The sequence below is a fragment of the Aythya marila genome (assembly GCF_965140915.1).
Source record: "Aythya marila genome assembly, chromosome: 1".
NCBI lineage: Eukaryota > Metazoa > Chordata > Aves > Anseriformes > Anatidae > Aythya > Aythya marila.
In genome coordinates this window covers 158,042,798-158,186,976 of record NC_139042.1, presented here as the reverse complement: position 1 = coordinate 158,186,976, position 144,179 = coordinate 158,042,798, and the positions used below count along the sequence as shown (strand labels likewise).

At 38.0% G+C, this 144,179-nt stretch overlaps 3 protein-coding genes and 1 long non-coding RNA gene across 8 annotated transcripts in view; 3 read left to right on the top strand and 1 right to left on the bottom strand.

Moving 5' to 3' along the window:
* The window catches only part of ATP2B1 (ATPase plasma membrane Ca2+ transporting 1), a 64,679-nt gene extending 6,948 nt beyond the window's left edge, over positions 1-57,731 (top strand). For 3 of the 4 annotated variants that reach the window (XM_082751761.1, XM_082751760.1, XM_082751759.1), the window contains exons 2-22: positions 20,907-21,317; positions 26,127-26,324; positions 27,191-27,445; positions 27,527-27,652; positions 28,011-28,154; positions 31,049-31,087; positions 31,462-31,623; positions 33,912-34,126; positions 35,283-35,525; positions 37,468-37,709; positions 40,482-40,719; positions 41,622-41,801; positions 41,882-41,969; positions 42,216-42,322; positions 45,153-45,344; positions 45,542-45,755; positions 45,904-46,115; positions 47,777-47,884; positions 49,971-50,153; positions 50,481-50,567; positions 54,753-57,731. In XM_082751761.1, coding sequence (XP_082607887.1) covers positions 21,113-21,317; positions 26,127-26,324; positions 27,191-27,445; positions 27,527-27,652; positions 28,011-28,154; positions 31,049-31,087; positions 31,462-31,623; positions 33,912-34,126; positions 35,283-35,525; positions 37,468-37,709; positions 40,482-40,719; positions 41,622-41,801; positions 41,882-41,969; positions 42,216-42,322; positions 45,153-45,344; positions 45,542-45,755; positions 45,904-46,115; positions 47,777-47,884; positions 49,971-50,153; positions 50,481-50,567; positions 54,753-55,064 — 3,750 coding nt within the window. In that variant the 5' untranslated portion in view covers positions 20,907-21,112 and the 3' untranslated portion in view covers positions 55,065-57,731. The remainder of the gene's footprint in view (positions 1-20,906; positions 21,318-26,126; positions 26,325-27,190; positions 27,446-27,526; positions 27,653-28,010; positions 28,155-31,048; positions 31,088-31,461; positions 31,624-33,911; positions 34,127-35,282; positions 35,526-37,467; positions 37,710-40,481; positions 40,720-41,621; positions 41,802-41,881; positions 41,970-42,215; positions 42,323-45,152; positions 45,345-45,541; positions 45,756-45,903; positions 46,116-47,776; positions 47,885-49,970; positions 50,154-50,480; positions 50,568-54,752) is intronic. The other variant, XM_082751762.1, reaches the window with a different exon arrangement.
* A 21,747-nt stretch (positions 57,732-79,478) lies between these two features.
* Positions 79,479-130,830, top strand: POC1B (POC1 centriolar protein B). 2 transcript variants are annotated; one of them, XM_082783823.1, is made up of 12 exons: positions 79,479-79,553; positions 79,649-79,733; positions 87,839-88,010; positions 88,768-88,947; positions 90,246-90,353; positions 91,134-91,249; positions 91,607-91,740; positions 92,498-92,566; positions 94,186-94,338; positions 102,416-102,502; positions 126,529-126,711; positions 127,996-130,830. In XM_082783823.1, exons 1-12 carry the CDS (start codon positions 79,539-79,541, stop codon positions 128,098-128,100), a joined length of 1,407 nt encoding a protein of 468 aa, XP_082639949.1. In that variant the 5' UTR covers positions 79,479-79,538; the 3' UTR covers positions 128,101-130,830. The 2 variants fall into 2 exon arrangements, with proteins under 2 accessions (XP_082639949.1, XP_082639950.1); XM_082783824.1 differs by lacking the exon at positions 102,416-102,502.
* GALNT4 (polypeptide N-acetylgalactosaminyltransferase 4) lies at positions 79,958-84,264 on the top strand. Its single transcript, XM_082783806.1, has one exon. The coding sequence runs from the start codon at positions 80,144-80,146 to the stop codon at positions 81,893-81,895; it is 1,752 nt and encodes a 583-aa protein (XP_082639932.1). The 5' UTR covers positions 79,958-80,143; the 3' UTR covers positions 81,896-84,264.
* Positions 130,831-141,041: 10,211 nt separating the features above from the next.
* The window catches only part of LOC309885923, a 9,176-nt gene continuing 6,038 nt past the window's right edge, over positions 141,042-144,179 (bottom strand). The window contains exon 4 of the long non-coding RNA XR_014318868.1: positions 141,042-143,272. This is a non-coding gene — a long non-coding RNA (uncharacterized lncRNA). The remainder of the gene's footprint in view (positions 143,273-144,179) is intronic.

The window sequence follows — 144,179 nt, the reverse complement described above, 5'->3', positions numbered from 1 at the left end:
ACCTCCTTCTGGAGAAAGGTGGAAGAACAGAGACATCAGCTGTGCACGATGGAATTTTTCTACCATCAAAAGGAATAGCCAGAGTGTTCTGCTCTTAATTGGTGTAAGGAGCTTAGCAACTAGCAGTTAAGAAGTTTTGTGGCTACTGCTAACTTTTTTTTAGGAAACCCTGTAGAATATAATAAAACATTAGGAGGATGGCCACTGTGACTCTTCAGAAGTTTAGAGAACACTTACATGGTAAGTGTTCCGAGAAATGTCTGTCAAGTTCTAAACAAAATACTTGCTAATCATTTCTATTAAGATGATTGATTACTTATATTTTTTGTTATTATTCTGGAGCTACAGCATCCTTGTATCATGGCCTTCTCCAGCTGCTGTGTTGATCATCATAATCAGAGACTGTGAGGACAGTGAGACAACCATTTCTGTTCTCTCCTCTTTAGCCTGTCACCACGAGTAGAAAGTTTGGTGGGGTGGCAGAGGTGATCAGGTGGCTGCATTGGTTTCTACAGCATTCTGAGTTGCTCTATACTTTTCTTCTCGTTTGTGCTACACTGACCCTTTGGCTCACTGCACCAGTACTTGTGCTGGACAATCCTAGTGCACAAAATAGGCTTCCCATGGCATGAGGTGAGAGGCACAGCTCACAGGATGGAAGCAGTGTTAGTATCTGAATAGCTGCTGTGTGAATGTTCTTACTTGTGTAGCTCTCAGGTGAAACTGCTTGCTAGAAAGTAGTAACCTTTTCACATAAAAGAGCTTGAAGTTACTGTTCTGATAGCAGATTGGAAAGTAGTTGGAGTGCCGGCCATGAACTAATGGCTTTCCAGAAAAGATTCTTTGGATCTATCCATAAAGATCGTTGCCCTAGGTAAAATATTAAAGAATATTGCAACCATTTGCTGTATGCCTCAGTGGTTTCTTATGCTGTAGAGGAGGAAATGAGGAACTGTTTGTCATACTGTGCACCTGGGCTTGCTTTCTGAGGCTTTGCTTGGATAAGATGGAGGGGATAGAAGCAAGAAATGAGTAGAAACCATGACAGGTATGGTTAGCCCTTATGTTATCTGAGAAAGGGTGGTATTTTCGAATCTCTCCTGGCTGTTCAGATGCAGTAGAGACTAAAGCAGAAGCTTAATATGCACCGTTGAGCAGGATTTTTTTCACTTCCCTATATGTGCTACTGCTATTGCTGTTGAGTCACTTTGTGCTTAAATTGTTTCACACTGGTTGGGTCTGCCAGTTTTGTCCTTCGCATGGGAACAAAGCTGGTACACAACTTTGAAACCTATGGATAATAATGCAAATCAATACTTAAATCAGTGCAGTATCTAGCAACCACACCCTGGTGAGTTTGTGTGAAACATAAAATAATTTAATCTGACTAGCAGTGTCTGTGCCAAACAGCTTTAAAATATATACATATATATGTATTTGGGAAGCTGGAGACTGACAGCTGGAGAGGGTAGGGAAGGCATTCCACCACTGGTAACGCACTGATTCCAGCTGTCTTTCTTCTGCTTTATTAACAGCTCAGATCACTTCAGCTTGTGTTCACCTACTTCAGCTCTGAAATCCATGTAGTTGTGACAGCTTCTTCACATCCCGCAATGAGCTTGCTTTGCAGAGTGAAATGCCTCAACGTCTTCATGAAGTCCTGTTTCAGCAGTGTATTTTGATAGCAGGTGCATCTGGCTGTGGTGACTGCAGATGTAGGGGCTCATTTCTGAACTGAATCTATACATCTAAAGTGAAGTTCTCAATTATCTCAGTAAAGCGCTCAGTTATCTAAAATTTGAGAGAAGCATGGTCTATTGTTTTTTTGTTTTGTTTTGTTTTTTTTTTTTTCTTTATATTTGGTTTCTGTTAGTGGAAGCATTTGTAATGGATCTACCCATAAAATGGAGATGGCTTCTCAAAGCACACACTGTTGTACAGGAGCCTTTTGAAATAGTGCATAGCCATTGAATAGTGCATAAAGCTGTCTGAGTATGAAATAGTGTATAAAGCGGTGGCATGGATGTCATCTACTTATGAGTGAGCAGTTTGTGTGGATTTCTTTCCGCTGTCCAATAATGGCATTTCTGACTTTGGACAGCAGCTTTGAGAACCACCTTCCAACAATTCCTCAGAAAAGGTTGTCTGCATTGTCCTGACTATGTGAAGTTTGACATCCTAAAGCTACAGTGTGAATTCTGGCTGCTTCAAAGCTTAGAAAATAAGTTCACCAGATAGAAAAATACAATAGGTGGAGGATATTAATTTTTGTTTTCTGTTGAGATAGTGCAGTAGCATTTTAATTGGTGGACTCATCAATCCAAAAACTGAATTGCTGTATTTGTATGGACCTGAAGTTTTATATTCTCATTCCATTGCTGAATGTAAGGCTAAACAAATGAATATGGGGAATAAAGCTATATTATTAATCTTAGTCAAAATGGTTTGAACTGCCCAAAGTAAATACAGTGTAATTTGGTCATAAAATAGGCCTGTTGTGAGCTTCTGATAGGTGTTGCCAAAGGTGCCTCCTGAACACGATTGAGCTGACAAAATAATAACACTACTGAAAGACCTTCTTCCCTGCAGTGGTTCAGAATAGCTGGAAATGGTGACATGTGTCCAGTACTGGGCTGAACTAGCAGGGCTCCTAGGCAATCCAGATCCCTCTGGGTGAAGGCAGACAAAGTTGGGGCTGTCCTGGGCGTTGCCCATGTCAAGTGGCTGCCTTGCTGCAGTGGAACAATGCAGATCCAAAGGAGTAGACTGTGTCCTGGTGGTATAAAACGTCTCTGCCTTGAGAAGCTCAGCAAAGATGCACATGATGCCCTGCACCTTGAGTGCAGCTGCTCTGTGTGGCAGTTCAGGTCAAGGGCTGTTTGGTTAGGGAGGAGGTCTGTGGGAAAGGTCTCGGGCATCTTGGGCATGGTCCTATCTTGTACCTAAAGGAGACCTACAGGAAGTCTGGGGAGGGACTGTTTACAGTGAGCATTGTGATAGGACAAGGGTAATGGTTTTAAACTATAAGAGGGTAGATTGAGATTAGATATAAGGAGGAAATTCTTCACTCAGAGGGTAGTGAGGCCCTGGCACAGGTTGCCCAGAGAAGCTGTGGATGCCCTGTCCCTGGAGGTGTTCAAGGCCAGGCTGGATGGGGCCTTGGGCAACCTGGTCTGGTGGGAGGTGTCCCTGCCCATGGCATGGAGTTGGGATTAGATGGCCCTTCCAGTCCAAAGCATTCTTTGATCTTTCCAGACAAGTGGGTTTGGAGTTGGCAGAGCGCTTGTGTGCTGGTGAGGACTAACCTGTTGAGGTTTGTGCTACACTGGGAGGGGACAGCCTCCACCAGCATGTTGACCTTCAGAAGGAGCCACATGCATTGCTTCTGTCTTCTTGTCACTAATTCTCATCTAGGTCTGTTCCCTGACCTTGTGGTCAGGTGAGCATTAGAGCCAGCACACGCCAGGGCACAGGGCTATACCTTCTGGCAGCAGCCTGCGTTCAGATATTCCTAAACTAACTGTGAAACCACATCCTTACTCTCACATGTGCCTGCTTTTACATGGTAATGTATCTGCTCAATATGCTAATTCAGCGAGCTGGCTGCCGTTAACATTGGTAGCGCAATCCTTGCCCCTTACATAACCACCTCAACAACTGAAACCAGTCACTCCAGGCCTCTTTTGCTGCTGAGCAGACATAAGTACTTCCAAGATGAGATTCATGTGACTATTTTAGATTGTGTCCTAGATAGCTTCTGCTGAAAGATTAAATTCAGCTCTAATTTATCCATTTCCTATTTAAAAGGAGAAAAAAAAAAGCAGCCTGGGGTTCATACTTCAGATAGAATTGTTACCGTTTGTTCAGGTGGATCTCACACATGGTGGTAAGAAAGAACAAACTTTTAACAAGTGTAATTCAAATAACAGACTTCAATGCATCTGTCCCCTTGGTGAAAGGAAAGTGGGATGGCGAAGGGCAAAACTTAGGAGTTGTTTTCTAAAAACTAAAATTTTCATCTGCTACATGCTGTCTTTTACTAATTAAGTACTAAATTTAAGAGAGTGATTAATACTGGAATCAGTAAGTGTTCAGCAGTATACTAAATATAAGGTGTTAAGCATTTCAAGTTAAAAACAGGTAACTAAACTTCTGCAGATACTTAAATATAGCTACTGTGATTTTAAAATGTACATTTTGGAGTTTGCTGTAGATACTTATCCAAGAAGAAAAGTACTACATACATACAAGTGTTTTATTATTTCAGAGCTTTTTTTGCACCCCATCTATTTCACCAATGGATAACATTGTATGTTACTGATTAAAATGCCAGTCCGAGTCGTGCAAAAGGGTATTATAAACACAAAGATGTGCTACTACTAGGATTTTAGGAGTAATACAGAAGCTTAGGTGAAGTACATTCAGCTGTCAGTGAGACAGTCTTTAGTCCCTTCAAGTCTTCCTTTTTCTTATTTGTGTCTCTTTTTTAAGATACTAAATATTACTAAAGATATTATTACTTTGGAGCTTAATGAGACGCCAGTTGCAAGTTGAAATACAGTTGTGGTATTATGTTAAACAATTAAATTGCTCTGTGAATTTGTGGCATTAACCTTGCTTATACCAGCTGTCTGACTTCATAGACATATAAATTCAGTAATGTCTTTTTTAAAACAGCTTTTCTGAGAGTATAGTTTCACATTTGCTTGACTTAAACAGGTTCTGCATAGCTCTGTCTCCTGTTTTGAACTGGCACTCATACGAGCTTATCAGTGTAGTGAGCCTGGTTATAGATCCAGTCTGCCTGAAACCTACATTTTTCCTGTATTGATCAGCTTCCTAATCAAACTTGTTCTGCATCTGCCAAAACTCTCCACTTTCATGAGACAAGAGTAATTTCGGGAATGAAAGGATAATCAGGGTGGTTGGGACACATCTTGATCCTTGGACATCACCTTTCTTGTGACAGAAGAGGCAGCAATTTTTGTGCTGCTACAGTGTGCTGTGCATCCTGACCACAATCCTAGGAATAGGATAGTGTGAGCAAAAAGGAAGTGGTGCTTGAGCCCTGAATTTTGAAAGCAAAACTATGGCATGGTCCTCAGCCATACAGGAGAGGAACTGCAGTCAGCTGTACGATATTTAACCTTAAGCTTGTTCTGTAAGAGAGGAACCCATTTGGCCCACAATGACTTACTCATTTAACAAATCTGTAAAGGAAAAATGAAGCTGAGAAGTGTAGGACGTGGGCAACAGAAGCAGCCATCTAATTTACTAAAGGATGATTTTTCTATTTTTAAAACCTGAAACAAGTGAACGGTAAATTCCATTGCTCTAGGGGCATTCTTCTTCTTGGGCAAGGTAGTGATTAAAGTCTAATGATTGAAGCTGTCAAAGCTTCTTAAGCTTGATGCGAAGTTTAAAAAGACTGAAATTTACTTTCTTCGGGGGTGGAGAGTGTTTTGCTGCTTTTTGTGTTTTTTGTTTGCTTGTTTATTTGTTTTTAAATAAACTTTTGAGATTAAACAATTTATCACATTCATGTGAGCTCTTCATATACTAACTTTTAAATAGTGAAGGTTAGAAATAACCACCCAATGAAATGTGATAAATGCTTAAGATTGGCCTAGAGCTCCTGAGATGGCAAAAAGCTATCAATCTGTCTTCTTAAAGCCTGTTCCTCTTTCAAGCCATTTCCACAGCAGCTGCTGTGTCAACACCATTCAGTCATAATTGCCAACTCCACAGCAGGCTGATCAATGGAAATGCTAAATAGAGCAGCAGAGCTCTTGCTTCAGAGGATGTGGAAAACCAGATTTGCAGCTAGGTGCATGCCTTTGGGAGCTCCAGCAGGAAGGCTGAGCCTCTTGTTGCATTCCAGCCCTAGTGATGCCCTGCCTTTCTGGCTGCTCTGCCAGTGAGTCTGAGTTTTTCTGCTCTCTGAGATCCATGTGTGCTGCTCTTTAAGATTTGAAACTAGCAGGGTTTAGCCCTTCAATAAATAAGAAATGGCAGAATCTATACTGTTGACCAGCTGAAACTGTAGGTACATATTTTTGACATGTTAAGGTATCAGACTTAAGGTGCTGGTCATTATTGTTAGAGTTGCTCCTGACACTGTCAGATGCAAGTCCTTGAGACATCAGTGTTAGTTGCAGATTGAAAACAAAACACTAACTCTGCTGGCCATTGACATATGGGTTGTGAAAGCCAGAGGAAGTTCTTGTCTTGCTTTAAACTAACTGCATTATGTTGTATGCAGTTCTTTTAGTGCTTTCTCACAAGGTATCTCTTCTACAGCTGATTAGTAAAATGATGTCTGTACTCCCTCTGCTGGCTCTGCAAAAATAACTTAACTCAGACCAAATAGCTGAGTAGTACCTCTCAAATAACCGTATGCAAAATGCTGACTTATGAACAGCTTAATGAATGGAAGAGGGGTTTTCCTGAAAAATGGGTCAACAAATAGTTACTGAAAGCTAATCAGGTGTCTCAGATGCTATCTCCTGCTATAATGGTAAACACTGGTGTTGTATATACCTTTGTAATTGTAGCATGGTCTGTTTTTGTGTGTCATTGATTGGATGGGGCTATCCAAGCCAAGATACTAAATACTTCTATGCCTAGACATATATTTGATCCCTATTTTTATAGTTATTTTTTCACAATTGTTGTACACTATGTGTACATAAATAATATCTGGAAGCCTCACATGGGGGAGCAACTTATATCCTTCCATGAAGTACAGCGGTCTGTATGTTTGTTTGTTTATCCTCAGACTATTTATTTGTTCCCATGAAATACCAGATACTCAGCCAGGGTGAAAGAAGGGAGTTCAAGGAGTTCAAGACCTTGAACAAGGTCTTAGCGTATATATCATGAACACAGTGAAAGCAGTTGCTCTTGAAAGTCATGGACATCTTCACATGCCAGTCCAATCTATTCTGCTTTCTTGTTTTTCTGATGTTATGACTATCACATGACCTTTCTGGTTGTCTTTACTTTCTGGAATTTGGGGCTGGTGTGACAGTTCTGGAGGACTGAAAGAATAAGCTTCCCTACTATACTAGTCACTAAAAGCTCTGAAGCTGGACAAATGGCATAAGAAGCAAGATTGCCTTTTAGCATTTATTAGTTCAGGATATCTCTGAACAAGAACCCCTTAGCCTTATAATGTGGAGAGTCTGGCTTCTTGTTGCTGAGTCTGAGGATATAATCTGGCTTTTCATGCCTGCAAGGTACATTTCCTGGAAAGTACAGAGTCTTTTGTCCAGGCGTTTGGTAGTGTAATTCATGACTGTCAAATGCTTCAGAGCTGTGAGACTACTGTGCAAACCTGATTTAAGAATTCATTGCAGTCAAACGTTCTAGCTCTTCCAGTTAGACATCTCTTTTGGTATACCTGGGGCTGTCTGCAGGTACCTTTAGGCACTGTTATACTTGAAAGGGACTGCTTGGCTCTGTGACAGCAGGCGATTTCTTCGGCTTTCACACAGTTAGAGCAAATCTTCTAGTAGTGACTGTTCACCCTACCATATAATATCCTGCTCTTCCAGTTTTTCCCTTTGGGCATGCAGTTGTGGGCATAGGTCCTGGAATTTAGCCCTATGACTTGGATATCCTCCACTTATGATCAGAATTTAGTTTCATGCTCATGCTGAGTCACCGTTGGTTTATTATACAAAGATGTGTTTTAATAATGTTCATGTTAACAAGTAAACCACAACTTGCTGACCTGCATAATACAGGCCATAAAGTTTAACTGAATGCTTTGCCTTGAACCCAAGTCTTGTCAAGCAAGAGCAGCTGAGAAGTCTAAGTGCACAAGGAAATGCTTTGTTTTTCTACGAAAGCCTAGCATGGTTTTGACTCCTTAACTTGGATGAATCTGAGACTTCTCAAAATGACTTAAAATAATAAATTATCTTAAAATAGCTTGGTTTAGGATTTTTTTCAGCAATTTTACTGTGAGGAAATGAAATAATTGAAAATAGTTGCTCTGTGGAAAATGTGTTTTTTTTTTGTTGTTGTTGTTGTTGACAGCTAATGTCTTATTTTAATTATAGTTGCTCAACAAAATGGTAATGTTTTAGTAAGCACCTGCTTTATTGAGTTCTAAGGAAGAAAGCTGTCTCAAAAGCTAGGCTGTGTTAATCGCATGCATGAGGCACCATGCATCAAACTAGGTTCTGGTCTTGACAGACAGCTGTGTATCTGTCTAAAATTGTTCCTTTGCATTTAGTTTGAGTCTGTTCTCTAGCTGTATAGTGTTTGAGAACATTGCACAGTTCCTTTACTTGGATAACTGCTCCGAACTGTGTACAAATAGCGGTAAAATAAGATATTTTTCCACCCTTGCTCCCCCCACTCTCCAAAAAAAACAAAACAAAAACAAAATCAAAACCAACAACGACAACAACAACAAAACACCATCAAAAACCCCAAACCACCAAATAATTTCATGCTGCTTTGCTGAGAGGGAAGGATTCCAGTAGGAATGGATACACATGCAAAACTGCCTCCTGTAGCAGGAATAGCTCTGTAGCACACTGAGAATGGCTTGCTATTGAATAGGCTAGAGAAAGACCTGCATGTTTGCTGTTGGCGTGAGTCTACTGGTGCAACGTACAGAAGTGCACTTAAGCGTTCAGTGTAAACAGGCTTGTTCTGAAGGTGAGCTGGAAGAATTTTTTATAGGTTGTGCTGCTATAGCTGTGAATGCTAAACATGAAGGATATTCATGATCTTGTTGGTATAAACAGAGGCCTGTTTTAAAGTACCCCTTTGCTTCAGAAAAGGAGGAAACAGCAGTATTTTAAAATATTGGAAGTAGACTGAAGCTAGGAATTAAACTAAACATAGATGCCAGTGTAGAAACTAGGTTTCAAACCTGCTTGATACAATGTACAGACCTGAATGTGCATGTAATTTAAGTGAGCTACGTCATAGCATAACTTCAAAATGAGGAAACACTTCTAGAATGATTCTTAATTAGATTTCAGACATGGCCGCTTCTTGTGCTTTCATTAACTCTATTTCCAAAAAAAAAAAAAAATCGCTGTTAATGGACTGAAGTAATTTATTTTTTTGGAAAACGGTCTTAGCATGACTGCTTCCTAGCAACCTATTTTCTCTTCTCCATTGCACATGGAGACACTGCCCTATGTCCTTCAAGTTAGAGGCTTTTGAATGTGCTGAGAAGCCGGTGGTGTCCTGGGAGGAAGGCAGGAACACAGGAGGCTGCTTGGGAAATGTAGTGGAGCACCAGGCAGCAGTGGGGAGACTTACATGCATCTTCCAAAATTACCTCTAGAAGTACCAACTCCTTAAGGGCAGGAGCTTATGGCAACTCAAGTTACAACTCCTGTGTTGTGGTGCTGTATCATTCTTGTTTTGTGATACTTTGGTGCCCTCCTCAATCATTTCCCTCCTGTGGGGAAGCAGTCATTTCCCTGTGTCTCACTGCAGGCTGGAGGCAGTGCTCAGCTTCTCCACACCTGTGTGCTGCAGAAAGGGAAGCTTAGGAGCTGCGAGGGTTAGATAAAAATATAATTTAGCTTTTGGATTTTCAGAGCTGGTCTGTGAGCCACAGCTGGTTGTATGGGGAAAGAAACTTGGTGAGCTGAGGTGTGCTGAGGTGGCTTGCCAAGGAAGTTCACTGGAATCCATGAGCTGGACATACAGATGTGGTTCTTGGAAGCATTTGTGCCTTCAGCAGTGGCCAGCTGGAGTTAGTCTAACATGTAAACTTTTGCAGGTTGCTAGAAGTAAATCACTTGGAGGACTGATACTGTCCGTCCCGATTCCCTTTCTTCAGATATACTCTTATGCTGTTGCTGGAAATAATCTGACTGCAAAAGTTGCAGAATATTACTGTGCACCACTGCAAACTAAACCCTTGTGGGAAGTAGCTGTATGTAGAAGGAACAAAACAGGTCTGACGCAGCTGAGTCAGTGATGATCTGTAGCCTTTATAGATGAGTAGGCTCTTGGCCCTTAGGGTAAGCTGCAGCTGAGCTAATCATGCTAGGCTTCTGATTCAGATGTCCTCTTTTGGTGAGAGCTATATTACCCATATACCTACACCTAGGAGTTACTGCTGCAGGTTCAGAGCAGCCTTAGTGTGAGACTGGTGCTTCAGTGTGGACATCGATGGGCAGCTACACTCTAAGCACTGAGAGTGCTGCCACTCTCTGCCCTGTTTCTGAAGGCCTTGTGCTGCAGTTGGGGTGGGAGTGAGGGAAGTGAATGTCCAGTCCTCAGCACTGAAGAGGCCCTGCTGATTGTTCAGAAGCATTTCAAGGTATGAGCTTTCCCTGCTTGAAGCATTGTATGCATTGTACTGGAGCTAAGCAGGTACCAGTTCACTTCCTCATCTGAATGCCTGCTCTTATTTACTAATCTATATGAGCTGCTGTTTGACAGTAGCTATGTACTTCAAGCAGTGTCTGGCCTTGGTAGCAAAGTGATGTATTACATGATTTGTTTAGTGGCATGTCACTTTGTCTCAAATAACAGAGGGAAAACCAACCTTTCTTTAATGGAGATAAATGTTATCTTAAAGGTGGCAGCAACATAATAGTTCTATGAAGGAGCTGCTCCCAATAGTAGCTGATTTGTATGTCCATCCCTTAAGGTTAGTGTATCTATGCGGCCTTTATGACTTCCAGAAATAAATCATCTGCTGGAAACACTTCTGAGGAATCTGTTGTGGTAACTTGTTTGGCTAGTAGTAGAAACTTTAAATATTTTTGGCTTTGTTTTGTTGCTGTGGAAAAAATGCTTTTTGGACAGCTGCTTTCTGCAGGCTGCAAATATCCCAAATTTAGACTGAAAAGGACTGTAATGTATGCCTACAGTAAGTTCGTGTGAGGATGGAGGCTTGGGAACATGCATGGTGCTTTTTTGGGAATTTTTTTTTTTTTTTCTCTTTGCATCCAGAGGAAATGATCCTGTTGCTGGCAAAAATGAAAAATAAAAATAAATCTTAAAGTTCATGGAAACGGTGGCACTAGAGTGGAGAGAAGTCAAGAGTGGTAAAGGAAGAGGTGCCAAAACTGCTTGAAGTGCTGGGTGCCCCATGGCAGATGGATTTAGTACAGGACCAAAACAAGGCTGAGACACAGTGGAAGGAGTGAAAAGGTGCACAAGAAGTTGCCGTGCGAAGCCCTGCATTGATGTGGTGGCAGGATTTTGCATAGTCTATTACTCATTAATGGTGTTGCCAGCAAATGTAGGTTGCCTTTCCTTGTGTGAAAGGATAAAGATAGCAGAAATAATATGTCAGAAGGTGAAAGTTGGTAGAGCTTTTAGTGCCAAAGGAGAGCTGTCTCTGTGGGTGTAAGCCTTACCCTCGGTGTTGTAGCACAGCTGTACCGTTGGTCATCTGAGGATGGTGAGAGGCTTGCTACTTGGCTTGTTAGACCTCATAAATTGCTCTGATGGGAATTGCAGCTTTGAGCATCTTGTTTACCAACAGTTCTTACACACCCCCTGCCCACGTTGAAGAAATAAACTCTTCCAAAAAAACTTCTTTCCTTATATTTAATGATGGACCATTAATTGTCACATAGCTCTTAGAGATCACAAAACATTTAATTCATCATTGTTCTGTGGACACATACCAATAGCTATACTGTAGTAACGCTTCATTGCATGGAGGGGATGGGGTAGTGGTGGTGAAGCCAATCTGGAAAAATGAGAGAGCTGTTTAAAAGTAGCTGAGAGAGCAGGATAGTGCAGGCAGCATGAGAATTTAGCCTTTAAATAGCTGTCAGGCTCCAGAAAGACCAAAAAGTATAGTCGTGAGAAAAGAGCAGTTCTGAAACTGGAGAAGTGCCCTAAGGATAAAGCAGTATGCAATGTCACTGAATGGTAAAACATACCAGGTAATGCAATGAGACTTAACTTACTAAAGCTACTTCTTAAACTGTACCAGAAGGGGAAAGCCTGCTAGAATGGCTTAGTGAACTAAGCTCTCAAAATTTATCCAAATAGCTAAAGGGATGCTCAGTATAACCATAATGAAGTTTGCAAAAGATTCCACAACATGGTTTCTGCAAAGCCATGAAGTGGATTCTCACATTCAAATGTTGGAGGGGGAAGAAAAGGGGGAGGGGGTGGATGCACCTCCATCAGGAGCAGCAAACTTGTGCAGTAATTCAGGAAGAGCTACATAAAAATCATAACTGGTCTACCCTTGAATTAACGAACTTTGTCTCCTTGGCAATAGGAGATGGCAAATGTAATGGCTTTTGAAAGGGGTTTTCTCACAACTCTTCAGCCAGTTTGTCTGGTGTATTTCTGGCAGGCAGGGATTAATATGGCATACAGGGAAAGCTAGCATTTTTCAAGAAGCAAGCTTTAAGAGTAAGGGTAAGGATGTTCTTGTATTTCCAAAAGGCTTTTGAAAAATCTCAAGATGAAAGCTCTTGAACTGGCATATTACAGGACAACAGGAAAGCTTCTTAAATGTGGGCTGTAAGAGAACAAAACAAATATTCCACTTGGCATTAGTGTCTGCTCATTGAGATAGGTCACCAGAGCTGGGCTTTGTGTTTTGTTTGTGCTTTTATATTTTTAGTTCCAAACCATCACTTAAGAGGGGTGTGGGAGAATGATGGTTTTGAGGGTTATGAATGGCCATTTGCTACATAAATCTGTCCAGTTCTATATTGTTCTTAGAGTTCAATTATTATAGAAGAATATTTATTTCTACTGTTTTTACAGAGCAGTAAGCTAGTCCAAGGTAGCAAAAAACTCTTCAGACTTTTCCAAATTAATTTTACTGCCCTAATTGAAAGGAGTCAGTCATATACAGAGTGACTTTATGGGAGTAATTAGGTTTAATCTCATTAGGCATAAATATTTCCCAGTACTCCTAGGACTAATCTGAAATTTCTCTCTAGGCTTCCTGAACATAGAAGCAATCAGGTGGGTAGCTCAGGGCTTTTGGCCCCTCTTTGTTACCAGGAAGCATGGTTACAATCAAAAAGCCACAGCTCTGCTTAAGTGGATTTAATATTCTTCTAGAAGAAGAAAAGGGGTGTGCATATCAAGGTGAAAGGAGAAACGTCTTGTTCTGGCTGAAATGCTATATACAATTTAAATTGCCCATGTTTTAATATAAACGGGGGCATCGTGCTCTGAAATGAGGAATTATAATTTCTGGTGTTAGGAACTCCTCCAAGATGATTTCAGCTTCAGAGCAGAGCAGTTTTCACCTTTGCTGCTTACTGTCTTATGAGAAGGGAAGAAAATCATTGCTCAAATGGAGTAAAGCAATCATAGTGGTATGCATGTTTAGTATTGTGGGAGATAAAAGATGGAAGTAAAAATAGAGGTAACGTCAGAATTGTGTGTTTAGCTGAGAATGTATTAGAAGTAGGTTTAGGCAGCAAAAAATAGAGACTCGGAGTAGGGGGTTAAAATAAATAAAAATTACTCAAGAAAAGTAATATACCTGCGGGAATAACTAGTATGAGGAATTCACAGCCTGTTTTGCTCTGAGTCATGATTATTGTCAAAATGGACCAGCTGGATGCGTTTCCTACAGACATGTGCTAACCTTTAAATACAACAAGTAACTAAAATCCAGGACTCCAGTTCCAGCTCTGTTGGATGAAGTTTGGCACAGTTTCCGTCTCACTTTCCTTTTACTTGAAACTTGGCTGTGTATAGCAGTGTCATGGGCTCAGGATATGCCTCATTTAACACATGCCTGACAGGTTTTGTGACTGGAATGCATCTTGTAATTTGGGAAAGCAAGCAGGCTCTGTTGTAATCAAATGATGCCTAATTTTAATTAGCACGATGTCATATGTTACCTTCTCTTTTATAGAAAAAGTTCAGCTTCTTGTGCTGTAATTTTTGCCAATGATATTCGGGTAAACCCAGAAAAGTGTTGTAAGTTGTTCTTGAGCCTATTAATGTGTATATATGTCAGTGAATGACTTCACTGGGCCCTCACTATCCCTCCCCCCTGACTTTTAGGGCTATATATTAAATTATTAACATGACAGACCTGTTAATAGAACTTAGATGACAGCACAATTATCCTGAATAAACATTTTCAGCCTGGACTGTGCAGGATTAAGAGACTTTAAATCCTCAGTCATCTATTCAGGGCCTGATGGATCTGAACTAAAGTAAGCGATTGGGCATTAGGCAAGCAAACTTTTTTTTTTTCAATTTCATTTTTAAACTCCAGGAATTTAGATGGGAATCCTGTGATATCCCATGTCTGCTTTCAGCCATCAGTTGCCTAAGTCCAGATTTTGGGAGCTCTGCTCATCTCAAGTTATCTGAGGAAGCTAACGCACGCAGTAAATGCATCTTAGGTACTTGAACATACTAGAAATAATGCCTAATAGGACAAAGTCATATCTAGAGGTTAAAACTTATTTCATGTGGGATTATAGTCTTAACTTGGAATTATGTGGCATTATAACCAGTCCTGTCAAATGTAGCCTTTTTGTTTTCGTTTGATGTCACTGCAGAGCAAAAAGGAGCTGAGATCAGTAGAAGACAGTACTGACAATTGTGTTTCAGGCCCTGTGGGTGGAACAGGGAAAAAGCCCTTTGAGTGTTGGTCAGGGTGGTGGACTGCAGGAGGCCCCTTGACGTATTTGGAACAATTTGTGTTTTTAGAAAAAGCAATTGAGTAGTTAAAAACTCAACTCTTCTGAATGTGTTCGGGGCATGAAGTGTTACCAGTGTGGAAAGAAGTATTTGGCATCTTGTGGATGACTCAGCATCGTAACATGAAGTAGGAAAATAGGAACACCTAGTGTTTTAAATACCTGGAACACTGGATGCTTTCTGTAATTTGACAGGCTGATGACGGCATTGACTTTATTCTCTAGGGCTTCCCAGTATGTCTGTCTGTTGTTCCTTGGAAATGTCTGTATGTTTTTCTAAAGCCCTGCTTGTTTGACCAGTCTCTTCTTTCTTCTATTTAGTTTTCTTGTTAAAGTCAAAATACCTTCAGAAAGCTAGTGATTAGTTTAGGCTTTTGATAAAACAGCTCATCTGCTAAGATTACTCTATGCAGTACTTTCCAGACTCGTTTCTTAATCCAGCTGTCATTGTAGCTGGAGATGACTTGCTTCATGACTGCGGAAGTGCCAGGACTTGGAAGAGGCATGGCAGTGCAGATTGGCCTGGTGGTATAAAACCATGTCTGCTCGCTTGCTGGGCTCCTTGCAGAGGCTGCAGAGCAAGCTGCTTTGTAGGAAAAGGTCATGTTCTTTGTGCTGTGCATGACCATTAATACAAAGGAAAACTTCTCAGCAGCTCATGTTCATGGTAAAGAGATCGAAAGCCACTATTACTAGTTGCCTAATTGCTCACCTTTATGACTGCTACAAGTTTCTCTTACTGCCCTGTAAAATAGGGAGGGAATGATGTGAGAGTCCTTCGCGTGAACATTGCTAATTTGTCCTGCTGAATTTACATCAGGCTACTGAAGACCTAATTTGCTAGGTGTCATTTCAATAAGAACTAGTTTGGGGTCTTAAAGCAAATCAAACTGTATTAGATGAAATGGCTGCTACAGAGAGTCACCAGCAATCCTTTAGGTAAATGGTAAATTCCAGTGTTTACATCCACTGCAGAGTATGGAATGGCAGTCAGTTTTATTTCAGCTAAGTACATCTGCCTCCCAGGAGATTAAGCTTCAGAACAAAATAAAATTTCTCTTAGAAAACTCAACAAAATTCAGAACCCTTGATTAATTTACTGCTTAGAAGACAGGAGCTGTAATAAACAAAACTTGTCAGAACAATGCTGCTAGGCACACATAGGGCTGGAAGATGATGTGTTTAAAAACTGTGTTGCTGAGCATCTCCTGTGGCTGTGCATTCGTGCTTAGCTCTTCCATCTTCCTTCAGCTGCCCCTTCAGAAGCCAGGCTCTAAGACACCTACACCAGAATGGCAGCAGCATGCCACGAACCAACTTGACTCCTCTACATGTTCACTTACGCATGTTTTAACCTGCGGGATCGTGACCTGTAACTGCCTGCTGTTCTTTATGAGGCTCTCATTTAATTTGCAGTTGCTCTCATTTACCGTGAAGTAGGTGATGAATTTCTGTAGTATTCCAAGCTGGTGGGAAGGTCTGTCTCTTTAAAACAGAAAACTGACCCTCCAGAGCAGAAGACCTCAGACTTTTTCAGCATGCTCTCTAGGTCAATTTATTACAATTAATTTCCAGTATAATAATATTATGGACAACTTTTTCCTCCCCTCTCTAATCATGCAATAGCTTGAGGCTATGGAATATACCCGGTACTGTGGATTTCAACCTAACGTATGCAAAGGCATATTATATTTTTCAGTGTTTAGAAAGTGCTTTTATAAAATGTTAAAAACAGATTAAAATGACATGACAACTGAAACATATGGGGACAGTTCTTATCACTGCAGCCTCTTGGTATGTAGATCTGTCCGGTCTTCGTTGAACTAATTAGATTAAACAAAGGCTTTCCTGAGATAATCACTTTGCAAGCCTTTTCCTATATTACAGCAACCAGCTTTACAGTGTTGTTGAAGGTCAAATGCTAGTACCAGCTAATGCTTAAAGTCTGAATGCATAGTGTTCAAGCAGATGAATAAATAGAGTAGCACAGGATATGTAATTGTCAAAGCTTTGACTCTTGAGATTTTGCTGGAGTTTTTAAGATTTAATTTTCTTAATGCATATTAAAATATTTCCTGGAGATTGGTTACTCCTTGGTGAAGCCAGTATTAAATGTGAATTAAATAACTGGAAAGGTTTGGGTAGGTCTTTATTGGTATCTTAGGTCCTGTGTGTCCTGGCAATAGTGATTATGCTACATCAGACTTCTGCTATTCACATTTTAATTGTGTGTTTCCACTTCAAACTATTACTGCAAGATGGTTTTAATTTTAACAAATGTAGAAGAAAGATTATTGCTTGCTTTCAAATACAGGTATTTAGTATTGCTTCTGCCTGTCAAGGACTACTTGTAGAGATCCTTTCTGAAACATTCTCAACTTTCAGGGCTGTCTTGATAGCAGTTTTGTTTTGTTTTTCCTATTTCTATTTAGGGTGTTAGAACACTGCACATAACATTCCAGCTTTTTCTGGCTTGGTCAACGCACTGTGTTCTGGTGACACCAGATAGAGTTATAGGCTACAGGCTCATCATGCTTTGGTAAACATCTCCCCATGCAGGCTTTTGAGTTTGCCTTTTCAGTTCCGACTGCAGAAGCCTGTGAGGTGATACAACCTCCAGCACTGGTGGAAATATCACACCTTTGTTTCAATGATTTTTGAATTATTGTCTTCATCTCATAACAAAGCACACTGATGTTTTTCAACATCAGTTTGATTTGGGTATGGAGTTCAGGATGCAGTACTTGTGGTAGGCAACCAAAAATAACATTACGTATCAGCGAAGCCGTTAAAGTCAGAGAACCGTGGAGTCCTTTCAGACTTGCACAAGTATCTGAATCCTGCCTACAACAGTATCGACTTTTTCCATCAGGTGCCTCTTCAGTGTAGGAGTTTTAGTCACTTGAGTGTGACAGACAATACCTCTACAGTTACTGGTAGTCCAAGTGATAAGGAAACAAGGTTGATGTGCTGAATGGAAGATTGACTTCTTCCTGGTGATCACCAGGTGCACAGCTTTCAGTTGAACAGTGACATACCTTCAGCTGAATTAAACTTAAAATAAGCTACAACTTCAGTAATGGCTTGCAAGTGACTGGTAGTTCTGATAACTGTTACCTGATTTTAAAAATTGGGATATTAGCAGATTGGAAGTTTAAGGTGAATTGCTTCAGAGCTATAACTCTATAATGCTTTGGAGCTCTTGCTGCTCAAATAATGTCTCAAATGGCTGCTGCAAGAATTGAGTTTGGAACTGAAACACTGATCAAAACAAAATAATCTGATACTGGGAAAGATAAATATTATTAGATGACCTGTGTGGCTTAAGAAATACACTTTCTTTTGGTACTGGAGTTTCAGTGTTTACAGTTTCATTATGCATTGCCACTTTCTTGTTACAGTGGACTGTTGGAACTTGCTGTAACAGGAAATGATTGAATGTTGCAAGGCTTGGCATTGAGCCTCATAAAGGGTATTTCTTAAAAGACATTTGTACTGATTTTATTTTTTTTCAGTACAAATCAGCAAAGAAACTAGGTTAAGATACACATCCAATATGTACTCATATGCTTTTATACTGTCTGAAATATCTGGTAAAAATGGGCTACTGCAGCAGATTCTTTCTGATCTGATTTGGTGTAACAGTTGCTGATGTTTAAACAAGGTTTCATGTTTTGGAGCAGAACAGGTCTTCCTCAGTATTCAGGATTTGAAGATTCTCTTCCTCTGAATTTTCCAGAGCTATTTCTGAGCAGGGACACACAGAATAGCCTGTAACATTACTAGAATTGATATGCAGAACTGTGCCGTTTTTGTACTGTTAATGTAAATTCTTGAAGCTGTCTGGGAACCCTAAGTATTGGATCTGTTGGTATGTTAGAATATCAGTGAGGTACTTCAGAATACCGAAAGGGCTTCTCAGGTGTAACCTGTTAGCAATATGTAATCACTACATTATTACGTCTTAGTGAAAATGGATCTAGATGGCATAAAAATGATAGAGAGGAGTATTAAGCGTATGAGCTACTGATTAAGAGATATTATTGCTCTTCTGATGACTATGCATGAAAACAAGTCTTGGCATGGCTCATCAGTACTCCATTGCAAAGCTTTTCAGTAGGAAGTTAGCAATGACTGCAGCTGTAGCTTTTCCTAACCTCATATCTGTACTTGGATTTGGGAGTATTTGGGCTTAAAGTGCAAAGCTACTGTGAGAGGCTTGAGCTGAGCTTTTATTAAGGCTGGCCAGCCTTAATTAAATTTGAATTAATTTTGATTATAATTAGTTGTGGGGCATTCTGTTTGTTCTATTCTTGCACAATTAGCAGCTGCTGCATCCACTCCGTAGCTATACAAACTCATTTGCCTGATCTGCTTCTTGTTACCCTGTCACAGCTTGTGATCAGATGCCAACTGATAAATCCTAGGCTCCCAGTTGACCAACAGCATCTAGCTTTTGGCCTTTAGTTAAAGATGCAGTGTGGCTTTAAAGAGCACTCTTTCATATATGAGCTTACATGAGTTTCTTCTCTTACAGGGTACTGTAGCAGAACTTGATAGAGTCAGCTGAAGAATAGTTGTTAATCAAATGAGTGCATCCTAGAATGCAGCTTAACACCACTGAAATGGGCTCTTAAACTACTTTAATCTTTTTTTTTTTTTTGGTTTTGTAGGATGTGGAAGTTTTATGCATATGAATATTGATTGCTTTATGCTCTTTATCTCTTCCCAGAAAACAGCCATATCTTTTCTCAGAATTTTCCAGTGATAGGACTAGAAGAACAGCTGTAGTAGTGACGCAATCACTCCTGCATCTTTTAGTATCAATGGTTGTCTTCAGTGCAAATGCAGTATTGTGTCCGCGTGCTCAAAGTGGTAGATCAGCTACAGATGTAGTCAATTGTTTCCAGAGCAGACAACTGAGACCTTCCTGCAACACTGACCTTAAATTTTTGGTTATCAGGTGCTTACACCTAGACATGGACACAGTTGTTGAACCAAACAGTACCCTGACCTGGCAGGGTAATAGCCAGAATTATTTTTTCCTATGTGATTCTGCCTTTGCAAATCAACATAGTCTGGTAACTGCTTGCCTTTGCTAGGCAATGACTATTTGATGCCATGAGTATTCAATACAACAATAGCAGTTTCTAGATGAGTTTGACTAAATTTGAATGTTTCTTATGGCCTGATGGGGGTGGCAAAGGGGCATATGGCACCTTGGGGTCTTGTTGACCTGGAAGTGCCCAGGTTATTTTTTTCATTTGAGGCTGGCAGCCTTAATGTTTCGCAGATGAATATATGGTTACTTGTGCTCACCCTGCCATGTTGATAAAGCTGACCTATGTGATCAGACTCCTGTCTTTTCTGCACACAGCAGATCTTTATATAGACATGAAGAGTTTGTGCATTCACTGTGAAGTGGATACATGTGTATGTTAAAGAAGCATCAGCTGAGTGGGGGAAAAAAACATAGAGTGCCTGTGCAGGTTGAGAATCCTGTGGGTTGGGGTTAATTTCTCAGCTACAGTGCTCTCATAATCAGATGGAAGAGCTGGCCTTAGTCTCCTATATCCCTTCTGTAGGAGGATGGTATTATGCAATTTTTTGCTCTATGCAAATAATAAAATGCAGATGCTGTGGGAGGCTTCAGCTGATGAAATGGGCTGGAGTGGGGTGCTAAAACTGGATGTGAAAACGTGTTAAGACCTCGGTCTGTCTGACGATATAATATGCTTAGTTACACTGCAAATGTAGTTCCTGCGCCGGTTAGCTTTGCATTGAAAATGTTTTCCTTGAGGACTGCAGAAATGAGTTTAAGCTAATGCACAAAAAGCTTGCTCATCTTGAACGCCAAAAGCTTCCTGGTATGTTGGAAATAATTTTTAATTTGAGCATATTCTTACCACATGTGGTGCCCATGGTGGATTTTCCAAACTCAATTTTCCTGGTAACTGGCTTACTTCCAGGTGTTTGTAAAGGTTTCCTGTTGATGATGAACCACAGGGATGTACCAAGTAGAATTTAAGACTTAAAGGCTGCAACTCTTCTTAGAAGTTCTGAAGTATAATAATGCAAGGTTATTTTGGGACTGGAAACATCCATTTTATGCCTTGTCACTTTGCCAGTTGAATACGGACTAAAAATATGATAGGAAATATGAAGAACTTGTTGTTGGGCAGAAAAATATTCTGTAATCTCAATACAAAAAGAAGGATTGTCTTACAATGTACTATGTAACTGAATGTGTGTTTATTCTTTCCCCAGATCGTACTTGTCGCTTGGCTTGGAGAGCACAGCTCGCCATGGGACGGCCTCAACAATATCTCTCCAGAAGGGGTCTCTTACTTGGGTGATGTGTCTGCTGTCCTGACTGTCTTCATACCCAAAGGATTTATTTTCCTTTTGGAAATATTTTAAATTGAAATCTTGTTCCTTACTGGAAACTGTGTATACTAAAGACTGCAAGCATCATGGGTGATATGGCAAACAACTCGGTTGCATATACTGGTGTAAAAAATGCTGTCAAAGAAGCTAATCATGGAGATTTTGGAGTCACTCTTGCAGAGCTCCGTTCTCTTATGGAACTTCGAGCTACAGATGCACTGCATAAAATACAGGAATGCTACGGAGATGTACAGGGCATCTGTACAAAATTGAAAACTTCACCAAATGAAGGTAAGTCAATTTTTATGTTGCTATTGAGGAAATTCCACTTATGAAAAACTTGAGTCAAGTAATCTTTATTTTTTAGAAATAGCTTATAAAGATTTATTAATATTATAGTATCTGAAATACTGTCTCTTACTCCTGTAAGACGGGATGATAATTCAGTGATAATAAATAAGCAAGAGTTTTCAGCTTGCCTAACTGCATGCACCATTTTGAACTAGTGGCAAAATTGCACATAGGAAGGAACTTCGATGTAGGAATCCAGATATGAAATGAAATAGCAAAACAACATAGCAATGTTTTTTTTAACTTGGTGTGAATGTTTTGTGAATTGTTCACGTGACCTGTAGATCAGAATTTAGATTATGCTGTTGTAGAACACAAGGTTTTTATAATCTAATGGAGAGCTTGTTATTATATTATATGTTGTTAATTGTGTGTTGCTACCCACTTCTTGCGTTCCTTAATGCAGCAATTCTCAAACTCGTGTCATCTGTTTTGTTACTGTACTGCAATGAACTCATAATAGCCATATCTAACTTAAAAGTCTACCTTAGATCAAGTAGAAATTGCAGAAATACACAACTGTCAATGCAGCTCTAGGCACTAAGATGTACTGTGACCACTGGGAGAAGGTATGCGAAGTGATCATGCAATCTCCAGAAATAAGCATCTTCAGAGAAGTTTTTGCCATTTCAGGCTCAGTGGTGGCCTCTGAATGTGACTATAAATGTAACAGGTCTCCTTCCTGAGAGCCTTCCAGAAGTTTTCCTTAAGGTCTAGTCATCTCTTCCAGGTGAAATAAAAGCTGTGAGCTTTGATTTGTGAAATAATAGGTTCAAGTTATATTTGCTTGAGTTAATGTGAAGTCCTGCTGTTGCTTGTGGTTGATACCGAGTACCAAAGTCAAGATACTGGCAAATTCTGGTGTCTCAGCATTTAAGTGCTTCCCTAGCTCTTAACCAGCTTCATGTTGGTGGCAGTGAAGTACCTTGAGAACTGTTCTTTCTGTTCTTCAGAAATGCTATGGAAATGTTTGCCTCCTTGGCTCAAGCACAGCCTACTAATGCTATAAGATACCTCTTGGTACATCAGCATGTAGCATGTTTTGGCTTGATCTGCTTTTGAAGCCAGACGTCTTACATTCAGACTCCTGAAATGATTTCAGAAGGTCAGCTGGCTTTCTCTTGCCAAAGAGCAGGTAGCCAGCTCGTATGCCTGACCTGCCAGTAGACCAGTTCTAGGCTGAAGAAGAAACCTGTAAAACAAAACCTGAGGAGTTTGAACTTCGTTTCTTGGCTTCATCTGTTTTAAAGCTAGAGCACATGCACGAAGCGCTGCTGTGTGCAAGCAGCATAACATGGCTTGGGTAAGAGCAGCAGTCTTCTATTCAGCACCCCATTGACCTGCTGAATAGCATTGAAAGGCAATTTCTCTTCTCCGTGGAAAAAATCCATAGTACTCTACAAAGAGGGCCTGAACTGAGGGTGAAATCCAGTTCTGCAGTGGTCTGTGAGGTTTAAGGCCCATTATTACTGCGAGCTAGAGGAGCTTGTGATTATAGACAACCAGGATGAACTAAGCACCACATGCCTAGCATACTGCAGGGTTCACTTTGTTCGTGTCCCATAAAGTAACTGTCAGATTAATGCATGGGAATCATGAGTGAGAATATATTAAAAACAGAATAGTTAGATGCCCTTTCCCACAGATTGAGTCTGCTTTACCTGAGGACTGTGTGATCAAGGCCTTTCCTTTTTAAGATCTTGACATTTAGATGTTTTTAACTGATTACAGTACAGTACAATTGCTAACTTGATAAAAGATAAAAGCCTTTTTTGATGTGTGAGAGCAGCTCATAAATGCAGCAAGGCTTCAATAGTCAAACTTGATAATTAGCTCAGAAAAGATTAAGATGAGTTATAGAATAGTGTCTTCTGCAAAGATGCTGTTTTTGTTCTAAATTACTACATGAATTTTTAGAGAACAATGTTTTTAAGGCAAATTAATCTCTCACAGAGGTGTTGGTGTAGAATTAATGTAGGAGAACTATGTCTCTTCTTTTGTCAAATTTAAGTTGTAAATATAGAAACAAATTTCTAACGGAGAAAATCTATGCAGGACTATGAAGGCTGCTTAGGAGATGGACTCAGTGATCTTTGTTGGTCCTTCCAACTCAGGATATTCTGATTCTGTTCTGTGCTATTAATTGTACTCGTTCTAATTCTTGGAGGAAGTCTTGAGTGTACATCTGCAAGGCCCTATGGCATTTCTTCCCATTCAGAAGGTCCCTGTATGATAGGAAATGCTGACTTGCATAACCACTAGTAGCTTCACAGCTAAAGTACATGTAGTTTTGCAATATTACACAGTGAACAAGTTCAGTTTGTGTAATTTCTTGCTTTGGAGTTCTTGACAATGTAAGACAGTATCTCCTTTCAGAAATGCCTGGCATAAAATGAGAAATGGGAACTGTCCTTTGCCAGTATTATTAGGAAAGACACTTTTTTACTGCTTAGTATTTAACACTTATGTCTCTTGTATGTGTGCAAGTTCATATAAACGTGAATAAATGAATGTTTGACATATCTGTAATAGCAAAATCCTGTGTGTTCTGGGGAGGTGGACTACCACTGGTTTTTCCATAGGTCTACATCATTTTGATTTTCTAGTAGTTCCTGCTTCTAGATTTCTAATATTTTTTTTCATAAAGCTTCAGCTAGGCCCTTCCCCAATATTTTTCAAACTTAAACCCAAATAAAAGAAATGATCCTAGTTAAAATACATAATGAATAATGTAGTGCAGTAGTGGGCCTGTAGATTGTGAGCTATGAAATTACTAACATGTGGTAAATATAGCAGGTTCAGTAGCTGTTCACAGTTCCTAATGGTGAATACTAAAAATCCAAATGCTATTTACCTTTGTTAGGTGTGTTTACTAGTCTTTGTTTAGTGATGCTGATAGTAGCTTAACTTTATATAGCTTTGTTAGAAAATGCTGGTCCTTCTTAGGAGACTTCTACTGTATACTTCTGATATTCTGCCTCCTGTGAAGGGAGGAGGGAAATGGTATCACTGACATCATGTAAATCATCTTCCAAACACTGCCATAGTAAACAAAGAAGAGACAAATTGTATCTCTGGTAAAACAGAAATATGGTGCAACCTTTTTGGAATGGCCAAACTGTCCAGGGTTTCTCCAGATACACTCATACAGATTAATTTTGAAAACGGTCTTGCTGTGTCCTCTTAGTTTGAGAGAGAAGGTAAGCAGCTCAAAGCTTGAACTTAAAGAAGCATAGTGTTACAGCTGACCAGTAAAATTGTTCCTGTGTTAAACCTCCAAAGCTGTGAGTTCAAGGTGAACGTTATGATAGAATAAACCTAACTTACTGTATAAACCAAGGACATGTTTAATTCGGTTTGATTTTGAAATGATCCACAAATGATATTTCTGCTTTTCAGTTAGGTGATAACGTAGTAGTTTTTGTATTTAAAACTGAGCTTTGAAGTTCAGTAGTCTTTGCAAAGTATCTTGAAATACCATGTAATGGTTCGGTTGGAAACGTTAAATACTTCACTTAATATGAAAACCAGTTTCATACTTAGCATGTTTTAATCCCTTGTTATTCCTAAGCAACTGGGTAGACAGTTTTCTGAATAGCAGTTCTTCAGGAGTTGTCTTTAAGTAGGTACTGATAATAAGAAAGCTTGGGATGATAGGGTTGAAGTGACTGGAGTTCTGCTCTGAACACATCCAGAAATTTGGCCAAATTGCCTTTAAAAGGAAGCTAGTGGTGGATATTTAAACTTGCTGTGGAGGGTTAGGCAGCTGGAAATTGTTGAAGTAAAGGTGTACTTATTAAAGACCTTGAGTTCATGACCTTGCACTGAATATACTTGGACTTGGTATTCCTTTATTTTTAAGGACTTAGCTAACTGTTGAAACACGTGAAGTGTTTTCTAGTGAATGCCCCTCACTCTTAACCACTGGTGTCCCTTAAGGGCGGTGCAAGAGTTGAGGTAGTGAAGAGAATTCAGAAAGAAATACGCCAACTTAGAAAGAAGGCAGTTGAAAGAAAGGCAGAAGGAAAGCTGAGGTGACAAACCATAAGCACCACTTGCGCGGTGCCCAAGACAGACTCTGTCTGTGTGAGAAGGGATGTCAAGAGACTGAAGCTTCAGAACAGCCATCTGCTGCTGCCCGGGCCGAAGCAGCATTGTTAGGTGGCTCCTCTTTCCTCATTATGCCCAGAGAGCTTTGCCAGACTTTCACAGTGTTTTATATCATAATTAAATAGTACATAATATAAATACTATGGGTGCTGTATTTATCACACAATATTTTATTAATTAGATGCATTGGATTAGAATTAGAATTGTGGGAACATAGGGTGCTGTCTCTGAATATCCAACCCCTACCAGGAGAACCAGAGCTGGCATCACAGCCAGCGGCCATCCCAAATCTGCGTGGTGCTGCTCAGCCTCTACAGCAGTGACTGTGAACAATCTCATCTTGTAAACCTGTTTGCTTTGTACAAGAATGTCTGTTACTGTTACTCTGCTGCCATGCAATGTTGTGTTCAAGTCGGTAGGCCTTAATTTTAATTTATATTGGCAAACTGTGAATTATGAAATATAGCAAGTCTTGTTTAAGGATGATTCTTATGTAATTATACTTGATAGATGTCTCTTCTGTATTGTTTCCAAAAATATGGAGTGGCACTTGACCCTGTGAATGGGGAATATCAACCACTTCTTGCACGAAGGTGAAATGCAAATGAGTGTTGCTAACTTTGTCTTCTTATTAAATAGGTTTAAGTGGAAATCCAGCAGATATAGAAAGGAGAGAAGCAGTTTTTGGGAAGAACTTTATACCTCCTAAAAAGCCAAAAACTTTTCTTCAGTTAGTATGGGAAGCACTACAGGATGTTACACTAATTATATTAGAAATTGCAGCCGTAGTATCCTTGGGCCTTTCTTTTTACCAGCCTCCAGGAGGAAATGAAGCATGTAAGTAAATATTTGAAAAAGTAGTTATCTATCTGTGTTACACTTACGATTTCCATGGTCCAGCATGCTTACACTGTAAATTTGATGTGAGATAAGTCTGGAAATGCAGCCGATTGTTTCTTATTAAGACAACAATGCTAGAATTCTACCTTGACTTAAAAAGGCAAGACTTCCCTGCTCATGATCTGGGCTGATTCTATCCAAAGCAATGATAAGGGTGAAGTGCGAGCAGCAGGTCCTAAGTCCTGTTTTAGATTAGTCAAGCTTCTGTGCAAGCAACTATCTTGGTATCTTTGTCTCAAATACTTAAGCAATTTAGGAATTGTCAGTGCTTTCTCTGGGGAGTCAGCATGTCTTACCTTCTCCTTGATTTGCATTATGACACTGGTAACTTTTCCAGTTTAAGAAACAAAGCTATGTTTATAGTCTGAAACTGAAGGTTAAGGGATCTGGCGTTTGTTAAACTAAACTTACAGTTGTATGTGGTTTGTTAAAAGAAAGATAAAGTAGGAAATGTTGACAAAGCAGAAGGTAGATAACCAGTTGTTCAATCTGGCCATTTTATCAGCCATCATTTAACAAGATAATATGGACCAGGTAACTTCGTATCAATTTCTCTTATGCTCAAGGGAGCAGGGCTGTAAATTCTAGGTGCTTTAACATCATTGAGCTGTTATATCTTTCAGGTTCTATAGCCTCTTTGTGTATTACCATTACTGAAAATGAATATAAAATTGTGACAAAGGCTAGCAAAGAGAATGTTTAGCAATCTCTAGTAGTTTCTTCTGTTTGGGAAAATATTTTTTAGTGAAATAACTATGTAAACTTAAATCTCTAAAAAAATCTCTAAAACTTGTTTTCTACAGTATGTGGGTCAGTAAATGTTGGTGAAGAGGAGGAAGAATCTGAAGCAGGCTGGATTGAAGGAGCAGCAATCCTCCTGTCTGTAGTTTGTGTGGTATTAGTAACAGCTTTCAATGACTGGAGTAAAGAAAAACAGTTTCGGGGATTGCAGAGCCGTATTGAACAAGAACAGAAATTCACGGTCATCAGAGGTGGCCAAGTCATCCAGATACCAGTAGCTGACATAATTGTTGGAGATATTGCACAAGTGAAATACGGTAAACATACTTTTAAAGTTGAAGTTTTATTTTATTTGTAAAGAAGGATTCAAAGTCAACATGCCTAATCATCTTTTGTAGGTGATCTTTTGCCAGCTGATGGTATACTCATTCAAGGAAATGACCTCAAAATTGATGAAAGCTCGCTGACTGGAGAATCCGATCATGTTAAGAAGTCTCTGGACAGGGATCCTATGCTGCTTTCAGGTGTGTAGCATTTGGCAATTCTTGAAGAAAGTGGTTAGTTTTCTATGGGGACTGGTTGTTTTAAATTGCAAGATTAAAATCTAGTGAACTGGACCATATCTAGGCTGGTTCCTAGAAGTATTCTGAAACCGCAACTTCATCAAAACTTGTTTGAAGTGAAGTAACAGTTGAACAACATTTTGTGTGTTTGCCTATGGCTTTGTTTTCCAGATAGCTTTGGCACGTATATTACTATGTTTTAACAGCTCTATATGCATAATCTTATGATTCTGTAAATGTGATGTTTGAGAATGGATTTCCTTTGTGGTCTGCATACAACTGTTTAAGTTTCAGTGGAAAACCTGATGCCTTCTTCCAGGTACACATGTGATGGAAGGCTCTGGGAGGATGGTTGTTACTGCTGTAGGTGTGAACTCTCAGACTGGAATCATCTTTACCTTACTCGGGGCTGGAGGAGATGAAGAAGAGAAGGAGAAAGAAAAAGAGAAGAAGGACAAGAAAAGTAGGCATAATAATCTTAATTTGCTGGAAAACGAGGGGTGAAATCCTAAATATTATTAGATGCAAAAGTGTTTTAGTCATCTGGAGCCAGAAATCTTTAAACGCATTATCTTTCAGTAGGTTTCACAGAAGAAAGGTTCAGTAACCTGAAATGTATACCACTACTAAAAAAAAGTCTTGCCATATGGATTTTTAATTAAATTTCAGATCTTATTGATAAATTAGAGGTTGGAAAGTTTATAACTCTTAGCCACCCTTACTTGAGAAGGCAGTTTAATAATTTATATATGGTAACTTCAAAGTACACTTGTGTCTCATAACAAATACTTGTTTACGGCAAAGAGGTTATCAACAATAAACCAACTTAATGAGCATCTAGTTCTGATTTTGACAGTGTTAGGTCCGGTGAGTTCTTGAATGGAAAAAGTCTTACTTGAAGTGGAAAAGCTTGTATCATTGATAGCACTGAGCTTGTAGGTATCTGAAACGTATATGACCTATAAAGGTGAGCAGGCAGTTGTTTGTGCGAGCCCTTTTCTTCCAGAGCTGAAGATCTGAAAGCTGTACTCAAGACAAAAACCTAATAGTGCTTTCCTGTAAACTTTCTACTTGGAAGAATGAGGACATCGTAACCCAGAGCATTTTAGAGTCTTTCATTGAAGTGTGAAACATGATATCTTTTGTATTTTGAAGCATTTGAGCAGCTAGAATTATAGTCACTTATCTAAGCCATAACCTTTATCCTGCTTAAGAATCAAAGCTCAGAAATGTTAACTGGTAATGTTTTGATGCTAGCATGGCGTGGTCAGGACTGAACTTGATCAGCACTGAATTTTTGTTGAAATTGTTGTGATATTAACTGGATGGGACAGGGTCTGTGAAGGTTCCTCGTGGGAAAATGTACCATTTCACCAAAGGAACAGGAAAAGAGTAATGGGAAGCCATGCAGAAATGTGTTTTGGAATCTGTGGCCTTCAAGTGTCAGTTGTTGGAATGTGTGTGCTCTGTGCAGGGGTTGAGATTGAATTGTGCTTTTTGGCTTGTTGGCCTAACCTACAGACATTTCTAGCCCTTCTAGAAACTTGCTTTGAGTTCAGCATTAGATTCAAGATCAAGTGGGATAGCTTAAAAGTAGAAGCTGACTTGGAAGGAAAAAGAAACAAGCTACTAGATGTACTAGCTACTACAGGAGATATGGTGACAATCAGCTTTTTAAATATTCTCCTAGTATGTAAGCAGAAGTCTTTTTGACAAGTAGTATTTTGGTGTATCCTTGGGCCTGAAAACCTGTTTTACTTTTTCCCTTTGCCTCTTGAGATAAGCAACTTCCTGTTTCCCTTAAGTTATGTGCCTGATAAGATTCTCCTTGGTAAAATTCAGGTTAAACTAAATTAGCTTCTCTGAACGTTAAGGAGATTAAAGTGGCTATTTTTAGTTGTCTGTATATGCCGTGGTTCAGAGTGAAAGCATATGTATATGTATATGCAGAGAGTTAGAAGTAACTCAAGTGTAGAACTTAGTTATCATCTCCTACAAGAACAAGGAAAGAACAAATACTAAATTAGCAGATAATGATGACTTCTTAAGAAGTCTGAAGTGACATCTTCTGGAGAAGATTAACGTACTTTTTATTTTCTCCTCAGCTGTTCTGAGGATGCTTGGGGGAAAAATTTTATATGTATTAAATCAGACTGTGTCTACAGTAATAGTGCATTGGAGGTATTAAATGTCATGCAAGACAGACTGCTTGACAACTTGATTTTCTTCTAGCTAAGTTCTGTTCTGAATTTTTCTAGCTGTCATATACTTCGGTCTACATACTCTTAAGGCAGAAGATAAAATGAAATAGCAATGAGACTGAAAAAACTGTTTTGTTCTATGTTCTTCCATTTTGTTCTTTAATTTCAAGATATTGCTAGTAGTAATTATAGCTTAGCTTTAGCTTTCTTTAGGTAGGAGAAAAGCTGTCAGTTTGTCTTTTGCCTAGATAATATCTAAACCTCCTTACCTGAAAACCCAATCAAAAAAGAAAAGGTAGTGACCTTATAATAAGCTACATGTGATGCATAGTTTTAGTTGCATTTACTGTTCAATTCATAAATTTCATTCATGAATTTGTTTCATTATTCTATTGTCCTTCTTCCTGATCTTTTTCTGATCTCCATTTCTGAACAGAGGTAGGAATGAAATTTTGTCAGGAACGTAAAATATTCTCCTTGTGCTTTAATGTTGGTATGTTGCCAACAGATTATGTTCATGCTTGCGTAAATAGGGTTAGCATAGATCCAGTAATCCAGCGCTGTGCCTCCATTAAGCTTTGGTGTGGATTTATAAATATTTTATATTACAGTAACTTCTGCAATGTTGTGCAAAAGCACTGACTCCGGAAGTGGAATCTGATCTTACTGTTCATTACAGTAGTCAGGTACAGTTGACAGTGCTGAAAGAACAGAGCAAGGCTGAGGCCACCAGAATCTCTTTAGTGTTACAAATCTCTTTCTCAGAAAAGGTTTAAAAATCTTTCCTCACTACCTGCTTCAACTAAATACACTCCCATAGGACAGCTGTCTGGCCAGGCAAGGCCTTCTGCTGTGTTTCTATTTACTTGTTTATAAATGTCTATATCAGTAATTTGTGCAAATTTGACTATGGTAGGATAATACTACAGCAGTCTTGTATGGGAAAAGTGAAGTCCAAAAGAGTGATTAAGTTGCTTTTGTGAGTTAATTAAGACTTTAAGGGTAAGTTATGTCAGCCTTCTGTCTCCCAGGTTGTTTTACACTTTCTGAAATGCAATCACTTGTCTCAACAGATATTATTGTATCTGTTATATAAACCTTAACACTGAGTTGGACTCTGCACAGCCAATTTAAAACAACTTTCCCTCTTTGACAGGTAAAAAACAAGATGGAGCTGTTGAGAACCGTAACAAAGGTAAATGCAGTTTCTATGGTGCTTTCTCTTAAGTCCTTATTTTCTGAGTGTATACAATGAATACATACTTTACTATGAAAATGCTTATTGTGTCCTGATATTCAAAGTAATTAATGCTAAACATAGCGTAAGTGAATCTTCCAAAAACAAATGCTTAAATGAACTTGGCAGTCTTAAGTAAACATAACTGAAGTCTCCTTCTCTAGTATCTAGATATCTTTGTTTAAATATTCAAGGATAGTATGGCGTCTCTGGGTAAGAGGTACTACACAATACTTATGTTCAGCTGGGCCTGATATGTAACCAAGCTTTGTAAGTACTATTGATTTCAGGGACTCCAGAATGGCTAAATTTTATTTGCTTCTAACTTCAAGCTAAAGCCCAGGATGGTGCAGCCATGGAAATGCAACCACTGAAGAGCGAGGATGGTGTGGATGGAGATGAGAAAGACAAGAAGAGAGCAAATTTGCCAAAGAAAGAAAAATCTGTTCTCCAAGGCAAACTTACAAAGCTAGCTGTTCAGATTGGCAAAGCAGGTATGCCTTACCACTGTCCTCTTTTTGCTGATGTCACACTTCTGAATAAAGTAGCAACATGCATAGTTCATGAGGAGATAAGCTAGTCAAGGTTAGCTGCTGAAGTATAAAACTCCAATGCATGTAAGTGTACTGATGGCTTCTGAGACCGCATAATGTTGGTGACCTTTTTAATTTTGTCTTTATCTAAATATATTCAAGCTTTAAAGTATAAGCTCATAGGACAGACAATTCCAACTTCATAACATTGGACAACTGTTATAAGAGATGTTTTTAGGTAAACATAGCTTTTAGTGATGCACATAGAGAAAAACAAGTTGACATAAGTCTGTGGAAAATGTGGTAGAGATGACTAGACTATCGCTGGTATTTCAAAAGGCTTAGGAATTTCCACTTAGCACATACTTCACTGCTAAGTAATAAAAATTTTATTGACTTGCTGCTATCCTTTAGTTTCTGTTACTTTTCTTTCAGCTGGTTCATCAAATATTTGATAAACTGTTGCTTATAAAAGATAAGCTAAAATAGCTCAGGGTGAATTTTAGGCTTTGTTGTCTAGTATGTAGAAGTTTAATTTCAGGATTTATTCTGGTGCATGTGAACCTAATGAGGTTCAACATGTCTAAGAGCAAGGTGCTGCACATGGGTTGGGGCAATCCCAGGCATGAGTACAGACTGGGAGAACACACTGAGAGCAGCCCTGCAGAGAAGGACTTGGGGGCTCTGGTGGATGGAAAGCTTGACATGAGCCAGCAGTGCGTGCTTGCAGCCCAGAAGGCCAACTGCATCCTGGGCTGTATCACCAGAGGAGTGGCCAGAAGGTCAAGGGAGGTGATTGTCCCCCTCTACTCTGCCCTCATGAGGCCCCCATGGGAGTGCTGAGTCCAGGTCTGGGGCCCCCTACACCAGAAAGATGTTGATGTGTTAGAATGGGTCTGCAGAAGGGTCACAAAGATGATCAGGGGCATAGAGCACTCTCCTATGAAGAAAGGCTTAGATAGCTGGGGCTGTTCAGCTTGGAGAAGAAAGAGCTCCAAAGAGACTTTATTGCAGCTTTTCAGTACTTAAAGGAGGCTTATAGAAAAAGTTGACAGCAACTTTTTGCTCAGTCAGATAATGACAGGACAAGGGGGAAGGGTTTTAAAATAAAAGAGGGAGATTTAGATCTGAGGTTAGGAGGAAATTTTTCACTCAGAAGGTGGTGAGGCACAGGCTGCCCAGAGAAGCTGTGGATGCCCCATCCCTGGAGGTGTTCAAGGCCAGGCTGGACGGGGCCCTTGCCAACCTGGTCTGGTGGGGGTGGTCTTTAAGGTCTCTTCCAACCTAACCCATTCTATGAGTTGCTGAGTTGTTGAAAGAGTTAAGTTAAAAGCAACTTCTGGAAGTCCTGTAGTCCAGCCCACAGCTCAAAAGAGCAATTTAAAGCATCTATGTCATAAGATAGCTATGGAGCAAAGAACAATTAAAAATTTTTAGCTTTAGCACTTCATAGTTTGTATAGCAATGATAATTTTTCATTGAAAGCCGAATAAAACTTCCATAATGTTTAGTGTAATACATTATTCTTCTCAAATAACTTCTTGATGTTACTTTGTTTTTGAAAGAGCTCTCTTCCTTTTTTTGTAGCCGTTAACCTATTCTAATTCCCCACATACCCTTAATGCTCATCAACTTCATGCATGCATTTTCTGTCCTGTTTCTCAGGGGTGGTGCACACACTGACATATTTGTATATAAAAAGCTGACACTTCTGTGATTTCTGTTGCTTTATTTCATCCAGGTCCATTTTTTCCTCCATTTTGCTGGGGTGTCTTAAATGTGCCACAGAGCTTGTTAGCATTAGTTTGAAGTTTTCTTCCCAATTATTCCTATTTCACTGAACACTGCTTGCCTGCTATATTTAATTCCAGCTTTAGCAGGAAGTAAGGTATGAACAGTTACCCAGTTACCATCTCTCTCTGCTGAGTAAGTTATCAGTATAGCCATGGAAGGCCTATTGAGCTCCTTCAATTATTTTGCTGCTTAGTCAATTTACTTTGCATACGGGTCTCTACTGTTCATAATTAGATCTACGCTTTTCAATCAAGTGAAAAGAAAAACAAGATTTTAGAGGCTTTTAAGTGAAATTCATGAGGAAATACTTGCGCTGAAAGTTGGTATCTCTCTGAGAACTACCTCTGAACTGTAACTTCTGCAAAGGCAGGAGTATTTGCACTTAGCCTGAATCTGTATGGTCAAATATTTTAAAAAAATAAATTCTAAAAACTGTTTGTTCTCTTTTTAAAAAGGTTTGTTGATGTCTGCAATCACGGTCATTATCCTTGTGTTGTATTTCGTAATTGATACCTTCTGGGTTCAGAAGCGTCCTTGGCTTGCTGAATGTACACCAATTTATATTCAGTACTTTGTGAAGTTCTTCATTATTGGAGTTACAGTCCTGGTGGTGGCAGTACCAGAAGGTCTTCCACTTGCAGTCACTATATCGCTGGCTTATTCTGTTAAGGTAAGTGGATAGATAGGGAGCAGATTTGAGAGATAGGTGGGTGTAGTCATCAGCTGTGAAATCTCACTTAAGATATGCTGCATCAGGTACACCCAACAGACTGAGGAGAAACTTGCTTTTCTTGCTTCACTGAACTGCGTAAGAAGTCTTTCGCAGTATTTTTCTTAACCTCCAAATGTACTAACATGAATGCTGAGCAGTGATGGCCTGTTGTTGCCAACTAATGATAAGTGCTTTTAGCTGTTAACATTCTAGCATTAGCATGTTAGAGTTGGATAAGTTAGTTTGTTATTTACAAATTCTTATGTCAACTTGTACTTATACCTCACCAGCATGTTAAGCAACAACTGCAAAAGCTTCCCGATTGAGTCTCCTTGAGGGGTGAATATTGTAGAAAATAAGCTGTATAATAAATGGCTACCTGTTTTTTTTTTTTTTTTTTTTTTTTTAACATTTATTACTGCTTCAGCAAGCTGGGCCTGGTTATTGATCAGAAAATCTCATTGTGGAGACAATAACTATGTAGGATGTGTTCTAAAATTGAGTAATATAAAGTACTAATTACTCGTGTCTTTGTAATTGTGTTACTTGAAATTACTCTGCACCTTAAAGGTTAAAACACTCCCCAAACCTGTTAAGTAAAGATATTTAAGCAATGCTATACCTGTGAAACTTCTGTAGTCCTCACTCTCTTAGCTGAAAAATTAGGCTCTTAGTTTGTATGTAATGTGAAGTTTGACACTAACATCCTTGAAAATGTCATATGACATTAAAAGTCTGTGGCATAATTTAAATGTTCCTTCTAATAAGCAAAAAACAACAGATTTGAGCCAGTGAACAGAGCCTCCCTTGGAAAATATATTTTAATATTCTATTGGTAATGCTCAGTCTGTACCTCTAATATATTTCTAAATATAAACATAAAATACTTCCTTGTAAGTCTGTGACTAGTATCAGTCAGTCTGCCATGCAGATGTGGAAGAATGGTTCCTGTGTTTAGGAACCTTGTTCAAAATGGAGGGGAATCCTTACAGCAGCCATCCGGATAAAGCTGAGTGTGTTCTGCAACTGCTCTCTGAGTCTGGACACCGTAAGTGAAAATTTCTGAAACATGAACTGATAGTTAAGGATAACTGAACTGCTTTTATTTCTGTAGAAAATGATGAAGGATAACAACTTGGTGAGACATCTGGATGCATGTGAAACAATGGGTAATGCAACAGCTATTTGCTCAGATAAAACAGGAACATTGACCATGAACAGGATGACAGTGGTCCAAGCCTACATCAATGAAAAACATTACAAAAAAATTCCAGAACCAGAAGCTATTCCAGAGAAGATTATGGGTTACCTTGTCACAGGGATTTCTGTTAATTGTGCTTATACTTCCAAAATACTGGTAAGTAGATTTTTTTTCTGACTAAATAACTAAACATCTTCCTCAAAACATGAAAAGTGATGCCCACATGATAGTCAGTAATTAAATGTTTGTGGCAGAAAGCCGTGTAAAGTGTATTGTACGCAGGGTGAATAGCTCAACAGTTCATTTGAGGCTGAACTTCAAAAATGGTTTTCTGCTGATGATTCAAAGATACAATCTCAGGAAACTAATTTCCTTGTAAGTTCATAAGTGTGTCTAAATTTGTTTTTATAAGGAGGGCAGTTTACCATATTTGGAGAACAAATAGTTTGATTTGGGAGCTACTTCAAAGCAGACATGTAAGGGTAGCATAAGCTTATGTAGAAAGTAACGCAAAAATGCAAGTACGGATGATGCAGTTAATGGATTTTTTTCAGATACTATTAATGCAAATTTGTAGGCTTTGGAATTGTAACACCTTTCCTCATAGCTTGAGATGTCCAAAATATTTTGGAATAAACAGAATAATGGACTGTTATGCATTACAGGGACTCAAATAATACTGTTACTGTCTCTTCACAAATTCCTCTGATACATAGACAATACTCAAATCTCCCTTGTGTGCATCATATTTTCTGCAACACCAGAAAACACTTCAGCTTCCATGCTGAAGTCATTCCAACATGTTACATAATTTAGTTTGTTTCAAGGCAATAAAAATACTAAGTAGGTTTTATTTTTTTTTTTAAATAATTACACTTCAAGACTTAGTGGAGAATTCTCCACTAGGAATGCTTTATACTTGAACAGAAGTAAAACCATGTGACAAAAGTCACTTTTCAGCCTATAAAGATGGTAACTCCACAAGAATTTTTCTTGCTAGCAGTACGCAAGGGGATACATCAATATAACAAGCACCTACTTCTCTGAAATGAGGCTGAAATACTCATCAGTTGTAGCATGTGGAAAGTTTCACAGTCTCATTCTTAAAGAACCTTTTATAGGAAGAAAAGTAGCTGTTTGTAAGCTCACCCAGTCCCTTAGTCGGGTATTGCAGTCCATTCGTATTTGTGGCCTATTGCTGGACTTGCCCCAAGTATGCTCATCGTTCTTGTTCTGGGGAGCATGTTAAACTGAACAATTTAGGAACGTGAGTTTTTAGTACTGTCAAAATACAAGATCTTGCAGATCTGAACAATGAAAATGGATCACTGCCTTATGATTAATGTAGTTGTGATATAGTTATTTGAGGCCTGTCAGGCTAAGTACTTCAGCCTTTTTCGCTACAAACTACAATGCAATGTTATAGCTCTATAAGCTCAGAAATATCTTAAGAAAAATACTCCTTGTAGCACTAGTCTGTGCGTATCCCACATTACTGAGATAAAAACTTGTTCTGGTATAAAAGGGCTGGATGCTGAAAAGAGTTCAGAAACAAGTTAAATAGGCCATGGCCTGGAAAATGGAACTTGTAGTGAGATTTAAGAAGCTTAAAGACTTAGTTTCTCCAATAGAAGGCTAACAGGTGATTTGATTTTATTCTAAGACATTGAGTAAGAGCTGTTACAAGAGAGGACACTTTAATTTAGCAGAAATAGTGGCATTTAGTATGTTTTAATCAGTTTCCTTAAACTTATCTATGTGTTTATTTTGCAAAACAATTATTCAGGGATCTACTACACACAAGTGATCCAGGCAGATATTTCAAGCAATGGGAAACTCTAAAAAGAAAGGTCATCTCTGGATTTGATACAAACTTCATGGTGATTTTTGAGCCTAAGAAATAGATTGCAGAAGTCACTTATAAAGGTCAGCAGTATGATCTTGTGACTTACGAATTTATAGATTAATTGTTGCAAGAATGAAACCTCTGCATCCCAGAGCTAATCTTGGACTTAACCTTCCTTGTTTTCTAAATGCTGTACTCCAGTGGTTCATAAGTTAACCTCCTCATCAGTGAAGGTTCTTGTTCTTCTTGCAGCCTCCTGAGAAAGAAGGCGGCCTACCACGTCATGTTGGAAATAAAACTGAATGTGCCTTGCTGGGATTGCTCTTGGATTTAAAACGTGATTATCAGGATGTAAGAAATGAGATACCAGAAGAGAAGTTGCACAAAGTGTACACCTTCAACTCTGTTAGAAAATCTATGAGTACTGTGTTAAAAAACTCTGATGGCAGTTTCCGGATATTCAGTAAAGGTGCCTCTGAGATAGTTCTTAAAAAGTAAGAACAACTACTATTGTACTTTGGCACTTCTAATTTGGCTAAATGTTGTGATAGGCTAAGAGTCTGTAAACTGCTAAACAACATTATGCCATAGACTGCAAATCATTTCTGTAGCTCTGTTCGTGAACAAATGCAACAGTCCTGTACCCCTGGGATAGCTCCCTGGCTTCTCTCTCTCAGTTATTTGACTTTATACAGTGAGGTGGGCTGGTAGCATTTGGGTTACTTTAATTCTAGCCCACTAAAAAATGTAAAGCAGAAGTACAGCTGGTCATTTTTAATTTTAACATGTAAAATCTGCACAGATAAAGGAAAGTGTTTGATTAGCACTATTCTCTAGTTACTAAACCATTTTAGTTTTAAGTTGGTAAAAATACTCACCCATGTTCCAGGAAAGTCCTGACAGCTGATCCACTTAAAATCTGGGTAGGATTTGTGACTTTGCAAAAGTGATCACTTTAAGGTCACTTTGAGATTGAGAAGAGTGTGTAAATTTGTGCCAAAGTTGATTACTTTAACAGAAGATTGAACTTTACCAAGAGTTTTTTTTTTTTTCCTAATCTGACAAAGCAAGTTGTTTCCTTATGCATCTGTAGAGGCTTTTTGTTCTAGCGATTAGACTATTAGTGAGCAATGTATCACCATTGGGACAAACCTTAAAGTGTGAAAAGGCTGTGGTAACTCCTAACTCCTAACCAGGTGAGGAGAGAAGGCATGCATGCATCCTGTAGTCTAGAAACAGCAGTTGTAGCCGGTCTGTTTTCAGTCTTAACTTCATACTATTTGTGTGAGCGTAGCACGTAAGATTGCGTTCTTTAGTTCAGCTTAATTTTTTGCTTGCTGCCAGCCCCCAAAATCACTGCTTAGGGATGTACTAATACACTAAAGAGAAAAGATGAATTTTTTCCTTCTTCATCAATTTAGTACTGACAACAAAAAGTCAGTCTTTCAGGGACTTCAGTTCCTTTTGATACAGAATATAGATTTAGATGTGAATTACTATATAGCTAAATTTTAAACCAGTCTTCATCAGTGAGTAACTGCCTGTTTTTGCCTTACTTCTACCTTGTTGAGTAACCAAACTGTAGATGCTAGAACTCATTCAGTCCGATTCCTGTGGTCCATTTAGGTTCACAATTGAGATATAAATAATAATGGTACCTAGGAAAGAACAAGAAAACCTAGACTGATTTAGATACTATTGGTATACTGTAATCCCAAAGCTATTTGAGCAGCACTGTCTAAGAAAGTCTTAGCACCCTAAGCCATTTTCTTTACCTTCTGCCTATGCTGTGCAAGAAGTTAATCACAGAGCTGGTAACGTGGTTTGTCAGCTGTGCTGTTCATTCTTTACTATCACATGTATGACTATTTACAGAAAGTTTAAATAGGGATATATATATAATATGTATTAAAAGATACAAAGAAATCGCTAGTAAGGGTAGAAGAAATGCTGCAAAAAATTTAAAGCAGAACAGTTTTTTCCTCTTGCCTTACAATCATGTCTCGAGTAAATACTTTGAAGTGAGTTTCAATTAAACCTTTACATAAAACTTACTGGTTTCCATGCATTTCCATCTTGGAATGCTTTGAAATCATTACAAGCCCTATGATTAGAGTTAATGCAAGGTATACTTAGTGGTTGCTGACATTAGAACAGATAACCAAAATGAAGGACAGACTTCAAATTTCAGTTTTGATAAATAGCAAGAAGTGTAAAGGAACTGCTTCATCTTTGTTTCCTGGCTGCAGTGGAAACTTTGTATGTATTGCACCTGAGAATTTCCTAAACCACTGGACTAAAATATTTGTATGTAACACTAGTTGTCTGTCAGATCTACCAGATGTTTTTAAAGTGTCAAATTCTTACTTTTTTCAGTGCCACATCAGTACTGATTGGTGAAACAAGTGCTTATGGCATTGAATTATGGCAAAACTTTAGTAAGGATACAGATGAACAAAATTACATTTATTGTTAAATGCACTTGTTACTGTTATATTCGTGGCATCAATATATGCTCTCTATGAAAGCAGTGGCATCTATGGCATGAAGAAATAAACTAAAAGCGTGAGTTAAAATGCTTGAATATGTTATTTCGAATCTAGCCTCTTAAACTTTTCAGTCAGTTTTAAGCATTTGTTTTTAATTTAATGCTCCACATTAAAAACTCTTTGCCAAATAGCCTGAATTTTAAATGTACATTTTGATTTATTTATTTTTTTAGACTAGTAAAGTTTACACCCAATGATAGGATTGGTTCATCATACCATCAGAGTTGGGTTTTAGTGCTGTAAGCTTAGTGCTTAAAGCTGTTGAAGCACCATGTGCATCTTCTGGAAGTTTATTGTACTTCTGCGATGATTGCAGCTGCTAGCAAGGTGGGACAATTTGTTGGGACAATGTGAAACTAGATGAACTGACTCCAACAATGTAAGCACTGCATTGATGTACAGTAGAGAAACGGTTACTTCTAGGAAGCAACTAGTGTCTGTTTCCTCAATTCAGGGGGCATTATTTTCATCCGAGGACAGACAGCCATCTCAGTTAACATTCTGCAGATGGTATGTTTTACAATTAGGAAGAGATTAAGTGCATATGGAGACAATTACCTTAGAGTTGCTGCTATTGTGTATTTTTTTTCTTGTGTGTGAGAGAGTCTAGTGAAAACAAAACTTGTGGAAACTTACTGGAGCTGGCTAACAAGCCATTTTCCACAACAGGCTGAACTTTGGTAAACATCTGATAACTACTTAAACTTTCCTTTTCAGGTGCTTCAAAATACTGAGTGCTAATGGAGAACCAAAGGTATTCAGACCTAGGGACCGAGATGATATCGTAAAAACTGTAATTGAGCCAATGGCTTCTGAAGGTCTCAGAACCATTTGTCTGGCATTCAGAGACTTCCCAGCTGGGGAACCAGAGCCGGAATGGGACAATGAAAACGACATTGTTACTGGTCTGACGTGCATTGCTGTTGTTGGGATTGAAGATCCGGTGAGACCTGAGGTAGGATCACTGAGTGAACTGCAGTGACTATTAAAGCATATCCTGATTCATGCAAAGAGTACAAGAAACTGAATTACTATTGTTTGTCTTAAGAATAGTTAATAGATGAAAATCTAATTTCTTGGGGGGAAAAGTTAATGGAGCTACAAAAGCAGATTAAAACTTCTTAACGTCACTTATGCTGTGTTACTGAAGCTCTGTACAAACTAATGACTTAAGGCGCTTACTAAGCAGTGTGTGTCGGTAGATGGAAGAGCTAGTGGTTTTTTAACCACTAGGAATATTAGGAATATGGGTTAGGATCATATTTAGCCATTGCGTTTGCTGCCAGCTTCTCATGGGAAGGAGGGTTTGTGATCTACGAAGTGAGCGAAGGAGTTCTGCTTGTTGTTGAGGTCCATGGACGGCAGTAATTCTCAACAGTGAATCCTATAATGCTGCATGTAAATGGGACTCCTTTTTGATCCACATTACTGTCACTTAACGTGAGAAGTTACGGGCTGATGAGTATTGTGTGAATTGTATTTTATATTACATAATCATAAATGTAAAGCCAGTATTTGGTAACTTTTAGCTACTACTACACCCTGTAGTGTATTATGGGGTTTGTGTGTGATATTTTTTGAAGACTGCAATAGTTGAAAAATGAAGAGGGTAAATAAACGGGGAGGCAGGGTGGGGGAAAGGCAACAAAACAAAAAAGAACCACCCTTTGCCAGAATAGCCATTTATATGTTTTTCAGGAAAAGAATTAAGGTGACTAAACTTTTTCAAATGTTCCATAACAACAGTATTGATTTTAAAATAAGAATTATCCTTGTTTGAGCTAAAGACAATTCATTCACGTATCTATATTTTTTTTTAGCAACTGTATAGTCTAACTGTCATTTTTTTGCATATAGGTACCAGATGCAATAAAAAAATGTCAGCGTGCAGGCATAACTGTGCGTATGGTCACTGGTGATAACATTAACACTGCTCGTGCTATTGCATTAAAATGTGGTATTCTGAATCCTGGTGAAGACTTCCTGTGTTTGGAGGGCAAAGACTTTAACAGGAGAATACGCAATGAAAAAGGAGAGGTAAGTACACTGACTACTTAAGTTAAATCAGCAGCTCTTTTGTTAAGGCACATAACTGCAAAATATCTATCTTTTTGTAGATAGAGCAAGAGCGAATAGATAAAATCTGGCCAAAGCTTCGTGTTCTTGCAAGATCATCTCCTACTGACAAACACACTCTAGTAAAAGGTAAATAAAAACCATTTGAGCTTCCAAGGAAAGTTCTGTTTATAGAAAGAATAATATAGGTATAGTGGGAAATGCCAATGACTGCCAGCTGATCTATTTACTAAGCGAGGGGGAGTGGGGTAACCAACACAATCACAGACAGTCCTAGTGTTTTTGACTCTGAGGAAGGTAATGGTTTTCTCTTTCAGCTTCAATTTTTTGTTGTCTGTTTTGAACTATTAACACTGAAATGTCATTTTATTTTAGGTATAATTGACAGCACTGTCTTTGATCAGAGGCAAGTTGTAGCAGTAACTGGTGATGGTACCAATGATGGTCCAGCTCTGAAAAAGGCGGATGTTGGATTTGCCATGGTATGACTTCTTTTCCTTCAGTATTTTGAGTACTATTTTGATAAAGCAGTTTATCTAATCACTTGAAAGAAGATTGAATATCCTGGCTTATTTCCTGAGCTAATATGCAACTAAGTTAAGGGTGACTTCTCATGTTTAATACTGACTAGTTTTTCTTGTTTCTCACTCTTCCAACTTAACCATCTTTTTATTTGATTAAAAATGTCTTTGTGGCATTTGCCATTGAATAAAGCATACGCTGCAAAACCCCAGTCATTTGTAAATAAAAACCTTTTTTAAAGCAAAGACTTGTTGCAAAATGTAGCACTAAAATTACTGATACTGAAGATTCCTGCAATCAGTTCTGTTCAGCATATGGCGGAATGACTTTAGCTGGTAAGTAGCGTACTGTGTTGATGTTCAGTAAAGCTTATACATGATATGAAATGAGCTTATTCGTATGTTTTCCATAAAGTGATGCAGAAGAACAGGGAAATTAGGATGAAAGAGAGTCCTAGCTGATGTTTAAAATTACTTTGGAGGCTGTACTATGATATCTCTAGTACAACTGAAATACCAGCATTTTGTGGTAGCCTAGATTCAGACAAATCTGTATTTGTCTGAATGGCTCCTCAGTCTACCCTACTGTCTCAATTTAAATTCTCAAACACTCTTTGATATGGGAGCCAAACCAAGTCTTAAACAGAGCTCATGAAAATTAAGCAGAATGTCTTAGCCTATATTTACCTTGTGTTAAACACTTGTTACAGAGTCCTAAGCAGTCTATGGTGGCTAAGGAAATTGCATTGTCATTTTGCTCTTCCTGGGATGACCTGAAGGAGTTAGGAGACAACACATCAGTTCTCTATCAGATAATAAATGATCTTTAAGAAGACACAAAAATGTTAATACTTGAATGTGTCTCCCAGAGGCAGGGGTTGTAGTGTTTTAGTTTGATTAGTTGTTTGTTTGTTTTTTGACTTGTTGTGGCTTATGTATTTGTTCTTGCTGATGCAATTGTCTACATGGTATTAAATATTTGATAAACTACAGCTATAAAGGTAGTCCCTGAAAAACCTTATCACTGTCAACCATAGAATGGAATCAGAAAGTCACAGAACAGCTTGGGTTGGAAGGGACCTTAAAGACCATCTAATTCCACTCCCCAGCCTCCCGACAGGGGCAAGGACACCTCACACCAGACCAGGCTGCCCAAAGCCCCATCCAGCCCAACCTTGAGGACTTCCAGGGGTGGGGCATCCACAACTTCTCTAGTCATCCTGTGCCAGTGCCTCACCACCCTCAGTGGTAAAAAATAAAAAAAAATAATAGCTTCTTCACATCTAAACCAAATCTCCCCTTTTAGTTTAAAACCATTCTCCCTTGTCCTGTCATTATCTACCTGAGTAAAAAGTCAAGCTCCAAGTGACTTTCAGCATTGAATTTGACTTAAAATTCCTTAATGTGCTTTATAAATCTGGATTAACATTTATGAAAATTGATCTGCCATTATATAGAGAGCCTTAGAATACTTGCTTGCCTATCAATTAGAGTAGATTTAGCCTATCAATTAAAAACCCTTTAAGTGCTAATACTAGACAGGCTCATACCTTAAATATTGTAGGCTTCAGCTCTCTTCTAACTACTTCAAAGCACTTTAAGACGAATACTTCAAGCTTCTTCTTGCCTCAAGATTCCTCTTCAGCCTTAAGCTGACAAAGTACAATCTGGTGCTAGTCGGTCATGCTAGTCTTTAAAGGCTCATCATTAACCTTTTGAACTGGGGGGGTGGTTGGTGGTGTGGTGGTGGGATGGGACGGATACCTGAAGACCACACTTTTACTACAACATACAGATGAACTGAATTAGATTTTTTCCCAATAGATTACTATCAAGAGAAGGAAAGGCTTCCATGCCGTTTTCAGAGTATTTTCAAAAGCATACATTACAAATTTATGCATGAAATGTTCTCTATACTGTAACAGTCTTGTTAGGATAAATGTGTTTTCTGCTATTTCTGCTGTTGTAGACCGCTGCTGTAGTTGGTGTTGTTGGGGATGCTATCTATGTTCATCTCTTTTCTTTTTATAAGAAAAACAAAATGCCACCAGAAAAAAACCCATATGCCAACACATCATCTCTAACTGATTATCTAAAGATCACTTAAAATACCTACTACATACTATTTGAAGGTATCTTTTAAATTGTACACATAGTTTTACAGGTAACTTAGCAAAATAATGATCATTCAATTTCTTGTTGAGTTACTGTCTATGGTGTTTCGAAAAGCCACCCTTGAAGTAAGTGTTACGTATAATACACAACCTAAACTTTTTAAATAGTCTCAGCAAATTCCAGTTGCTCAAAACCTAACAATGTCCTTGCACTGCAATGTTACATGTGATGATAACACGTCTTGCTGTTCAACATCAATATGTTTCTGCAAAAGGATTTTGGCAATGTGTATTGCTCCACCACGTACACATGTATTGCCCTATTGGTTGGAATCCATATAGCAAACTTGGGAGATGGACTAACCTGTAGTGCTGCACCATCTGGTGGTCTTTAACTTGAACATGGGGAACTTGCACAGTGTCTTTTTATTGTCAGCTTGAGATTTGTTTATTACTAAGGTGTGTATACTTTAAATGACTTTATAATTTTTCATTCTGCAGTAGAACTTAGAAGCAAATCTTGCTTCAGTAGAGCTTTGGGTTGCTTACATTAAAGTAATCCAAAAGACATGGTGCATCAAAGTGAATGCTAAAATGCTGACCAAAGATATAATTGCTTCTACTGTATACAACAGTGCATCCTGTTATATTTCATAATGTTTCTCTTTTTCTACCAGGGAATTGCTGGAACAGATGTAGCTAAAGAAGCTTCTGATATTATCCTTACGGATGACAACTTCACAAGTATTGTTAAAGCAGTTATGTGGGGACGAAACGTGTATGACAGCATTTCCAAATTTCTTCAGTTCCAGCTTACAGTCAATGTAGTAGCAGTAATTGTTGCTTTTACAGGAGCATGCATAACACAGGTATGTACTGGTGATGGGTAGTTTCAACTAAAAATGTTGCAAATGTCACAACTGCCATGTTTTAAAGAGCATTACATTCTTTGGACTATTATACAACTGAGTTTGAATTCATTTGAGTCAATGTCTTACAATAAATACCTTTTAATAGCTGCAGTTTGTTCACTTAAACTGGAGGGTTTACATATCTATCTTTATAGGATTCTCCACTTAAAGCTGTGCAGATGCTGTGGGTAAATCTCATAATGGACACACTAGCTTCTCTTGCCCTGGCAACAGAGCCACCAACTGAAGCTCTTCTGCTGCGAAAGCCTTATGGTAGAAACAAACCTCTGATTTCCCGCACAATGATGAAGAATATCTTGGGTCACGCATTCTATCAACTCGTAGTGGTCTTTACACTCCTGTTTGCTGGTAAGGATACTTAGAACTTTATCATAACTCTGTAAGTCTATGTTGACGAAGTCTTTAAACCTAGTTTTTTTATTCTATTGAATGTTCTGTCTGTGTGTGTGTGTAAAGTCACCAACTTAAGCTGCTGATAAATGTCTTTTATACACAGGTGAGAGAATTTTTGATATCGATAGTGGAAGAAATGCACCTCTGCATGCCCCTCCTTCAGAACATTATACTATTGTATTTAATACATTTGTGATGATGCAGCTGTTTAATGAAATTAATGCCCGAAAAATTCATGGCGAAAGAAATGTTTTTGAAGGGATCTTTAACAATGCTATCTTCTGTGCTATTGTTTTGGGGACATTTGTTGTGCAGGTAAGTAACTTCTTGCTTACCTTGGAAATGCTAGCCACCTAGGCATTTCATTTCTACAATGTGAAAAATCACCAGTCAAACACACTGTAAAACACTTGGAAATCCTGCTTGACAGGGTCTTCAGGTAAGACCTATTTGAAATTGTCAAAATTGAAGTCAAAATTACTTGTATTTAGTATTTGCATTTTCTAGTCATTCAATTTGATCTTGGTGTTTTAGTCTCTTAAAATGTGAAGAAGCTGTGTCTTTCTCAATAGAAATCTATTGTCTGTACAGGTAATATTGCATTAGGTCTTATTTACAGTGATGACTAGTGACCTTTAGTTGGCGCATCTAGGCAGATTTGTTAGAGCTGGTTAGTTAAATCTCTCTTTACTAACAAGATGAATTATTATCTGAAATTGATCAGGTCAACACACTGAGAAACACAAAGTTTATTTTAAAGAAATAGTTTACACAAGATAGTTTCACCTCATTAGCATTAACCTTTAATTCATTCGTACCAGTGAATGTAGTGAAATAACCAACAAAACAATATTACATTTTAATGATTAACAAAATATCATTTTGACTTACATTATTTTAGACTTAAGATACATCACACAACTTAAACTACTTCTTAGCCTTTGAATTTCAAAAGATTGACCAAATACATAGCAGTTCAAGCAGTGCAAGTGTATGCACCTCTACTTCATGTAAAATTGATTCACGTACTTTCCCAGTTTTAGACTTCTTCAGGTGGCAGTTTCCCAGAAGTTACATTTTTTTTTTAGGCTGGCAAATGCAGCAGACTATTATTTTCCAACAAATCCAAATATGTAGAAATTACTCCTGCCTACAACTGTGTTCCTTTCATAAACCTAATGGACAGATGCCTTCCCAAATAAGCAACTCTTGAGTTGTCTTAGTGTTTTATTCCATGTTAATAAAATAAATTACTCTTGGACCTTCCAGTTGTCAGGAGTCTTACTTAGTGGTCAGTACTGTTTCCTTTTGATGTTTGCCCTGCTACTTGAATGTTTATTCTCCAGGGCAGAGTTCCATGCATATTATTCCTATGCAGTGGGGATACCTTGCTTATTAGGGCCTGCACAGATTGTTGTAATAAGTTAGTCAGAAGGAGCTCATTTAACTCTTCTTTTTTTGAGGTCTTGACCACTCTTCCCCCAGGGTTTTACTACATAAGTCATCATAATGCAACATCTAAACTGACATTTAACACTGAGATACATAGTAATAGTCTGAATGACTTCTGAAATGTTCACGTCTTGCAGATCTAAGATTTGTGTTAATCATTTAGATCAGTTCATTCAACTTTCAGATGGTTGTTAGTATGATAAATAAACACTGTAAATTTGTAGCATCAAATATATGCTGTAAATGTCATATGAAGAGGGAAGACTAAGCACGAAGAAGTAACCAACAGGGTTTTCTTGAGTGTACCATTTGAAGAATAACTAAATAGTTATTGGAAAAACTGAAAAGCAAGAGAAGATTGCTCATGTTTGGAAACAGTTCCAACAGCTGAGACAGAAGAAATACTTTCTTAATGGGATGGTAAATCCTATGTGCTAAAGTAACGTTTTCTATAACAATCTTTTACTATGGAATTTTCTAATAACAGATCACTGATGTATGTTCAATAATACTGCTTTTCACAGATAATTATTGTGCAGTTTGGTGGAAAGCCTTTTAGTTGCTCAGAACTCTCAATTGAACAGTGGCTGTGGTCTGTTTTCCTGGGCATGGGAACACTACTTTGGGGCCAGGTAAACTAGCTTTTTTTCAAAATGTCATCTATTTCCTTGTGTGTGTTTGTGTTTTTCATGTAAAGTATTTTATCTTAAGTACTCATATCTTTCAATGGGCCTACATGAATTTGTGGAGATTAACAGTAAATACTGCATAAAATAGTCTAGGTCAATAGCTAGCAAGTCCATAGTTGGTTATTCCTTACTCTGACTAGGCTGAGTAGTTATAATTCCTAACTAGATGCTATGTCCAGTTTATGCTCAGCAACTTTTAACTAGGAGTACCTGTAGTAACTACTTAAACAAGAAATTGTCTTCAGCCAGATAAGTACTAGAAGAACTTCTGTAACGATTCAGATGCAATGCTAATGTTTCTATATATTTAACTTGGTGTTGAATAGTTTTCTTGACGAATCAGGACTGTAGCAATACTTGCTAGTATTTTGGTATTTTAGGACTTTCTGGAATAGCAAAACACAGCAAAACTCAAAACAGTTTTCTCTTTAATCTTCTCCAGTTGCACAGTTATGAAGCATAACTAAGCTACTGCATCTTTTTTTTTTTTTTGTATTTCAATACTATTGTATGCACAATAATTGTAAGCAGCAAGCTTATTTACACGAAACTTCAGAGCTACATAGTTTGTCATTATTTAATGACATAGTTGTCTAAGTTTTTTTTATACCGCTTGAAGAGTTCTTCAGTACAGTTTCTTCCATTCCATTTTGTAAAGAACACTTCAATTTTTATATGAAAGTGGCAGGATTAATTTTACTTGTGAATACATGCAGAAATGCATATTTTAAAAGTGGCTATAAGACTATAAAGAAGGCTCTTGGAAAATGTACTTTTTTTAAAAAAAAAAAAAAAAAAGTTAAAATCAAATAGTCACTCTGATGTTTACATGTAGCCTAGAAGAGAGAATTGAGATGGCTTGAAATACCTTTGATCCAAATTATCTTGCAGGGCCTACAGTTCATGCTGCTGTAGCACTTCATTAAAGCAAAAGACTTTCGCCTTTCTGAGAACAGTAGAAACTGAAGTGTAAGCTGGGAGCATTCATAGTAGCCACATCAGTATGAAGGGCAGTTTATTTTGCTTTTGGAGCAGTCTTTCTTCTGCAGCTGCTGAAATAGTCTTCTAGGTTTATAATGCTCAAGGAAAACAGGCTTGGAACTGATGTGGATTTACTAGATTGGATGTATCAAAATACATAGTCCATAGTTCAACAGAATAACTCTGAAGAAAGTGGGGATGAAAAGGAAAGCTGGAATGTACATAGCTTTTATTTATCTTAAGCTAGATGAATTAGTTTAAATTAAGTAGCAATTTAATAAAAACAGATAGCAATTTAATCATTTGGTATAAGGATTTTGAGATATCACTCAATATGACTTGCAAGTGGTGTTTTCCTGGTGTCAGAGGAATGCATGCCTCTTCTGTATTTCTGAAAAAGATGTAGCTACTCCTAAGTAAATGTAGTTCTTCTCATATGAGGCAACATGTCATGCTTATCACAGAATCACAGAATTTTCTAGGTTGGAAGAGACCTCAAGATCATCGAGTCCAACCTCTGACCTAACGCTAACAGTCCCCACTAAACCATTTCCCTAAGCTCTACATCTAAACGTCTTTTGAAGACTTCCAGGGATGGTGACTCCACCACTTCCCTGGGCAGCCTGTTCCAGTGCCTCACAACCCTTTCAGTGAAGAAGTTCTTCCTAACATCTAACCTGCTCTAGATACTAGTACAGTCTACAGAATTAAGGGCTTTTCTTAGGTTTGATACTGTTCCTTCATGGCATGGTCAAGTAATTATAAAGTGGAATCTTTGTCCCTACTAAGGATGAAGTCTTCGAGGTTTGTAGTCCAAGTTTAATTTCACATCTCAGTTGAGGTGCTATGGAAACACACAGCTTTGCAACTATTCAGATGGAGTGATGGCTCTACGTTGATGCACTTAACCCGTGTATATCTTTATCTTTTTTCCAACTTTGATAATTGTATGCAGGATTTTATGTTAAGGCTTGCATCTGTTAGTATGTTTATTCTTTTTTTCCCCTTAAAATAATAATCCTGTTTCATGATTTTCATTCACTGTTAGTTGATTTCAACAATTCCAACCAGCCGCCTGAAATTCCTTAAGGAAGCTGGTCATGGAACACAAAAGGAAGAGATTCCTGAGGAAGAGCTAGCAGAAGATGTGGAGGAGATTGATCATGCTGAGAGAGAATTACGTCGTGGTCAGATCTTGTGGTTTAGGGGCCTAAACAGGATACAAACTCAGGTATGGTCTTGGAGAAGGTAGGACACAGTGGGTGTTATGAGGGAAATCACTCCTCTCCATCCTCAGTCTTTTGAGTGGCAATTCTAAATGGTGTGGCTGAGACTCTCAGAGGGGATATGGATGAATGTATAATCCCTCAGGGTTCTCTGTTTTCTTCAGCTCTAAATGCAACTCTTACCTGTGTTTCTGCTGTATTAAAAAGAAAAGTGCCTTTTTTCTTTACTTCTTGTGTATTATAGATGGGATAGTCCTCTCTCTCTCTCTCTCTCTCTCTCTCTCTCTCTCTCTTTCTCTGAGCAAGCTGTCACAATCTCTGATTCCTTGCAGATGGATGTAGTGAATGCTTTCCAGAGTGGAAGTACCATTCAGGGGGCTCTAAGGCGGCAACCCTCCATCGCCAGCCAGCACCATGATGTAACAAATATTTCTACCCCTACACATGTAGTGTTTTCCTCTACTACTGCTTCTACTACTGTGGGGTGTGAGTGTGTGTTCCTAAAGTGCATGAAATTAACATTTCCTGATTCACATACCTAACGTTTCTCATTTTCTCCTTAGTACTTAAAATCATCGTTCAGGCTTTTCATAGAGCTTTTCCACAAAGTGGAGTCCTCAAGACTTTTTTTTTCTTAGAGGGCTGAGAACAGGTGGAACAATTGCAACAAAAGAGTTTCACGTTAAAGCTGTGAGCCTGCACATCCTGTGCCTTCATCCATTTGTGTACAGAGGGTTATTTAAGATAAAAACAGGAAAACTGTTGTAAATTTTCGAGTATATGCCTCTTAGGGTGACTTATGCTGAATAAATGAATTAAGTGTATAATTGTAGAACTAGGTCTACTAAGTAGTTGTCTTCATTCTATATAGCACAAATAATACACTAAAAGGTAAACAAACTGATGGAAAAGCAATGGTATTTTGAAAATATGAATGTAGTTAGAACATAGAGCACTAAATGCATTTTCTTTGTAGCCTGTGAGGAACTTATGAATCTCTGCTTTCGTTGGACTTTTTTACTGAATAACACAACTTTCTCAACATCAGGATTCAGGTGGCGAAACAAGGCTTCTTAAGTGCATACAAGTCAGAAGAAACATTTATTTAGCTAATCTAAAAAGGAAAGAATATTTAAGCACTCAGTGGTAAAACTTTCATGTTTGAAGGATTTCTTTTCCTTTCTAGGTTCTTCTGGCAGCAGTTCATAAGCCATCAGTGACAGTACAGTTCTTGTCTCTAACTGCCCTCTTGATATTGTGATCTAAGTGGCATTTTAGTTTCAGCCTTTGTCTGTAGAGGCTAAAAATTTAACTGCTCATGTATGTAGGCTTAAATTATGGATTCTGAAGATGTGTAACAGTTAGATATTAGCTATCAGTATTCAACTATTGTTGAAAGTTTTCTATCTTAGTAATATATTATGCATTTAACTTCATTCTCTAATTTCCTATAGAATGGTTAAATAATTGTTTTTTAAAATAACTTTGAGAAGGCCTCTTTTTTCCCCTTCCTGCTTTTTAAGATTTCAGATTACCAGGTGGACGAAGACCCTTAATTTAAGGAGCTGCCTTAATTGTTCTCTTCTGATTTTTTTCCGGCTTGGCCAGAATTTGTGCTAGTTTGCACAAGCTAACCTGTTCTCCGTTGGTGACACAGATATTTTCCTACCTTGCAGCATTATTGAGAAGCTCAGCTCACAGATTTGCATGCCTGAAGAACACAAAATGAAAAGTAGATTTACCAGTAAGGATGTGCAGAATTGCATCTCCTACTTAAAATGCTAATGAGTAACCTGTATCCCTAACTACACTCAAGAAAATTAATTAGACATTCAGAATTCTCTAGAGAGCAACTTCATGCCATGCTGTCATTTGAGCAGAATCTAATGGGCACTGCAGCATCTCATTACATCAAATGACCAATGCTACAGTAGTGCAGAAGTAGTTTTTGAGTCTCACTGAGAAGTACAGCCTTCTGCTACACCCTCCAGGAGAACATCTTTTGATAAGTAATGTATATTAATGGGAAGCAGATGTGTTACTTCATTTTTCTCTTTTTTTGGAGCTGTTTGCTGGAAGACAGTTCAGATGTTCCTGTGAAGCGAGGTTGCTGCTCTAAGCAGCCATCTGGCCAGGAGGATTTGGAGTGCTTACTGCATTCCTTACTATTCTAGTACTAATATGAGAAAGGCCTGATGACAGTATAAATTATACATAATAAATTGTCTTGTTTGCTCCTCACTTATGATATTTATTTATAGTTAGCTCTCTTGTCTAATTATCTTTAGTAGCTAAAAATAAAGCTTTAAAAATTCTACTTTTTACCTTTTATTACTTAAAATGCTGTTTATCTGATTTCTGCCTTCATGGCTGACTTTCTAAGGGTCCTGGGTTCACAGGAGTGTCCAGATTAGTCTTGATTCACATGCACGGAAATAACTTTATTGTGGATATGTTTATATTCATATGATAATTACAGCTGTCCTGTTAAGCTTAAAAACTGTTTTCCATTACTGCTTATGTTCTAACTTACCATCTGTAAGCAATGAAAAACTATTCCCATGAGGCAATCATATTTCATTTTGCCACAAATTGGTGGTGGGATGCAACATGCCAAATAAAGGAATTGCAAACTTTCAGTTTGGCATTGTCACTGCTGACTCTCTTGGAAAGTGCCAAGACAGCTTATTCAGCATGCTGGACTTGTTTAAAGCTCATGTAACATGCAAACTCCTTAGGAGCATGCTCAATTTTTTTTTTTTTATTTGACGAATAGTAAAGTATTAGATGCTGCTGTAACATTTTACTTCTCAAGCACATCAACACTATTTCTTGTCATCCCTTTATTGAAAGTTGCATGTCCTCCCTGTCACCTCCCAGTGATTTCCACTGTCATTGGGTCTCAGCTGTATACCTACAGTATAAAAATGGGGACTTTATAGGTTTTTAGTAAAATTCTTAATGGAAATGGGTGTTGGGGGATGGGAACAATGTTATTTCTAGAGATCAAAGAAAGTGGTCAGAACCTGTCACATGTCTGGTAACAAACTTGACACATTGCTTTTGGGGAGTCCTTTTCTGCTTACTACAAGGGTGTTTGACTTCAAAGGAGTTAAGATACACCAATGTTCCTGACCTGCTCAACCTTCCAGCTTCATTCCTTCACCTGGAATTGCTTTATGTTTACTATTAAGGAACTCTGTGCATCCTGTATGGAAGCAGTAGTCCTGATAATCTTCAGTGCTTGCAACAAGTCATCTTGGATGTGCAAAAAAGAGTTGTCTTAATTTAAAAGTCCTCTTAAATTATGACTTACTGTTTTGTAACAGTAAGCTATTCTTGTTTACTAGAAAGTTTTGCTCTGTTTCTTATTGTACAACACAGGAGCTTTTGGATTGAAACTACTTCCCTGAAGACTTACTTGGATTGCTTAGAGATGTTGAGCATTGAATAGACTACTAACAGAAGGGGATGCTGAACTGTATTTTGATTAAAGTGTTAGACAAAAGGCTCATTGACTTCTGATTAACTATATTTATATCAATTCAAGAATAAATACAGAAATTCTGTAGTTGGTCAGGGAAACATGGAACATAGGAGAAAGAGGTGTGTGGCAGGTGATTTCATCCTTCAAATCAAAATTTGAAAAGCGTAAGTTGAAGTCAACTTGGACATGCACAATTTGCAAAATGAAATTGTACTTCACTGTATCCAATTTCATATCCAATTCTATTCTGAAATGTTTATTCATGAATTCTGTAAACTCAGTATTCTAATTTGAAAAATGTTAGTTAAGCTGTGAAAAGACTTCAGCCTGGGAATTTTGTCCATGAATTCAATGGAAATTGAAAACTCAAGTAAGCTAAGGCTGATCACCTGCTTTTCTCATACTTTGTGCTACTTCAGTAGTGTCTTCAAAGTTAGAACCTGTCATGACTACATTTTAAGTGTATAATACAGTATTCAGGTTCCTAGTTCTGGTATTAAGCTTCCAAATCATTACTAAGTAAGAAACTTTCTCTAGTGTGATAGATGGGTATATACTCGAATATTTACAGCTGTTACAGTGGTATCCTTTTTTGCATGACTTCATAAACGTCTGGTCATTGTGACATTGGCTTACACATGCTTGGCTTTTTCATAGTCAGTTGACATCCTAATTCCTAGCATGAGAATTAGTAACCCTTTTACCCTCTAACTTATTTTCAGCCCCATTCTCCCTTTCTGCCCGCCATCTCTCCCCCCCGCCCCCCCAGTATTCAATAAAACTCACTGAAATTTATTTAATTTGTGAATAAATAAATAATTGTTGGCCTCACTTGAAAAATGCTTAGCCCATGTTAAGTAATTGAACAATTCTAGTGCCATGTCTGAATTTTTAGGCCCTTCAGCTTCTTGCAGTACTTTCACAATTTTTATTCCTCTTGTGTAGACTGGCAGTGCTCTACTGAAATGCTCTTCATTTTACAGTTTATTGCAAGTTCCACTGCATCACATATAAATTCGATTCACTCATGTCTAGCTGTTTGTGGATTCAAACTCATAAGAACCATACCATTACCAGTAGATCGCAGCGTTTTAACAACCTTTTTCTTTGTTTACAGATCCGAGTGGTGAATGCATTTCGTAGTTCCTTGTACGAGGGACTAGAGAAACCTGAGACACGAAGCTCAATTCACAATTTTATGACGCATCCTGAGTTTAGAATAGAAGACTCCGAGCCTCATATTCCCCTTATTGATGATACTGATGCTGAAGATGATGCTCCAACAAAACGCAACTCTACTCCCCCACCCTCTCCCAATAAAAATAACAATGCGGTTGACAGTGGAATTCACCTTACAACAGACATGAACAAGTCTGCTACCTCTTCATCCCCAGGGAGCCCGCTACATAGTTTGGAAACATCACTCTGATTGTAAGCTGAATGTTAATACACTAGCTGCATTGTAAAGAAATTGAAACTGGGTCTCTTCACACATTATGATGGACAAGATGATATTCTTGTCTTGGACTTCAACAGAAGACACACTTGTACGAATGTAGATTTATTTTTTTAAAAAAAAAAAGCTTTCTGCCAGACTGGAGGGTGCTTTTCTGGGGGTGGGAGTAATAATGAACTCTGACAGATGAAGAGTAACTCAGCATAAGTGACCTGTGGATCATCTGTTGTACTTAAGAATGGTCCTGAACAGTGTGTTAGCAGAGCTTTAGTTTATCTTGATCCTTTTTTGAGGGGAAGGCTGGGAAGGGCAAGGAGGCCCTGGATTGTTGAATTGATACTTTAATTTCTGCTGTTGGCTGTTAATAATTTGGATTATTTATGTTTATAAATGATACAGATCTGTTTACAAGGTTTGTAGATACTTTTTTGTTCCTGTTCATAGATGGGAAGCTTCCTTATAAATGATGCAGAGAAGAGAAAAAAGAAAAAAAAAAAAAAAAGAAAAAAAAACTAGTCCTTCAAATACTGCTGTATTTTCAGGAAAAGGGTGTTTCTATTGAAACTGTACTAAATTTTGCCTGCAATTTACCTTGTTAAATATTGTAGATAAATTGCTAATACTAATAGCCAAATAGATAACACTAATGCTTTGTAAAAACATGAGCAGTGGTGTTCTAATGAAGTTATGGCCTCTGTCCTAATTAGTTTCTTAAATACATTTACTACTTAATGGTTTTGAAACAACTGTTTAATTTTTAAAAATTTTGAGAAACTTACTGAATAACTTTTGTTCAGAACTTAGTAGGATTGTTTAATGCAGGACATCAATATGTGATGGAACTTGCTTGAAATATTTCTGTTATCTCGGGCAAAATGGATTAAATCGAAATACATCAGAATCTTAGTCCTTTGTTTTTGTCTAAACATGTTAGTTTAGTGCTGTCTTGGTGAACTGTGAGTGGAACTGTGATTTTTTTCTAATCTATAGAATCCTTCATGCGGCATGAGGGCTGTTGGCATTTTGAAAGGTTGTTAGTGGGTAGCATACATGTTCTCCTTTTTGTTTTTGAAACTTGTTTGTAAACATGAATAAATCTGCCCTTTTGTTAAAATAAAATTGCAGCAATGGTTTATTACAGATTTTTTTTTCTCCTCAGCTCCTTCACAGGAAACATTGAAAAGTACTCTTTTGTATTACTGGTTAACTTTAAATTACAATTTCAAGATGGTAACAGCCCCACTAAAGCAGTACTTTGGGTAAATGGAATTATGGTGGCTGCTTCATAATGAATGTAAGCTTAAGGTACTCAAAAGTCTTCAATGAGCCCCAAAAGTACTTGGAAATGAACAGGTCTGGCTGGAATTCTAAGATGCACTCTGAGTACTGCATAAGGACTATATTCCTGACCACCTAAATGAAGAACTGACTGATAGCACCAATGAAAGTATATTTCTCACGTTCATGTACCAAAACGGACCTATTAGTGATAGACTGAAAAAGCCATGGTCTGCCTCATCTGGATTCTTGAAACAGTTAAGGATGGTGGAGCAGTACTTGAGCTGGTACTTCCCATGTCTTCTAGGTCCATTACTGTTCAGAAGAGCATGAATTTCATACTATTTTTCTTTTGACAGCTCTGTCTTCTTAAACATAACACTTCTATAGGTGTTTTTTTTTTTCCAGAATAATTCAGAAATTTGGAAAATTTTTAAATGGGTCCCTTGAAAGGAATTAAGTTGGTAATGAGGGAAGAGATAACACTAGAGCAAACTGCAGAAATGAGCAGGTTAGGAAGATGAGCTCCAGCATCTTTCCCCTTGTGGTGGGATACCTTCATGCTTGGGTTTGTTCCTCAATGGCTAATGTTGGACATAGAGCACTGTATCCCACTGTCAACCACTCTGAATTCAGTCTTTTCTATTGTACCTAGGTAAATACACTGAATTCTAGGCAGAAGGGGTAGGGGGGGGATTGCACTTGACACTTTGTATAATAACTTCTCACACATTTCTAGAGCACTTCCCTCACTTCAGATTTCTTCAGCATGCTTGGTGGAGTAATTCTTTTTTATGTAAGCTGTTTTTTTTTTCTTCCCCTATTACAAAAGTCAGACAAGCATTGGCTTAAAATGCGGGAAGTTTATCCATAAAGTACACTACCATGTGAGACGATTCAATGCATCATAACTTCATTTGAAAACATAATTTATTTTTTATATCTTCTAGTTGTGTTCATGACTGCATTGTATCATTTTTTTGGAATAAATTCTACACTTAAGCCTTTTGGAGGGACAGGGGAGTTGAATGTAGGCTTTGTACATCAGTGGTCCCTCTTGATTCTGTTAATATCAGTGTGCTGTTCTTATAGGAAGTGTAAGTGAAAACTAAATAAGGAAAAGTTGTTGGGGGGGGGGGAGTATGCTTTCTTTGTGATCTCAAGAAATTATAACATGTTGCCTAGATTATGAAATGGTTATCACTAAGCTAATGAGGCCTTCATTGCCTTTCTGGTTGTAAGGTTTACTTACTTGTCTTTCTTGTAACTGAAATAAATAAATGTGCTGTTCATCTCAGTCTGTATGGGGACTGAAATTCTTGAATGTCAGTACAATGCTAATTTAAACCTGAAATGCGTGCTAATTCTATAAAAACTGCTCTTACAGCAATGACTTTAAGCTTGTTCGTTTTCAAGAAGTTACAGTATACGTGGTATTATGATCAAGCAATACCAGCATTAACCTAAATACCAGCATTAATCTAAGTACAGTTCTAGGTTTACTTCTGTTTGAATTCTGTGCCTTGGGTAGGATATCTAATACACTTCTGTATAAGACAAAAAGTAGGACACCTAATCTTGGTTTTGGGGGAAGGGGAATGAAAAGTTAACTGTTATAAAGAGGATTCATTTTTTCTGTATTGGTCTTAACAGGAAGAGGAAAGCGCTGCATCATGGAATATTCTGAAGAGAATAATGGATACAAATGCCATAATGCCAAACCAATGATTGGGGTCTGTAGCAAATGTGAGCATCCAAAAATGAACTGACACTCCCAGGCATTTTTTTTTTTTTTGAACAATAGGATGCTTTCCAGTATGTTTCAAGGTGAACAAGCACATGTAATATAAAGGGTTAACTAATGTATGTCTGACTGTATTGGGAAGTTGTTGCAGAGGCCTTATATGTTCAGCTTTTGCAGGGTCCAGATCACATTAAGCCCTGTAGAAATTAAAGTAGAATGTTTTAACGTCAGTTCTGCTTTTATGATGCAAAATGCTTGGTTCTAAAGAGCTTTTTCCACCCCTTCCCCAAGCAGTGCATATCTTCTGATCCTACAGATTCCAAGCCCTCACTGAAATACCTTAACTTTGTTGGATGAGCCTGACCAGCATGGAGAGTCCAGCTCCGACTTAAAGTTATCTTTGGATGGATCTGGTCTGCTTATTCAGGGCCATGTCACGAAAATATCTGGGTCAGAGTCAAGAGCCTGAGCGCTGCTCCTGCTTACCTTCTCCCCTGGACTGTATACAGAACTAACCAACTTCTTCAGGAGACTGCAGCATCTATCCAGGAGTTGGCTTATACGGTGTCTAATCCAAAAGCCTCCTACAGGTACTACTTGCCCTTTTTGATCAAAGTAAGACCTAAGATGAGGATTTGCTTATGGGATGGGTTTAAATACCTGAAAGAATGCAGCATGAAATAGGTAACTCACTAAGAGTGACAACACTATTCTAGTTGCAATGCATAAGAATACAGTAAGAGATACTTATGCTGCAAATTTGGCAAAGCAGGGACTATTCCTCAGTAGGGTAAGCAAATTAGATATGCCTCCTATGCTTTTAGTACCTTTGTAGCATTAATATATATTATCATATAATAACAAGAAGAGTGACATGGTTTGTCCAAAATACTAAGAACTGCAAGGAAGCAAGCAGACTTCTGTTGCCCTCTGTGGAGGAAACAGTGTACTATGTTCTGTGTCTCTACAATTTTATGGCCACTTCATAGCTTGTTAATCTTATGGATATATTTGTAGAAAATGTGCATAAGGATGCCCAGTATTGTAGAAGATAAATGATAATTTGTTTTCAGCCATTCAAGATTTACTGAATTCCTCTAATCCCCTACTCCACTGTTAAACTCATCCAACAAGACTCCTTTTATATTAAAAAAATATATATTTTTTAAAACGTCAAACTGAAAAAGGTTCTTTGGCATGCCCCTGCTGGAAGATGGTAGGAATTCAAGCTTGGTAGGATACTAGCAAAGAGATTTCTGGAAAATGAACTTTTGATTTTAGTGTGTGCTTAAGAATACTGAAACATCACCTGACGCCCCAAATTCTGGTGTTCTGACAAGGGACAGTCCAACCAGAAAACAGCAGTTGTTCACTGAAATGCAAGTATGTATTCTGTAACCCTTTGATTCATCACAAAGCTAGCAATATCTTAACAGTATTCTGATATCTTCATCTGCTTCCCTAAGATGCCTCTCTTCCAGGGTATGAAGCTGAAGTATGCTGAAAGGCTGCAAGTACAATCCTAATCATACAGAAAAGCCTTCTATGGCTTCCTCCTCCTCATCAAAGGCACGATCTTAACTTTGCTTTGATAGTTGATAAGGCACAAAGTGAGTACTAGTGTTTCCTATTTAAATCTTTGAGTGACCATGAGTGATACTTGGCATTAGCATGGTTTTGGAATACACACTGAGAGGATGTTTTTTCCATCCTTGTCTAAAAAGGAGGACATGGGAATGAGCAGGTATTTTTTTCACTATATGAAAGTGAACAGAATGATCTAACTTCCTGGGTAAAAACCCTTTGCAGAATCTGTGAGATCATTATAGATGTACTGTATCTGAATATGCACGTTGTTCAAAAGCACTGAAGTTATTTGCTTAAAGGAGCTTGTGTCACTTTAAAAGGATGTAATGACTTCAAAAGAATCAAATTCCACTGAGTTTACTGCCTTTCTGTATGCAAGCAGAATTAAGTAAGTATTAAATAGTTAGCCTACCCAAGTATTCAAAATAATTGCATCCTTTTTTACTTGGATATAGCACATTATAAACAAACTGAAAACTGTGATAAGTCCTAAGCTTAGGAAAAGAGACATGCCTTTAACCTAGTCAGCAAACTTGAGTTCAAAATTAAAGTGAAGTTTCCTTCAGGCAGCATTCATTCCCTCTAGTTCAGTTATTCTAGTCTACTGTATTTCTAGACTTACTGGAAATGTAGACAAATTTTGTTGCAGAACAACTAAAAATAGAAAATGGGAGTGTTTTTTTATTTTTATTTTTTGGTTGTTAATAGTATTAAGGATTTCTACAGAAACAGAGCATATAGCTCAAATGCTTCTAAATTCTGTGTGAATAGCCTCCTAAAACTTCTGATTACAGTAAAAAAAAAAAAAAAAAAAAAAAAAAACTACAAATAAACACCAGAAGATGCATCAGTTATTTTTAACAATTTCAGTTTTACAAATACAGCTTTAAATTGACATTTCCCTTCTTCTCCAAATTGGTTTCTGTTTGTAGGTATAAAGCATCTTTAGTTTTAACCTAAGTTTGTCTCAACATCTCCTGAAGGTAAGCAGCTATGAAGAAATGAAGAGCTCACTATCTGTGCTAAGCAGATATTGCATATAGTTTTGTGCAACATATTTTAGGGGGAACCTGCAAAATTATCAAATGAAAACATTCAGATTCTTGTCGTAAGACTTGTCAAAGGATACATGAATACATAGATTGCTTAAAATAAGGAGCTTGGAACTGCTATTTTAGTGTGAAGGTCTAGGACTTAGTTTCTGAAAAACACTTTTTTAGATGAGATGGTATATCTTTACTCCCTGGCCATGTGCATGGGCCTCGGTATTCTTTCTGACACATTACAGTCTAATTAGTTGAGGACTAGAATAACAATCACTGCTATTAAACTAGCATTTTAAAATCATAGTTAAAAATAAATAAATAAATAAATACCCCAGAACATTTTCTGTAGTATCTTAATTTCAAAAAAGATTAGTAATTCCTAGCTTTTTTTCCTTTTACCAAATCATCTGGACAGTTTTAATTCATCTAGTAGTAATGTGGACATGACCTAAAACCTGGTATCTTATCCCTTTCTCCTGCAACCCCTTCATGGCCCTCCTCTGGATTCACACTAACAGGTCCACATCTTTCTTTTGCTGGGGGCCCCAAACCTCAACAGAGAACTCCAGGTAGGGCCTCATGAGGGCAGAATAGAGGAGAACAATCACATCCCTCGGCCCGCTGGCCACTCCTTTGTTGATTTAGCCCAGGATGCAGTTGACCTTCTGGGCTGCAAGCGTGCGCTGCTGGCTCATGCCAAGTTTTTCATCCACCAGAATCCACAAGTCTCTTTCCACAGGGCTGCTCTCAACGAGTTCTTCTCTCAGTCTGTACTCATGTCTGGGATTGCCCTGACCCTGGTACAGCACCTTGCACTTGGACTTGTTGAATCTCATGTAGTTCACATGGGCCCACTTCTCCAGCCTGTCCAAGTCCCTTTGGATGACGTTCCTTCCTTCTTCGGTATCAAATGCACCACTCAACTTGGTGTCATCTGCAAACTGGCTGAGGGTGCACTCAGTCTCCATCGTGTATGTCATTGATGAAGGTATTGAAAAGCACTGGTCCCACAACAGACCCCTGAGGGACACCGCTTGTCACTGGCCTCCACCTGGACACGGAGCCATTGGCCACCACTCTCTGGGTGCGACCATTGAGCCAATTCCCTATCTACTGGATGGTCCACCCTTCAAATCCATCTTTCCCATTTAGAGATTGGGATGTCTTTTGGGACCATGGCAAAAGCCTTACAGAAGTCCAAGTAGATGACATCAGTCTGTCTTCCCTTGTCAACTGATGCAATCACCAAGAAGTGTAATTCTACAAAGCTTCCCCATTAGCCTCATGGATGTTATTTGTAAACAGATGGAATTCAACAAAGAAAACAGTCACTGGAACCATCAGAGAACAGTCACTGGAACTATCCGAGCTGAGCCACAACAGGAAAGGAACTGCTGCTTGTACCCTAAACTGACATGACAAATGGGCTTCCTAGTGTTTTCCTGCTGTAATGCTTACTGTGGTAGCAAGAGCTCTGGACACCTCTGCTATCCTCTACTATTGTAAATGTTCTGAAGGATGACTAACTGGGAGGGTCAAAAATTAATATCTTAAAATGTGAAGACACGAGGGGAATCTTGGAATCCTGATCCATTAAGTAACCAGTTAAACCATTCTGGTGGTTGGTCTTCTGGGCTTTGAAACATTTAAATGAAATTTATGTTGTTGTTTTTCTAATGGGGAAAAAAGCTATCCCTCTACCTTAAAAAAAAAAAAATATTCATTCCAGATTACAGTGCTGGAAGACAATGCCATTTTAAAAGTATTTCTAAAATGATATCATTAAGTATAAGGAACTCCACCTTGCTTCTGCTTTTCATCTAAAATGCTACAACTTTCAGACTTTTAAGTTACTCCATGTGAAGCGATATGTTATATTTGCCAGGCTGCTGGGTATCCTAGAGGATTTTTTGCAAGCGAGGCAACCAGATTGTCTAGAATATAAGTGGTTTTGGTATTTTTTGGAAAGGTAGGAAGATAGGAGCATTATGTGCACAATAAATGGGATTGCATATGTGCATTAGGGAAAAAAAAAAAAAAGCCTTGTAGTTTTGTAGTTCCTATTCCTCTGCAGAAACACCTTTTAGTAAATAGAAGCATGCACTTTTTTTCCTTTCTTCTAGCAGCTCTTTCTCATAATCTTTTTATTATTTCCAAATGAAATAAAAATAATTTTGATCTATGACTAGTGCAGGTATACACAAAGCTTGCTGCAAATAGTATTACTGACATGTTTTTAGAGTTGTTCTCTAGCAAGCTGAATTTAGTCTAACATCTGATCTTGAGGATTTCAGCAGTGATGTTTTTAAATGTCATAGATAGGATTTAAGTTACTGGTTTTGAGTGAAGATTCCTTGTAAGAAACTTCAAATACAGTGTGTTTTTTTTCTTTCTAATGAATTTTAGCAAAGACCAGTGAAACTTAAAGAGGACTTGAAGATGTTTTCCGCTCCTGTTAAGAGAGAAATCTGTATGAGAAATAACACAGCTTAGTTGTTAGTTCAGTGCTGAACAACGTAGACTTTGTGTGGTGTTTAATCCCTGCTTCTTCCCCCCCCCACTTCCTTAGTTTGCAATGCAGCTCTGCAGACAGTTGTCTGGGAAAATATTCTGAGCTGTGAAAAGGGGTAGTTGTTAAATAAGTATTTAAATATCCAAAACAAAATATTATTCCTTTTTTTAATATATATATACAGTTAGAAGACTATTCAGCAGAAAATAGCTCTTAAGTAGGGAAAATTCACAGCCTTTTCTTCTTGTCATTTATTAAAGGAAAGATGCTTCATGAAATAATCAGAGTGAAACTTCAAGAAGTTCTACTGTTCTAAGTAGGGGGTTGGATTAGATGACTTCCTGAGGTTTCTTCCACTCTGAATTGTCCTATGATCCAACTTTTAAATAGTCTTCAGTGGGTATCTGTTAAACTTGTCTTATGCCTTTTTTTTTTTTTTTTTTTTTTTTTTTTTTTCAAAATACAAACAAGACATGCTTTGGTATACTTTGAGGTATGAGTCTGTGATATGTAGGAAAGCCCACAGATTTGAAAGTGATATCCAGAAAGCTCTACTGTGCAGTTGTGTGGAAAGTAGCTGTTCCTCAAGGAAGAAGATAATTTGTCGCTCAGTTATTTGGCTCTTTCAAATCTTCCAAGTGTATAAAGAATAAAAACTGTAGCTACTTCTAAGGAAAACAAAGAGCTGCTTTGCTGATTTGTGTAGTTTCACTGCTGTCTACTCAGGATACTTGCAAGAAGTTGCACCTTTTTCTCAAAGATGCTGTGCTACTTTTTTGATTTCAAATGTTGGTTTCTGAAAAAGAAGGTTCTTCTGCAGTTGCACAAAGTTAATGAAATCTATATTATTGTTTAACAACAAGAAAGAATTGAGAGCACTGAAAAATACATTTTCAGTAATAGAAGTTTGTAATTTAAATGGAATTGAGAAGCTGACTCATCCTTTCCTTAGTTCATACGGTGGTTCTCTTACAGGTTTTTATGAAACAAAGTGAAACAGAATGCAGTATCAGTTTCATGACTGAATATAAATACTCCCTCTTTTGCCTCAAATTACAAAAATGCATTGTCACCATTGCAGAATTCAATGTTTTATCAACTTGGTGCATCTCTTTACATGCAAAATTTTAAATGAATGAAGTCTGAAGATAATCTTATGCTAACGTAGGATGTGTAGGATGCCTGATGTTACAAAGCTGCTGTTCTGGTCTTAAAGAATGAACAGGTAAAAATGCTGTCAAATCTTCCAAGTATAAGACATACAGTAAAACTAGCTGACTGACCAAATGTTGTGAGATGATTCAAATAGAAATTTGACATTCTAGCTATTGAAAAAATAGATGAGTTTCTGCAAAACAGTTGCTATAGCAATGTGTTATTTATAACAAAAGAAAAGGCTTCTGCAACCAAAAAAGATTTAAAATGAATGTGTTTAGCGGATGTGGGAGGACTGCCTATAACACCAAATCTGAATATACTGTGTTCTGGCTCTCCAATGGTGCAGAAATCACTTGCATTTGCTTCTGTAAGGCCAGTATATTGCTATGCATTTCATTTCAAAGGTATTAGTGTTTCAATAAAGATGAACTAAATGCTATAATGAGAGGTTAAAAGTATTCTGAATTACTATTTTGAGCTTAGGAACGGTTGCCAAGCATTCTGCAGGCATGTCAGTACCTGAGTACATTTACTACAGCTTTAAACTTCATTGATTCAACTCTATGAAATGACTAAAGACAGTACAAGTCTGAATATCAACTGGATTGTTAGCTTGCTACTAATTGCTAAGATCAACATTTTCTCTGTTGGAATGAAGAAGTGCTGCAAACTTCTAACCATTGGATGAGGATCATGAGCTGATAAAATACTACCTGAGAATACTACTTCATACCAACTTGCTTTATTACTGTCCCCAAAGACAATCAGCACAGCCATTAGATCTCTCAGTGTGGGTTTTCCAAAGCCATGCTTGATCCTGGTTAACTGTTGTCAGAAGACCAAGCCACTGAAACAGTTGTGTATGCTTTCATAAACCAGTTTGAAACATTAGAGTCAGTTCTGTTCAACATTTTTATAAATGATCTAGATGCAGGAGTGGAATGTACCCTTAGCATGTTTGCTGACAGTGCTAAACTGGGAGGGGCTGCTGACTCTGGAGACATAAAAGGCCTTGCATAGGGATCTAGATAGACTGGCACACTGGACAATCATCAGTGGCATAAAGTTCAACAAATGTAAGTGCTGGGTGCTGCACCTGGGACAGAGTAATGTTAGACACAGTAATACAAAGCCTGATACTTGTACTTTAACTTAAATTTCCTCAATGATCTGTTTTTTCATTGCGAAATGTGTTCAACTATTGACTGCCCTAATAAAATTACACAGCTCAAGATGTTTACTTCTGAGGCAGAAGAGTAATGATGTGAAATAAAATGGTTTGGCCAAATAAAATGGTTTAGCCACTTACAAGAATGAAGGTGGAGGCAGATGTGTTATTTTTCATGTTAATGCTTGTTGCTATTCTAATATCTCCAAGTTTTTAAACTAGCTTAGAAACTCATTGAGGATGTCTGGGTGTTGAGGATTTCTTGCTGTTCCATTGGAAAGCGTGGACGAGTTGCAACCTGCTAAATACCTGTACAACCAGCCTTACTCATTGCCCAGCACCATTCTCTGGAAATTCTACTTGTTCTGAGCAAACTGCTCTCTACCTTTTCTGAGGGATGCTGATCAAGTTGCAATCGATCCTTTCACACTGCGGTGATAATGATCATAATCCACGATGCTGGCTTGGGTTACCTTCTCTGCTCTGTTCCTCTCTTCTTGCAGTATCCTGTCAGTTGAGCTATTTCAACTTTCTGTGACAGCATGGTGAACCACACCAGAATGTCTTTTGGTTAAATTTCTGCTGCTGAAGCTAGTACTGCTGCAAAAAAAAATGCTTTTCGTGTTACCAGCTGTGTGGGGGCTGCCCCTTCTATGGTTAATAAATACCCCAGTAACATAAAGGTGGAGGAAATGGGAGGGGTGAGGGGAAAGAAAAGTATGAGCAGTGAGAAGGCTGCAGAAACTTCCAAGGGAGGCAAAGCAGCGAGCTGATAGCATATGCTTCTACATAACAGGGTAGGCTTGCGAGGAACAAGAATGAATATTCAGGTTGGAAAAGGCATAGCAAGTAACATAAGTTCCTCCAGCTCTGGCCACCACCAGGAGGGTTATTAACTGTGTCCCTCTTTCAGTTCATAATTTTGCTTAAGCATTTAGGTACCTTTATATCTTATTTTGGTTTACAGGGGAACCTATTTGGATATATGCTGTGAATCTGAATGCTGAAATTTGACAACCAACGTGGATCACAGTATGATTTCACATAAGTGATGATTGGTTGGAGGGACTGTAACAGGACTGGAATACCAGACAGTTTAAGTAAATACCATGTGTGTGCAATTCCTGCTACTTAATCTGCAAAAGCTGCTATGCCGAGATAACCTTTCTAACTTCAAAAGGGAAGGCCATTTGACTTCTGTTTTCTCTTTAGTGCTTGGTGGTTGTGATGATACTGATGTGCTACATATCTGGTCTGCTACTGACAGGCCCTATTTACCCTCCCCACAGCTGTGACCAGCCTCCATAACATCTGCAAACTAATTTCCAGGGAAAAACACCTTACAGAAGCCTAACTAACTGTATTATGGTGGGGAGTTGGGGGTATGCTGTGTCCATATGCCTTGTGATTAGAAGTGTTCAAAGTGATTAATAAAAACACAAGTAATGGCTTTTTTTTTTTTTTTTTTTATATGACAATGCTATAGGGAACCTGACCGCTTCTCCCAAACATGTTTTAACAAAGGACATTTTTATCTGATTTCATTCTCTGTGTGATATTATGCAAATACTACCTTCTTTTCTTCTCCCCTGCAGAGTACAGGGGTTGTTCAGTTATTCAAGTCTTTCTAAAACAAAAGCATTCATTATGCTGAGATCAGCAAAAAAGTCTTACTTTATTAGTACCCCTGCAAGAAGTCTTAGAGCAATCTGACACATCAAACTAGGTATTTATACAGCCTTCCTGCAGGAAAGGAAAGGGAGTTTTTTTTTTAAAAATGAGTAGAAGGGTATATTTATAGCTTGGACTTTCTACCCCCAGAATAACTCATGAGACTTATATGCCTCATCAGTGGAATAGGGCCTGTGGGTTAGACTTATAATTTCATAAGCAGCATTTGTCAAGCTATCATTATACCACTCTCTCTTTGAATCAGACTAGTGTCTAGATGTTTCATTTAAGGTGGAAGCTTTTATGCTTGATGCAGGAATGCAAATAGAACAGTATTTAATCATAAGCTACTAGTATTCCCCTGCATCTTTCTGTATGCATCAGCCATGCAAGTAATATTCTAGAGAAAATCTAAATGGTTGTAGTAGGAAGCATCTATGGTACTGTCACTACTTGTGGTTTTGCCAACTGACGTGCTGGAAAGTTCTGCCTGCCAAAGCAGCCAGTGCTGCAACAGAAGGGGGGGGAGAGGGGAAGTAAAGATGCAGCATTTCCTTCTCCCTACAAAGAAGTCCCTTGCCTGTTCTGAGACAGCAACAAAGAGTGGCAGATCAGTTAGCATTGAGGGTTGTCTCTGAAGTGGCAAAAATACAATATGTAAGGTTTCTTCTTTCTCATGTGACCCAATCTTCTCTGAAACAGTTCCAAAACAAGCAGTTGCCACTGCTAGTCAGAAACACTTTGCTTTACTCCCATCCCTCTAATGAGAGGAGACTAACCCAAGGGAAGGGTGGAACCAAGTTCTCCTAATTCAGAAACCAATGCCACTGATAAAATATGGTATGTGAACCAAGCTGTGCAGCAGAACACCACCCCTCCTCCAACTGAGTGTTCTCTTGTTTCCATTTCCATGTCTCTGGATACCACTTTCCTTGATCTCTGCCCTTATAAACAGACCTGTTGAACTTTAAGCTGTAGTAAAGGACCCAGAAAATCAATTGGCCCAGTGATCTCTCCTTGTTATTTTTTATCTTCCCTTTCTCCACTTGTAGCTGCAGGTGTTTAGTCACCATTCGGTTCCTCAGTTTCCAACAAGAGGGGCATATTGGATCTACTCATTTGTTTCTGTAGTAACATTAATTACAATTTCTCATACTTTGTACCTGGCAGTTCTGGTCACTGGATTCAAGCACTCACATTCATTTTTCTGTTGTACTTTTACTGCTTACTCATATTTGATATGTTCATGTGTGTTTTTCCCTAGTCCTGCTTGGTAAGTGCACATAAGCAAGCTTATAAAAGGCAGGAGGTAAAGTAATTACCATTTCCCGCCCCCCCCCCCCCCCCCCATCAACAGCAGAAAAAAATAAATGACCATGGGCTATTAAAACAGATGAGTACATCATAGTAAGTTATGTATTTAATAATTCAATCAGACTTCCTTTATAACATGAGCCTTCCTGATAGCCACAACTGGTTAAACCAAATGAAGCAAGAAGGGGTACCACATGCTCTTCTAGATTCATACAGTTCTCGTAAACGGACAGGACCAGTTAGTCTGACCAGAAGCCTGGGCTGTTTGGGTGGCTGAAAGGAAGACAGGTCCAAATATGTGATGCGCAGCAGCTACTGAAGCAATAACTAAAGATCCCAAGGTGATAGGTCAGATTGCTAGCGAAATAGTCATCACTTTCACAGGGGCAGGAACAGAGAAGACATCTGGCAAGCAGAAAAGGTGTTATGGTTCCCACACAAAGTACACCATATCTTTTGACCAAGATGAAATGCAGAACACAGGCATGATGTACCTAACTAAACCAGCCAGTGTGCACACCTGCAGTACTGTTAGAAAGCTGGCAAAGGCCATTTTGTGTGTCTATCAGACAGAGATGGCATGGACCAAACACGACCCATACTGCTGCTGTAACCTAGCTAACACCTCGACTGATATGTCTCCCTCAGCTTGTCTTTGTAGGAGAGGTGCTCCAGCCCCTCGATCATCTTTGTTGTGGCCCTCCTCTGGACTTGTTCTGATACTCCATGTCCTACCATCCCAGATGCAGGTCTTAGCAACCTCACAAAGTTCAGTGAAGTCAAGTGCAATCTGCCCATCTTTCCCAGTCTGTTGAAGTTTCTGCAGTCTTTCAACATACCAACTGCTCAACTCAATTTGATATTGTCTACAAACATGCTGTCAGATGGACTTACTGTTGGTGATCAACATACTTTCAGCCTCATGGTCCAACCAGTTTTCCATGTGCCTTATTATCTACTTAATCAAACCATGCCTTACTGAGTGTAAGGATACTACAGGAGATCATGTCAAAAGAACATGATCTTGCTGAAGCCAAGGTATGCCACATCGGCTGTTCTCCCTTCATCTGCATAGCCGCTCATTTAACCACAGAAGGCTATCAGGTTAGTCAGGTGTTATCTGCCCTTGCTAAATCCATGATGGCTGTTTTCACTTTGTCCTTCAGACACTTGGGAACAACCTTGAGGATGACTAGCTCCACAACCTCACCAGCTCCAGTCTCACTCACCAGCCCGTAATTCCCCAGACCTTCTTTTTGCTCTTGTGAAGTTGGGTGGGACATTTGCTTTTCTCTGATCAAAAGCAACATCCCCTGACCACCACGGCCTTTCAAAGGTGAGAGTGAGCAGCCTGGCAACAGTATCAGTCAGCTCCCTTAGCCCCCTCTGATGCATCTTGTCTGGTCCCATGGACTTAATTTTTGATTAGTTTAAGTGCCCTCAAACTGTACCATCCTCTTCTGTGCATAATGTTTTGCCCCAGAAACTACTAGTAGGCTAAGAATTTGGGAAACTGGAGGAAAAACATGACTGAAAACTGCCATAAAAAGCATCAAGTCCCTCAAACCTTTTCATGTCCTTTGTCAGTAAGTGAGTCCCTTGTCCCACGGAGCTGTGGACACATACTTTCCTTATTTTTCCTTTTGCTGCCACATATTTAAAGAAGACCTTCCTGTTGCTTTTCACATCCATCCTTTGTTCCAAGCTAAGCTTTGGCTTTCTTCACTCCATCTTTGTCTATGCATATAGCTATGTTAAAACTGCCTTCCTTCTTCCTCTACAGACAGTCATGTGTTTCCTTGTCTCCCTGTTGTGCCACCCACTTCTACTGGTACTCACTGTTTCTTATACACTCAGGCTGTATGCAGGATGGATAGCACAGTCAAAGGTGAGTCCATCAGTAAAACTCACATGAGTCACAATCCAGGCATGTAGCACCACCTGGTAGATATGACACAAGAAGGAGAACTTTGAAGCTACTGGTATTACTTGCAAATTTACACAGCAGAACAAGAGGAGTGAAGCCAGGTCTGTCACACTCTGGCTGCCTGTGCCAGACCCAGAAGCGCCAGGTTCCAATGCAGGTTCTGACAAAACAATAGAAGCAGAACTATCATGTATCTAAAGACATTCCAGTGCAACAGGCCCGTGTCCTGCAAACCACATGGAAGGTAAGTTGGAGGAAAAAAGATGCAAAGCAATCATAGTATAGCACTTCACCTGCTTCTTCTACTACTTCATGATGTCTGACTCATCACAAAATCAGCAAGATTGTAATTCTTCAAGTCAAAGCTGGTTTTAGAAGCAGCAGAGCACTGCCAGTATTACACTATCAAAAATGATCCTGCTGGGATTTGCACATGAACTAATGGTGACGTGTGTAGAATTAGCTCAACTATCTCTACTCCTGTGATATAATTATCTACAACCTAAATAATCTACCCATGGGAAACAAGGAATTGATTTTATTTGAAATGCTAGTACTTACCAGCACAGACACCTGCAATTGCCTTTGTAAGCATGCTACAGAGAGTCACCTTCATAGACGAGCACTCTAATATGAATGCGGGAGTCACTTCTGTAAAATTCATTAAGTAAAAAGGGAGAAAGTGTGCTTTATTAATTGCAAACTATTAAATGCAACTGTGAAAATAACCGTATAAATAAAAAAGCAATTTCATCTCAGAAAAGAAAGCAGAGCCTGTCCTCAATCTCAGATAGAATAAGAACATCAGATGAAGAAAAAATTTGTGGAGATGGTGGAACCTGGTATTTCAGAGGTATTCTTACCCAGTCAAAATGCAGGGAGGGTAGGGAGAACCTTTACGAAAAGATCATATTTCGGCACAATGTGACAGGAAGTAAATGAAATGAAAAAGGCTAATTCAAGGTTATGGGGCAAATTCCACACTGTCTATTGCACATATTGAATAGAAGGCACTTTCATCAGATGAAGAAATTTTCACAAACCTTGACATACCTTGATGATACTGGACTGTGCATTAAGCTTCAGCCTGAGCTAAGAGACACTTAAACCAAATTTAGAACTTATCAACGTAAGCAAGAAGTATTTAAAACAAATTGTGAGTTCTGACTCAGTCCTAAAACATACTGTGAATCCAAGTACTGTCTACATACCTCATGTCTCTTGCTATAAACTGACTATAATATAGGGTTCAATTATTTTGACCTTGTATATTTCAGGCAAATATCCAAGCCAATGCAAGAAACACAGAAACAGCCGTTCCCTTGTTCTTCCATATAACTCTGATACCACAAAACAAAAAACAAGTGGCTAGTGGAAAACAAAAGCTACAGACGTTCTCAAATATAATCCTACTGATGCAAAATTTAACCACCCAACATGCCAGAAGTGATTATTTTTGTCTTAAACTTAACAAAATGTAAAGAATAAGCAATAAGAAATAACATCTGAAGAAGATATGACACAAAACAGAGGTCAAATTGGAAATAACATCAGGGTTATTGAACAGAAAATGCCATTAGCTAAGTAAGATCGTGTTATGCTCTGATACAGGTAATTTTAACCAGTAGCCTTAATTAAAAATGGCTCTTACAACTCTGAATTTTATTTCTACACTTTTCTTTCTTTCTTTTTTTTTTTTTTATTAAAAAAATAAAGATTATTAAAAAAAAAAAAGTATTCCCTAGGGGCACAATTTCTTGGAGCACTGAAATAAGAATTCGGAGTCAGACATGAATTCTGTGTCTGATTCTATGACAATTTCACATAAAATTAGCTTCCTTTGAGTGTGCCTTTCTAACAGCAGTTTTTAAAGTGTTCACCACTGTGTGCAACTCTGCAAAAATTCAAAAACACGTAGATTTCTACTTATAGAATAAATGACTAGTAGAACTAGAAAAATATTTGGCAATCTCTGAATAAAAAGCACCGAATTAATATGAAGTATCTGATTACCTTAGCTATAACATACACATCTACTATTTTTTCATACAGTCCCACATAAGTTCCCCAAAGCCTAAAGTACCACCTATGTACCAGCACCAGAGTACCACCCTTCTGTTTTGTTCCTTCAAGTTTAGGAAAAAAAAAACCACCATCACATTCTTGTCTTTGGTCTTCAATGACATATCATCAGCTAGCCACCCTCACTGGCTCTCTGGATTTTTACACAGCCTTCAGATCTGAACATCTTCCATTCAATTCCTTATGTTTGTCTCATAACTTAGTTGTTCATCTATGTACAAGGGAAAGATTGTATGTTTAAAAAAATGTTTCTAACAACTTTCTGGGTTCATGAAATACTCGGATCATTTGCAATTGTAGGTGGCAAGAACAGGTGCTTTTCTACATTTTCTGGTTAAATCTAATGCATACAGAATTCTTTCCTTTTGAAATAATTAGTCAAGCATGATGCATTAAGGTTTTATCCCTCCTTATATTCTTTATGTCTTCATTTTAAATGTTGAAAACTTCACCCATGTTGTTTTAGCAAAGTCTGGTTTAAAATAAACCCCATGAACAACCTGCTAATATGAATTCTGTTACAAGTTTATCCTTAGCACCCAGAAAATAAATTTATTGCCGTCTGTTATTCAAAAATTAGGCAGCTAGATCAGAATTTGGTTTCAGAGAGTTTGGACTTCAAAAAAAGCTACTACAATTGAGTAAGCGACAGATCAAAAAGCTTATCTTCAGTTAAATTTATTGTAGTTTCTCTTTGTCCTGTGTATTCCATTTCCTAGTTTATTCTCCTTATTAGTTTCTTTAGGTATATTGTTGCCTTGTGATGCATAAATAAGCAGACACTTCACCAAGCTAGGTATCTCCACACAACAGTTCATCAGTTTTCAACTCACTCTTGCAGTTAATTACCATGTTACACTAGATGATGCTATTGTCAAGCTGTACTAAATGGAGATACTCTGCAAACACCGCTCTATGCAGCATCTGCCAAAGCATCAATAGATTTGTTCTAACCTTTGCTGCATTATACTAACTTCTTCAAAATATCAATACCCACAAGAACCTAATAACACACATTAATAGCTGCTGATTTGAAACACCCCATACCAGACAGTTTGCTAAGCTAATTTGGTTCCAACACATTGAATTTTGGAATAAGCCAGTTTCTCAGGCATTGTATGCAATGGCAAACGACCATCATAACACGCATCTATCTAAAAAATAGCTGCTTTACTTATTTTTAGGAAAGCTAAATGAAAGCAAAAATCTATTTACCAACACACCAATGTTAATGGCAGCACAGCAGATATTACTGGTATTGATCATCCTAAAATATTACAAAAAAAAAAAAAAGACAGAGGGAGATTTTCTTTAAATTTAGAATTGTGTGCGGGTATACAGGTAATGATGTCATTGCAATAAAGCACCATAATAGGATTAGCCCAGAAAATTCCTCTAGTCAGAACAATCTCATTATCAGAAAATAATCAGTTGCTGCAAACATTCTCACAAATCCAAACAATATACATACACTATAGAGCCTATGACTTGTAATCTAACATTGAAGATAATACTAAGGCAGGTTTACATGCAGCTCACTGCATGCTTCAACTGCATGTTATTTCGTGAGTTATCTTTACTGTGCTTTTGGGTATTTAGGATTCTCCCTATTAAGGAATTCTCCAAGGGTTCTCTCCAATTAAGGAATTTAATCCCTGAAGTCATTACAAAAATACATATCCTTTATACAAAAGTGTCTAATTAAAATGGACAAACCAAAGAACTCACTGAATAACATGCCCATTTTTATGCAAATTCTAAAGACTTTAAGACAAATTCTTTGGCCCAGTAACTGTCACTCAGCTTTTGATCTACATAGCTATTTTATTTACAGTACTGTTTTAAAATTATACTATTTTCCTTTACACATCTCCCCTCAGGCACCTTAAGTTCTGTTAATTATCCTTCAGTAGAAATACTATGTTTTCCGGAAAAGGAAAAATCTTAAAAATCTATCAGCTGCAAGCTAGTGCCCAATATTTAAAATTGCTTCTATATTACTGTATATCTATACTGTGCCTAAGCAAGTCCCTATTACATGTTCTTGCTCTCTTGCCATGCTTGAAGAGTCAATGACATTCTACAAAGCCATTTGACTAAATATAAATTTGTTGCCAATTTTCATCAATCTACACAGACATAAAACTCATTATTTAAGGAAGCAAGCCTTTTAACATTTTAATCCATCCCACTATATCGTTCCAGAAATATAAATCTCTTTAAATTTCTAATTAGAAATACACGTGATTTGCATGTAATATCCATCTTGTCTATTTGCTAAAATAAAAGAATCCAACCAGTGTTTTGGTGAAGACAATGGCTATAATCAGTGCAATTCAGAAAGTTGAAAATCCTTTGCATTAAAAAAGACTAATGTTGGAGATTATGTAAGGCATTTGGAAATAGAGCAGTGAAATATATTATAGACGTAACAAATATAAAATACTCCATAACTGTCTATGTGAGGCTGCCACCGATTATAGTGAATACAGACTATTCAATATTCAATGACTTAATAGGATTCTTGAGGTACTTCATTAGCAGAATTGGATGTAAAATATTTCTTCAAAATTTTCTTAAGCTAGTAATATTTAAGTGCTGGGTAATTTGCCATGTGTGCTCTGCTTTGATAAGGGCCTCATCAGGCTTTTTACTGTGTATTGAACTATGTTATGTGGACTTCACTAATACAAAACTCATTTCTCCTCTCCTTCAGTACCTTCTTTTTGCAAATAGGAGAAAGCTGTGACATAAAATTGATGCATCTGACTATAAGTCCTTTTGCATTTACTAGCAAAAAAGAAAAAAAAAAAAAGTAATCCGTTTTCATGAAAAGAAAACTTACAGTTTCTGTAGCTGGAGTGTTTGTTCCTCAGCTTTTTAGTCCAGCTGACTAACGGTCTGCCAGGAATACTGTATTTTGAAAGAGCTGAAGCTACCTCCTAGCTGAAAGCATGCTGGCTGGAAACAGATCTTGTGCTACCCAGGCACCTCTTAATTTCCACTGATATGCAGTCCTATGAAGAGTTAACAGACAGAAGAACAATGAATGCATAAGAGTGTAGCTATTTTTTATGTCTCCTTTCCAGTGGTTGTGAAAACATGCAGTCTTCCTGAACTTTCCTTCAATTTCTCATACATGTACACGTTTTGATACTTAAAACACACTGCACAACTTACTTTTAGCCCACTTGTGGGTCACTTATAAAACCTTAATTTCTTTTAGATTCAACTGATTTGATACATAAGGCTATGGAAATAATACAATATAGCTATTTTTGTACAGGGCCTAAGAATACAAACCGAATATACCTAAACCCAAGTTTTCTCACTAAAAGAAAAAATAAAAAGGAAAAAAAGGAAAACAAAAACAAAACAAAAAAAAACAAAACAAAACAAAAAAAAAATAAACAACAACAAAAAACATTTTTGAGACTTTCATGTGACTTTCTTCAAATAAGTTGTTCCATTATCCTGAACATGTATCTTCCTGTTGTCCCTCAAGTCTGCATTTCTTAGATTAAATCATATTTTCTGAATCATACTTGCATTTCAAATGTGTACATACAGGCTTGCTGTCCTTCCCTCTCCCCCCCATTCTAGCTGTTGTTGGTAAACAGACTTTGGTAAGAATATTCCTCCAAACCAACAGTACTCCACAAGTCACTTACAGTCTCAATGTTTATTTCACAATTTTTTTTTTTAAGCGTAGCAGAAAGCAAGGCAGTATTAGAGGTTGGAAACATGTAGGGGGCAGAACGTGTAACAGTTCTGCAACTGCAAGACAGCACATAATTAAATCTACACGTCCTGAGACCACATTCTCCTCCTTCAAGCAGCTGAACAACGAACGACCCCGCTGGCAAAATGGATCTCACACTCCCCTCTAGTGTCCAGGGCGCACCACAGCCTCGTGTCCCCCCTCTTCCAAAGACCCAAGGCCAAGGTCTTTTCCTAGCATCCCAAAGGTTCTGCTGCTAATGAAGCTGCCGCCAATGCAACTCCACAGAATAAAAGTTGGGGGTTTCAGATCTATTTTAAAATAGGATATAACATTCAAATTCTGTATTAACATTAAAGTTATAAAGTCCTCCTATGAGATATGACTGAATTTTAGGTGGGCTGCTATGTTAAATCTGTCCCCTGTGCACATGCGCTATCTTACCTCAATTATTTCATTAAGAAATAATATATCGGTGTAATTTATTTACATTGCAACACACACACACACGAGTTATTCAGTTTGTCTACATGCCCTAGAATTCAATGAGCACTTTAATGAGTTCTTTTCCTACTGTGACCATACAACCTGCACAAACCTTGAGTTGCAATCTTAAAATATTCCTCCATATATATAATTTCTGCTTAGATCCATGTTACCTTAACTCAGTATCTGAGAAAAACATTGCAGATGCTGAAACAACAGCCTGCTGAGGCATTCATTATGTTTGGAAGATATTTTCTGATGCACCATTTATCATTGCCATCACAGCACACAACAACCCACTATCGCAGATTGCATTTGTGTATCACAGAACAGTTACTTTCAACCTTAAAAAGACAATGCCAACTCATATTAAGTTATGAGGAGTTACAAGAATCTAAATCATTCTAGAAATAAAATCTATGCATACTAATGAGAAAAAAAAAAGAAAAACAGAAAAAAAGAAATCAGCATAAAAACTATTACCTGCCAGCCTTATGACTACAATTATTATAGATAATTATATAACAGCAGCAAGGGACTGCTTTGCTTTGTACAATCATCTGTGAGTCCTCAAAATGCCATCACATGAGGGAAAGCAGCAAGGAAGAGATTAACTTTGTAAACCCTACAGTTTGAGAAACATTCTTCCAGAGCTTTGTAGAAATAGTGTTACCCACCCACCTTTCAGTAATCATAGCCACAAAGCAAATGGACTAGCACTTGGCACTGTTTCAGAAATTTTATGGGCAGGTACAGATTTCAGTTTACTGACAACACCCCAAAATGAGTAAAGGATATTAAGTTGCTGGAAACATACCAGCTGTGAAGGCAGCAAAAGGAGAACGATTCAGTATGACTGAGAAATCTCATTTATCTCAGGTTGTAAATAAATGAACAAGTGCTCCTGTCCATTGGGTTTTAAGGCGCTTTAGGAACACAAGATACCAGAAATACTGAGATCCTGTAATACACAATAACAGAAGCAGAAGGTCATTTCTCTCAGAAAACAGAACACAGCAATTTGAACTGATACAAAAACTGTTTCCCAAAGGTAGCTCAGCTATTTGATACCTTCTGAGAGGCATTATTCATAGTCAATAAACCGTAGGAAACAGGATAGTTGGAAAAACAGTTGAAAAATGGCAGGAAGAGTTCAACAGTGGTAAGGAGATCAAGTGAACTGAAGTTTAGTCGCTGTTCCTACAACATGGTAGGACATGGGATGTTTAGGTCTTATCATTACAAACTTTTTTAATGCTACATTTTTACTTTGCAATAACCAGTCATAGAAGCTAACACAAAAAGACAGATGAGTGAGCTGTGTGGAAAAAACAATGCCAAACCAGGAACAAGTAATGACATAAAACTGGAGGTCTGAGTTAAAGTTAATGTGTCTTGTCCACCACTTATTCTTCGAAAAAAAAAATAAATAAAATAATTTTTAATTCTGAAGCTGTACAGGCAAATCATTAGTCTGCATATCAATGTAAGGACTGGTTAGAAGATCTTCATGGAAACTTTTTATAAACTTGTGATAATATTGCTTTCTTCAGTATTTTTAAATTACTATTTTAAATCTGCATTTTACGATTAAACCCAATTGATTTAGAAGTGTTCTGTAACTGACCAATCTTACATGTTGGCCTAATTAGTAACCTGATTCTATAGATGTTTGAGTTCAATGTCAAATGAAACTCTGTAAAATGCAGCCTAGATAGAAAAAAAAAAAAAAAAAGTAATTGCAGCATAAATTCTCTCTTTGTGAACACTTGCATATTGAATGACAGTTTTATTAGTAGAGCCCTCCCTTTTGCTAATTATTGTCACCTTAGTTTCTCTTAACATAGCTCTTGGAGCATTATCTTTTGAGTGAGGTTGGTTCCCTTACCCAGCTCTCTGTGAAGCTGAATGAACATTCACAGCACTACAGTAACACTAAATTTTAAGTTTAAAAAACAACATAAAATCTAGCTGTACTCTTTTTAAAGCATTAAATGACTGCTTAAGGATAAAATGGGTATGATACAACCATGAGTACTGACTTGGAAATCTGGAAAGCACTAACAGGTTAGGAAAGAACAGGAAACTGACAAGGAGGCCCACAGTACTTAAGACTGCTTAATTCAGTCACTGTTGTCGTGTATCAATTTAAGTCAGGAGATCCAGGCAAGATGGGGCACCACCTTCCACTTTGAAGATTTTGCCTCCTCCCCAGCTCATCTGAAGGGCCCTCAAGAAAAGGCAAACAAAAGCACTGGCAGATTTAGACAGAAATCTACAAAAAGCGGCGTGGTTACTCAAGAAAACCTGCCTCTTGACACCTCCCCTTGTGCTCCTGGCTGGTGCCCAGGGACGGCACTCTTAGAGCGAGGATAAACCGGGATTTTGTTGAAAAACAACTGTGCGTGCTCCCTGGCAGTAAGCCCCCAAACGTGACACCCTGCCCCTCGCACTTCGGGGCTGCAGCACCCTGCTCCCCGAGCCAGACGGAGCATGGGGCTCCCTCGGGCCGGCCAAACCCCCGGCCTTGGGCCCCATCCCCCGGTCGCCAGCCGCCCCCCTGCCCCTCCGACACCGCCGTGGGCTGGCGGCGCCTCCCCGCAGCCGTTGGTGCAGGCGGGCCCGAGCCCGGCCGCGCTGCCGGGGGGCGGCCCCGCCCCGGCCGGCAATGGGCGGACCGAGGGACGCGGGGCTCGAACCGGCGGCGCTCGGGAGGCCGAGGGGGGGGGGGGGGCGGAGGGCCCGCTGCGCCCATGGCCTCCGCGCTGGTAAGGAAGGGGCCGGCAGCCGGGGGAGGAGGGCGAGGGGCTGCCGGGGGGGGAGGTGGATAACGGCGGCTGACGGTGCGCCCCTTGTCCCCCAGGAGGACCCGGTGCTGCTCCGTCCCCTGCGAGGCCACCAGGCGGCGGTGACGGGCGTCAGCTTCAGCGCGGACACGGCGGGGCTGGGTGAGTGCCCGGGGCCGGGCAGGGCAGGGCCGTTCCGGCTGCGGGTCCGGGTCCGGGAGCGGAGGCGGGGCGGGCTCCCCCGGGCGGGCCGCGGAGTCTCTGCCCCTTCCTTAAGCGACAACTTTTTGAGCAAACCACGAGGCGGGGAGAGGGAGGGGTTTGTCCCGCGGCGAGCGGGGAGGAGGAGGTGGAGGAGGAGGAGGTGGAGGAGGAAGTAAGCGAGGGGAGCGCCGAGGCTGCAGGGGCGGGGGGCCGCTCTGTGCCGCGTTTCCCCCCCCCGGTGCCCGCAGCCAGCCCCGCCGGCGGCCCGATCCCGGAGCCGGCGTCCCCCGCCGTGCTGGCGGCGCGGGGGGAGCCCGGCAGCAGCCCCCGGAGCCGCCCTGAGCGAGGGGCTCTGCCCGGCGCCTGCCATGAGGATCCGCCTGGCGAGGAGGGGGCCCTGGGTGCGCAGGGGCTGCGCGCTGCTCGGGCTGCTGACGGCCGCCTACTTGGCGGTGGAGCTGTCGGTGTCGTCCTTCGGCGCCTCTCTCGGCGGGGGCAGCACCGCCGGGGCGCGGTGGGAGAGGCGCTTCTCCGGCGGAGCTGAAGAGGCGGTGGACTTGGCGCGGCCGGTGTATGACAAATCCCCGCCCGATTCCTACGCCCCGGGAGAATGGGGCAAAGCCACCCGCCTGCAGCTGAACCCCGAGGAGAAGAAGCAGGAAGAGGAGCTGATTGAGAAGTATGCGATTAACATCTACGTGAGCGATAAGATCTCTCTCCATCGGCACATCGAAGACAACCGGCTGAGCGGCTGTAAAGCGAAGTCTTACAACTACAGAAAACTGCCCACAACATCTGTTGTCATCGCTTTTTACAACGAAGCCTGGTCGACGTTGCTGCGGACAATACACAGTGTTCTTGAAACCTCTCCCTCGGTGCTCCTGAAAGAAATTATCTTGGTGGATGACTTGAGTGACAAAGTGTATTTGAAGACTGACCTTGAAAAATACATCAGCAGGCTGAAAAGAGTTCGTCTGATACGGACCAACAAGCGAGAAGGATTGGTTCGTGCACGCCTGATTGGAGCTACCTTTGCGACCGGCGATGTCCTTACATTTCTCGACTGTCACTGCGAGTGTGTCTCTGGTTGGTTAGAGCCGCTGCTTGAGAGGATTGCTGAGAACGAGACTGTTGTCATCTGTCCCGTCATTGACACCATTGACTGGAACACATTCGAATACTACATGCAGTCAGCAGAGCCCATGATCGGGGGCTTTGACTGGCGGCTGACCTTTCAGTGGCACTCGGTGCCTAAACACGAACGTCTGAGGCGCAAATCTGACACTGACCCAATCAGATCCCCGACGATGGCCGGTGGCTTGTTTGCAGTCAGCAAGAAGTATTTTGAGTACCTGGGTACCTATGATACAGGAATGGATGTTTGGGGAGGGGAGAACTTAGAACTGTCATTTAGAGTTTGGCAGTGTGGAGGCACGCTGGAAATTCATCCGTGCTCTCACGTAGGCCATGTGTTTCCAAAGCGCGCACCATATGCTAGACCAAATTTCCTTCAGAACACAGCACGTGCTGCTGAGGTGTGGATGGATGAGTATAAAGAACACTTCTATAACAGAAATCCACCAGCAAGAAAAGAGAACTATGGAGATATTTCTGAAAGAAAGCTGCTAAGAGAGCGTTTGAAATGCAGGAGTTTTAACTGGTATTTAAAAAACGTATTTTCAGAGTTGCACGTCCCAGAAGATCGTCCTGGCTGGCATGGTGCCATCCGCAGTGCAGGAATATCATCAGAGTGCCTAGACTACGTTTTACCAGAACATAATCCTACCGGGGCTCACCTTTCTCTCTTTGGATGTCATGGTCAGGGAGGTAACCAATTTTTTGAATACACATCAAATAAGGAGATTAGATTTAACTCTGTAACTGAGCTATGTGCTGAAGTCCCCGAGCAAGAGGATTACATAAGTATGAGGAGCTGCCCAAAAGATGGATCTCCTATCCCAGAAATTATTATATGGCATTTCAAGGAAGACGGGACCATTTATCATCCTCATTCTGGAAAGTGCCTTACTGCTTATCGTACTGCTGAGGGGCGTCCTGATGTGGAAATGAGAACTTGTAATACTGCAGATAAAAATCAGATCTGGAAATTTGAGAAATAGTCACCACCAGCCATAAGAATCAAATTGAATAGAGTCTCCAAGGTTTTTACATGCGTGAGCAGATGATAACATTCAATTGTATACCTTGGAATCTTTTCAGATGCATCTGCCCTGTAGTAGTATAGAAAACATGTCTGCTGTGGTGAACTGTATGTAAAGCAAAAGTGAATACTGGGATTTAGTTTCTAAAACAGTGATTTCAGATCTAATTCCTTCTATTTTTGTAAAATTTTGATCCATTATTTTCTTATTTCAGTCTGTCTTGATTATGTGGGAAAACAAATCCTTTTCAGTGGACTAAAGAGGGATTTTTTTTTTCTCTTAAAACTAAACATGTTAAACCTATAAAATAATGTGACATGAAAGCAAAGATTTTTTTACTTACTTCAGTAGAAGTTAAGGTTCTTACAGCAGTGTTAACTGACCTATTTTGTGGATGCAGTGTAATATACATATCTAGCAACCTATGTTAGACTACAGTGATGTGATCAAACTGACATTGATGTGGAAAGTTGAATCTTAAGCCTTGGAATATTTCTAGGTTTCTAGGGAATTTACATGCTATTGAGAGTTTTAAAGTGACCTCTAGCTCTACTGCATTGAAGAAAAGGAAGGAGTTTTTAGTGGATGCCTTTTGGCACTGCTTTGCAGTCTTGCTCCTATTGTAGAAACCTTAACCTGGAAAGCGTGAGCTGGGACCTCATGCACTTGGAAAGGAGAGTAGCAGCACTGGAACCAGGGACGTGCGAGGTAGAGGTACTACAAATGGGAAGAAAGAGGGGAGTTCTCTTTAAAGGTAATGGAGAATGAGAGAAAGCACAGAACAGCATTAGCTACTGCTGTGTCTTTGCTATATATTTAACCTTTACATCATCTTTGTGTAAACTTTTCCTTGTTAAGCCTGGCTTCCTGGGAACACAAAGTCTGTGTGACTATGTCATGTATCCATTTTTTGGATTTTGATAATACAGGTTTTGGACTGGTGTCAGGGTATGGGTAGGGGAGAGGAACATAAAGGAAAAGTTGGGCTGTTTTATTTTGTGTCACGTGTTTTGGCACCAGCTGGCATGCTCTGCAACCGCACTAGCGGTCTGAAATAATGCAGCATACACAGCTTCTTTCTGCTCATTGTTGTGTTGTGGGAAACCTCGGGAAAGGTTGAAAAGCAGGAGTTACTGAGGTGAGGGGAGTTGGAAAAGCAAAGGACGGCTTGGAAGAAAAGAAGATTTGATAGTTAGGTGATTCACAGGACATCTTATCATTTTCTGTATCCTGTTATGCTAAGTTTTCAATAATATTGATTCTTGAATCGGGTCACTAATTTGCTTTGAATGTGATTATAGGCAGTAGGTATGACTGATGTGTGTTGGAGAAAAATATCTTGTCTTAGTATCTGTGTTTTTAGCTATATATGAATAAGTTAAACACTTACTTTAATGTTTCAGGCATTCCAGCTCTTTTGGTTACTTTCACTGAAGTGGTAAATGCTTTTTGGTAGCCATGGTACAGTAATCCTTGTCACTGGGCTGGTAGGTAGGAACTTCAACTTGCGGTCAGTAAGAATCTGGATAAAGGCACCTGAGGAATGCGGTAGGTGTGGGTTTGCTGCAGACGTTGGTAGGTAGAAGGGTTAAAGTGAGACCTGAAGTAAGTGAAGATATTCCAAAACTAAAGTAAGAGCAAATTAAGATTGTGTGCTTGAATCTAAGTGACTTTAAAGAGTCAAAGGGTTTGTATGCAAACAGGCTAAGATAGAAGGGGAACAAAGGAAAAAAATTTGGAGTTGGGGATGTAGAGCTGAATCGTGCTTAAAATGCTTGCCACTGTGTGGCATGGGTTGTTTTATGCCTTTAACTTATTGTTAGGAGATTACTTTGACTTTTTTTTTTCCTCCCTAAAACAATTTTTGGGAAAAAGGGAACTTCTTTACTATTTAAGGGAGGCATTCCTGAAAAACTCCATTCCACTGCAGCAAGGAAGTATTCTGTGGACCTACAAGTTATGAATCACTGACCAAATTTTAAAAAGGCAGCCAATCATTATGTACTGGGGCAATAACTTAAAAGTATGTGCTTTTGTGTAAAGCTTGCTGTAAACTGTTACATTCAATAGAAACAACAGGAAAAAGACCTGGGTTCTCCTACATGGCAGAAGCATCAGTTGTATATGCAATGCATGTTTCCTCAGATGAAAGTAATTAAATAGTGTGAATATAGACTATGCAACTTTTATACAATTAACTTTTTTTAGGACTTGACAAAAACTATATTTCGTATAAAGAATACCTACTTGTTGAATTTGACATTCAAAGTGTTCCTTATCTATTTAAGCAATAAATCTAAGTGCAACTGCCTCTTAAAGTTCAAAAACTTATTTTTCCTGTATGTACTTGAACCCTTCTTCTTTCTCCCCACTACCTCCCATTCTGGTTTTGTGGTTATTAAAAAAAACTACAGGTTAAAAAAAAAAAAAAAAAGGCAAAAATAAACAATCTGGATTTCAAACATTAAAAAAAAATGTGTGTGTGTGTGTGTGTGTATATATATATATATTTTTTTTTTCCCAAAGGAAATAAAAAAGAATGAAGTAGAGGAGGTAGGGAAGGAGAGAAAGAGAGAAGGGGGAAAAAAAAGTTGCCATTTCTGAGTTCAAGTAGGCTTGAACTGAGTTGTGGCAACTCTACAGAAATACTCTAATCTGGTTGTTTTCCAGTGCCTACAGATTTCTGGAAAATCTGAAACTATGGAAGATTTTTTATTCTGTTAGACTTTGAAAATTTGGGGAACACTTCTGTATATTTTAAACTACTGATTTTTAAGTGACTTAAGAAACTGAATGTAAACTTAACACTGAATAAATGTGGGAGGGCTTTGAGGTTTCTCTTGAAAAATAAAATTCAGAATGATAATTAAATATGGTGTGCTTTTTGTTTTTCAGTCTTCCTCCATTTGTGTGAATACATACAGTATGTAATGAAAATTATGAACTTTGAACTTCGTGGGAGATATTAAAAGTTGTAAAATGTTGTTAAAATGTTGTATCTGCTGTGCTTAAAATCCTGATTGGTTGCCTTGACAGAGGTTTAATTAATTAATAAGTTTTCCTTTAAGTAGGAAATCTTCAGAATCAATGTTAACAGTGTTTGTATTGCGACGTTTCACCTTATCACAATGAGATTTGCAAGGTTACTATAACGTGTGGGGATTTCTTTGTTTGCTTTGTTGTTCAAATATTCATTTACACACAAGTCCCTGCACTCTATTTGACCTGTAATTCGTGCACTGGGTGATGCAATTATACTGGAGATGTTTCAGTATTTGGGGGGGGGAAAGGGTGACTAGGTGGTGCATTTTTCTGGTAAAGCCTGGCACATATATCCTTCAGATCTTTTGCACAACTTCATCTCATAGTCACTACTGTGGTATCCCAGGAAATGGGAGTGTAATGGTAATTCCATATTGTGGCACCTTGTTTGTGTCTCTGCTTATTTGTGTACATACACACATTTGCATGAAAATGGGTATCATCAATACATAGAACTTCTGTAAGCCAAAATTGAACTTGGTTTCATTGCAAGCGCCCATAAATATTTTTCTTGGCATATGTAAAGCCCAAGTATTTGTTTAGAGACCTGCAGCAAAGTGATGTGTAAACCTGACCTTTCCATGAGGCCAGGTGTTTATTCTTTGCTGTTCTGTTCTGACTCATAACCAGAAAATATTTTCTAGAGATACCTCAGTGATGCTTGGGTGTGTACAGAAAGCACTGAGGTTGTAAGCTGGACTAAGTTTTATATTGAATCCAACTCTGAATTTTCAGCTTTCTGCTTATATGTTGCAATTGGTCTGTTACTACCATTACTACAGCAGGGCCAAATTGTTTAATCTTTCAAGTCTGAACATGTTTCAGGTTATGTTGTGGTTTCTCTGAGGAGCACCTGTTTATTAGCGCATCCTAAAATACTGTTCTGATACTTCTGTGTTTCTTTTTGTTTCATTTCTAATACTAAAAATTGGCCATGAGATATGTTATGGACCACATTCTCATTAGCCTGGGTGCCTTGGGAAAATACTTCTGCAACTGGCCTGCCAGTTACTGTCCCTTTCCTGCCCAGGTCCTGAGCCTCTCCCCTCTTTCACACCTTGGGGTAGTGTAAACTGGGCTGGGGCTGCAGCAACAAGGGTAATAGCCCTCAAGTGTCATGGTAATGAAGAGGTAGCTTGAAGAGAGGAGCTTACCTAAGGATGGAGAGAGGGTTCTCTTCCAGCATGGGCAGCAGAGAATACAAAAGGAGAGCAAGGACGATGCTTGTGGGTGTCCCAGGGAAAGAAAAGCTTCAAATCACTGCTCGTGTCTCATTAGCCATGGGGTAATCCTTCTGTGAGAGAACAAGCTGCAGGAAACCAGGCTTCGAATTTATTACTGTAATCTCTTTAAAATATTTCCTTCAGTTTTAGAACTGGAGGCAAAGAGGGCTGGCATTACAAGGCCTGTCAGCAGTTTGTGAGGTACATCTTCATGTTCACGGGTAATTGGCACTTCATGCATTATTAATTTTAGAAACCATCAATCTTGTCCGACATGATGCCTTCAAATTGTATTTTGGCTTATATTTCACTTCTTTTACTTACGTTTATGCTACTTTAGATCACATTTTTTTTCTGAACCAAAACCAAAAAAAAAAAATCATTCTAGTACAATTAGAAAGAGCCTGCTATAAAATAAAGAAGTCTGAAAACTGGAAGTGGGTGGGGGAATGTCCTATACTTTTGTCAAATTTACACCTACTGATACATGTGCAGGGATAGTTTGATCCCATGTCTTTTACCAGAAGCCATTTTTGGAGGAGAATGCTATCTCTGAGCCAAGTCCCAAAGGAGAGTTTAAAATCTAATATTTTATTCAGGGCTTGCCTTGATGTGTGTTAATAATCAGACTCCTTTCCTTCCACTGCTGTCAGTGCCATGAAACAGGCCGGAAAGCGAAGATCATCCCTGTTTTCTTGTCCCCCCTCCTCCTCTGTTCCTTTCAGCTTCCAGCTATTCTATTCACTCCCTTTCTGTACTAAGGATAGGAATTATTTGTCTATTTTTAATGGGGAATGTGCAATTCCCTTTTCAGTTATGCCCTGTGTGCTAGCACTTAGGAGAGATGAGGAAAATAGGGGTGTAGAAGTATCACACTTAAAATTTCAGTTCAGCTTTTTGTTGCTTTTGCTGTATATCGTTTCCTGAAAAGCTCTGGTTAAAGCTGTATCTCCCTTATCAAATGTAGATAGTGTGGCCAACTTGTAAGGTGACTGCAAAAAATAAAGATTCTCATGCTTTTTCTCTTACCAGACCAAAAACTTCACATTGCGTTCTGAACTATACAAATGATAGCGTTAAGAACTTGATACTTAATTAGGATTACAGAATTATATTTAGATATTCCGTTTCATTTAGATAAATGAAGTGTTAGAAATGATATCTTGAGTTTAAGTTGGCCTCTCTTCTGAGATAAATAATAGATGCTTAGGGAAAAAAAATCCATCTGAGAGATCAAAGTGAGATTCCAAACTTCTCATTGAAAACCTTGTCAGTTGTTTTTAGTGACACTCTTAGTATTTGGTAATGATGAGTCTGGATTCATACTTAGGACATGTGCAAGATGTTGGGCTAGTTTGCTCAGTATGTGGGAGAGCTATCTGTTAAGAGTTAGCCTTCACTTCCCCAGTCTTCTGATGTCCTTGCCAAAAGTCTGCTGGCAGTATTTCTGGCTGCCAGGCTTCCAGTCAGGCTAAGCAGACCAAACTACCCATTAAAACTCAGTAGCTCCTCCTTCCCTAACACTCTCACGACCCAGTAAGTTCACAGTAAATCCAAAATTCTAGACATTAATTAGCTCTGTTTTTTCTAATAACGACAAGCAGACTCATATTATCTTTTAATTATTTCTTGCCAGCTACCTCTTCTTTGGATAGGTCTCTTATGATATGGAAACTGAAGAAGCAGTGCAGAGCTTACAAATTTGTGGGTCATGAGGAAGCTGTGACCAGCGTGCAGTTCTCACCGGAGGGGCGGCTACTTGCTTCAAGTTCCCAGGATCGTACTGTCAGACTATGGATCCCTTGCATGTGAGTGTAATTGGGCGATGCTGGCTGTATGTTTCTTCAATGTGTAATATGAATATTGGGGGTCTTACCTGGTAAATGTTTCTGTTGCCTTCCCACATTCTTGACTGGGCTTCAACCCAGTCATGGGAGAGCACGAGTAACATGGTTCTTTACCATGTTACTTTATTCTTTGCTGATTACTTTGTCCTTTCCAAGGCTTAGCAGTTTAGATGTTTTAATTTCATGAGTATGCAGAATTAAACTTGGTACTTCTCTGGCTTAAAGTGCATATTTCTTTTAAGAGGATTGCGTAACTGCAATTCATTTTGGAGAGACAAATGATGAGTGAAACAAAAATAATGTTCTTGGAAAAAAATAAATTGATTTGTCTTCTTAGACTGTTACTCTCAAGTAGTAGTGATTGCAAGCTATTCAGAATAATCTTAGCGTGACTGGTGTTTTAACTCTTAGGCATTTTGTAGATTACTGTATCAAAAGATTTAATAGTCTTCTAAATACTCTATGAAGGCTTGTACTGCTACTTAATTGCAATGATTTCTAAAATTCATAATTTTAAATATGATTACTGCTTGTATTCTAACATTTAATCTATAAATGAGGCAAAAAAGGCAACAATGATTGGCAACAAATTGGCAAAAAATTGGCAACACTGTACATTGCTTTTTTGTTTGAATGAGTTTTTTTGTTGTTGTTGTTTTTCTTTAAACCCTATTTCTGTTAAATATTACTGTGAGTTTGATTTTCTTTTTTTTTTCAGTCACGGAGAATCATCGGTACTGAAAGGTCATACAGCATCTGTTCGTAGTGTGAGCTTCTCGCATGATGGCCAATTCCTAGTTTCAGCTTCCAATGATAAATCGATAAAAATATGGAGTGTTCACCGTCAGCGACTTTTGTTTTCCTTATTCCAACACACTCATTGGGTTCGCTGTGCCAAGTAAGCTTTGTTTTTATTTTCTGTGAAGAGGGTGTTATGGTGGATTCCGTGTCCAGAACTCCTTGCAAAGAATTTTTATTTCGTAGAGCAGAACTAAAAGAAGAAAAATCTGTGAATAATAAAAGCTTCTCTGTCACTACTAATAAAATTTTAATAAACCAATCTCATATATACATGCACACAACATTTTGTATGTATATCCTAATCGAAGTCTGGATGCTTGTTTTGTGTTAATATGTGCACATATGAAATCTGTTACTGATTGTTATATATATATATATATATTTTTTTTTTTTATTCTAAAGGACAGGTATATCTTTCCATATTTATTTTCTCTCGGTATCCTGTTCACTACCCTGATCCTGTATATTTTTGTGCTGTATTAACAACTTATTTTGCAGCATTCACTTATGTCTAATTTTATTATTCATAGTAGTGGTTTTCTCAGCTATTCTATGACCATTCTTGGTCATGAGTCAAAATGAGTTAAATGTACAGAATCGGAGAAGGTAAAAGAAAGTCTTTGTACTGAAAGTTCAGATTAGCACCCTGTTTAAAGGCAGAACTCTTCAAGGACGAGAAAAGATTTGAACTTTGCTGATTTGTTTCCATATTAATGGAAAATCTGCAGCTAAGAGAGGCCTGCTTTAAACACCTTGGTGAAGAAATTTAGTAGTAGTGAAGTGCTGAGCCCTACAAAGTTCCAAAGTATCTAAAAAGTATCTTCCAAAGTATCTAATCTTGAGAAGAAACATAGAAGATCTAAAAATAGTGTTCAATATCAGTGTTCTTGAATGTTGCTGTGCAGTTGTGCAATATGAGAAATAATAAGTATTGGTGAAATTATAGGCAAATCATTTTTCTTGTTTAATAAGCTTAGTCTGCTAAATCTAGGAATAATCTTGAATATTTTCCTGACAGTTTGGAAGTCTAAAGAGAACTCACAGGAGAATGTTTATGTAGGCTAAAATTGAATACAAGGGTATTCTGTGTCCTCTTTTTCTTGCCCATATTTTTCTGTAATGTTCTCCTGGGCATCTGAAATGCCAACCTATGGCTGCTTTTACTGTTCACTTAGGGCCCTAGTTTTAATTGTTGTTGATTGTGGAGGCGGGGGGCGGAAACACTGTAGAGAGAAACTTTTCAGTTTTATGACTTCATGAGAAATTTAAATATCCTTTGAAAGTTATACATTTTAATTCTGGACTTTCTTGGTTCTGGTGCTTTGATACTAATGTCTATAATACTAAATGACTGATACAACTCAGAATAGCAATGTGTACATTTGCACATTCCAGATTTTCACCTGATGGAAGACTAATAGCATCTTGCAGTGAGGATAAATCTGTGAAGATCTGGGATACAACAAATAAAACATGTATTGATAGTTTCATAGATTATGGAGGGTAAGTGTTACTGTAAAAAAAGGAGAAATGTAAATGTGTAATTCTAATGAGATTAAATTGATGTTTCATTTTGTTAACATCTGTACGCTATATTTGAAAATAGATCAAAAATTCTTTTTCATTAAATGAAAAATTTCTATAAACTAAAATAATTAATTTTGCATTCTTCTAAGGAAGTTAACTAACTGCATTTACTCGTGTTTTCCTGTAGTCAGGAAATAACCCAGCAAGAAGTCAGATTGTTCCTAGGTTTTTAAATGTTTTCATATATATCTTCTACATGGATAATGCTATTTAATATTGGATGTTTCAACAAGAATAACACTTCAAGAATTCTCTCCTTGTTGATGAAGACAGTATTCTGTTAGCTTCAGTGATTTGCCATATTTAAATAAAGAAAACACTTGCTTTTACTTATCAGCAGTTTTCTTAAACATCCTGGAACCATAATTTTATTTAACAAATGACTGAATATTAATCTTGTATATATGCTTTGCTAATTTTATGGCTACCATCTCTCTTTTTTTTTTTCTGAGCTAAGAGACTGTCATAGCTAGATTTTCTGGTTTTAGACAAACTTAATTTATTTGCTACTTGATTATACAGTCTCATTTATAATGAGACTTGTTTACTCATGCTTATTTCTGTTGTTAGAAATAACTTACTTGAGTTTTCATATACGTGGACAAGCTGGCTGCAACTCAATGTTAATATTACTATTAAAATACAAATATTTTTACCCAAACAAGTAATCGATCTGTTCTCGTGAATTATGTTTAGGTTTGCAAATTTTGCGGATTTCAACCCAAGTGGTACATGTATAGCTTCTGCAGGTTCTAACCATACGGTGAAACTCTGGGATATTCGAATGAACAAGCTGCTACAGCACTACAGAGGTAAAAGCAACATTGGTTTTTTTTTTTTTTTTTAGAATGGGTCTCTTTACTACAAAATTCAATTTATTTTGGTTGTACTCGGGGAAGTAGAGAAACAGGTCATACTGAGTTTTTTTTGTAGGCCAGCAATGCTAAAAATGCGTCATAAAATTAATCCTTATTATTTCTTTGCAATACTTTACTCAATTTTTAGAATAACATTAAACAAATAGATTGGAGCATCTCTTATATCCCCAGTGTTTTGTTTTGTCACTTAAACGGAATAGGTTGTTTTTTTGGCAAGTAGAAAAGAGCAAAATAATGAAGTGTGCATTTCCTATTGTATGTAGTTTTTGAATACTGTCTTCTGTAAATTAGTTCACAGAGCAGGGGTTAATTGTGTATCGTTCCATCCTTCTGGTAACTATCTCATCACCGCTTCTTCTGATGGTACTCTAAAGATTTTGGACCTCTTAGAAGGAAGACTTATTTACACGCTTCATGGACACAAGGTATTCACAATAAGCCTGTTAAAGTGGAGATCTTAATAGGTTATTCATTATCTTTTTAAAGGGAAAGTAACATTTATGAGGTCTTGTGTCTTGCAACTAGCAGATAAACTTCAGTGGACAGCAAAGTGTTGTGTTAATTTTCCTTGTAACAAGTGTGTAAAGCAACACATCAATTTCAGCAGCCACTGTGCAATCTGCCGCTATTGCATGCATGCTTAATGTTGAGTAATAGTTTGTGTTCTATATTAATAATTTATTTTGAAAATAGAGTTAATTATTTGGAATATAAGTCTTTTGTCTACTGAAAAACAGTGCTTCTAAGGGGGGAAGCTTATGGAAGAAATATTTTTGTGAAGAATGGCAGATGTTTTATTTCTTTCCTCCTTATGCAGAAGAAATCCTACTTGTTTTCAAGCACATTCTCCTGAGTTTTGTAATATATATCTGATATTTTTGTTACTTTATTTCTGCTTAAAATCTATGGAAAGTGCCCATATTTTCCTAGTATTGATTGTAGTAATCATAATGAAGTATCTTACAAAGATATGCAATGTTAATCCTTCAGTCAAGTTGCCTTGCAAAAATTTCACTAGCCAATTTGTTCCTTGTTCCTTTTGAAATTAAAAAAAAATATTTCTATTAGAAAGTTTTTTTTTTTTTTTTCTGTGCATTGAAATCATTGAAATGCCATGATTACAGTCATAGTATTTTATTCTACTATATATATATATATTTTTTTTTCTTCTTCTTCTTTCAGGGTCCTGTTCTTTTTGTGGCTTTTTCAAAAGGTGGTGAAAAATTTGCCTCAGGTGGAGCAGATGGCCAGGTTTGTGGTATTGTCTGTTGAAATGAAATGTCTTCTCAATGTTTGTTATGGTGGATAGGAGTTAATTACAGTATACTGATATTCTTTGCATTTTGTCTAATAGTGTGTTATCCTAAAGTTAAATTCAAGGTGGAAAATAGTTAAGATCAAGTTTTTAAATAATGTATTTACCACTTTTGATTGGATGTTATGAGGAGAGATACTAGGTACTTCTCTGTTATACTAATTATAGTAAGGAAATGGTTTGTAATAGAAATATTCCTAAGTGTTGCAATTCAGTGTCAAAAATAATTTTGTTGCAACTAGTATACACTAAGGTGTGCTGCTGAGAAAACTATGGGTAGAATTGGAGAAGAAAAAGAATCTTTTATTACTTTTGCTGATTTGTATTGGCAATAAAACAAAGTATTGGATTTTGTACAAAGAAAAGTTGTTTGAATCTTTAAAGCAAAAATGTTCTCTTTAATTAAACAGAAAACCATACAATTAATCTTCATCTGCTGTAATCTATCTCATAATTACAGTAATGCTATCAAGCCTGGAATCATCTTCATGAGGTCTTTACATTCTCCAAAAGGAAAGAATTTGTGTTGCCTAGCAACTAGTGTTTCACAGTTTGAAATTTTCTTTAATATTTGTTGTCATTTTTGTTTTTTCCTATTTATAAAAACTTAAGAGCTGAATGTAAACACAGGAAGCCATACTTTAGAAATGAGGATCTTTTGAAGTGACCATAAACCATGTTTATATTCCAGTAAAATGATTTCTCTTGAATTTAAAATGTTTCAGGTAGTAACAGAGATGGTCTTGGTAAATAGTAAATGAATCTCAACTAACAATTTCAGTGTAATTAAAAAGAAAAGCACCTGTTCCTGGTTTTCAGTTGATGCTTCAGGTAGCAGTCTTTCTTGAAGTGAGTTTAAAGCACTCAGAGGAAATAATTTAAAGATGCTTTGTATCATAAAGAGCTAGTAAGAAGCAGTGCCAAGACTTGCAACTATTGGAAAAGTGAAATTGCCAGCATACCTCTGATATTAATTTTGCAAGTCAAAGGGGAAAGAAAAAAAGTATATTCCTTGAGCCATTAGTGCAATCTTTTGTTTTCCATATTGAAGGTTTCATGTGAGATTTTTTTATGTTCCAAAAGAAAACTTGGTTCTTAGGAAATTCTGAATTGATGACCTTATTTTCATGAGTTCTGTCTTTGAGCTTTGTGAGGATTAGTATATTATACTGAACCTGAGAGGAAGTGAAAAGCATATAAAATTACATGAGAGCAGATTAATCTGTTAAGATTAATAGATTTGGACTCGATGATCTTGAGGTCTCTTCCAACCTAGAAATTCTGTGAAATTCTGTGATACAATGCTAGAGGAGTCTTACTATTAAGCCTAACACAACCTCCAAAATGCTGGCATACTCTGGGAATGCCTGTTTTACTGCAAGGTTCTCTGAATCCAGAGCCCACCAGGTGGTATGTGTATTCAGTGCAGTAGTGCCATTGCCTTTCTCCTGCTCTGACTCCATGCTGTAGAGCCAGTAGCATGTGTAAGATGACTTCTGTTTCTCAGCAGTTTGGTATGGCTTTAAGTAGTTAATGATGTGGTGGCTTTTTACAGGTATTACTATGGAAAACCAACTTTGATTCATTTGATTATAAAGAAGTTCTTAAACACCACATTAGAAGAATACATACTGATGACCCTCCTCATCTTCTTGATATTTACCCAAGGTCACCTCATCTCCATGATGAAAAGCTTCAGTCAGTTGAGGTGAGTGAAATAAGTACTCTAATATAGGAAAGCAGAACCTTTTGTAAATACTGTCTGTCTATCATTTCTAGTAAAATGTAGTCTGTGTATGCCTGAAAACTTCTTGTTATTGTGTATGGTATATTGGAAGCAAACATAGCTTATGAATTCATGTTAAGGTTAGTTGAAAATACAAAAAAACAAACAAACAAACAAAAAAAAAACACATGTAGGTGATAATCTGGTTTCTGCTGAAGTACAATGTCAAACTATCACTAAAAATATCTGTATATTCAGTGAACTTTAGGATATTGCCAAAAACATCATCATATATACATTACATCATAGGTACAGCTAGCTTTTGCTTCATGACTGCCTACACTTTTATCTCTCTTTTGATGGAGGTGCCTCTATTGTCCAAGAGTTGTATCTAGTGTATAAATCCAGGAACTTTTAGTTTTCTGTCATTACTAATTGAGGTCTATAGAAATTCACCATTATCTGTTCTTTTTTTTTTTTTTTTCGTCCTTTTTTCTTTTCTCCGTATAAAATGGTGCTTTGGAATTTATTTCCTTCTTATAATTTTAACACACTTAGACTTGAGGAAGCTGAGAGGTGCATCTGTGCATGTGCATGCATTTGGCTTTCTCTATGGAATGAGCCTGAGTATGAAGACAGTAGTACTACACACTTGCAGAAAGTGTATGTATGCAATTTGCATAGTACAAAGATTGAAAATACTTTGATAGAGGAGGTGAACCCCACTAGAATCAATCACTAGTATTCTCATGTATCTGGTTTGGTTATCAAGTTAGATGTAAAGCTTTCTGATTATGGTCAAAATAAGAGTAGGACAGTTGCATGTAATGACAGCTTGCTAAATAAACTTCTCTGCCGTACAATGCCATATTCATTGTAAGGTCAATGAATGAAGTTAAGTGTAATTCCCATTGGTAGCAGCCTTCAGTATAGATAGTCAATGCTAGAACAAACTAAGACACAGCATTTACCATCAGGTTTAAACCACCCTTCCTGCATCAGAGGTTTACTTCAAGATATGTTCAAATTGCACACACAACATATGTTAAACAATCAGCTTATAGTTCCAGGATTTAGTGGAGTTCTTTTCAAGTCAAATTTTCCAGACTTCTGCTCAGATGCTTAGCACAGGTATAAGTATTTGCTAAAGCTGTCTTCCATGTTTTTACTCTGGAGATCTAGTCCAATCTCCCTGCTCAAGTAGGGCTCCCTAGAGCATGTTACCCAGGATTGCACCCAAACAGCTTTTGAGTATCTCCAGGGAAGGAGACTCCACAATCTCTCTGGGCAACTTGTGCCAGTGCTCCGTCACCCTTCCAGTAAAGAAGTTTTTTTTCTCATGTTCAGGCAGAATTTCCTGTATTTCTGTTTGTGCCTGTTGCCTGTCATCCTATTAGTGGGCACCACTGAGAACGAAGTCTGTCCTCATCCTTTTGACACTCTCCCTTCAGAAACTTATACACATAGATCAGATCCTCACTGAGCTTTTTCTTCTCCAGGCTGAACATGTTCAGCTCTCTCAGCCCTTTGCCATATGAGACATACTCCAGTCCCATCACCATTTTAGCAGCCCTTTGCTGGACTCTCTCCAGGAGATCCATGTCTCTCTTGTACTTTGAAGCCTGGAACTGGACAGAATACACTACAGGTGAGGCCTCACAAGGGCTGAGGAGAGTGGGGAGCAATATCTTGACCTGCTGGCAATGCTCTTCCTAAGACAGCCCTGGATACCATTGGCCTTCTTGGCCACAAGGGCACATTGCTGCTGCTGATGAATGTCAAGAAATTTATAAGCTAGCTTTGACAGATTTTGTTTAATCTAATGTCTTCTTGGCTGTAACATTTGTAGCAGTTTGCAGACTTTTGGGTTAGCTGTTCCTCGGTAGTGAAAGGGCTTGATGGCCTTGTCATTTGTCTTAGCAAAGGTTTATACTCTCCTGATCTTGTCACAGTTCTCTTCTGGACCAGTTTAAGGTTTTTAAGAATAAGGTTGCTGTTTTCAGTGTTCTATATACATCACGTTATCAGTGACGTAAATCACTGTAAGATACCATTATCTTACTTTCACATAAATGAAGTATATTATGTTCTTTTAGACAGAACAGTTACCGTTTCAACAAAACTAATGCTACTGTAATGTACTATACTGTTACTATTGTAAATTGAGCAATTTAATAAAAGTAATAAAGATTAAAATCTCTTTTACAGCTTATTTTCAAAGTTAATATAATAATCCAATAGTTTAGAAAGCGTTAAAGTGAAGTTGTCGGGTTTTGTTGCTCCATCTCTCTCTCTTTCTTTTTCTGCTCCTCCTGCCTGTACCGACAAAAACAAATTAAATTGTTTTGTTGTGGTGAAAAAGAATGGACCTTACCACCTGGGCAGAAACATAATTTATCAGGACAAAGCTAATATCAGATTACTACCAACACTAACATGTCTTAGTTGCTGTAGCTATGTCTGACATTTTTCAGTGTTCCGTCTTACTAAATATTGCCTCCTGTAACTGAAAAATGAAGCATTTCTAGAGCTGCTGTACTCTGGGGGAAGCAGGTGCCAGAATTGTCCATTTTTGCAGCTAGGACAAACACTTTTTTTTTCATTGTACCACCACCCTCATTGTTCTAGTTGCTCACCATGTTTCTAGGGTACAGGGGAGGGAGTAACAGAATCACAGACATGTCAACTTGGGGTAGATTCTGTAGGTTGTCTGTCTCGTTGCCAGTACAATAAATCAGCCTCATTTTTGTGTAGTTAGGGAGCCCTGGGAAGGGATGGAGACCTCAGTCTCTGGGAGACCTGTTCCAGTACTGTGCAGCAACTGTAACGAAGCAGTTTTTCCTATTATCTGATCTGTGCCTCAGACAAAATGCAGAATTGCTTGTGTTATATTTGTTTTCTTGTTTTTCATGAGGAACAGGGGAAGATGATTGATCTTTACTAAACTGAAGTAACGGTATTTTTAAAGTCTTAGCAATATATCTTAAGTGTTACCAGCACACAGAGGAGACTTCAAATATGAGATACTTAGAAGAACAGATGACCTCTTAAGGTTTGCTACAAGCCACTACAAGTCATCTAGATGTTACGGTGTGTTAAAATGTATTGCCCTGAGTTATGCTGACCTGGTTAGGTTTAGTCACCTCTATAGCAAGAATGAAGATGGATAGCCTTATCTGAGGTAGCACAATACTAAAAATTCAACAGATGCAGAGAGAGAGAGAACTGAAGAGGAAAGTAATTTTGTAATTCTGTCCGCGCTTTTTGAATATATATATATATTTTTTAAACTGCTAGTGTTTCATGCCTCTCCAGGTTTCTTGCTACTTTCTGGTAGATGTTTCTTCTGCCTCTGCTTACCTCAGTGTGGCAAGGGCCGTGCTATGTCAAAACCTGGTTTTGGGAAAGTGGTTAGTATGAAATGGAGCAGGCTTTGCTCAGATTTTTTTCAAATGGCTTCAGAAACTTTGACTGTTTTCACAAATCACCAATTGGGAAACGCTGCTCTGACCAAAACAGCTTGCACAAGAGCATGGAGAATTGTAGCAGCTGACTGGAATCACCTAGTATTTTGCCACTCAGAATAGTGACTAACATGTGGAGCTTGAGGGTATGTTCACCTTTTATCAGAACTCTTCCTTACTTACTCTTCAAAGTGATACACAGAGGCAATAATATTTATAAGTACCTTTTTTTTTCTTTCTTCTCTCGCTTTCTGCCAACTTTTTGAAGCACAGTTAACATTTACAAGAAATTCATTACTTGTATCTTCTCTTTAGACAGACAGTAGCCTGAATTTTAACACACAGTTTTTCATGTTCTTAGCTTATAAATCTTTACCGCTGTTCTCTACCTGCACTGCATCTGTGCAATTATTGATTATTCAAGGAAGTAGAAATTGATTCAACTGATGTTCTAGAATGTTTCATTTTTGTAAAGCTTGTAACCATTACAATTACTCAGATAATTTGGAAATGTAACTAAGTGACTTGTTCTCTGAAGGTGCCTACTATGGTCAATGGAGATGACTAGCTCAAATACAGCAGTGTGTCTAAATTTAAACTGAGATGAATCCCAGTCGTTGTCTACTTTTGAGATTAGGAGCTGTTGAGGGTATTTGAAAATATATGTTAAATCAGGAGGGCAGTTATAGTGCAACATACTAAAAGAAATGCATTCCACTTGCTGACAGTTATATTTATCAATCTCCTGTGTTTGTAGATAATGTTGTTTGTGTACTAGACACCTCTTCAAATTGGGTGAACAGCCTGAAAATCTACTGTTAACTTAGTTTCATATTAAATTTTTCAATGTAATTTCAGTTGTAAATATTTTCCTAGATGTATGAAATCCAAATTTACACTAGGTGGCAGTAGAAATAAAAATATATGGCAGTTGCTTGTTTGGCTTGAGGATTCCAGTCTAGGAAAACAATCAAACAAACGCCATTGAATCAAATTCAAAGCTAAATTTTTACAGTTAGCTACATCACTTTTCTAGGAAATGTTTTACATGAGATATTTAAAACTTCCTCTTTTAATTTTATTAATTATCTTTTTTTTTTTTTTTTTTTAGTACAGCATCAGTGTCTTATGAAATTCATTCTAAAAATTTGAAGGGCTTTTTTATTGGCGATTATATTAAAATCAGCAGAGGAATATCTATAGAAGCATATTCATTTAATTGAAACACATGGCTAAGAATTAATGTACTTAGTTGAGCCTGCTTCTTTTGCTCCTCCCGTAGGTCTTTGCTGTCCTAAGCACTGATCCTAATTCCTGTCTCTCTCTCTCTCTCTCTCTTTTTTTTTTTTTTTTTTTTTTTTTTTTTTTAAGAAGTGTGTTTTGGTTTTGCTCTGCTTCAGTCTTCAGAAATCTCGTATTTTTTTACATGAAAGGTTCTGCATATGAATCTTACCTTCAAAAATGTTTTCCTGTACTGTGGATCAAAAAGTGGTAAATGCATCATCATATTGGAAGAAGATAATGAAAGTAATTATCTGTTAAACTAATACATAAGTGAAGTTTTGGAATTGTGGCTCTGAAGATATTTAATAGAAACCGGTTCTCTCTACCTTGTTCTTTAGTGTTCTGGATTTCCCCTTGTGTTTTTAAAGTTAAATGTTTCCAAATATGCTGTGATTATTGGACAGCTAATCACATCACTTTCTCAAGAACTGTGTCCAGTCATTTGAAACTTTTAATGTTAAGCTTTGCTCCATTACCTCGTTAATTTTAAATTTGATATTAAACATGTTTTACAGGAAGAAAGGTTTTGCTGCAGCCTTCATAGGTTTTGTGCCTTTTTTCATACATGTACACTTTGCTATTCCTGACGTGTTGCTTAACAAGCTGATATATATTTAGCTCTCTTAATATAACTTCTGATAGTTCCTGCTCTCCTAGTCAGTGTCTGCAATTCATATCTCTGTCCCCTTATCTCAGATAAAGTCATAAGCAGAACTGTATGCAGAAGAGACTTTCATTCCAGCTCTAGGATGTGATACTTCCACTTAAAGAGTGTGTTTCCTTAACTTAATCATACAATGTATTTTTGTAGCAAACACATATCAGGAAAAGCATTTAATTGGTTCTGCAATAGCCTTGATGTATGGAACAAGGAAATAGCTCAAAGTAGATGTTTAAATAGCTGTTAATAATAATCATACAGTAGCTCCTCTGCATTAGAATATTGATATGGGGTAGGCACTACTGTGCTTGTTCTGCAGAGTCCTGCAGGTACATTGCCCTCTCTTCAGTGACCAAATAATACATCAGAAAAAAAAGGTTGGGCTCAGCTACCAATAGTATGATTGACACTCAGATCATGAATATTTACTATAGCACTGGCTGAAAATCAGACACAAATGACCCTAGTTATGCTGGACACTGAACTGAAGATTTAAGCTCTTAAGGACAGTATTTTTGTTGTCCATTTGATCTAAATAGACAGAGTGCAGCAATGAGCTTGCGGGGAGTGAAACTGGACAGTCATGTTTTTGTAGAGGGGAAACTAAAGCAGTCCAGATAAAATGGTACAGCTTTCAGATAAATGGAAAACAATTACTAGACCATGTTACCTGACTGATTTTTCTTTTTCCCTTTCTTTCTTCCAAGAACATTTGGGGGAAAAAAAAAAAAAAAAAAAAAAAAAAAGTATGAACTAGCACTTGATGCTATTGTCTAGAAATTAAGGAAGAATTTTAAGTTACCAGCTATGATGGTCCTGGAGCAGGATTGACTGTCCTTACTGCCTCTGGTTAGCTCATTCTCAATTGATCCAATTGTAACTGAATTAAAAGACAGAATACCTACCAAAAAAAAAAAAAAAAGCTCTTGATTGTAGAATGGCTTGTCAAGACTGAATCCAAGAAAGAGCTAAGCAGTGCTAGTCAGCTAAGTGAGCTACATTAAAAGCAAAGTTAAGATGTCCCATTAATTAAGTCTTGGCATCCATCTCTGATTTACTAGTGCTGCAGAGGGTCATTTTCCACTTGATTGGCTAGGTAACATCTGTATTTAACCATCTCTGCTTTCTAGGTTGCTAGTAAATTTTGTGATCACCCTTTCCCTACTTCCCCTTTGCTGAGGAAGATCTTACTGTTGTGAACTTTCCTTCTATTGTTTGCTTCTTGTAACCTGAATTTATATATAAAAGTTGTGACAATCCAAACCAAACGTAATGAGAAGGCTTCAGGTAGTAGTAGGAAGATGCCGTTGCCTGCTTTCATTGGCTACTAATTCAACTTTTAACATCTCATTTTAGCTATTTACTTAACTAATGGATCTCTGACCTAAATGTCTATACATCAGTGTACCTAGATGACAGAACTCTAGCATCAAGTACTTTTGCTTCAGGAAATTCAACTGAAGCTGTTACTGAGTGAGCACCTCTGGTTTAACCAGAATTCTGACTGTCTTCAGGTGAGATGGTGGGCCCTTCTTGAAAAGTCAAAGCACAGCGATCCTTTTATCTAATGAACCTCCTGTTTTGGTGTAGGGTTTGTTTGTTTGTTTAAATCCATTTTAAAGTAAAATGGCTAGAATTAATGCCATCCTTGATAAAGCTGCTGAGTTGGAAAAGAGTGTGTTCATTTCTCTTTATTACACCAGACTCCTTGGTGATTTAAATATTGTCTAATCTTTCTTTGAAATTAGTCAGTGCCCTTTATTTCAGCCTTTACAAGCTAGACAAGCTTCCTCCTTTTACATAATCAGCTCAAATAGCCAAACATTTTGGGCTGTAAATCTCCATAACTGGCTGTGCTTGGCACAAAGCAAGATTTCTGGCAAATGAAATATTTGGCTTTTGTGCTTCCCTAAAATTCCTGTGTGGGTTCTCATTTTTCCAAGTTAAAAAAAAAAAAAAAAAAAAACTTATCCAGGGCAGGTGGGAGTATCCCATATTGGTATGATGCAGGTTTTTAGCCACATACCATTGAACTAGGAGGTTCTTTGAATCATGATATCATGAAGCTAGGTGGTCAGATCATGAATGTTGTACATATGCTATCAATGTGCATGGTGGAAGTCTCTGTTTTGGTGAAGTTGCAAAGATCTGAAATAGATCTTGAGCCTCTGTATGGTTTACCTGAAGTGAAATAGGAGGAAATTGGTGTGAACCGAAGACAAACTAGAGCAGACAGTATGAGTGCTGCAAACATGTCACAGCTAGAGCTTGCTATAGTTTCTTTATTTGTAGTTACAGAATACATAAACTAGCTCCATTTTAAACTAACATTTTTATTTCATTTTTACTGATTTATGATAAACTAAATTTCTTAATATTTAGGGTAAGAATCTTTGAGTTAGGTTTGGGTGACAGATATTTGTAAAGTATAAATGACACCTCTTATAAACATGTATCTGTATTCTCTTTCTGAGAATACATATGATTGCATTTTAGATTATTGTGAGGGTAGCATCCTTCCTTTATTTTTAAAGCCTGTTTTTAGCTTTTAGTGATGTCGCAGTGAAGCAAGTAAGCCTTTTAATTTCAGTCTTATTTCCCTTCTTGTACTGGTGCTGAAATAATGAGGATTGTAATTAATTTTCAACAGGTCAACCCTACCTTTGATGTGACTGACACACAAACTCCTGACCCACCTGTTGTAGAGATTACTTCTTCTCTAGCCTTCGGTACTCTGGTAAGGTGCCTTTTGAGAAAGAAGGAGTGTGAAGAAAGCTTAGCTAGTTTGGCTTACACTAAACTTGTTAATGACAATTTTTTTCTTTTTTTTGGTCTGCATGAATAAGATAGTTTTTAAAAAGTTGTCAATTGTTCATAGCTTAGTATTCTGCCTTCTCAGTTTAAACTTTCTTCCACAGTTCCCAAGGCTAACCAGAAGATGGTGTAATAGCGAAACTTTCACATTATACTATTAATTTTACTTACGTATTTAAGTAGAAATCCTAATTATATACTCATATTAACTATACCTAGGTATTACAATTAAAGTCTGTTGCTTTTTCCTCATACACTTTCAGTAACTGTCCTTAGCTGCAAATAATGGAAAATCCAAAGCGTAGCTGCCTCACTGATAAAATTCCAGAATTGATTTTTTATTTTTATTTTTTTTTTGCCTTTTAAGGCATCTAGTAGCTCTCCAGGGAGGGGGAAAAAAAAAAAAAAAAAAAAAAGTAACACATTTTAGGAAAGAATCATAGGATTAGTTCCTTCGAGTGTTAGCTTTTTTATATGGCATTGGTATGGCATGTGGGAGGAAAGGAAGGCAATGTTTTAACTGTAGTTTCGTAGGAGGAAAAATATGCTCTCCTAGTATGAAGTCCTAAAAGATGTACTGTTCTAGAATTAGGTTAAACTGGGAATTTCTCTTTTAGCTCGAAATCCCTTCATGTGAAGACATGATTTGTATCTTGAACAATTTTAATTACCATAACAAGAATTTGTGTGGCTGAAGGGTTAATACATATGAATGGACAGCAGGTGTGGTTTCTGCTGTTCTGTTTTGTCATGAATGCTTTACAAAAGGGCATGTCATGAGGGTAGCTTATAAAAATGCTTTGACATCATTTAATGAAAATCATAAAAAAGGTTGACATCTAAAAGAAATCTTTTCTTCAAAAACAAATAAGCATAAAGTAATTTTATTTGAGAGATGATAGTTTCATATATTTTAAAGTTCAGCAGTTGTTGTGTTATGCTTTCATAATATGGATATTTAAGATAATTTCTGTCAAAAGTAATTTGCAGACTTAAAGATGTCTCTTTAGAAGGCTCAACGGTGAACATTCTAGTGGAAATAATTTATTGACTATCGCTTTAGAATATGTTATGTTCATTACTTCGTGGTCTTAATGCTGATCATAGAATCCAAATGAATGGTTACATTAATTCTTTGTTACATATCTATACATCTTCCATTCATCTAATCTTTTTCCTTAGTTCTTTTAATAGGGCAGCATTTTTTTAATTTTATGCCCAGAACTAATTCTAGGAATAAGTTGACCTTTTACTGACAGCATTCTCTTGATTTCAGTCTAGATGGCTTTACAGTCGTCTTTACTACAAAAATATTGCTGTCTTTTGATTCCTTTTGACTGTGTCAGTAATCACTACATTTTTTTCCATTATCTTGATCTCCTATTCAGCATTGGCTCTCACTTTTCTGCATCTCAACACTCAATCTGCATCTTTTTTCCATCTGTTGCCATTTCTGTGTCCTTGCAACTCAGACTACAGCTGTAAGGACAACAGCTCTGTCCAATACACCATCATTGACACAACTCCAGAAACTATTTCCATATTTTCTCTTCATTTAGCTTCCTTCCCCAACACAGTAAGAAACACTACCCAACTTTGGCAACCTTATCTGTGCCTCTCTGCTTTATTCATTCTCTCATTTCTAGTGTTGTTATCCTGTCCAGTGTCTGCCTTACTGGCTTCTATTCTGGAATGATGGCCTGTTTAATTGGGTCAGCCATCCAGTCTCATCATATCTTGTTTCCAAAGGATTCTACATCTCTGTGATTTGGACCTTTTCATCTGAAGCTGGCTCAATTGCCCTAATATGTAGAGGTCCTTCCTAGGAGGCTTCACATTTTATTCCTGCAAATCAAAGGGGGAAGGGCAGATGCTGGGTTTCTTATTGTCCCAGCTTCACTGCCAGCTGTCCGCTTAATACTGTTTGTCCTCACTTGAATGGTACTGTGCTTGTATATTATTTGTGTATTAGCAGATATCGTCAGCCTCTAGTGTAGCTCATCGTCTTCCCTCATGTCTTACACCTGTAACATCATTCCAAACCCCCAGGTTGCTCTTCTCCTACCAGTTATCAAAGATAATACAACTGTATATTTTTCCTGTAAGCTTTACAAGACTCATCTTGAATCTACTTGTGGTTTTTCAGTCCTATCTTTACTTTCCAGAGCCTTGCTCTTCAGATAGCTAAAAAATGTTTGATTAGGTTGCCAGATTCTTTTTTAAAAAAGAGCCATGTATACCTACATTATTCTTTTTCAAGTGTTTTTATTTAGCTTAAGTAATTCTTCTGCCCTTCTGATATGTTTAGAGAGAAAAATACACTTTGCACTTACGTATCCTTAAGGATTCTTGTTCAGTGTCATTAGCATCAAGCATGTAATATGGCAGGGACCTAAGGAGAACTTACGAGACTCTTTGACAAGTCACTGGATGGCAGTAGCTAATCAACAGATATACTTAACTTCTTTTTTACAGAAGACAAGATATACAGACTCTGTTGGATTGCTGTCTCAAGACAGGCTTCTCTGAGACAAATAAAAAGTTTATGTAGGATCTGTGATGAATTTCCTAAAACTCCCTGAAAGATCTTCAGGGAGAGTGGAAGTCTGTACCAAACCTTGTAAGGTTTTGTTGAATGATTATCAGAAGAACTAACAGTAAGTGGGCAAACTCCCATAGATGTCAAGCTACTTCAGGAAATAGGAGAAAGACCACTTTATCTGTTTTTTCTCTTGTGCTCTCCCTTTTGACAATCTCTTCTTCACTCTGTTGGAACTTTGTCCCTTCATACTGGTCACAGGAAACATGCTATTACTGCCCATTAAGATGACTTGCAACAAAGCAAAGGATTATTCATTTTTTCTCCCTTCTGTATAGATTTATAAATAAAATTAATGGAGCAGTATAGATTACTCCAGACATTGCTTCCAATTTAATCTCCCCTCCCTCTTAAAGCAGGGCCAAGCTGGATCCTAAGGGCCTCATCCAGTTCATTTGTGAACATGTATAAAGATGGAGATTATGCCACCCATCTAGGCAGCTTACTCTGGTGTTTGAATGGTGTTTCATAATGTCTAGTTAGAATTTCCCATGTCCCAATTTGTTGCCTCTAATTCTATCACAGTAGTTCTCTAATAAGTGTCTGACTCAGACTTCTCCATTATCTGCCTGTTAGATATTTGAGATGGCAGTAAGATCTCCTGTCCTACCTTCCATGAGGCTGAACAAACCTTGTTTTCAGCCTCTCCTTGCATATCATGTGTTTCAGCACCCACACCATCTTGCTCGCTCTCATCTAGACTTGTTTCAGGATGTCAGTGTCTGTCTTGTATTGAGAAGCCCCAAACTGCATACAACTCCAGATAGTTAAGGCAAAGCTAAGTACTATTGTCATTTATTCTTTACAGCAATCTGCACAGACAAAACTTTAAAAACAAATATTTTAAAATTTGATACTCCTTATTGTTGTGAATTTAAAATATATTTTCTTAATTTATTTAGACTTTGAGATTTATCTGTATGAGGAAATACTGGTATTATGTTTTCCTGTCACTCTTTCTCTTCTCCTCAAGGAATATTTAATGTCCTCAGACATAATTTATTGTTTTATCAAAGCCAACAATTCCAAATAACTTCCATACTTGAAAATGCCTACTCACATGTTTTTGTTTTCCAAATTTACTTTAATTTTCTTGCACTGAAAACTAAGCCAAGATATACAGAAATAATTTTATTGTAGGGGTTTTGCTGGAAAACAATCAAATAATTAAACTTTAAATACTGTATCTTTTCAGCATTTGTTTTAACTTATAAGTTGTAAAGGCAGTTCTTCTTGAACACTGTTTTTGTCTAAGATCCAAACTAATGCAACTTCTTTTGTGAACTTAGTGAAGGGAACATGATCATTGTATCAGTGGAAAAACTTAAGTGTAATCATCGGTACAGAGCTGTTTTCTTTTGAACCAGAATTTCTTAATATCTTTGTAATTATGTCAGTATATTGATATTTTCAGGAAAATAGTTTTGAATTTGATGATTCATTTATTCAGGTCTCCCGAGTGTTACTGAAATGAGTATAAAAACACAGAATATGCTTAACTAACTGGTATTTTCGTAATGCCTTGACTTTTCCATTGGTAGGAGTCTTCATCTGTTGCAGTTGTTAGAAATGAGGTCTGTGCTAGCCTTTTAAACTGTGAAAATGTTCACTGAATGGGGGGGGTCAAGATTTTGGGGCAGCTGTGTGGGTCTTTTTTTTATTCCTATCTCACCGAAAACCCTGAAAACATTACTTTGGAACTATTTTCCTCTGATCTGTTTTGTCCTCTGATCTTGTAGTTTTGAGGGAGGGAGGTTGGCAAAAAAAAAAGTCTGTAAGTCAATACATCGATAACCTCCAGTCCCTGATAAGCTGTTGGGAACAAGGGAAAGTTGATGATGTCTCAGTAGTTTTTACTGACAGCAGCAGGAAATCACTGTAGAGGCTCTCTAATGTTCCATCCCTTGACCTTGCTCATGTAAACAGGATTTGGAGGAAGCAAAGCAATGTGCTGTAATCTGGAAGTCAGAAAGTCTGCACTGGCTGTGAGATGTTTGCTGTTCTTTCTCTTCCAGTGCTAGTTAACACAAAGTAAGACATACTTATTATTCTTTTTCAGTATGGTTTCTACAAAGTTAAGAGTATGGGTTCATTGTTGGAAGAGGAAAGATAACGACTGTTTACGGTAACAGGACATACTATGTTTTAAAATAGATAGTGACCTAATGAATTCCTTCTCCCCCAAAACCTGTTAAATATTTTAAAGAAAATAAGATCATGTAAATTTTTTATTCCTCGAGGTAAGACATTGTTAATAAATCTGTATTGCATTTGTGTTAAATCTCTTAATGCAAATGTTAGAAGCATCTGTATTCTCATTTACCGTATGCACATAAATTCCTCAGTATGTATTTCAGGGTGTATATATTTTTGACACAATTTTTACTGCCTTTATTTTTAGTACAACCAAGAAATAAACAACCCCATGTAAGTAGTAAAGTGTGGCAGCGATTACAAATTCAAAACTTGCATCTAGTTCTTCCATCTCTGTGTACATTAAAACTTACACAACTCTTCTTCTCATGGGAACTTATTTTGAAAAGATCATCTGGGAATATTGTCTCTTCCTTAACCCAACTCTAGAATTCTATAGAAGAGCATGACACAAGAATTTTATCTTAAAAGTTAAAAACTGCATATTTTACTTACCAAGCAACTTCAAATATATTATGATCTGCATTCTCTTCCTGGCTTCAGATGTACTTGGAAATAAACATCAACCCTCTTCGCTGCGGTTAAGGGAAGGGGAAAAGGAAGAAAGGGAAAAAAAATAGAACTTTACAGCTATATCACCTCCTCTGGGCCCCGAATCCAATGTGGAAGGGAACATCCAGTGGAGCAGAATTTTTGTGGCACTTCCCTGTGCCCAGCAGTTGTTAAAGTTTGTCTGAAATCACAACAGTTTTCCACAGTTCATGCATCTCGTGTTTTCTTGGGACCTTCAACATTCATCTTTTCACTTAAACTTAGATTATTGCATGACATTTGTATGCTTGTCTCTACCAAAGGAAAGTTGTGTCACTGCCCTTTTAATAAGAAGACCGGAATCCTTGTCCTGTAAGAAGAGACAAAAGAAAAGCCCTGCTTGTGTTCCTTGCCCAAAACTCTAGACTACATCAGAGTTTAGCACTGAGGAGTGATGCCAGCAGTAGAAGGGCTTTGATCAAAATCCACACTGACCTCTCCCATCAGTCTTTCTCCCATCTGCTTTACCTTCCTCTGTTCTAGACAGAGCCTTAGCACCACTGCAAAGTGCAAAATTAACATTCACACCACATAATAGAAAACTAATTTAAAAATAACAAAGGCTACTCCCCGAATAAGTATAGGTTTATCTTTTTACGTTTTTACTTTATATTTTTATATTTCTATTCTTGTGTTTTCCAGCAAATGTGGTTTGAACAAACTGGAAACTCCATGATCCAGACTCCAAATCATAAACACAGAATAAAATTATGGGTTAATGTGAAAAGATCCTGCTTCTGCAAAGTTGTGAACTAAAATTGCAGCTTTTTTGTGAGCATACTAAAAACTTTCAAAATCTTTGACTCTCTGATGTCTTATGAAAGCATAAACCAGAAGAATAAATGTCATAAATAGAGGGACTCAGAAGTGTTCATTGTGACAGAATAAAAAGTAAGAGTTTGTAAACTCTGCTCTTGTGTCTCTGAAAATGTTTCTCTCTGTTCAGCATTGCTCTTGCAGAAGCAATAGTTAGTGTCCTCAGGGCTTAGAGCACAGACCTTTCTTTTCTTTGTGTGCTCTACAGGTACAGTGCTTGGGGCTGGGGGCAGAAGATACATGTAAGTTGCCTTCTGCTCCACCCCGGCTCTTCAGCTAAGCATGTTCAGCTGCTCCAGGAAAGGAAAGTCTCACATCTCTCCAAAAGGAATGTTGTTCCCCTAATCCATGGGGAAGCCATGAGGCAGTAGTAACAGCCTGGTCTGTTGCCCAGCACGGGGTCTTTCAAAGAAAGCAGGGTATATACAAACAAAACAGCTAATCTTCTGTCCTAAGTGCCAAAAGGATGAAACATTTGACATATTGAACAGTGAAACTCTAAACTTTTAAATATCTTTATACAGGTGCAGGCATGTTTAAAAAGATTGGTGTACTTAATCTTAAAAGAGTTATGCTTTGATAATACAAGCATCAAATAACAAAGATCAGGATACATAAAGGTGAACTCAATATTTGTAATAAAAAAAGAATATGATCCAAATGACCCTTGCACTTTGCAGTGATGATATTCTACCACAGCATGTAACTGCAGGTTTACAAGGAAAGAACAGGAAATGTGTTGTGCTGCTACTTAATTAGGTAATAATACATGTCATGATGTTCACTAATAGGCTTCATTATATTCTTTGAGGGAACTGGAGCTTGAGAGAGAGTCAAGTTTTCACTGGAGACGGAGTTCTGAATTTGGGCACTAGAGAGTGCAAGAATATAATATTCCTTATACTATTTTTAACCTGCTTTCCTGAGGAAATGAAGCTTATGAGTTTATATTGTTTATGTCTGTCTCTTTCCCATCTCCCTTTTATATATATATATATATATATATTTTTTTTTTTTTTTTTTGATCTAATAATTTTTTACTGAGTTTGGAAGCTAGCAGCTGGCAGGATAAAGAAACTAAGAACTAGTGCTTCCACTAAAGAAAAAATAGGTAGGATGTGACACTGAACTCACTGATTCTGGACTAGGCATGGACTAGGTATGGATGACCTGTCATGTAAGTGTCCCAGTAGATGTGGAGGGAGCTAGTTACAGCAGGACAGCAAGTTCCAGAGAGGGACTGAACAGGAACCCCTCCTAACCACTCCAGTGTAAAAGACTTCAATATTTAGTTTCCTCACAAAGCAGTCTGTGTACTTATGTTGCCATTGCCCAATAGCGACATTCTTAATGGATGCTGCTGTTGAACTTTTGGTACCATTTCATAAGGTAATTGGCTTACTATAAATTACTTGAGAATGATTTAAGAACTTTTACTTTGTATAAGGTCTTAGTCATGGCAACAGTGCAATGCCACAGGAATGCTTTCAGGTTGACCCATGTCTTTATATTGTTCCTCTAGCAAATCAGCACTTTTCTGGGAACTAGGGGCTCAGAAGTTCCAGGTATTATTACTATTTCAACTTCCTGAGATACTGTACTCGTGCGTTCTGACCTTGTCTGCCAAAGTCATGTTTTCTCCCACTCCAGCTGGGAATCCAAGCTGCATTCACAGTTCTCACAGCTGATTCAGAGGCATGTAGAAAATGCCCGACAGCTATCAACCCACACATCCAATAACAACTGGTTCCTTCCTCTTCCTGGGGAAGAGTAACATCCTCTGAGAAGAACTATCCCCCGAGGAATGCACAAACAGCAGCAAGCCTTTCACACAGGAAATTACTACTATAGCACTTGCAGAAAAGTGTCTCTGTCACTTGGCTTGTCAGTCCATAATGAGCTTCCTGCTGACCTAGATGATGATTTACTACTGATCTAAATGCCATTTGTGAATCATTTAGCTTAATGGAAGTTAATGAAGTTAGCGTTCAGTAGCTCTGTTACTCTAAACACCTGTTTTTTGTTTGTTTGTTTGTTTGTTTGTTTTCAGTAGTACAAGTTAAGTTTTGAACTTCTTAATATTCACAGCACTTCAATAATTCTGAAATCCCACACTGTGGGGCAGAGAAACATGGGAATGTTTGGATCAGTTCATAGTGTGTGACTTTTTGGAAAGGTTACAAGGTTTTACTTTTGTTTATCTTAAGCTGGATAATAAAGCTGTGCTGCAGATCAAGCATGCTAGAAAACAAGATGCTAAGCTGTTGGCTTGCCCTTTGTTTTTAAATATTATTGGAGTCTAAGTTTAGTGCAGCATGCTTGCAAATGTGTGGTGCAACCTTGAGTATAAAATGAAACATATTCAGCCAATGTGTTGTTCAAAAATGATTAATGCAAGTATGTTACAAAAGAAAACACTAATACTATTTAAATCTCTTCTTATATTTCTAAATGACAGTGCTTGAACAAATGCTTGCAAATTCTGTTTATCACTGAGATTACAGTGATATCTAAACCCAGAGGGTGCTTTCTGCCTAAAGTCTTGTTTGAGCATTTTCCAAATATACCAGTTGTTCTAATACAACATATCTGTCCTTGAAGACCTTGCTGCATTGCTAGCTAGTTTGCTATAAGAGATGTAGTTACTTGCTGCATGTGAGATAATGGAGCGACTGACTTGAATTAAAAAATGACATAGGTTACTTAAAATAGGACGTAAAAATTGAGACTTCTCAAATAAAATTCAGCAACAAGAGCAAAAATATTTATCCATACTAGCCTCATCATTTAGATATTCGATGCAGAAAAACTCTGAAAGCCTTTTAGGTCCTATCTTCCACTAAAATAGTTTTGAGGTCAGAAAGTAGGCAGAACAATGCCAAAGGATGATTTCGCAGTCACTTTAACTTAGAAACTGTTTATCTGGTTAATTGCATCCAAGTCAATTCCCTGATCTGCTCAGCTATCTAAGCACTAATACCAGCACAAAGGAAATAGTGGGAAAAAATATTTGGAGGTTAAGTAGGAGGTTAGTGCTGGCAGTATCAATGTCCATTGAGCCCACATATCTAATATCTAGAAGGGTCATCTGCAGTGATTGTGCTATAACAGAGGTGTGTTAAATGCATGATACATCCCAAAATGATCTTTCTTACGAGACAATCCGTGAAAAAACTTGAGCAAAGAAGGTGATAGTAGTGGCTTCCTGTTGTTCAGACAGTAGGTGACTTGGATCAAGTCCTCTTTTTCAGGGCGAGAGGATTCATCTTGCTTTCTTCTATCTGCAGGGCTGTAACCTGAACAGCAGATAATGGAGACAGAGGCTGAATGAAGCCTGCTCCATTCTTCATGCTTGAATTTGAAGCACTGTAAGTTGAAAGTGTATGGCATCAGAGGAAAGAAGTCTGTTGTCAATGAATAAAGTTTTCTGAAAAAAAAAAAACAAACACACACACACAAGAAGAACAACCTCTGGATTCCATTGCTCTTTATGCATTTTGCAATAAATAGTATTTAAGAACAACAACAAAAAAAAGTATGTAGGAGTTGTGTGACCGACAGCAATGCCATGTATCTCCTCACCGTATGGGACTCTGGTCCAGCTCAGTTTGGTGCTTGGGAGGAGAAGAGGGGTGCTGTTGTCTCCCTTTGTGCTTCCCAAACTCCAGGATGCCACTTCCTCATTGCAATTCAGGTATCTGAAGCACAGGCATTGCCATGAAACTCTGATGCAATATTACAGCACTTTTATCACAACATAGGAAGACCCCTTTCTTGACATAAAGGTTTAAGTGAATTAATTACTTTATCCTTAACCTGTTCTTAGATAAACAGTGTTAATACTTATAAATTTATAATATTCTTACAACTTTTAAATTGTAAACAGTTTTTCTCACTGAAAATATTACTCTTCCAAGCCATGATTTGTTCTAATAGGTGTTTTCTCATTTCCTACACATCCCTTTGGAAGTATGGACACAGAATTTCTGTCATGTTTTTGCCAGTGTAATATATATATATATATATATATTTGTAATATATAAAAATATATATACCTTTATATAATGTATAAATATATATAAATATAATATATATATTAATTACAAAAATATATAAATAGCAGTATAATACTACCTCTTGCTCAGTAGATTCATCTAGTTAAAACTGCATAGAAGTTACCATAATTTTTCACTCAATAATCTTTCCACTTTAAATTTTATTATTTCAGTTAGTTATATATTATGACACTGCAATTATTTTCCAAAACTCTGCTTTCTAGAGCATATTGTTCAGTAACACCTCCATCTCTGAGATCTTACCTTTGAACGTGATGTTGCGTTTGGACAGTTGAGTGAAGTCAGACTGCCAAGCAGCTTTGACTATTTTAGTTTTCAGGATGTCTTTCTTGCAACTTATGTAAACTTTATCTTTCAGATCACTGGCACCTTTTGCATAGGACAGAGGCAAGAACGAATTTCAGTGGAATCATTAAAAAAAACATAGTTCCATAGTAACATCCTAATTTTACTGGTTTTGAAGAAACAGAGATAAATTAGAGATAATTTAGTTCATACTGCATTTTGACCTAAATTAAAATTGTAGCATGCATATTATGGAAAAGTATATACGTTTACTTGTATCAGGAACAGTTTGACTAAACATTTCATTAGCAAGAGATCTTAAGTTCTGTTTTTTTTTTTTCTTCCTTTTTTTTTTCTTCCAGATCTTTTTTTTTTCTTCCTGTTCTTTCTCAAAGCATATTGATTCACTTTATGTTGTGCCATATATACTTGCCAGTTATGTCATAAATCAACTTTTCAGTGTTTCCCTGACATTATTCTCAAGCCAACTGTGACCTGTGACCACATCATTATCCTGTTTGTCCTTTCTAAGTATTGATAGAATGTTAGCTTCCATATTCCTCTGGTATTGTTCCATTATTATGGGATATTAGGTAAAAAAAAAAAAAAAAAAAAAAGAGCAACAACAACATAATTTACTTGTTAAGTTAGTTTAGACCCATTGAGTATACCATACATAACCCAAGATTTAAAAATTTTTGCATACCATGTAAGTTATTTAATAGTCTTTTTTTTTTTTTTTTTTTGCTTATGTTTGGGTTAGAAAGTGTTTTGCCAGAAATGCAACTACTTCATTCATTGTCTTCCTAAACAGAAGATAAAGGTACTTTATTAACCACTTTATTTATTTTTTTTTCTATACCACTCATTAATATTTCTGGCTACTAAGAATACTAGGATTTCTAATATTGCTAGGATTTCTTTTGTTCCTGATATTTGTAAAGTACAAATAATCCTTGAATGACAGAAATAATGTATGATAGCTTCCTACAAATCTATTTTTCACGTTTTGTTTTAACCCTTTCCCTTGTTTTGAGGTAATTGTAAGTTCTATTTCTCTTGTACGCATTCTGTAGTCTCTAATAACATGTAAACTTGTGCCAGAGCCTCTGTCCCAGTGGGAGTACTTAACGATTTCTGTCCTTTAGCTGGCAATCTATTCTCAGGAAGCTTATCAGAAATCAGCTCTCTAAGATATCTCTGTCAGATTCCTCTGTCAGACCCTCTTAAATCTGCAACAAGTTCAAAACTTACAAATGAGGTGTGGAGACAGGCAGACAGAAATGATAGTGTAAGCATTGTTTCCTTAGGAAAGTGGGCAAAAATGACCTTGTTATTGCTCCTAATTCTAATGCCAATAGAATTTTACTGATGCGTTCAATTATCCCAATCTGCTACATTTCATCATTTATAGTTTATAGTCATTTATATTATTCTACCACTATAAGATGTAAAAAGCAACAATACATTTTATCTGTGAAGGGTCTAACTCCCAAAGAGGAATTTGGCATTTAGGATTGGAATGCCAGCTGCTGATCTGGGATTATAGTGCTAACTGCTTTCATTTTTATCTTCACTTTAGCATCTTCTCAAGTATAGAGTGTGGTACAAAACAGGGTTATGTCTTCTTCCATATCCCACTGAGTGTGGCATCTCCACGTGCTGACTAGACCACTACCTGTCGTAACTGATAGTATATAATTGATTCCACATTGTTTAGCAATCCCATGCAGCTGAAAGCTGAGAGTATCCTCTGTAGAGATTTGTGTTAATATCATCCGCTATTATTAGAAATTATTTCCTTAAGATGCAGGGAGATATATGACAGGGAGCACCAGTGACACCATGTGTTTTCATTGAAGTATAGGAAATGGTGTATCTCCTCTATCTTGCATGAACATAACGTTCCGTAAATTCTTGCATCTTTTAGACTGCTACTGGTGATAATAAAATATCAAAGTGGTCTTCCTTTCATAACCGTTAAACTTTTATAGTATTACTACATTTTTTCCCTAAAAATAAAGAATAGTGGCTGCAACTTAGTCATCATTCCAAAACAAGAGGGCTTTAATTTAAATTCATGGTGATTCCTGACAAAATTTTTGTTCTATTGCTCAGTAAAGCACCAGACTTCAATTCTAAAGAAATGGCAAGCAGGAACAGAATAAAAGTTTCCAGTTTCAATTTGTCCTGGTCAAGCATGAGGACCAGATTTCCAGAACAGAAATTGAATAGTTTATTGAAGTATGTGTCATAAAGTGAGTCCTGTACCTGTACTTCAATTCCAAGTTTTACGTATAGTTTGGCTTTCAGTCCTGCTTGGGGAGCATAGTAAAGCTCCTGTTTTATCTGCCAGTGTGTTACTCACATTAAAAGGATGATTCTTTACACCATTAAATGTTTCTTTTTGGTGTAGATTAACTTTTGTGTCAGGACTTTGGTAGAGAAGTAATGCAAGAATAAACTTAACTGTGTAGGCCTATAAAAAGACAATTGATATTAAGTGCTGTTTAGACTGGAACAGCTCGTATCTGAATGGCACTAATACAAATATCACTCCAATAAACTTTTTTTTTTTTTTTTTTAACTCTGGATCAATAGGAAGGTGAGCAAGTTAAACAGTGATTTTGTATGTATAATTGTGTTCTCACATTTTTTCCCATTTTGAACATGGAATGCTAATTTTAATATTTTAAATGTGGCCATTCAAAGCAAACAAAAAAATAAAACATACTGCAAGTGCTAGTAATGTAGAAGCAAACATAATTAAATACAGAATGTGTGCAGAAGAATCACATGGGTGTTTAACAACTTTAAATCTGGGTGGAAATATGAATAAAATAATACATTGTGACCAGTGGAAATTAATATTTATCTTGGAGTGGTAAACCCCTTTACTTGATGTTTTCCATTTACTTTCCTAATACACACACATTCACAATTTTAAAGTTTTGCTTGTTACAGAAGGCACACCTGTGGTTTATTTTTCTTCTAAGGTAATATAAGAGTTTCTAAGGTGTTCTTATATATATATGTGTATACATATATGTCTGTGTGTATGTGCATATACATACATGTATACACACATACAAAAATGTTATAAATGTATAAAACGCATATATTTAAGTGTATGTATATGTATAGAGGAGAGACTTTATATATATACACATAAATATAAACATATATATATATATCCTTATATTCTAAAGTGGTATTTCTTTGTGCATGTATTTTACTGCCCTGTAAGATGCTATGCTTTAAAAAAAATAAAAATTGCAAATTATATTAATGTTTTCTACTTATATACTTTAAATGAAGAGCAATGTGCCAGTTCACAGTGGCCCTGTTCATCAGAACCTATTCTGTGGAAAAGATGCTATGCATTGCTGGTAACATGGTAACAGGAAGGAGTAATAAGATGTGAGAATTGGATTTGGAACACAAAGTTGTGAGTTTTCATGGACACGAGACCAGGTTGCTTCTCTTGGGCTGTAATCACCAACTGCCCTTCTACAGCTCTGTGGCAAAGGGATCCTTTAAGAATCATGAGGCAGAGCTTCCTCAAGGTGTTTACCTCATAAGATTTTGCTGCTGAAAGAGGCAGGAGTTTGTACTTTTTTCTTTTTTTTTTTTTTTCAGTTGTCAGGAAGGATAAGCTGATTACAAAGAAGCCATCTATTTGACATCACTAATAATATGAATCAGCATCTTAATCCTTAAGACATTCCCACTCAAAGAACTGAAAAAAAGGGGATAGCATTTTGTAAAGTCATTACTTTTCTTCTTCACCCTTCTTATTGGCTCAGAGTTCTGCACTTTGCTTTTCTTCCAATATGATTTGTGTAAGTGGAGAACAACCCCCTAAATTTTAGCTGACTACTTTTGTTTTTCTCAGTATAGTTTATCCATATTTATTTTAACAAAAGTCATTAACTATGTATGTGATGTTTGTGATATTAAGAACATTTGCTGAGGCAGAAATGGGAAAGTTTTATGTTGTTACTTGATTGGAATATAATCTGTATAAACTACATTTTGTCTACTCTCAATGTATTTGCATTCTGGCTTTTTAGAACTTGAATAAAAATAAAAGTCATGGGACATGCTGGTTCCAGAATAAGAGATTGTTCCATGAGAAAGTTCTAAGTGCAGACTCTATTTTGTAGGTGAGGACTGGAGTCAGTGATAAAGACCTCTTTTAATAGTATATTCCTGTGAAATTTAAGAATAACAAACGTACTTGGAGTTCAATTTTACTGAATCTGTTATCATCTCCACCTTTCCACCTGCCTTGACTGCAAATTTGGTCAGTGTGGTGTTACCATTTATCATATGCATACAGTTTAGTCACCTCCCAATGTTAATTTTTGTCACATTAAGTAGGAAGAAATGGGCTAAAATACAAATACCAAGTGACAAATGGGAGGAAGATGAATATTTAAAGTCTGGCGGCTAATGAATTCCTTGAGCAATAAAACCCACTTTCTCAGCTTATTACAGAAAGATTTTTTTTTTAACTGAATTTTGATATTAATGAACTGACAGAACTAGAGATCATACTCTTATTTCATGTAAGATGTTTATTTTTGTTTTCTTAAAGTTCCAACTGTCAGAGCCCAAAAATGGTAGAAAATTATGAAACATTTCAAGATAGCACTATTATTGGCAACCTTAATGCTTTAACTGTAATTTTTATCGTAGTTGAATTGCTTTTTAATACATCCAAGTAGAACCTATCTACCTACCAATCTTATGTGCCAACACATTTAGCATTTTAATTGGTGTTGAACAATGTGTGTATTTTGACAGAAGTTTGTAATAGGATACTGATTAAAATAAATGATATTTCAAGAGTAAAACAGACATGTCAGACAACTCCAAAGTTAACATTTCTTGCATGTTTGTGTGGAATCCTCAAAAGCTTTCTGCAGTTTCTAATTTTATTCCCTATACAGTAAACTGTAAAATTCAATTGATTTAAGTAAGAACAAAATTATGCTTGTGCTATTAAAGCAAATTTTGAAAATCCCACCTCTGAACTAAACTCAGCAGTGCTGAGCATTTTTTCTACCTGGACAAACTGGACAACTTGTCCAAAACTTCAGCCTATTAATAATGCTGAGCAATGAAATAGGTCAGTGTAGACTTTTATTTCTGTAGGTATTAATTGAAACCTAACAAAAGCACATGAATTTAACTTTTCACAAATTTTTCAAGCCGTGTTTTATCCTTATGGGAGTTTTCTGTTACATAATTGTTAAAGTATTTGCTGTCCAAATCATCTCTTATACGTCTGTAACACTTAATTAGCAAAAGCTAATAATTAATAAATTAATAAAACAGTGTTCCTTCATTACATAGTAAAATGGCTATATCCAGGAGACTTAAATTTCAAGTTGCAAAATACTGTGCATCTTTTTATCTAATAGTAGCATCTGACTCTTTGGCAAAGTCTTCAAGCAATTGTGCTGGCAGCATTGGACTTAACTTTGGACTCTAATGTGCTGGATTGCTAACTGAGTTCCTAATGCTTTTTACTCCTTGACATTTTCTTGTAAATAATATGAACTGGAGGAAATTGTTTGCTCCATAGAAGCAGGAGTAAAAACACAGTGATATCGTCAACAGCCACAGGTCAAATGCTATATTCTCCTGTTGCTATCCCTACTCTGAGCGGAAGTCAAAGCTGACAGATCTCAGTTAACAACAGAAGATTTGTCTGTGAAATCCTTCCATACGGACACTCTGCATTTCCTATCATCACTTACTGGGATGGAAGCTGGGTTTCTCTATGCAGGGAAGTTTTTTTGACATACATTCATGTCAGCATTATGCTGACATGAAGTACCCCCCCAAAAAAATCACACTGTATCACTGATACTGTTATACTGACCAAAACCATAGACAGATGTACTGCTGTGCGAACAGAAAAGAACTTTGTTGGCTTTACATATAGCTTGAAATAAGGTTGTATGGATATACATGTGTGTATTATGCTTTTATATATTTATACGTGTATATATACACTTATATACGAGTTGGCAGAAAGATATGTGGTATCATTATATGCTTCTATACTATGGGCTCTGATAATATAATATGTACATGTGTGTGTGTGTATAGATGAAGAGAGGCCATGCAACACAGACTGCTCTATTCTGGTTCCGCAACAACCTCCCACTCTTGTGAAGCACCAGCCCCTTGTCTGTTGAGACTGGAGCACAAGGACTGCAGTTTTTCTCAGCTTTCTGCAGGGTTTAGGAGAAGGTTATACATATCCTTCAATTCTTTTTGTCCTGGTACAATCTGTCTTTAAGGATTTTCTCTTCAGTAATCTTTTGCTTGTTCTTACTGAGAGGTGGCGTTGAAGATAAATGTGTGCTCTTTTAGCTCGTCTCATTTAAATACAGTGTAACTTGGTAAAGATTTGCCCCAACAGGTTAAGTAGAACAGACAGTTATCTAAGAGAAATCAATTACATATTGTAAAGTATTTTACATAGCTTGAGAAATTAAAGTTAAGAAAAATTACTGTGGTTTGGGTTTCTTAGGATTAAGTGTGTCTTCAAGTGGCGAAATTCCTTCACTTGGATTTGTTGAACAGTCTCTTTTTATTGTAAATTCTTTTTGAACAATTCCAATTAATATAATAGACGACTTTGCCAGCCATTTGAATGAGATGGATGAAGTGCTAGCACACATTCTTTAAGACTCTGCTCAATAAATCATACTGTTACCACCTATTGTTTCCTTATAAAGTTCAGTTAAATTCATTTAGCTAGCTGTTGGTCTAAAGCAGAGACTTTCAGTTAGTTTCTTAAGTAGAAGGAAGATACGGGAAGAAGTCATGAGCAGACAATCCAGAAGCACAGCTATGATTTCTCTGAGTAAATGTGATGAAGATGCTGTGCTCTCACTCACACTAAGGCAGGTAACCCTGCCTCCTTCCCTCCATGGATTTGTTGCCTTCTGTGACACCCCCAGTCTACTAAACCAAGTATAGGAAGTTTAATCACATGCTACATAGAAAGTCCTAGTTTTGTTTGTTTTGATCTGGTTTTATTCATTAGTATTTGTAGTATCAAATATAGCAGAATATTCTATTTATAGTGTTAGAAAGGAGGTCTTGTCCATATAGGGTTATTCATCTGACTTCATTATTTCATTTCTAATATCTATTTCATGTTCCCAGTTTCTGCTACAAGTATTCCTCCTGCCCTCCAATTTTTCCCTGCCCTAGTATGGATAAGAAGTTCATGCAGAGTATTTAATATTTTTATTAGCACTCTATATGGGTAAAAACAAGTCTTGAAACTTTAGCACTGATTGTAGCTATAAGATGTTCCCTTAGATGTGCACATACATAGTCCAAAGTAATTTGCTTAATTAAAAAAGGCTATTTTATTTTGCAGTTGTGATTAGGGGGAATGTTTCTGTGGTTTCACATTATTTGTCCTCAGTTTTACAAAGCTTCCTGCTGAAGGTGAAGATACACTGAAGATCATTTATTACCCTCCTTTACCTTTATGCCATAGGGTACATATTATTTTCAGTCCCTGTGGTGTAAGTATTTTTATCATCTATAAAAGTGTTTGAATATGGTCTTCCTGAACTGTTATGTTTAGAATTGACTTCCTGGTAGGGAGTTTCTCGCCTTTGGAAATTGAACTTTTAATGATTTCTGTCTCTAGTTTGTGTAGGATGTTCATTACTTCTTTTTGTTTTTCAGCAGTACTCCTTGCTTTGCTGGGGGAAAACCTCAGTTTAGAAGAAAGGCCGTGGTTTACTTAGACCATGCTTAATGGGTCATGGTTCTCTTATTTCTTTGCAAACTGCATAGCTACAGTACTGAGGTACTCTGAGTATTTCATTTTAAGGGTTTAGTTTATCCAAATCCAGAGGAAGCAGGGCATAACTATTCAGTTTTCAGTTTGTTGGATCAGACTCTGACTGTGCAGGGAACTGTTGACATTAGAAATTAACATCAGTAGCAGAAAACGAGCAAACTCAGAAAATTACTTTTTGTGTCCTTATGTAAAGCTTAGGTATTACTGCTAATCTAAGAGTTTAGAAAAATCTTGGAGAAATATGACTTGTTTCTAGCTGTATGTACCCAAATATTTATGGACTCTGTGATTTTTCTGTTAGGCAATTTTATTTAATTTTTATATTTCTTAAAGAAAACAACCCTTGGTTTTGGTTCTTTTTCCATGTTCTCTTGACAAGAAAGGAATATGGAACAAATTGTTGTGTTCTAGGTTCTATACACGTGGAGTTGCAAAATATTCAGTACACTGGATGTGCATAGTTGTTCAGTGTTTTCTCAGACAAGCAGTAATGGCAAATAAAACTTATGGGAAAAAGCTGGCGCAGCAAAACAACATAGCCAGTTTCTCTATAAGTATTTGAAAGAATACTTGTAAAGTACAATATCATTTCTTATCATAAAACTCTCTATTCAGATGTGCTTGTGAACAGAAATGTTTAGTATTGTATGCTATCACAGCAATGCTAAATTTAACATACCTGTAAGAAAATATAAAATAAATCTTATTAATCAGATCATAGCTAAAAGGGCATCAGGATTTCAGCATCAGGATTTCACTTAATTTTGCACTTGTATTTTTATAAACAACTTAGCAGTTAGCTTTTATTGTACTGTATTGACCTCTTGACCTCTATAAATTCAGCTGGCTTCAAAATGACTACATTATTTGCACAACTAAGAAACTGCTGTCAGTGAAAATGTGTGTTTTGCTAAGGACTAGTGTTGCTTGGTATGTTGGCTGTGTGTTTGTATCCTAATACCACTGACAATCATGACTGGGTTTTACCTTAAAGTATATAATATCATCCGTGATAACACTTGTGGGAGAGAGGAGACTGAATATTTCCTTCTCAGACTGGATGAGAGGCATTTACAATATGTATTTTCAATTCAAATGTTTAGGTTCTTTTAGCTTGGACATTCTTTTAAGAACTAGAGAAGACTAAGATGTATAAGAAACTCTGAAAGACTGAACGAAATGTGAAATTCTGCATTTTAAGTTGTTATGAAAGTGTTCTGCTCAAACTAAAGTGTTTGCTTGAACTATTTAAAGACATACTGCATAGTTTGTATATTATCGCTTGAATGCAAAACTTCAATGAAAGTTTGCAAATAAAATATATCAGAAACAACTTTATCAGATAACAAGAGGCAGAAAACTGCACTTTGGCACATGGCAATTTTTTGCCATGCATAATGCAGATTCATGTGCATGCGAGAGAAGAGAGGAAATGAAGAGTACTGTCATCAGCTGAAAGTACAAGGAAGTTTCCTGCAACAGAAACTGATAAAACAGATTGTGATTTAGCATAAGCAGTGTTAGCCTAACAGATCAGAGAACTCTATTTTATGTGAATCATTTATTCATTGGAAAAAATAATTTCAAAAGAGTAGAAACTATCTGTGTATAATTATGACCAACAGAGAGAGAGAGAGAGATCCCCCAAATGGTTGAATTTAGCATATCTACAGTGAAACATTTTACTTTGAGGGTGGGTTCACAAGATGGAGGAAAAAACAGTGATAACAATAGTATCTAGTACAATAGTGTAGTACTTCTCTTAAGAAACTTTCCATGATTTAAAAAATAAAAAACACAGGAAGTCAAGGTCTGGTAAGATGGGAGACTACACTGTTTTGTCTTTGCTTGTTGGTCTGTTTGAGCTTAATGCCCTACTTATGACTAATTGTTTGTAGTTGTTTTAATCGCAGTATCAGAAATGTTTTAGTATTAGCAGGCAAATGTACCATGTGTTCAAAATTTAAAGGATTATTTTGAAAAAGCATACCATGCCAAATTGTTGTGAGTCATTAGGAAGCTTACCAATGTCACTTTTTCATATAAGCCCATCTTAATTATAAGATCATTAGGATATTCATTTGGAAGCAGTTGTGTATATTTTCTGAATTCAAAGCTCTTAGAAGATTGAAGACTAATGATTTTCAGTTGAGTGACATAGACTTGAATTTTTTCATATTTTTTCCTTTAGGGAACTTGGTTCTCTATAAATAGAACAGTTCAGGCATCTTGATAAATGGATGCATTTTACTCAAATTCTATTCTTACACATCACGAAGTGAAGGGAGATCGGGACACAGTGTTTGTTTCTGTCTGATCTGTGAACGTCTCATGGGAAAACATTTGGGATTATGCAGAGGTGATAGGGTTATGTGTAAGGATTTTTCACAAATTGATTAAGTACCACCCACAGAGTTTTGGGCAATTTTGCTTGACAGAAAACAAAGATGAGCAATTATGGTTTGTTGTTTATGACATCATTTATAAGCTAAATTTAATTTTCTATTGAACATCCGCTTGGTAATGTCATGGTAATAACTTCCTGTTGATTAATTAAATCCGCTCCTTCTCCTCCTTGTTTGTAACTCACATGAAGTTGCCCAAATGTGACTATTTTATTACTAACGGGCTGTGGATGAAAATGCTGTACACATTTAAATTTTCTTTTTAGTTTGCTCAGAAGTAACAATTTGAAATTGTTGCCTTATTCAAATTTATTCCCTCAAAATAAGCTACATCTCTGATGTCTTCCAGAATGGCTATTTTTTTTTAGTTATGAGGCATTTTTACAATATTGCTGGCAATATACGAAATTATTGTTTATGAATTGGTAATATTTAAAGTACTTTAGAAAGGGGCTAATTTGAAGGAAAGGGAACACCTAATTCTTGAAACAATTTTAGTAAATTAGAATGTTGAATAGTTCTTTATGTTCTTTATGATCTTTAAAAATGTTCTTTAAAAACTTTTATATAAAAAGGTTATACCAAATGAACTGATAGGTATCAAAAAGTAAAGGAAGTTATTGAGACTAGCGTCACCAGTCTACAACCAGGTTTTGACATGAGTGTTGCATTAGATTTCAGCAGCTCTGTCCCCTTCACTGAGCTGGAGATAAATTTGATTAACAGAAAAGGTTTAAGTGTCAACCAGAAACCTCCTGAATATAACAACTTAGTTGATGCCTGCCAGCATTTAAAAATCTCTACAAATTCCCAGAATATGATAAAAGTATCAACCATTTTGTCACAACTTAAGTAAGATGAACATTTGAAGCCATTTTATTTCTTTTCTCTCCTACTGATTTTGGAAGTTCAATTATTTGTTTATCTGTATTTGATCCTTTTAGGTCTGACAGACACTGAGGCCTTTGCTTTATTCATATAAGCACTTCCATATCACTTTGTCCATGTATGCCTCTGAGTTCATATAATAGAAGAATCACAATTTCTTGTCTAATTCACTAAATTACAAGAAGGTTTTTCTGGTACTGTGACTTGGCAATGTTGGTGGCAATTACTGAGCTATAAAGCATTATTCACAACCTATTTGTCTGGTACATTGAATTTTGGATTGGTTTTACTGTAGGAAAGAATGTTTGGTGAGATTTTCAGTAGCTTAGTGTTTGCTCTGTTTATCTGAATTGACAACTTTCCTTCTTGGCTTGGAAGAATCCATTTAGGTTGGCTTTAATAGCAAAATTTGTCATCAGTTTGTGGGAGCTTAAATGAAATCTCTATTTTCTGCCTGAAGTATATCTGGCTTTTTTGAAAAGAACCTGAGAAACACATTTCAGAGTAGAGCTGTTTTTAGAAGAACATGTCAATGTCTAATAACCTCAGATTGTTTTGCTCTCCTTCTGCATTAATTTAAACTAATTGTAAATCTTAATACTTTAAATCACAGCATTTTTTAAAATTTGACTTGCTAGTAAAAAGAAAAGCCCTGCTAGACAGACGGTGGATGTAACTTGTCTCAGTTCTCACTCTCATTGATGTAAGTGGCACAACCCCAGCACTCAGGGAAAAAAGATTTTGGAGAATCAGCATGTTGAGTCCAGAGAACAGAGCGTGTAGCTAGTCAGGACTGCAGGATGGCACTGAAGATACAGAAATAGTATTGTGGATAGCGCAGTGGTATAAGTTCCTGATAATATTGGTGTCATTTAGAATTACTTATATTAAAACCATAATATTATCATATTTCATACATCAGTCTGTGATCCTACCTGATTCATAGGCAGGATCTACTACAGAGAAAATTTTCTTGACAGAGAATTGTCTAACTTGTTTCTAAATCCCTCCTGTCCCTGCCTCGGTGACTCATCAACATGCGTTGGTAATCTTATAAAGGTTTGCCACTAATTCTGCCTAGCAGTTTATCTTCTACAAGATTATTATAAAGAATTAGAAGAACGTTTTTTTAATGGCTCACACTGGTTTTAAGACTTGCATTTGAAAAATCTATTCAGCTCTACAACATAAATATTTTGGGTACGTTGTAAAGAGTGTGTATTTTAAATACATCAGAAAAGACTAAAACATCCTCTTTTCACTGCTAATGGATACTTTCATCAGCTGTAAAGACATTTCAGAGAAACTGTAAAACTGTAACCACTTATTTTGTAATGGTTGCAGGTATTGCAATTATAATTACAGATAATAAAATTGGATTGCCTCAAGTTTATTTCAGTTTTGGTTTATTTTTATACTGTCTAAAGCTAGAAGAAGTTTTCAGAGAAATCACAAAAAAAAACAATAATAAATCAGGTAAAGTTGTTGTGAAGAACCGTATAGTGAATTAGTGATGATTTAACCTGTCCTGACTCAAAAGTGCTTTTAAGAACTTCAAGGCACAAATAAGAACTGAAGTGATTGGGAAGATCATGCTCTTTCACTTACCTTGAAGCAATGTTTATACATCAAAGTTATTTCTCTCTTAACTTGGCATTGTGTGTGTCTTCTCTATGTTGTTTTCTCCTCCTATTTCCTGAAGGAATCAGTTTCTCAAAAAGTAATGCAACTGAGTGAACAACTAAAAATTACTTATTAAAAGCTACTTATTTTTTATTACTATAAAAGTGCAAGATAACTCATATTAAAAAAAAAAAAAGTTTTATACTATGAATTTGGTCATATAAGGGTTTTTCATCCATATGACTGCTGTGAATGAATTTGTTTGTAAACTAGAGCCATCTTTGTAAAGAAAACTCCAGTCACCAATAGTATTTATTTGAAGTTTAATTCAATTTCTTGTATTAAAGCGTCTAGTTCCTCAGTCATGTACCTGAAACTTGCTCAAGTTGAAATTGTTCATAAAGACTGCTGAGATTTTTCAGTACACTTTGTATGCTTATTGCCTCATTCATCACGGCTGAAATTCCCTCTTAGGTCAGAAGGAATTGAAGTGTTATGAATTGGACCTGGTACAAGAAGCAAATCTGAAGACCCTTGTGTGTGTATACATGTGTAAAGATTTTTTTAAAAAATTAAAAACAGATCTTTCTGCCTGTTTTCTTGTCTGGTTTTTATTAAATGAAAGCAAGGGCAACTGAATCTTCAAATGGTGTATCTGTATTATAGGATGATGTCAGCCACGAAGATTTGCAGTATCCCCCTGCTTCAGTCTTGGCAACAAGTTCAAAGAGGAAGTCAGAGGATGAGAGTGAATCAGCTATGCATAATGTGGACAAGCAAATAGACATCTCCCCATCTCTGGGTAATGCTTTGGAGAACATTGTGGAACAGCTGGATGTTTTGACTCTAGTAAGTATGCAATAACAGAAAACACTTCCAGTGGAAAATGATAATGTCAGTGGTAAAAAAAAATAAAATCCAGGAACCATGCTCATAAGTCAGAATATTAAAGTCTATTGAGTTATTTTGGATAATTATATAGTCAAATGACTCTTGTTTTTTTTTGCCCTTCAGCAGATACTGATTGCATGTATTGTGTTCCCTAAAGTGAAAGCTTCCTGCTGCATAATCATAAACATTATTGTTGTGTTTTTAACTCTGGAGGAAACGAGTCACTATTTTTCAATAGCAAGATCTAGTGTGGATTTACCAGAAGCCAGTTGTTGAGTTGACATTGTCAGATTCTGGCTTGAACAGTCATGCATTAGCAGGGGATGAACAAAGTAAATTGTCAATGCACCGTTAAATCCTTTTTCAAACCCAGTGCTCAAGGTATTGGCTTAGGTAGGAATCTATGCAGTGGAATAATTCCAAGTGTCAGTGAAACAGCACAAATATTAGTCTCAGTCAGTGACTGAGTCACTTGCTTGCAAATGCTTAATACTTCTTTTTAAATAATCCAAATTAAGCCAATTTATATATTAAAACACTATTTTATAGTCTAGAATATATTAACATTAATCATTAAAGGGGAGTGGCTAAGATTTTTCTGCATTCTTCTGCAATATATATGTTAACCTACGTAATAAGTTTTGGAAAGTAGAGAGTCAAGTCATCATTGAAAATTCTTTGTGAAGTAAGTTGGATTGAAAAGAAACTCTTAGAATATGTCCAGGAACCTACCTTTCTTGAGGAAGATAGTCTCTTGGAGAAAGCCTTTTGTAATTTTTGTATTTATATGCTTTTATGTTTTTATTTACTTTTATATGCTTTTTATAATTTTTCATGCTTTTTTTGATATCTTAGAAGGGTTTTCTTAGTTTTTTGGAAGACATCATTTGGGGCCACCATTTATGTCTGTTTTTATATTGAAATATGGATGCAACTTCCATGTAGTATTTCTGAGTAATTTATACATACATACATACATATACAGAGTCACAGGGAAAATATTTTGTAAAAACAATTTAAAACTTTTAGATAGTCTTCGTAGATACAAATCCATCATTTATAAATATGATTGTAAATAGTGGAATAGCTAAGGCACAGCCACATTAGACTATTTTTCTTGTTGAGTTAAAATTATTTTTCTTATGTTACTGCGTTGCACACTTCTATAATACTGCTTGAGTAATATTAAAAATACTGCGTGAGTAATATTAAAAAAAAACTGCTACTGTTCTCTTCATGCAGACAATTTCAATCCTGGAACAACGGCTGACTTTGACTGAAGATAAACTGAAAGAATGCTTAGAAAATCAGCAAAAAATTTTACTTCAGGGAAGACAGGAAGAATAAAAGATGAAAATGAACTGTATTGATGAGTATGTTTTTTATATTCACAAGGAAACAATAAATGTTGCTTCATTGGATTTCACTATAATTGGGAAAAAAAATCCTTTTCTAACTATTGATCTAAAAAAAATGAAAAAATATGTATGACATTTTAAACATTAGTATCAAGCAGATAGTCTGGTTATACATTTAATAAAGCGTAGCCCAGATGAAATTAATATTTTGTAAAATCATTCCCAATGAAAGTTACATGATTCTTATTTCAACCCAGTAAAATCTTTAACTAAAACTAAACAACAAGCTATATCTTTTTAGATAAACAGCAATCACTGTGGAAGTGCACTATGCAGGTTTTTCAGCTCAGGTAAGGGCTATGAAAATAAAACTCTGTACCAAGGCAATATTACTCTAGCACCTAAATTAAATTCAGCCTAATTAGCCCTGACTGCTTAAATGCCAGAGGTTTTCTTCTTCCCTTACGTACTGTCAAATATTTTACCAAAAACTCGTAACATTTACTGCTCATATTCTAAATATTTTAGTGATGATTGTGAGAAGATTTAGTGTAATAACTTTTAGTTAAAAATATGAAAATGAAGTCACTTAAGCTTTGAAACAATAAGGGGATCTGTGTGAATTCAGCTGCAAGACATGCAGTTGAGCACTTCCACCAGAATTCAGTTTTTATATTTAGAAGGTACATTTCTGAGGAATTTCTGAACCAAACACATAATGATGCAAAGTTTATATCAGAAATATAAAAGATCCTCATCCTCCAGGGGCTTCCACAGGTGCTCAAATTTCACATGCTATGAATTCCCCCCATAGCTTAATGCATTACAAATTAAGTTACAAATCTGTAAAGATGTCGTGTGATTCAGTTTGCAAAGTATAATGAATTTTGGTTTTATTTGTAATAAAAATGTGTTTTTTAGAATGATATATTTGTCTTTCTAAATTTTCAATTTAAAATTTTCTAAATATTGTCATATTGTCCTTTAAAAGAGAACATCTCTGCTTCTTTATGTCTCCCTATTTATTTTTAATGGCAATTGCAGAATATCTCTTGTATATCCACAATCACAAGTAGATAGTCATCTCTTTCTGCAACTTCCCATTTTGTATGTTGAAAAATAGGACACTTGAAATGGGGGGAGCATTTTAATCCAATTCTCCAACTGACTGTATATAGATAAAGCCCATTTCTCAGGCTGAGCCTCATTAACATCAACAGAGTTCAGCTTAAGTACAGGAGTGCTGTGCAAATGCCATTGCAGGTGGAGCTAAAGTAACTAGCAGTCAAATGTTCTTTTATAACTTTTCGTTTTCTCTTATAGTAATTGCCTTTGGGTAGCCAGAAATCACCTCAGTTGATTAGTAAGCCCTGAATTTGAAAACACCAAGTGCTGTTTATTTTCAGCTCAATCTTAAGTAGTGCTGTTTATTGAGAAGAAACAGCCTCTTAGAAGTTTTTCAGATATAACTATTTCTATGTAACATCCTAGGCACAGATTAATTTTTTGTTTTTTATTTTTTGTGTGAAAAGATGGCCTTACATATTCAATTGTGTACAGCCTGACCTTTGATTATGCAATTTTTTATAATGCTATATAATGCATACTTATGTAAATACTGCCTTTTAGATCAGATGTACTTTGTGTTTTGCATTTGGAAATACTCTTGTGGTCTTGGCCTTTTCTTAGTTTCATTAGAGGACACAAAACCATGTAGCTATTAAAAACTCAGGCTTATTTCTTGTTTTCTTTGTACTACTTATATATGGACTATACTTTTTTGTTGTTGTTCAGCTTTTCAGAATTATTTATCAGCAATATTCAGAAATATATTTTTAAAAAATCTTTATTTTTTAATAAAATCTCTGCTGATGTCTTTCTCTTTGCCTTAGCTACAGTTACTAATTCTTCTTCCTTTTCAGTACCTACTTATCAAGAGCATTTAATACTTAATGCAATTTTTTCCTCTGTTGTTTGTGAACCTGGTCAACTAGCATAACACTTCCAAATTAAGGTATGTTCTTGTCATTTGATCAGGTAGTCTGTTGACAGTGAAACTCTCAGCATGCATGACACCTGGCATGTCTGTATAATTAGAGGTGGTGGTTTGACAAAGTGTTTTGGAAAACTAGTTCCTGGAGGCAAATGTAACTGAATAACTCCCAATCTTTGGGGGTTTGCTGTTTATTGCTTTTATGCTTGTAAGATAATAATTCAGTGTTTCATTGTCATAATCATGAGAAACAAACTGTAGGCTTAAATTCTGATTAAACTTATCGTCTGTCTAGAAAAACTGGGGTAGATTAAGTTTGTCTAGCCATTTTGGGATTGCCTGAGTAAATCCCTGTAGCGTGAGGGATTCCAGAAATACAAATTGCCATCTTTATTTATAAATAAATATGCTGTACTATTTTTAAGGTAATTTTTTTTTCTTCTTCTTTTTTTTTTTTTTCCTTCCTAGAAGTCTTATTACAGGGTTGCTGAGTTATTTTAATTGCCATATCACAGCAAAAAAACACTGAACAAGGGTAGCTGGGATCAGAATGTGTTTCCAAGGACATAGCTTTATGTAAACTGTTTACGCTGTAAGACTTGTAAAAATCTGAAATTCTGTACTCTCTGCCCCAAACAATTAATGAATATGTATGTTCACATTGGATCCAGGAACAGTATGTTTTTGTCAGAGTGCCCCCTCAGGGACTTTTGCACGCTTCAGATGCATAATACAATTGAAGCCGTTTCTTTGTGAGAAAATAGGTTAATGACTTGCCAAAAGGCAGATGTTAATTGGAAAAAGTGCAGACAAGTCCTTTTCTTTACAATGTATATGGATTGCATTTGTTATGACTTGCATCCAAGAACAGGTGCAATTTCAATTGACTCAGCTAACAGGATATGCTGAGTGCACTCCTCACCAATTTTACCATAAATTTTAAATCCAGCAGAAAAATATACTTTCTAAACTAGTCAGTGAATGATAAGCTGCATCTATTACCTCTGTTATAGAACATATTTACAACTTATTATTGTGCTTAAGCGTCCTAATAATACAAAAAACAGGCCCTTGTTTATTCAACAGTGCTGAAGGATTTTATTGGTGAGCATTGAGGGATCTTATACAAGATAAAATGTGTCTTCCCTTCCAAAATATTTCTTACCTAAGAGAGTAAGCAGTTCTAGATGAAGTACCATGGGTGTTACTGTAACTGGAAATTGAAGCAGAAAAATTGCTTATTTTTCATTAATGCATTTCCTGCCACAAAGTCACACAATCAGATTGAGCTCTTTACCCAGCCTCCTTTCATGTTCCCTGTCTTAAGAAGCAAAAAATAATAAAACAAAAAAAAAGCAATAAAAAAAAAAAAGCAAAAAACAAAACCACTTGGGTGTGGCAGGTTGAAAGACCTACTGTTTGATAGTTTAATCATTTAATTCTGGGGTCTATGGGAATTGCTAGGCTACTCATACAAGACCAACAAAGTGAGGACTTCGTTTAGATCCATGTTCCTAACCTAACCTAACCTAACCTAACCTAACCTAACCTAACCTAACCTAACCTTCATGTGCCTAACCTAACCTCCTTGAAAAGTTACTCTTGTCTAAGGAGTGCTGGCTGTGAAATGGGATGGCTGCCCAGGAAGCAGCTGAATCAGCTTCACCTTGGGGAGCCCAGCAGCCTCAGAATTAAAGCTCTGTTCTGTGGTGAAACAGCTGGGTTTGGGCCTCTGCTCTAAAGCCAGCAGAAATACAGCCTTTCACATGAGGTGGGTGAGCTTAGATTTCCAACCAGTGAAGAAAGCTGCTGGTAAAAGGGAATATGTACATTTTTAAGAAGTCTTGATCCAGGTTACGTTTTGTTCAAGGCCAAATTCAATAGACATGCTGACTAGATCAAGACCTACAGTCTAGACCAGTGCAGGAACATCCAGATAAGAATCCCTCAGAAGCTCCAGCATTACTGGTGATACCGTCTGCTGGTGGCTGGGGGTCACACCTTTTTCACATGGATGTAGCACAGCCGTGGGCATCAGTGAACACCTGCAGAGACAGGGGTGGGCTGGGAAGAAAAGCTGAGGCTACCAATGCCACCTAAATGAAGGATTCTGTGACTGAGAGTAGTAGTTAGATCTGTAAGTACTGTTATGGCTTGAGCCCTTACAGACGAGGATAAAAGGGAGAAACTCTGCTTCTCTTCAAAGCTGCTAAAGAGGAAGCAATTGCCAGGAGATGAAGAAAAGACATCTATTAGCTATCTTTTTCATGCTTTTGTGCTTTGTATTGTAATGAAACAGTACCTCTGTCTCAAGCTTTTTCCTCCTCCTAATCCCTGGAGGAAATCCCTGCTCCTTTTAAAGAGAAAAAACACTAGAACAGAAGGAAAGTAGCAAGAACTACTAGTCTCCATGGCACAGGATTTCACTTGAAGCTCTTTCTGGCCGCTGTGATGGAAGCCAAAGGCTTGTGGTGCTCATGCCAGTGTCTGTATTGAACGTCAGTTCTGTCGTAAGATTAATCATTCAGAAGCACAGCATGTTTGCAGTGGTCTGCTGTTTACTGGGGCTTCCTGAACAACTGTCACAGCAACAGAAGTCTGGGAGGTTCAAAGCAGTAAAATCCTGTCTCTGGTTTCTTTTGAGAAAGATTCAGGTGAGCCATATGCAAAGGGCTCTGCTGCTTCACGCTGCCTTTCTTGTTCACATCTCTCAAAATGAAACATTTAAGATGCAATACACTTGGGTGGTGAAAAGGACAGAATGCTCCTAGCAGCAATTCTTCCTCATGAGAGCACTTGTCTAACATTTTTTAATCATTCTTTTTATAATTATTTTCATCCTGTGATACATGCTGGGAGCGCAAGACCTGGTACATTTACTAAAGCCTAAAAAGAGCAACTTGAAAGCAAAAGAAGAGACAATGGTTGTTTCAGACTATGACCGGTTTCTGCACTGATTGCAGGGGGTGTTCTGTTAAAGCTAAACGATGCTACACCTATAATTTGATGCTGGTACAAAAGCAGGACTTAGCTCTTAGTCTGCAAGACTTGAAATTTCGTGTACTTCACAAGACCAGCTTTCAATTCTAAGAAAATTTCATAAGTGCAATAAGATACCATTAACTTTTCAGTTAAGCAGTGAGTGCAATCAGGCATAGTAGATTATAATATTTAATTGTACGTAACCATACCGAGTGGTTTCAGACTACACTGATGTCTCTGCACAGCTTTATTGCTAAAACACTATGAGCTTTTGTGCAGCTTCTGCAATCTATTCAGCATAGACCCAGCCTATAAATAGCCACATTATTGAGAGGCTGTAAGAGGTTCATTAGAGGTTCATATGTGGCTCATATGTGGCAGCCATGCTGTGCTGATCTGGTAGCTACCGAAGAGCTGAAGCACACGGGTAGCACCCAGCACGAAGCTGCCCCCCCAGCTGCCCATCCAAGCTATCCTCCCAGTCACCCTGGGTGCAGTGCTCACAACATGCACTGCACATCTCACCAGGTCCGGGCACATGTGTTGCTCTCCAGATGAAAGCAGGGCACGCAGCAGCTTGTGGTCACGCCGGCCAGGTCCCAGCACAGAGCCAGGATGCCGCCAGGGCGGGTGCCTGGGGCCGGGGCCGCAGGACATCCTGCAGGCCATACCTACCCAGCAGCGCGATTAGTCACCATCTCGAAATCACACACAGGCATCAGGACGCTGCTGACTCAATAGGAAGTCGCTGGCTGAAATCAATGGGACTTCTCACACACTTGAAGTTACATGCTGAAAGTGTCTTAATCTTGTATGCTATATTCACATAACGGAGAGACAGAGAAAGAAAATGTCAGTAGGAACCGAGGGCTATTTTTTTCTGAAGCTACATGGCAAACAAATATAGCCATGAGAACCTGACTTTCGGTTAGTCTCAAGGGGTACTTTGCTATTTGTTGCACAGCTGTCTGAAGTAGAGCCTCCCGGGTCTGGCCCTGGAAGTCAGGTAAATTAAAAGTGTGTAGGACAAAGTCCTGACTGCACGCAGACCTTATCCTTAGGCCTTCTGGATATTCCTTAGGAAGAGATGCTGAAATGCAAGGCTTCCAGTGTCATTCAAAACTATGAAAGAAGAAATATATATCACTCATTTTGTCTTTTTTATTCCTTTTAGAAAGAAAAATGCCCTTAGCTACTCAGCTGCTACAACTCGTGTATGTGTTTTCCACATTTCTCCCCCATTTCTCTGAACGATCAAGTTAATCATTTCAAAGTGAGAGAGTTATGCCCTTGTTACAGAACCTGAGTACTGGGGATGGAATAATCCATGTTTATTTCTGTGTAATGGATTTGGGAGGAACAGGGAGATATATAAAACTACGTGTAATATTTGAAAAATGCTGTTTAGGATGGAAAAATTATGGATGCAATATCACCCTATTCGCACCCAGCATCTCACAAATCTATATACATTTGTATACATTACAGAGTAACAGCTGAGCCTTTAGCCCTCCTTGGGAAAACAAATCCAGACTGAAACACCCAAGGTCTCATTTTTAAGATTTTCCCAATATAAAGAATCACATACAAAAATATATGTAACGTAGCTCGTTAGCAGTAGCTCTGACACACCCACTTTCCTTGTATTTATTTATTAGAGGAACAATGATGCCATAATAAACACTGGCTGGGAGCTTTCCAACAGAACAGGTTTTTGTCAGCGAATGCTGATTTGTCGTAAGCAAAATGTTTCGCAGAAACGTATCTGTTTGGATGAACTTCCGCTGAAACACAGGCAGGTTTCCATCGCAAGCCTGCCTGATTTCCTGCCAGCTTGCCTGGCAGCTCTCCAGGCTCCACGGATCCGGGACAGCTCTGCATTAAACCTGGGATTCTTCCTGGTTTCTTTTTCTTTTCTCTTTTGTAATTAGAGGGAAAAGGTCTTGGAAGAAATACACATTGGCCCTGCCTGGCTTTTTCTGATTGTTCAGAAGTAGGTGTGGGGTTTTTGTTGTTTTTTTACAGTGATGACATCGCACAGCCCATCTTGGCTCGTTGCATGGGAGAGCCAGAATAGCTTTCCTCCCTGCTAGAGGTTAAACTGCCCTGGAAGTGAAATAAATTTCATGCCATACTGAGCTTCATTTCTGAGCACTTTCAGGAGACCTCCCGGTGCCAATATTGTCTCCTCCTCCCTATTTTCTAAAATACTTAATTGCACTGCGGTCTCTCTGAAGCAGCAGTACCCTTCAGCGCTGTCTCCTTCGCTTGCTTCTCTTCAAGCAGTTTCTAGTGCAGAGGCTGCATCAACCTCTCAGGTGTCTTCTGGACACTTGTGGCTGCTGGGCATTGCTGTGGACATTGGGTGGTTTCATGGTACCTTAGGCACTGAGATCTATTTTAGAAACCTGCTTTGGCAGCCAGCTGCTTGTGCTTTGGCTCTGCTGCTGCTTCCTGCTTTATCTGCCCCATCTTCACTTGGAGACAGAATATTTCCCTGCACTTAACTCTGAATCACCTGGGGGGTGGTGGTTGTTTCATTTTTCTCTTTATAGTGGGGTTATCTGAGGGCAGGACGTTGTGCAGGCGTGTGCCCAGCATCCTGGGTGCTCAGGTGAAGCACGGTGGGGATGTCAGGCGGCTTGTCTCTCACCTCGGGGCTTGGGCTGTAGGCAGTCAGCTTTATCTGCCTCTGTAATCCAGACTCACAGCTTCTAGCAAGCTCCTAATGATTTTTTTTTCCTCCTGCCTGTTTCATCAGTTGCTAATTTGTCTGTGCACTTGGGTTAAATTGGTCAAAACTGAGAAGACCCCAGCCTCTGGTAATTAGGTTGAACAGTCTTCCCAAATGTACCCACAACCTCTGCCTCCTTCTGCACGAATACCTCGTCCCTTCCTATACTGCCTGTCCTGACGTAGCCCATCAGTTCTTTGCTTATCTCTTCCTCTCTCTGTTCTTACCCTCTCTTCTCTCCCATCCTTTTCCTTTAAAAAAATATTTTGCAGCCTACAATTAATGCACTTGGCTGAAGTCTCATTGGGCATATCAGGAAATTTTCCGGATCGCTCATGGGTGGAGTTTCCCAAAAGCATCAATCTGGTATTAGTGTTGTATAAACAACGGGCCTGCCAAACTCCAGACAGTGTGAGGCAGCCTCAAAATGTTGTGCCCCATTGCAGACTTCCACTTTGTTTGTGGATTACCTCCCACAGCAGAGACACCATGGTCTCTGCAGTCACACAGCAAGGAATGACCACGAGCAGAGGCAGGGATGGAGCTGGCTCTTGTTCTCTCTTTTCTTTCAGTACCATCAGCACTGCTTGGTTGCTGCCCGTCCAAGTGCCTGTGAAGAAGTCACGGCTGCTAACGTGGTTAAAAGTGCAGGCACATTTTCAAAGTTGGGTGTAAATTGCCCGGCTCATTTTTGCCACCTGTCGTGGGATAATACGATGTGCAATAACAACATTGTGTGCAGCACCTATGGGATAGAGTTTAAATTGGTACATTGTCTGCAGGAGAACTGTAAATAAATATTACAGCTTATACAGTACTAGTATGGCTTGACATACAGAATTACTTAGCTCATTTGGAAGACCTTGGTTGTGGTTGTGAAAGCAGTGGGCAAGAGCTCCTACAATTATGTAAACCACAGACTAGGAGTGCCACAGATAACCATCATTTCCTACATTACTTTTTGAAAGAGGCTGTTCTCACAAATTTCTTGAACTTTAACTGCCTTAACTGAAATTTTCTATTTTTGGTACCCATTTCAGGATGAAATTTTCAGGACATTTTCAGGTTTTTCAGAGAACAAGATAATATGTGATCCCCTTTGGATCTTTCCTGGAGATGTTCTGGCATCATCAATCGTATGGAAAACTGGTGGGGGTGATCTGCTGTAGGAAACACTTTTCCTGAGGACGCAGGCAGGCAGATCACTGAAAGCCACTGAAGAGAATGGCCCAGGTCAGACAGAAAACAGGCACAGTGGGACTGAGGCTAGCTCAGCGTGGAGTCTGAGGCTAGGATGAGGAGACAGAAGGGATCTGAGCACTGAAGAGCAAATGGGGATGCTATGAGATACCGTAGAGATAGAAGCAGGATCAAGGAGATTTGTAGTGCTGGGAGAAATCAAGCTTGTGGCAACAGGACGAAAGGATCCTGGTCCATTACGGCCAGTTTCCGACCAGTTTGCAGTGTGACCTCTTGCTTGACTCAACACCTGTAAAACCTGGCTGGTTCCCCTCCATCTGCTCATTTCCCTGCAGTGTGAGCGAGCATGGAGGATAGCACCCTGCCACAGCTGTTGGGGACTCCACCTGCTCAACAGGCATTGGTCAGCCTGCTGAACCTAAAAGCACAGGGGAAATACATACAGAGAAAACTATCTGAAGCTGTACCTTAAAGCAGTGTTACTAAGGCGACTCTGGAGAATTGGATTTCATCTCCGCATCTGTATCATCAACCTGGCAGCTGTACTCTGTGTAGGAAGCTGTGGGATGGAGATGTTAAAAGGATGGCAAGGAGGCGGATGTAAAACCCAAAACCTGGAGACTGCAAAGTTATAAGCAACTGTTTTGAATTCTTGGTTGAGATCTCAGAGATGCTACAAGGGACAAAACAACAGAATTTGAAGCAAGAGACAAATAATGAAAAGCAATTCTGTGATTACAGGTCCAGTCAATAGCTTTTATGTCAATAGAAAGATGAAGAGGAGTGGGAAGGGCCTTTGGAGGAAAATAATTAGTTCTGCATTAGAAATGTGAAAAACAGAAATGTGAAAAGCTGCAGGTGAAGCACTGGGACATGTTGACTGCTATTCTGCCTTAGAAAAAGGTTCTGCTGTCTGTCTAACTGTGGTTTTATGAACTGTAGACCATGTTTATCTGCGGCCCTTCCTATTTGATTTTATAATGGTGCATGCATCCTTTTGCATTTTTTAAAATCAATTTGATGCCTGCAAATTGATTTGCCATACAAACATCCTCTCCCTCTCCTGATCCGTTCAGCCTCTAATGATCAGCCCATGCTGCTTTCCTTTCACACGCTCCTGACCCTGCTGACTCCAAGGCATTCTCCAGCCTCCTAAGCATCCTGCAGCACTTTTCCCTTGCCCCCTTCCTGTCAGTGGTACTGAGTTCCAGGAGGCACCACCCCGAGTGCTGTGCCGGCTGCTGCACACCCGTTGAAGGCAGGAGGTCCTGCTGGCCTGGGGGATGCTCCCCGCTGCCTTCCCCTCGGCATCGATGGCGAGGTTGGGGCAGCATCCTCAGGTAGATGCCTGGGCAAGGGGAAGGAAACCTGCTCAGTCAGCTAGAACCTTCCACACTGGGTTGTCAAACACGCTTGTTCACTGGGGTGTGAAAGGGAAGCTGAGGAGAAGAGAAATGAGTTTGAATGTATCTTAATTGGGATTATGGGCATATGGCGTGGTGTTGTTTGTTTTCCTCTTCCTGCTCTGCAGTGGGGCTTTAATACCTTCTTCACACATTTGCCTTTATCTGTCATGTCAAAAGGGGAAACAGCAAGAGGGTTTTGTTTTTTTTTTTTTCTCCCCCTTCTCCTGGGCCATGCTCAGAGCCCCTCACTTCCCCTGCAACTTTGCTGAAGGAACAATCCTGATTTTCAGAAAAAGCACATCCAGATTGCAAAAGCGGATTAAACAGCTTCAAGTTATTTTTATTAAACTTTTCAGCTGCTCCTGGGAGGACTTTTGCTCATTTCCAGCAGCAGAAGGGGATGGATTCAAAGGGAGAGGGGGGACGTGATGTCCACAGTACCACAGGCACACGATTCCCCGGCAGCTGGATAGTTAGGTTTTATTGTTATGACAGTATATTTAGTGTTTTGTAAAATGCTACTTAGGGAGCCATTTCCCTTGATGTACAGCAGTTTGTTAGCTGTAAGATTCAGACATGAGCCTTTAATTATGCCTAGCATCTCTGCAAAAGCAATTTCAATTCTCTCCTTTGCCTCATGCAGCATCTTGGGATGCTCTGCTTTTGAATGTGGACAAGTTATTGTTTAACACAGCTTTAAATCACTACAAAAATGTTCTGTAGCATCCACTGGGAAAGCCTGCTCCCATCTGCCCTGTTTTCACACAGTCACTCTGAGAATAAAGGCCAATAATCACAGAATTTTTGTTTAAAGGTTAAGCACAGAGAAGCGTACCTTCATATACTGTGCAAGGTAATAGCAGGTGAAGCTGTGGCTCCGAAACATTTAAAGAGGAAACTATAGCTTAATATTAAGCATCTTTCTCAGCCTTCACGTAAGCCTCTTTCTAGTTATTTTCCAAAGATGTGTATGATGCAGTATAGGACTTATTTTTCTGAGGACTTACAGGGGACCTAGATGTGTCCTTAATGTCCACTTTAGAAAAAATATCTCTAGCACTGCTGAAGTCAGTCTGAATCTGCTCCTGCCTTCCCTGACACAAACCCTCTGTGGTAGACTTTGGGCAACTCACTGTGCCATGGCATCCCAGCTTGACCCTTATGCTAAACCTGTAGCTCCTAAATAAAAGTCAAGATGTTTATTTGTCTTCTGAAAAGATATATATATATATATAATGTCTTAGACATGCAGAAAAGGAAGAAACCTTTGGCTAAATGCAATTCGGTACTTCCTATATTTGATGCTCCTTATGTCTCCCAGTTTCTGTTTCAAATAATGATGAAAAAGTTGTGTTAAACTTACATCAAAGGAAAGCTGTGGAAGCAGAAACATGAATAACAAACACATGCATAATGTGATTCTGAACAAAGCAGCCTGTGTGGGGATAGGCTGCACAGGAACACATGTATGTCATTGCAGCATATTGCTAACACATGTAGGGGTCATCAAGATACGGTCTGGAGCAGTTGAGAGCCTTGTTTGAAGGCAAATTTTACAGAATCTTTGTTGGTACTGTGGCAACAACTGCACTTTACATCTTTATAGAGTACTTACCACAATTGTTTACGTGTTGTCCTGTGCAGGTTTCCATATGCAAGGATGCTCCAAAGGGAGAAGGTAAAGAAAATGAAGAAAATGTAAGGAAGAGTAAGTGTAAAGAATCACCAAAAAAAAAAAAAAAAAAAAAAAAAAAGATAAACTTCTGAAAGTACTTTATCCACATTTTAAAAATGTATTTAAAATAATAATAATAATAAAAAAATTGTAATGAATTTTACACAGCCAGATTCCAGTGCTTCAGAGCAGTTCAGCAGTTTTTCTTGTTCAGGAGTTCGCAGTATTTCCAGCTTTCCCAGTGAAACACGGAGCATGGCCAAGGGGCCATGACACTGCATGGGAATGAGAATGCATTTGTCCAGAGCAAGGGGAAGGCTCTGGATTTGGGGCCTTAGTTTGGAGTGCTTCTGCAGGAGCTGAGGACATGCTAGACTTTTGTAACGGTAACTCAGACTTTTTACTCTGGAAGTAATTTAACATTTTATACTTGCTTTGCAGAAACAGGTATGCCTGATGTTTGTTAGTAACACCCATGTTTTGGTTTGGTTTGCCAGCTGTCTGGAGTCCTGCACAGACACTATGTATGACATTGAATGCACTCCTGCTTTCCTTTACTGCAGCTCTGTTCCACCCTCCTTTATACCACTCTCAGATAGAGAGAACACCTGACTGACTGCTGGTCTTCACCACCACATTTACCAAATGTTCAGCACCCATAATACTGCAGCAGATTTTCAGCAGTGGGCAGCCATCAGCTATGATATTTACAGCTAGGCCCAAGCTCTCAAAAGAACTTGGCATGCTGCCCCAAATCTGGTCCCAGACATAGATGTGCAGTGCTTTCCGGCAGGAGTGACAGCCCTGATGTCAGGACTGGCCTAATTCTGTGCCACACGGAGGAATCACATGGACAGCACGAAGGGGGCAGATGAGTGCCTTTCAGCCGTGTTGTTTTGGGATTGCAGTGCTTGCCATACCACGGAAGGACAGCAAAACTGAGGATGCAGCTGTTACAAAATGCTGGTTATGAACAGGATGAATCCATAAACACAATATAGGCTTTACATCAGGGAAATCGTGTGGCTGGCTCACTGCATGCAGTGATTGATATAAAATTAACCGCTCGAGTTTGGCATTTTATAGCTAAACATACTAAAGCAGGACTTTAAACCATGAGTCCCTAAATTACGTTTAGTGGATCTACAAAAGACACACAAGAAAACAAGACTTATGTTCACAATGTTGGGATCTTATATTTCCATCCATATCACCACTGAACAATGCTTTGAACTGCACAAATTCAGAGCAGTTTAAAAAATAAAAATAAAAATAAAAAATAATCAATGGAATAGAACCCTAATAAGCATTAAAACAGGAAGTTTGAAGATAATAACTAAAGTTATGGCCCAGGTCAGTGCCTGGGGATGGTCCCAAATCTCCCAGGCAGACCAAGGTGCAGCAGCTCAGATGTGGTGCAAACAGACAGGACAACACAGCCATGTACTACTGCTGGCACTCAGGGCCTGGCTTGGGGATGAGCTCTTGCTCCCCATCTGTATTTCGGTTCATTGGTAGCATGCTCGGGATGCCATCACATAGCCCTACAGCAAGTAAATGAACCCGCATCTTGCCTGAATGCTTGCACAGTATCCCACCACATGCACAGACTGGCTGAAACCCTGCCTTGCCAAGGTCAGTGGGAATATTGTCACTGACTTTGGTGCAGGCAGGATTTCCCCCCATGGACACACAGTTCCTCCCGGATGTATGTGCACGTGAGCATATGTATGTGTACACAAGCTTTACAGTACACAGTACTTACAGAAAGACATCTTCTCTCTTAAATGCTTTTCTTTGAAGTCATATTGCATTAAATTGGACCCTCACTATCACAGACAGTTTCTCGTGGCTTAGTGGTGTTAAAGAGCCCTTCTTGCTCTTGCGCTCTGCAATAACAATCAGGCTGGGAGGAAGAGGAAACGAGCAGCATAGCACACTCTGTACCTTCCAGCCACCAGCTATTGTTAAGAGCACATTGCTCCAGACAGAGTGGCAGCAAGGCACAGGGTGGGAAGCAGGTGTAACCTGCCAGGAACACCAGCCGAGCAGAAGCTGTTCTTTAATTCAAAGTACCCCTCCTTCTCAGCTGCCTGTTGCCACCAAATTGAAAGAGATTTTGCATTCCTATCACTCAACCCTTGAAAGCTTAACTAATACCTTTATGGAAAACCAAGAGCTTATTTTCTCATGTCAGTGCTTTGGTCATTCATCTCCAAAGTCAGTGCCCCAATGGAGGACTCCATTCCAGGTGCATAGACACGGCTGGCTGGGTTTGGGCTGCTTCTGGTTGACTCAAACCCCTAAACTCAACTACCGTGTGTCACTGGAAAACTAGTCTGCCTTTGCCAGTCACCCACACATTATAAATATCAGCATGGTGGGCCTTGCCAGAGTGCGTGAAGCCAGCAGCCCAATCATTCAAACCCCTTCTTGGTTTAGTGGAATAGTTACTGTCCTGCGGTGAAATACTAAGGCCTATTTGTGACCACATTTAGTTCACCATGCTCTTGATTTGCAGCCTGCATTAACACCTTGTTTTTGGATACCTGCCTCTTTGTTTGCTGAGCACTCACACACCATGCAAGGCAATATAAATGAGCACGTTCAGCTCCGCTGCCACATTGTAAACAAACGTGATGAAAGAGCATCCCGTCTATGCTTGCTCCTTCCCGTCATGACCTTATCTCTGCTCCCTGTTCTCCACCAAGCCCGGAGATGAAGTACTGCCTCATATGTACCCCACTCATGAAATTAATTCCCTGGCTGCCTCTTTGCTGTCCAGGGCTATCCATCAGCTGTGGGACACAGCCTGGCCAGGGGGTCAGTGGACCATGAGGAGGCCCAGCATTTTCTCTTCCTTACTAAGCATTTTCTCCACCAGGCCCTTATATTATGTCTTTTCTCCGTATACTTATTGGTTCCTCCTTTACCACGGCATCATTGTGGGGAAGAGAATCCACCCCCATCTCCTCCTATCCCTCATGCCACAGCTTTGGCTCTGGTCAGACTCTTCCTCATTTTCTTCAGAAGCTGGCTCAACACACTGCCAGTGCCGACAGATATCTCCCCCAGCAACTCATTCTTGGCTTTCTTTTCCTCTTCCCCAGCTGTTCTTGCATTACTCATGGGTAATACTGCCTAATTCCTGGTAGCCTGGCTGGAATGATGCTGAAAAACAATGGGAAAAAAAAAAATCAACCCTCAGAAATCATCTTTATACCAAGGAAAACCCTCCTCTTTAAATAGCCCCTTTGCATTTGGAAGGAAAAATACAATTTTTATCTCATTAACATAGTATTCCCTAGTCATCTGTACTATTGAGCTCTGTAGCTATTTTATGTTCACTGCTAATACATACATGTATGATTTAACCTGAAGCTGTAATGTATAGATTCACATTATAGGAAAAGGCCTGCAGACTCTGTACTAGTAATCACCTCAGCTTTATTTCACTCAGTGGTGACACTGGACAACAATAATTTGCAAGCAATTTTGGACTAAACAAGATACATCTTTCCCTGCACTGTGGTGGAAACCCATCCATCTGCGCCCCCGAGCACTGTCGTTGTCTCCTCATCTATCACTTCCCGCTTGTGGCATCACTTCATCTAGTCAACAGCAATTTGCCATCCACAGTGCCAAGAAACTTTGAAAACATTATGAATTTTATACCAGGAAAGGCCATAGGGTGTATTCTGTATGTTGAATGCCTCAGAAGCTGGTTCCATGCAACTCTAGCATTTACCCAAAATGGATGTGAATACAGTTCTGTGCTAGCTGCCTGTTGTTTTGGGGTTTGCTGCATTGTTTTTGAGCACTGCTATAACATACCCTGATAAATCTTCCTATGTTTTGCTTTGCACCTTTCCATTTTGCATCACTTATGTCAGATTAAGAAATGAAGAAGGGAGGAGGGAAAAAGACAACCCCATGAAGGACTGGGCTGGCATGGCATATAAATGCCATGATGTAAAGTCCACCTCCACTAACAATAAGTGCCCTTCTGAGAGCAACTGACTTGTCTGCCTCTGACAGAGGTGTAATGCTGCTAGCTGCCCTCCCTGAGTCTATTTCT

What these genes read in the sequence shown, in the direction of transcription:
- POC1B (XM_082783823.1), top strand. An exon ending in GCTGCTACAGCACTACAGAG is followed by an intron (nt 91,250 to 91,606) that starts GTAAAAGCAACA and finishes TCTGTAAATTAG; the next exon opens with TTCACAGAGCAGGGGTTAAT. An exon ending in CAGGTGGAGCAGATGGCCAG is followed by an intron (nt 92,567 to 94,185) that starts GTTTGTGGTATT and finishes GGCTTTTTACAG; the next exon opens with GTATTACTATGGAAAACCAA.
- GALNT4 (XM_082783806.1), top strand. Translation starts at nt 80,144, where the DNA reads ATGAGGATCCGCCTGGCGAGGAGGGGGCCCTGGGTGCGCAGGGGCTGC.